General features: G+C 41.9%; 1 protein-coding gene across 1 annotated transcript; it reads left to right on the top strand.

The window, feature by feature from the left end:
* The first annotated feature begins 84,198 nt into the window (after positions 1-84,198).
* On the top strand, positions 84,199-133,409 carry zranb2 (zinc finger, RAN-binding domain containing 2). Its single transcript, XM_041207960.1, has 10 exons — positions 84,199-84,544; positions 96,150-96,202; positions 99,578-99,686; positions 100,058-100,140; positions 106,523-106,599; positions 112,929-113,060; positions 119,031-119,191; positions 122,000-122,086; positions 130,315-130,482; positions 130,745-133,409. The coding sequence occupies exons 1-10, from the start codon at positions 84,474-84,476 to the stop codon at positions 130,806-130,808; spliced, it is 1,005 nt and encodes a 334-aa protein (XP_041063894.1). The 5' UTR covers positions 84,199-84,473; the 3' UTR covers positions 130,809-133,409.
* Positions 133,410-144,179: the final 10,770 nt, after the last annotated feature.

The following is a 144,179-nucleotide window of genomic DNA, read 5'->3' as shown; positions in this document are numbered from 1 at the left end:
TCATCTACACACCTGGTCACCTCAAAAAATTCAATCAAATTTGTTAGGCATGACCTCCCCCTGACAAAGCCATGCTGACTATCCCTGATCAAACCTTGCCTCTCCAAGTGGAGATAGGTTCTCTCCTTAAGAATTTTCTCCAATAGTTTCCCTACCATTGACATGAGACTTACTGGCCTGTAGTTCCCTGGCTTATTTCTACAACCATTATTAAATAGCAGAACCACATTAGCTGTTCTCCAGTCCTCTGGCACCTCCCCCGTGGCCAAAGAGGAATTAAAAATTTGGGTCAGAGCCCCTGCGATCTCCTCCCTTGCCTCCCTCAGCAGTCCGGGACACAAATCATCTGGACCTGGAGATTTGTCCACTTTTAAGCCTGCCAACACCTCCAATACCTTGTCACTCCCTATATCAATTTGCTCAAGAACCTTGCAGTCTCTCTCCCCTAGTTCAATACCTTCAATCTCATTCTCTTGTGTGAAGACGGATGTGAAGTATTCATTCAACACTCTAGCGATGTCATCTGGCTCCACCCATAGCTTGCCTCCTTGGTCCCTTATGGGCCCTACTCTTTCCCTGGTTATTCTCTTCCCTTTGAATTCAGGGGAGAACACTCCCACATCTCCTGGCTCCAAGGAAACGGGAGGTAGATGCTGCTGACGTAGGTGGGGAACCACGAACGTGCCTCAAGATAGAGATATGCTCTGAGACTTTTGGATGCTTAAAACTAAACTGTGGCCACAGCTGCCTGGCCATCATTGTGGAGGGGGGATTCTCTCCATAGGATGGCCTGTGGCCACAGCTGTGACCCTCTGACACCTGCAATTGCAGGCAGGGTGGAGCAGGGTGCAGAATTAAAGAAGGCATTGCTGGCACCTAATTTGCCATCAGGAGGCCACCTTCAGGCACCTGCTGAGCTTTGGCCTCAGTGGAGGCCCCCCTGATACCAGCAAGACCCCAGTGACATCATCAATTAGTCCCTAAGTCGGTACTTAATTTCTGATATTTAGCTACTCATCCCTGTCAGATGCTTAAATGATGTTGATCTCACCCTGTTTCCAACAACAGAATGTGGAGGTGAGAACATGTTGAATTGAAGATCCAATGCCCACTTTTCAAAACTTTCGCCAAAGCGACCTCTACACAGCTGATAAGATTCTGCCCCCTGAATTCACAGTGACCTGGCTACTTCAGTGCTACATATCATGCTGAGCATTTTAGATATACAAAGAGAAATGAGGTCTCAGAATGAAAGAACTCAGTATCAGGCATGGTGCATTTCTTAGTGGATTATATAAAGGATTATGGTAATCCCTTTTGCTACTCATCTGTTTCATTAAGAGAGAGTGGTATGTGATAGTCACTGATATGCATGGACATTTTAAATATCTAGTTCAGAAACTGCAGTGTGGGAAGGTGCCTGTACTTGCTGAATTGTAAATGTTTTCATTGCATCACTGGCCATCTTAAAGTAACATATTTCAACTAATTAATTTCAAACAATTATTTGGTTACTGCCAAGTAATTAAAAATTTCAGGCTTTGATTGCTTCCACAAATCATTACCATAATTCACCTTGTCCACAATGCGTTAGAAGAGATTGAAGTCACACTAATCACCAGCAGGATGAGATTTTTTTACTTCAAATTAGAGTGCCCTCATACCTGACTGCTTGTTCTACTGCTGTTAACACAGACTGAGTAATTCCGTTTAGATATTATCGGGATGAAATAACTAGAGCAGCTGAATGGCAAACTGCAATAGTTGGAGTTACCGACAAGTTGGCTGATACACAAAGGTTACAGTTTCTTTAAAAAGGAGAAAGAAATATTCTGGAATTAATCTGTGATTGCACAACAGCATTGAGACTAACTTAAGACTTTATTTTCTGTGTTACCATACCATACAATCATGGATGGAGCAATAGAATAAGCATTAATGCAATGAAAAATAATTTTTAGAAGTTGTGTAAGCTATTCTGTGTTCTTGCAATTGTTTTCATGTTGTAAATTCAATTGTTGAAACAAGAGAAAAAGAAGAGTCTGACAGCAGTACCCTGATGGCTCTGATTGATACCAAGTTTTTACAGACTTGGAAGCTCCAGGACTTGTTCTCCACTATGCTGAGTTAGTTTTATGGATTCTGTGTCTGATCAGGATTTCAATTGCCACCACAGCAAGTTGTAAAATTGAATTCAATAAATCTTGAGCTTGCACCAGAAAAGTAATCAGTGAAGCCGCTGGAATGCTGGAAATCCAACTGATTCACTCATGTTCTTCAGAGAAGGAAAACTACCACCCTACACAATTTGAATTACTATAACTCTAGTCTCTCAACATGTGGGTGACTCAATGTCCTCAATTAGGGATAGGCAGTAAATTCTACTTTACCAACGTCACCCACATCATAAAAATGTTGTAAAATCCTCGTCCAGAAGGAGAAACATGCAAGCATCCCTGTCCTGTTAGCTGCACTTAGGAACATGCAGATATCAGGTTCAGGCAGGATTGTGCTCAAAAATAATATCAACGCTTTCTGTACAAGATCACACATAAATAATAAATTCTTGTGTAAGCTACCAAACGCCAGTTAATACCCTTGGAACTTTTGGAAAAGGAGGAGGGGGAAATAAGTGGGGAGATAATTTGGACAAAAAAAAGTACATGACACCTTTAACAACATAGGCAGCCAAGGATAAAATAGTACCAAAACATACAATTATATTTTCTACTTCAATCATTTGTCAAAAACACATCAACTTTAAAGCTATCATTACAGACCGACAGAGATTGAGCTTGTATTAAGTGAAGAATTCTGTACTAAACCAAACGAGTCAATACTAACATTAACTATTCTCTCAGCCACAAGTGGCTGTAGTACAAAGAGCCCAAGAGACAGGAAAGAGATAAAAACACCTTGAAAAGAAACTCCTGCTCATTCGATATAAAAAGAACATAAGCACAGCGTGCAACATAGAGCCCTTTTGTAAGAAGTTCAGTTTGCCTCAAGGAAGAAAAGTGATTCAGGTATTAAAGTTGTTCATAAAAAAAAAAATTTAGCAGTAACATTTGATTATGAAGCGTGATTGTGCTTTGGCCTGCATAGTAATTTGAAGTATTAAATGTCACAGTTAGTAAAAGAATACCTCATGAACTTTAAGTCACTGACTGCCTTCCATCTGGGAATTATATTGCAGGCATTAATGCATTACTGTTGAATCAGGGAAACATATTATTTTTCTGACCGAAACGATAGTCTTAAAATCATAAGCAGGATTTTTTTTTTATTAGAGGTGTAACTGTTATGTTGGTAGAGACCTGGTGTATTTGAGGAATTCACCTGATCAGGTAAGTTGTTTGTTTTTGCTTGTCACTGGCTACTGGCTTAGTGTGCCTCGAAATTAATTTGTCTACAAATCATTGTCACAGGCTACCTGATGTACTTTTGCTATATACTGCTGTTCAACAAGCATTATTGGGAAGCAGGCCTATTTGATTCCCTGCACAGTCTGAATGAAACCAATTTTGTATCTCTAATGAGAATGGACCAATTTAACATAAGGGAACTAGATAATCCTGCCTCCTAATAACACTTGCTGTGAGAGCTGGACCAAGATAAACCAGCAATATATTGCTGACATAAAATTTTGGAGTTATGCTTGTTGAACAAGAAAAATCTTAATCATTTTAAACCGGTTCTCCAATACAACCACTCTCCTTGATAATACCTGAGAGATTGTTAATTGTGATAGTTATGACTGACATCATATGTAGATATTCACAATTTGCAGATAAATGCCTCAATTCCTGTTGTTGCACTAAATTGATATACAAATAGGGATCCTATATTCCACAAAATAAATAGCAACTTCTCAGAGGGGCTTGCTTACGTAATTATTTTTGAAGGCTGTCAGCTTTGACCCCATAAGCCTTCCTTTTATCTCTGATTTAAACCTAACTGGTATTTCAGCAAAATTCCCTTATGGCGTCAGCAAATAATATTTTTTCTCTCTCCTCCTTAAAATTTTATTATTTTAAATTTTGCTGTTTACTTTTTTGTTCTTTGCTGCTCTTCCTCGGGAGAAAGGTAATGGTTGAAGCATGAAGCATGTTCTGAAGAGTTTTTGTGATCACTTCCTATTAATAACAACATTAACACACAGCTTATAAAATGCTAAACAAACTCAATGTCATTTGATCATGTTTAAACCTTCTAATAGTGCCTTTTGGAATCAGTCATTGAGCTAGCTGGTTCTATATCATACAACCAGCCTGAAGTGGTCAAGAAGAGTATCTATTCCCTGTAGATAATAGTACATTTAAAATTTATAGTTGTTTGTTGTTTGCCTGTTGGGGCCCTATGTCTTTGAGCAATCTCATTCCAGTTCTAAGTGGACTTAAGCCTAGGGTGTAAAATTAGAGCTCAGAAAAGTCAATCTCAGGCACGTTGTTGAGATATAATAGACGGAGCCTTCCTTTTTGTCTAACTGATTGGGGAGTACATAATGCTCATACCAGATGCCTGAAATGAAAAGTATTTCATTTCCAGCCTTGAAACCATGCACCTTAAAATATGCTGTCGATGGGGTTAAAAACAAGGTAATAATTTCTGTAGCTGGGAGGGTCTCCGGCACCTTTCTTGCTGACCTGGGCTGTTTATTGAAGAAAAATCATGGAGTATAATAGGCAACCCAGGTGTTGCCTCTAATGTCCAACATTAGCCTACCACTTTCCTCCTTTCTTGTCTTTTTATAGTTTGTTGATGCTTTTGAACATTACTAACTCTGAACTTTCCTCCTTTGTTCTTCCTTTCCTCCAAATATACAGTGCTACATAGTCTTAGTCCTGCTATAGGCACATCTTTTGTTTCTTTGCTTCTTTTCTTGCTCCATTTCCATTCCCTTTGGCTCTGGAGAACTACCTTTTCTGTCATTCAATCTCTTCTGTCTCCCACCTTATCACAAACCTTCCTTTTGTCCTCATTCTACCCACCCCTAAGCTCAAAATCTTATATCTCTAAGTTTTCCCAGGTTTGATGAAAGATTACAGACCTGAAATGTTAACTCTGTTTCTCTCTCCACGAATATTGCCTAACCTACTGAGTGTTTTCCATTTTTCATTTCAGATTTCCAGCATCCTCAGTATTCTGCTTTTGATTATCCCTGTTGTTGAAATCAAAAATTCCAATTGGTCAGATTAGTTATTAAGTATAATTTTTTCATTACTGCTGTGATACAATTAGGTCAACAACTTCTATTTTAAAGACAAGCGTGCAGTTAATCAATAATGTCCTTTGTGGAATTGGTATCTCAGAGTAATTTTACAGATTGGTGCAGAGTGACAAGTGAAGGTCAGAAAATGAAGACTATAATGTGATGGCCCTACCTTTTGGTCCATGCGTGCATCTAGCAAGGCTCCATGCCAGCCACAGAGATTTATAAATTACTCCTTATGTTCTCACAGAACAGTCTTTGTCTGGTTTGAAAAGTGGAGTTATGAATCCTGTCACAGTAACATCCACTTAGACTTTGTTATAGTGAAAACTGAAGCTCCAAACAAAGCAACATAATGAGCAGTGAGTCAGTCATAAATAAGCAGTCACAGATGCCACAAGATCTCTCTCTCTTGCTAGTCCTTCTGGTAGATCCCACAGCTGCCTGATTTATTGTTATTTAACGATTCAGATCTTGTCCCACGCAGTCCCAACATCACGGCTTTAACCTTCTGTGTAGCCATTTTTCGATTAAGACCCATTCTGTCACCTTCAGAAAAATCTAATCTTCACCCAAATCAGGTCCATATGGCTACCTACTGCAATCCTTTCACCATAATATACTCTTACTGTACTGGGGATACTCCACAATACTTCAGTGACTGCATGAAGAGTAGCTGATCCATAATAATGAGCCTCTTTTTGTGTGAAAAAGCTATAATTTGATCTAATCATATCACACCACATGAGTTTCAAACCATGGATAAGATGCATTTGCAATCTGGAAAAAGAATTCAAGATTTCTGTAGGTGTCCATTTGGGGAAAAATCTAGTTCACATCAGGATTATTAATTCCACACAAGCTTTTTGTGTTTCAAGATCTATGTTTCATAGATTTGTTTCATTAGGCTTACATTAGGCTTTCTGTTCTGATGACTGTGCACCGAGAATCTGCAAAAAACAATGCTGCCTGTTCAACAGTGCGCCATACTGATTACTTCCAACAGATACCACAGTGTCAATCCTGTGGAATTCCTGCACTAAACCATATTCTGACTTTGTGGCTTTTCGCCAAAGAACACATTACAGTATTCAATTTTAATTTAGTCGTCTGTAATGTTGCATAAGTAATTTGTATGTCTGTTTGCCCTTTCTACATGGTTGTGACACTGCAGAGTATCTTTCCTACATTTAACATGCAGTTACTTTGGGTATATTCAAGTTGAGTATACAAGTTGAGGGGGAGGGGATCGATTTTATTCAGTCACCTGGCGGGAATCTGGCATATGGGCAGCTAAATTCGTCCTGGTTACTTGCCCACCAGAAAGCTGCCAGCATCCCACCATTCAGGATTTTAGCTTGCTGTACTGAGCAGGTGGCAAGGTCATTCACCTGAATGAAGCTGGTGAGCTCTTTCTTTATACATGCATGTCGGGTTCTGACGATGACAAATTTTCACTCAGGATCAAAGCCGTTCCATTTTTTTTTACTTTAATTGTTTGGCCATGAGCGGCTTCATTGGTCCTCAGGTCACACAAGATAAGTTTAGGACTCCCCTGTGACAGACTTCCACCTTTCTGAAGCCGATCCCACCACCTACCTTGTTTTGGCAAGTGGCATCTGAGTAGTCCAATTTCCTTTTGACACAACTCCCGCCTATTCCAAGTGGAAAGTCAGCTGGCAGAATATAAATGAAGGAAGTAGTCCAGCTCTGGAGCAGTGGGTGAGTTTCCAATTCATCTGGCTACCCATCTAGAGTTAAAATTGGAGCAAATATTTCCAAATAACTGCAAGTAACATTATTACTCATGAGGGGTTTTTCAGTATTCACTTTGGAGGTTTTTCAGTATTCCATGATTATTCATAGTGAATTCTGGTGATGATATGCAAAGGATGAACTGATACCATTGTACATCCATCTATGTTTTTTACTGAAACCTTCTTATTAGATAATTATTTATGTACAGGCCGCGGGAGTGTGGTCAGAGGCTTATGTTGCTATGAGGTGAAGCAAGATACTGAGTAAACCAGTCATACGCACACGCCACCTGTGCATTACTATAATTATTTGGTTCAGGAAACCACATACATCAGACGAAAACACTATCATCCATACAGAAATTGTTGAAATATTTTTTCTAAAGGCAACAAGCAAAGCAATATTTATTTATACTTGCACATTCATTATCCAAATTTGTAATGTTGCTTTCTGCACATGACACTTTTAGCACCCCAGCAACATAGGAACCACTGGCGGAATTCTCTTCCACTGGGCAAGCATTCTGCCCGGGCAGGATTTCTACCTGAATTTTCGAAGCCACACTAATCATGGTCCAGGCTCATCAGAAATATAGAGCATAATTTAATGCACTCCCCAAATTGAGTTTGGTGGCAAGAAGACATTTAATCGGGCAGGAGGCTGACGGGCGGGGATCCTGCTACCTTCTCTCCTCCATCCTGATAAAGTCCAGGCCAGGAAGGCTCATGCATGGCCTTCCCACCCCCTCACCAATTAAGGCCCCTAAGTAATACCTCCTTGAGGGCCTTATCCACCCGCTGCCACTGCTTTTCACCAGCAAACCCATGCTTGCATGCTTTCAGGTGGGTTCCTGTTGTCAGGCACTCGATACCTGATTGACCCAGAATAAGAAGGGGGCTGCTGAGCCCCTGCCCTTGTTGCTGACCCCCCTTCATCCCCCTACCCATGACCACCCCCATCCAGCCATTGCCCACCTGTGGCCTAGACCTTTCAGTGATCCTAGGCCTCAGGTCACCGCTGCCTCAATAGCGCTGCCGAGTGCACAACTGTGGTCTCTGATTGGCCAGTGGGTCTCAGGATGGTGGGACTTCCGAGCCCAGGCTCCTTGCTCCTGGAGAAGGCCCGTCACTGCCGTGTTAAGTACCTGATTGGCACTTAATTCAGCTAGCCTTCCCAAAAGTAGGCAAAGCCGAGTTCTTGTTGAAACTCCAGCTGATGGGCGAGATCACCATCGCCTACATTATAGTCTGTCCATATGGTGGGATCCTTGCAGGGTTACTGAAACTGAAAGGGAGCATACCAGTGAAAAGGTGGACTAGCAAAGTGCAATGTGGAGCCAGCGGGACACCTTAAGGCATAGAAATGTCACCCAAAGATTGAAGGTAATATCTTGCTGATGTCCTCATTTGACAGCTATGATTTGGATGTCAGACTGGAGGGACTGCAGGTTGGCAGAAGGCCCTCTCCATTGACATATAATACCATTTCCTCAGGCTGGCCAAAGCCTGCCAGTGGCTTCCCGAGGAAGGAAGGGTAACAGAGGTGAACAAAAGGAAAATCCACTAGGGAACTGCACCCAGTATCCCACCCACCCTTTCAACCATTGTCCCTTCAGTGTAATAAAGTATCCCAAGCTGCTTAACAGGCATGTTCTCAAACAAGTTTGACACTGAACCACATAAAGAGATGTTAGGACAGATTATTAAAGAGGTAGGTTTTTTAAAAAAACATTTAAGAAAGAAGAAGAGGGAATTCCAGAATGCAGGGCCTAGACAGTTGAAGACATGGCTGCAAAAAGTGGAATGATTAAATTCAGGGATGTGGAAGAGGCCGGATTTGGAGGCAGGCGGAGAGCTCAAAGGGTTGAAGGAGGTTACAGTGATAGAGAGAGGTGAGGTCTTGGATTTGAAAACATGAATGAAAATTTTAAAATTGAGACAATGCTGGACAATATATTGCAGGAAACAAATATACGCATGTGCATTGTTGATTTTATACTTGTGGCGATAATCTTTGCGCCCAAGTGCACCTCAGCTCAGTACAATGGCCCTGTCCCAGGCTAAAGAGTAATACACACAAATTTCTTGCAATTATGCTGGTTTAATATAGGTTTAAAATTAAGCCTAGGATTTCAAGTGCAGCGGGGAACCATTGTTTTCCTCTTGTTTTGTGATATTTTTAAAGTGAATTCAGGGGCCTCCAATCTCTTTTCTATTTCTTTGAATGCATTTTTATAAGTCACATTAAAATTTAAACATTATCCATGACTGCAGGTTCTTGACCACTTCATGTCTAATAGGTATCAGTGTGAGCTGGATGGCTTCAAACTTTAATTTTCAAACTGAAAGGTTGCATATATGGTGTGACTTTGATGTTTTCCTCAAGACCCCAATTGTTTACACTAGATGTTGTTCTGGCATATGTTAATGAGATGAAAATTTAAGTGTAAATTGATATCAGCAAAATGGAGGCATGAATAGATATAATTTCCAAGTTAGCATCCCAATTATACCCCCACAGGAAATACCACCAACAATACAAGTGCATCTGCACTGGAAAAGATCATGGAAAATCACTTATAGCACATTATGCCACTTTTATGCCATATGGATGCTCGGACGTATGCTAAAAATTCCATATACAGACCGTAAGTCAAATTAAGAGGTACTTGAAATTGCAAGACCAAAAATAATCCTAAGAAGTGACATCCAGAAAAGAAAATGTCAGTGTTTTGGCCATTTGAGCAGGGATGAAAAACCATGGGGATATCTTCAAGAGGGCAAAGTGAAGGGCAGCAAAAAGGGGTCAGCCTAGGCAAATTAGATGATGGATATCACAGAGTAGTTGCAGACGAGACACAGTGGATATGTGAGGTTGTCACAAGACAGATGAGTCATGGCAGCAGATCACCTGGTAGGAGTAGCTACCAGGCTGCAGCAGCATGCCATTTTTGCAGTAAACACAAATTTCCTTGAGGTTTTTAATAGTTCCTGTCAAACACATCAGGATCCACTTTTTATGACTTCACTGTTGAGGCATATAGACTATATGGCACAAACACAGACCATTCAGCCCAACCTGCCTGTGCAGGTATAGCAAGTTTCCTGGGTTCACAGCGCCTTTGCAATCAGTATAACTACTCAACAAAGAACAATGGTCTAATTGTTCCCTCTAGTACTTCAGACAAGTATAAGTAAGGTCCAACTTTATCGAGATCTGAGGAACTTTTTCCCAAACCATTTTCTTCACATATTTTAATCACTAACACCTGCACCTCAGCCCTTAACCTTATTACAGCCTTGGTCCAATCATGGACAAAAGAGCTGAATTCCAGGGTTGAGGTGAGAATGATTGTCCTTGACATGTAGGCATCCAGGTTTGACCATGTGGCATCAAGGACCCCTGGCAAAATTGAAGTCAATGGGAATCAGGGAGATAACTCTCCACTGGTTGGAATCATAACTAACACAAATAAAGAGTCCCAGATTATCACTGCAGGAGTTCCTCAGGGTAGTATCCTAGGCCGTTAATTTTCAGCTACTTCATCAATGACCTTCCCTCCATCATAAGGTCAGAAGTGGGGATGTTCGCTCACGATTGCACAACGTTCAGCACTATTCATAACTCTTCATACAGAAGCAGTTCCTGTCCATATGCAGCAAGATCTGGACAACATTCAGGCTTTGACTGATAAGTGACAAGTGGCATTCACACCACACAAGTTTCAGGTAATGACCAGCTCCGACAAGAGAGAATCTAACTGTCTCCCCTTCACATTCAATGGCATTACCATTACTGAATCCCCCACTATCAACATCCTAGGGGTTACCATTGACCAGAAACTGAACTGGACTAGCCATATAAATATTGTGGTTACAAGAACAGGTCAGAAGCTGGGAATTCTATGGAGATTAACTCACCCCCTGACTCCCCAAAGGCTGTCTACCATCTACAAGGCAAAAGACAGGAGTGTGGTGGAATACCTTTCACTTGACTGGGTGAATGCAACTCCAACAACACTCAAGAAGCTTGACACCATCTAGAACAAAGCTGTCTGCTTTATCGGTACCCCATCCGCCAACCTAAACATTCACTCCCTCAGCCACGGCAGCAGTATGTGCTGAACGCAAGATGCACTGCAGCAACTCACCAAGGCTCCTTCTACAGCGCCTTCCAAATCCATGACCTCCACCACCTAAAAGGACAAAGGCAGTAGACACATGGGAAGACTTGCATGTGCAAATTCCCCTCCAAGCCTCACACCTTCCTGACTTGAAACTATATTGCCATTCCTTCATTGTCACTGGGTCAAAATCCTGGAACTTCCTTCATAGCAGCACTTTGTATATACCCGCATCACATGCATTGCAGCGGTTCAAGTAGGTGGCTTTCTACCATCTTCTCAAGGGTAATTAGGGAAAAGCAACAAATGCTGGCCTTGCCAGCAATGCTCACATCCCATGAAAGAATTTTAAAAAGCCTCATTATATTGTTCCGCTTACTTCTCTTCCATGAAAAGGATTTTGCACCCTCGTCTCTGATTCCTGCCAAAACCACAGTCAGATCCTGTTCAGACAATGACAACTCTGTGCCACCACAGTGGAAGAGAAATTTCAGGGGCAGAGTGTCTAGGCCAGGAGAATAAGGTGGCATGACGAAGGACAGAAGCCCACTGGGTACAGCCCTCCCCAACACATGTACAGGCCACACTGGTCCTGCATGGACCTCTCGAGGAGTGGGCATCCAACCTGATAGCTGTGCTCATCCAAGGTGCCATTGGGCATCTCTTCCATCTTCATCAAAATGATTTGCAAGCCCACTCCACTCCTTTGTGACAATTAAATTGGCAGTAGCCCTCAATTTATGACCATATGCTTACGGGATACCACAAGCCAGGTGTTTAGCCACAGCTAGGGAGCTGTCAAGGTGTGTCTTTGCATGTGACAGATGCCCCCTTCCATAGAGCAGTTGAATTACTCCATGTGAGTATTTCCCCAGGTAGCAGAGGCACAGAGCCAGGGACAGGGTAGGTGGATTCCCCAGGTTACCATGATAGCATGCTTGTATTATTGAAGGCACCTGCCAAAGGAAAATTGTACAGATGTCCAGATCGTTTATGATGCAAAGCAGACTGTGTTCACACTCGCCACTGCGAGGGGCATCAGAGGGCAGATTCTGCCAGATGTCATAAAGATCTGATCAACTGCAGTAGCAGTACTTCAGCCTTACCTTTTATGAGCCCTACCAAATGACACCAAAGCTATTCTCTTTGGCCCAGAAGGGACTCATAAATCTTCATCTGTGTGATGAAGTCCATAAGTACAAAATGGTCCATCTTCTGACTTTCTGAAACATTCATAAATACGAAGACATGCCCAATGTTTTTCAAAAGCAAATATTTGTTTTATTGCAAGCTAAGGGGTGGATCATGAGAATAAAATTATCTGTAAAGCTGTATGTAGAAATTATAATGGGTGAGGTACAATGGTAGATGGGTTCTGGAGATGTTAGAGTGGAAGAAAGTGTTTTTACGGACATGCAAAGTTGTTGGTGTGTATTGGAGGTGTTGTTGGCACCCTTACCCAAAGTGTACTGTGAAAGGTTAGTAATATGAGTTACTTTAAGAGTGTGATGGGCATCAGGGCAGGTGGGAAGGAAGAGTTATCTTTGCCTGCCCTTCGTGAAGTGATTTTGCTTCTTCCTACCCTGCTGTTCAGTGCTGGATGTGAGAAAATCCATGCAAGTGCCAATGCTGCCAGCTCCCTGCAAGCTTGGTGATATCGGTGTCCAGCTTGATGAATGGGAAACCCAAGAATGTGAAGCTCCAGTCTTGTATCTCTCAGAGAAGAGTTTGGAAGTCTTCATCAGAGAAGGTAGAATTGTGCTTCTTTTGCCCGCTGCCCAGAGCACTGCTGGCATCTAATTAAGCATAATGGTGCTTGTCTACATTGATGCTGTGAGTGAGAGATTTGGTCCACTGATTTGGGAGAACTTGCCAGTAAAAGCTATTCATTTGCTGCTCACTGTCCTGTCAGTATTCTCCTGATGCTGATGATGTTTGAGGAGTGCAATTACTTTAATAACACTAAACAACTTCCATAGTTAACATTTAAATTAACTTACATCAGGAAACCTGTATGTAACTCCCCTTTTGGATTTAAGATATATCTTACCAACACAACTACAACTAATTGACACCAAGAAAATTCAGGACCAATGAAAACTTTGCTTTCAACAGCCAAAACCCATGCCACCACCACCTCTCCCCTCCTCCATTCCCACCAACTTCTTGGGCTTCATGTTGTGTCCGGCGCCAGCAGTATTTCCTAGCTGGCCGCAAACTGGCTGTAATGATAAATGATCATAGACCACTATGATTATTTGTCCTATTACATAACTATGAAAACCCATTACGATATGAGGCTTATTTGAAATACTTGATTTTATCCTGATTCTGAAATACAATTTGTGGACTGACCACAGGATACAGCATGTGTTCTGTGAGTCAAAAATGAAGGTGTCTGGGATCTACACATGCAGCTGGAACATATATGCTAGATATAATCTTGGCAGGTTCTTGCTAAAGCTTCTATATTGAGGGAAAAGTACAATCCAATTTTCGCAATTTGATGTGAGAAATGTAGTGTGTTAGAGAGCACCAGTGAAACCACAATACATTGGTAATGAGACTATGTATATGCAATGCATTTCACCAATGACAAAGTTAATGGCCGAGGACAGCATTATAAAGAAGTGTAAGAATAGGGAGTAAACATTAGCTTCTTTGAAAAAGATTGTCTCTGTAATTTATTCTACTTAATAGCAACATTTGTAAAATATGTACATGCTTGTCCATTAAAATGTAAAAATTTATTGCGACTGGCATATCCTGAATCTGGTTTCTAGTGTATCTAATTTCTAGCTGTTTCTTTATTTTAATTTACTGATGTTTTGTTTCTTGATTCAAGTACTCAGCATAAACCTGCTTCCCAGTGGTGATCACAATAACTGTGTGCTGTGGTACTATGCCTATAGACCAAAACGTTCCAACTGCAACATTGTGCTGAGTTAGTTGGTCTCACCTGGGACAGCAGTAGAATTGACCTTAATGTTTGTGGATAGATAAGAGCAAAAAAACACCCAGCGTTCCCACTCCTAATTTCTGTCTAGTGATCCTGTTGTAAAATCCATGCATGTGAATGTCAAGCTGGGGGGCAGGACTGGTCTGCTGTGATACTAACAATGGTCTGCTTACATGTGAAGAATACTGGACCAGATGCTGGTGTCCCTGAAATTAGAATCCAGTATGAGTCAGCAGTCTGAGGACATATGGGAGTAACGTGGGGGAAAAACACGTGTCAAGTATGATATTGGAAAAGCATAAAATACAGAACATAAATTACTATTTAACATTTCCACTCAATGTGTACCATATATCAGCTACCTGATTATACCCTCCACAGCCGCCTTATGTAATTATGAATGGAAATCACACTATGCCTCTATTACAAAGTGTAAGACTTGGGCTTTATGATTCAAAATGAGATTAGAACTGCAAGGCACTTGGGAAATCAGGTAATGGAATTATAGCAAAAAGGTGTTGATCTCGAGAGGAATATGATCACACAGTGCAAAGGTTTAACTCAATGGTGCATGCAAGTGTGTTTCAGCACTGCAGTATTAAGTGAAGTAAAAATAAAGAATTAAATTAAAGCAGCAGTTTATAATGTATTGCAGGGCATGTATTTGCAGTGTAACCACAGGCTACTAGATTACTTCTTGAGCTCTTTGGTGTTACTATAAGTGAGTTGTATATTAAATGATTGACTTTCAGAATTGGTTTATTATTTTATTTCAATTTTGCTACAAGTAAAACTAAAAAGAAACAGCAGAAGCATATACTAGCATGCAGAACAGATGCATAGTGACATGTAGAAAAGTCAGCTAACATTGGATGGAATTAATGCTGTTACTAGGGTTTCAGTAAAGCACAATAGTGGAGTTGTGAAATTTTAATATTAATTTTGCTAGAGCTATGGAAAATACCCAGTGGTAGAATTATAGGTTTTTATTCTTCCAAATTTGCAATGAGTATTTTTGAACTGTGTTGCACTAGATTGAAGTATACGGCTGGTTACATACCTATCACCAGTTGTGTTGGTGTGGCAGCAATTTGAAGTGATGTCAGGATATCTTACAAGAAGTATATCAAAGAATATTGTTGACTTACGTATAATTTTTGGTACACCATATTTATAGCACTATGCCAAGCAATACAGCTGCTGACAATACTCTGACCAAAATGTGTTTTTTGGCAGTTTAAATGAGATGTCACTGCATTTTCAATGATTATTTAGTACCCAAAATAATTATTGCCTGCTGAAATTTCGATAAGAAAGTAAATGCCATTCTTGTAAAGCTGAATGGTCAAAGAATAGTCAAAAGATAAAGGAACACATCCATTTTGTTGTTAAGTAACATTTCACAAGACTTGGATCTTAATAACATGTGAAAATGCTTTGGAAAAGTTTGTTTTCAGTGTATTGTGCAGTTTATTACTTATGATATTCAGCATTTGCATTCTATAGAGTTCTAGTTCATTTTAAGTGTCAAGTGTAAGTCTGAGTTGGCAAAGGAATTAAACCAAGATAACTCCAATGCAGTGTTACTAAATTTAGTTTAAGAGCCTCAGATCAAATGGTACCTGGCTCAAGGACCATTTACCATGAGGTGAAGGGATGCACATCTGTATATATAATTCTTCACACAGTGAGTTCTAATTTAAATCATACCACTGTGTGTATTTGGCAAGAGAAGGCCAGATACTTTCCCACAGGAAGAATAATAAATTTTTATTAAATAGATTTATTTTAATAGGGTGCTTGCTGTATGAAATCTGAGCTAACATTGCCTCCTATAATAGCACACCCTTACCTTATTTTGCTGGCGAGAAAGAAAACAAGAGAGAACAGTGTTAAATTCAAGCTTGGTTAACATCCCATATCAGGGTAGACCACAAACAAAAGTCCAGTGGCAAATAGAGCAGCAAACTGCTAAAGACAACAGATGAAGTGGAAGGGAGCTGCAAATAGCTCCAGCTGTCTTATGAATACTATTATTCCAACATATAAAGGGTAAACTCTGCTCTGTCTTACATCCCTGTAATACACACCTTTGGAGTTCATTATTGCTTTAATGTAAGGTGATGGTGATGTTGATTAATGTAAAATGCCCTATTAATGTACAGTTTGAATCAATTTGACAAGTGTAGGGTTGCACTGTTTTGCAATGTTACTGCAGCAATTCTTGTTGTATAGTGCAGTTTAGAATTACAGTTAAATGTTTTTGAGAGTGCAGTTTATAGAGTACGAACAGAGTAATATTGCTTGGTCATTCAATGAAGTGTGACACTAGTGCAATTCTTGCAATGAACTTGAATGAGCTGAGACTGCTGTAGAAACATACAACAGCATAATACATTTTAGGGTGCATGACATTAGAAGCATGTCATAGCGTAGAATTCTAGCAGCCTCATGCGTATGAGGTTACAGCACTGTTACGCTGTGTGATATTTGTTTTTTTTTTCATGCTCCTATTTAATATTTTTGTATGGTTAAAACTATAAGATGACTGTTGCTGTGCATTTTTGGTGAAATGTACTCTTTGAAAGTTGTACTCTGTACATTATATTGGTGAAAAGGTTTTGTATAATTCAGCAGGTTTTGTTGTCAGCAAAAATTGCCAATTATGTTCCTGTCTACAAAAATTTCTAATGTAATTCAAATCTGTGAAATCTTTGGTTCTGCTGTATTTGTACCAATCATGTACATTAAAATTCTTTTGTCATTATTATCAAACAAATATCGACTTATGTGTAAACTCAAAAAATCTGTGGTTACTTGAAATCCTGTATTTACTGGGGAAAAATTGGCAGGAAGTTCTCCCAATTTCCAAGTGGGCAAATAGAGTTCATTGTGCAGCATTTATCTGGAAGGCCCTGGGGTTCAATTTCTGATATGTGTTGAGATAGGAGTTATAGTTCTAAAGCTGATGTTCATGCCATGGAATAGGGAATAGAAAAACCTGGAGGGCCCAATTTGCCAGTATGTGGATATTGGGTGGGGACAGAATTCAGTTCAAAGGTCATATAGAATAACTAGGAGAATAACTCACTGTTGGGGCATATATATGAAGAATAACCACATGGGTGAGGTATCAGAGATGTTGGCACCTGTGGGACTCCAACATGAGTTGGCACCTTCAGAAAAGAAAGGAACAACAGCAATTAATATTATAATCAAAAAAAATCGGCAACTTTAATACAATGTATGACTTATAGCAACTATTTTGACTTATAGAATGTCTTTTACAGAGTAAGTAGATCCCACAGTGTTCACAGAATCCTTCCACTACACCTGATGCCGGCAGTAAGAGCAGGAGAATTTCCTGGTCAGCCATACTCCAAAAGGCAACAGCAAATGACTGCAGTACTTTGCCAAGCATAATCATGGACCAATCCAATGGAAGTCCATGGTCACCTTCTTAGGGCTTGGCACCTGAAGGAGGAGGTGGAGCCTTCACAGAAATGCAAGAAAAAATGCTCATTAAGCCATGGGAGGAGTTAATAGATGGGATGATCAAATGTCTATAAGTGAGTTGTGTTTTAAGGAAAGAGTGATTCAAGGGTTTTAGGAGGGATTCCAAAGATTGAGGCCAAGGTAACTGAAAGCACAGATACAAGTAGCAGGATAAAATAGGGGGTACATCATAGACCAGAGTCAGAGGAAAGGATAGTTCAGAGGATGGTAGTTGTATTGCTGAATGGTGCTGAGGAAAACACCACTGGCTGAAAACTGAATAAGATTGGGCTTTACTTATTTAGTTAGTCCCCTCCCCCTGTTGAGTTCAGTAATCCTAAAAAAGCATTTTCAGTGTTCAGCCTCACTTAACATTTAATGAAAACATTTCAAAAAGACTGTGGAAGAACGAATCACAATAGTGTTAATATTGATGGCAATTCTTTAGCTCTAGTTCTCCTTTTGACAGTGGGTAAAGGATTTGCCCAGTGTATGGCAAAACTATACAACTTGTAGGCTCAATGGCTCAATAGCTGTTCTGTGATGAATGTCAGTTGTCAGCAACTTGCCTCTGAGTCAAAAGGGTTTGGGTTCAAGTCTCACTTCAGGGCTTGAGCACAAAAATCAAAAAGCTGACACTCCAGCGCAGCTCTGAGGGAGTGCTGCTACCTGTTGGAGATGCCACCTTTAGGATGAGATGTTAAACTGAGGCCCATCTGCCTGCTTGGCTAGATGTAAAAGACCCCATGGCATTATTTCAAAAGAGAACAGAGGAGTTATCCTCAATCTCCTGACCAATATTTTCTCTCAATCAACATCACAAAAAAGATTATCTGGCATTGTCACTTTGCTGTTTGTGGGAGTTTGCATATTGGCCACTGTGTTTCCTACATTACGACAGTGACTACACTTCAAAAGGCACTTCATTGGCTATAAAGCTCTTTCAGGTATCCAGTGGTCATAAAAAGTGCTACGTAAATGCAAGACTTCTTTTAAATTATCTGATCACAGACATCATCAGAGAAGCTACAGTTGGCTACTGCACTTCTGGGTCAAGGGAAGGGTAAAAAAGCAATCACTCTTCTGATTACTATCCAATGACCTCCTCTGAAAAGCGAATGTGCATGGATGTCACATGAGCTTTAGATGAAATGTCTTATAATCAAATAGACTGCTGGCCCTCACTGTCTGGACTCATATGAAGAATAGTAACCTGGCTAAGGCATTAAAGGCCTATCAGCATCCAGAAAGAGTCTGTGCTGTCAGGAGAAGATAGGGAAAGATTCTTTGGAATGGCTTGAATTTTAATAGTATTCTGATGTGCGGTGAATATTTATTTCCCTAGTCTCAATTATATTTTCCACGGTATTTCTTGACTGAGACCCCCATCTCCGGAGCCATTCACATTTTGTGTACAATTAAACAGGCATTGGTAACCTTCAGTTAGCTCATCAAGCCACTGTTTTTCATTTGTAAGTCTTGACAATAGAGGTCGAGCCTTCCACACCGATTTTACCAAATTTCAGATATAAGGGGCAGAATTTTTCGTCCCATGGGCGGGCACACGCCCAACCCGAACAAGAGTGAAATAGTGTGCAATGATGTTGGGTGAGCGTCCCAACATCGTCGCCCACTCTCGCGATCCTTTGGTCGGCGAGCACGCGCGAGAGGTGGGAGTCAGCCCGCTGACAATTAAGTAATTAATTAAGTGGCATTTTTTGCTGCCTGCTCAACCGTTTGGGTGGATAGGCCAGGCGGCCTTTGCATTTTTAACAAAACCTCATCCACAGGCGGGATGAGGTTTCTAGCGCTTACTAAAAAAACAAAGAATATTTTTAATATTTTTTCACATGTGCCTCTTCATGTGACTGAGTCACATGTGGAGACAAGTTTATCTCATATGTTAAAAGTTTATTTTTGTATTTAAAATCTGTAAGCTCCCTGAGGCAGCTCTGTGCATTCAGGGAGCTGCCAGTGTGCACTCACCCACACAGGCGCACACCTCAGTGCTCGTGCTCCTCTCGCCCCCACCCCAGCAGCACTGAGGCTCCCAGTGCGTGTTCCACGCTGGCTGGCTGTTAATTAGCCAGCCAGCGGGAAATCATGGTTGGAGACCGATCGTGAGTGGCAGTCAGTTTCATGGCCAATCCTGAGCCTGCCCACCATGCCACACCCAACGAGGAAAATTATGCCCATGGAAATAGGGAATCAGAGAAGCCATTCTTCCCACTTCCCACTGGCTATTTTCCTTTTGGGGGTTTCCAACATAAGTCACATTGGCAGCTGAATATGGCAGTTCAATTTTGCAATTTAGCAGAAATCTCCTCCAACTAAATATTGGGAAGACCGAAGCCATTGTCTTCAGTCCACATCACAAAGTCCATTCCCTTGCCTCTGAATTTATCCCTCTGCCTGGCTGTCTGAGGCTAAACCAATACGTAACCTTGATATTATATTTGTCCCCGTGATGAGCTTCCTATCGCATATCCATATCATCAATAAGACAAAAACAGAATTACCTGGAAAAACTCAGCAGGTCTGGCAGCATCGGCGGAGAAGAAAAGAGTTGACGTTTCGAGTCCTCATGACCCTTCAGCAGAACTGGGTGAATCCAAGGAGAGGGGTGAAATATAAGCTGGTTTAAGGTGGGGGGGTGGGGGGTTGGGTGGGGGGAGAGAAGTGGAGGGGGGTAGTGTGTTTGTAGGGACAAGCAAGCAGTGATAGGAGCAGATAATCAAAAGATGTCACAGACAAAAGAACAAAAGAACACAGAGGTGTTAAAGTTGGTGATATTATCTAAATGAACATGCTAATTAAGAATGGATGGTAGGGCACCCAAGGTACAGCTCTAGTGGGGGTGGGGGGCACAAAAGATTTAAAAATAATGGAAATAGGTGGGAAAAGAAAAGTCTATATAAATTATTGGAAAAAAAAAGGAGGAAGAAACAGAAAGGGGGTGGGGATGGAGGAGGGAGTTCAAGATCTAAATTTGTTGAATTCAATATTCAGTCCGGAAGGGTGTAAAGTGCCTAGTTGGAAGATGAGGTGCTGTTCCTCCAGTCTGTGTTGGGCTTCACTGGAACAATGCAGCAAGCCAAGGACAGACATGTGGGCAAGAGAGCAGGGTGGTGTGTTAAAATGGCAAGCGACAGGGGGGTTCGGGTCATTCTTGCGGACCACAGGTGTTCTGCAAAGCGGTCGCCCGGTTTCAGTTTGATCTCTCCAATGTAGAGGAGACCGCATTGGGAGTAACGAATGCAGTAGACTAAGTTGGGGGAAATGCAAGTGAAATGATGCTTCACTTGAAAGGAGTGTTTGGGCCCTTGAACGGTGAGGAGAGAGGAAGTGAAGGGGCAGGTGTTGCATCTTTTACGTGGGCATGGGTAGGTGCCATAGGTGGGGGTTGAGGAGCCGGGGATGATGGAGGAGTGGATCCCTACGGAATGCCGCCGGGGGGGTGAAGGGAAGATGTGTTTGGTGGCAGCATTCCATAGGGATCGTTCCCCCACCCCACCCCCCACCACCTTAAACCAGCTTATATTTCACCCCTCTCCTTGAATTCACCCAGTTCTGCTGAAGGGTCATGAGGACTCGAAACATCAACTCTTTTCTTCTCCGCCAATGCTGCCAGACCTGCTGAGTTTTTCCAGGTAATTCTGTTCTTGTTTTGGATTTCCAGCATCCGCAGTTTTTTGTTTTTATCATCAATAGGACAGCCTAATTCCACCTTGTAACATCGCCTGACTCCACCTTGTGATCTTCTCCAGTCTTACAACCTGCTGAGATCTCTGAGCTTTACAAATTCTGGCTTCTTGCATTCTCCATTTTAAGTGCTTCACCATTGGTAACCATGCCTTTAGCTGCCTAAGCTCGGGAATTCCCTCCCTAAATCTCTCCACCTTTCTTTCATCCTTTAAAATGCTCCTTAAAACCCATCTCTTTGTCCAACTTTTAGAGAAGAATTTTCTCCTTGTGTTGGGTGGCAGGGCGGGAGTGGGCGTGGGCGGGTGTGCAGGTGATCGCCGCCCGCACGCCCAAATTTTACGTGGGTGGGCCAATTAAGGTCCGCCCAGTGTGATGCACACCCAGAAGCGCTGAGTGCCCCCTGTGCGGGTGGGGGGAGGAGGGAGAGTCAGGGCCTGCATTCTTTCGCGCATACTTGCGAAAGATTGCAGATATCTTCCTGAGGCAAATTTCAGACATGTCCCCTCATGTGACAGTGTCACATGAGCTGGAACATGTCAATGAATTTTAATGAAAATATTTATTTGATTTATAAATCCTCCATGAAACTTAATCCCGCCCATGGATGACATTTCATGATAAATGCGAAGGCCACCTGGGCTCTTTGCCTGCCCGCCAACCTTAAGGTTGGGTGGGCAGCTCAGTTAATCATTTTAATTAGTTTTCAAATGGCCTTAATAGGCCTTTGACAGTTCAGTGGGCACACAGCCGATTCTGGTGCACGCCCGCCGAACTATGGATCAGAATGAAGTGCGGTGATGTCGGGACGCACGCCCAATGTCACCACATGTCATTTTACATATTGGAGAGTGGGGCCCGACCCCGCATGCTGACCAGAAGATTCTGGCCTTGGTATTTTGGCATAATATCTCCTTATGTAGCTTGGTATCAAATTTTGTTTGATAATGCTTCTGTGAAACACCTTAGAATGTTTAATTTTATTAAAGGCACTACATAAATGCAAATTATTGTTGCTGATTGCATTCCCCTCACTTGTGAATGTGATATTTTTTCAAGGCTCATCCTATTTACGCAGCAGTCCCACAGGAACTGTTGGCTGTTGGCTTCCCATTCTTCTCTGCGGATATGAGAGGACTACCACAGATCTCCTCCCCACCCCACCTCCCTCAATTCCCATCTCCATCACTTGGAAACTTCTTCACCACAGGAAGGAATCTCAACCAAAATTATACTAACTAGGCTGAATCAAGAATATCTGCCAACACAAACAGTGTGTGAACATAATGTCCAGGTTCTGACCAGAGCAGTATGTCAGCATTGTGATCAAGTATATTATCGTCCTCATTCAATAACCACAAAGAACTTCCCTGCCAAAACCCAAGAACTTCCTGGCAATGGTGATTGGATGGCAGTCAGGAACAGAAACATGAACTGATTTTTTTTCTTCCTGCCCCAGACCAGGGTGCTAAGGTCAATTGTACTGCCCAACTGCTGCTCTGCCAACTTAACTCAGACTAACTATAGAACCTGATACTCTCCCAGTCTCTTTTTATTCACTATTCGCTGTATCATTTATTTACCACTTAGTCATTAGTGAAGCTTTGGACTTAAAAATAAATCCATATAAATGTACATCCCCAGTAATCACAGCATTAATTAATGCTTCATTACGCGAACTTCCTCTGGAGCCATCTTGACACGCAGCATTGAACAATAATTAAACTAAAAATATATTATAAGTCAGTGCTACATTAAGGATACATAATTACCACAGCATTTACCCAATCATTAAGGTGCATGTGATTTTGTAGGTTGCAATCTTGCTTCTGACCACACCAAATTAAAAACACATCTTTTTGCTTCCAAAAAAATGAAAAGTGTTTTCGAAAAAAATCATATAATGTTAGCATACTCCATTTCACCATGGTCATGACTGATGTTTACTTTGGGATGTTCACGTCCTAGACTGATGCTGTCAGATCACCAATGTTTTCTGTATGGTACTTTTGTAACACTTCCACAACCAAAGTTAGCAGAATTTAATGGTGATATTTAAGTAAAGTAACATGACATTTCCCCCACTGAATCAGAGATCTTTCTTTTCAAAGTTGGAAACACCTGAATAAAGGAAAGACATTGGTTATGTTAGCAGAGCGGCTGTATTATAAAATTCAATGGGGAGGATTTTTAAGTCGGCATACGGGCGCGATTGGTGAACCCAGGAGAGGCCAGGGAATGGATGCTGACCGCAATCGGCCACCAACCACGATTTCACACTGACTGGCCAATTAACAACCAACCAGCATGAAGCTCCCTGAAGGCAGAGAGCTGAAGACTTTAGAATCAATAAATAAAGTTTTTAAAATCTGGGAAAAAATGTCCAAACATCACAATCAGTCACCTGAACACATACATGATGAAAATTCTGTCCTTCCGTTTTTATTTTTTTTATTTAATGAAGGAAACCTCATCCCACCCTTGGATGAGGTTTCATGAAAAATGCGAAGTCCGCCTGACCGATTCTCCTGTCCACCAACCGTAAGGTTGTACAGGCACTAAAAATTAGAGACAGTTACAACTGTAATTGCACTAATTAGCTTCCTAATTGTCAGCAGACGCCCTTCCTACTTTTGTGCGCCCGCCAGCCGAAATATCGCACGATTTCATGTCCGATTGGGTCGGGCGCGCACTCACATGGCGAGCTAAAAATTCTGCCCAATAATTTTCAGCATTGTCTGTCCACCATAGAATTGAATGTGATCCCTGCCACAACACCAGGTAGCAACCTATCCCTGGTTTTAAGAAAATCCAGGATATGCTTACTGGGAACTGGATTCTCATCCTAAGGGTTGGTGTTTATGTTTTTCTTTTCATCCAAAAATGATAGAAGATATTGTTCCATGTAATTCAAGCCACTTGCCTAGTGAACCTTGTAAAAGTTGTACCCTCAGGGGATGGATATGAGTTTTCAGAGAACTTATTTATCCTTTGAGTTTGAGCTAACTTGTTTTTAACTTATAGCCGCTGATGCACTCTAATTCTCACCAAGTGGCCATTTTTTAAATGTGAACCTAGAGAGCAAGTGTCAGTATTCAACTGTGGAGGCATCAGAATCAAATCTAATCCTGTGTCTACCTGTTACCTGCATACACACAATAATTCTTGTTTAAGTCTAGGGCACTATGGCATTTGTAATGCTTCCATTGCCTAAAATCAGCTAACTCATCACAGAGCAGGAATTAAACCTGGCCAAACAGACAAGGGGCAGACATGCTGTGGGAGGCCGGTAGATGGTCAAGAAACTGTTTACCATTGACATGAGCTTTGCCATGGCTCTTTAACTCAGCCACAGGGCTAGCATCCTGTTTCTGGGTTTCCTAGCCAAACAGAGAGGGCAGGTGGGATGACAAACCAAATCTGGCAAAGATTTCTAGTTAAAGGGGCCCTGACAGGGTGGATGAACTGTATATTGAGCAACGACAGGAATGTAAAGGAGACCTGCAAAGGCTGCTCCCTGGGTCTTGGACTCTTACCTGGAGGTACAGCTGTGGAACCTGAATGGTTGAAGTGAGGTATTGTTTCTCAAGGGAGATGCCAGCCTCTTAAATCAAACAGATGTGGATGGAAGTAGCTGAGGAAGTGAGCAGCAGAAATGTGGTCCCTCCAACATGGTTGCCCAAGAAGTTCAGCAACCCCAGGAAAGTGGGAAAGGTGAGCGGTATAACACTTTCAGATGCCAAGCCCCACACTCAGACTTGTCCAGCATTCTCCTTTACAGCACTCCTCAGGACCACACAACTCACAGCTCTACTCATTCCGCTCTCTGCAGTCACCTCACTACTCCATCTGAACAGCCAACATTCACATTCACCCTCATCTTTCTGCCATCTCGCACACATGCCTCACAGTCATCCTCTGTAAATGTTATCATACCCTTCTCTCCACACAACCCATTTTTCACACTCACAACTCTCTGCTTTCTTTTCTTGCAGGAGAAGAGGGAGAAGAAGACCAGAACTCCAGAAAGAGACAGAATCCAGGGTGGGGGGTGGGGTGGGGGTGGGGGTGGGTTGGGGGGCGGTGTGGTTGGTGGTGGCAGGTTGGAGTGCCGGGGGGTGGTGGTGCCAGTGATTTCCACCTTGATAGCCACTGGCAAGGTGTGGTTACCTGCTCCACTGAGAAGCAGATCTTGTTTCAGGAGGCTTCATATCAGTGACAACTTTCTGAGAGAGTATGAGCCCCTGAGACACTGGTGCTTGCACAAGTTGAGGGAGCTGGCCCTCTGCTAGGTGTCTCAACTGCTGAAATGAATCACTATCTCTATCCTCTCTGTTCTGTGGAGTGGCATTTGGCTGAGGAGAAAGTAGCTGATGCTCCTGCTGGTGTTGCTCCTTCTGTTCCCACACCACACTGAAGGCTGACAGCAGGGAAGTGGAGATCAAGATGAACTGACTTCCAATAAGTTGGAAATCACCTGTCAGCCAGGTGAAGGCACATTATCAGAAAAGTTGTGTGAGCACCAGCCTCTCACCTAGGCAGGGCTGCAGCTGCTGAGTTTGTTTTTTATTGTCATGGGATGTGAGTGTCACTGGTAAGGTCAGCATTTATTGCCCACCCCAAATTGCCCTTGGGAAAGTTTCACTCTTTGAAGGTTTTCCAAGCTGCCAGTTTCAATGAATGACCACTCCCCACTGTGCTCTGCCTGACTGACCCTGGCAAGTTCTTCACAGCTTGGGAAGCTTGTGCGCTGGCTGTTAAAGACAGAACGTTGCGTTAAATCCTGAGCTAATTGGGATATCAAAATTGAAATACTTACCTAACAGTTCCATAGGGGTTTCCCCACATGCCTGCAAACCTGCCTAGGTTAAACCCCAATGCAGGCAGGATCATGTCTGCTTCTGACCTGATACCATTTTTCAAGGCTGCATCCTCAGCTGAACCCCTGCTTGGCAGTTAAAACTCTATCCAAGATGTCAGAGGGTGAGGACTGGAGCAATATCCTAGTGGAAGTGATTGTTTTCAGGAGGAGAGAGAAAATTGTGGGAAGTGCATCTCTCAATTAATGACATTTCACTTTGACAGAACACATTTTTTAATGAAGACAGACCCTACATTGGAACAGAAGTAGGCCATTCAGACCTCACCTTGTTCCACCATTCAAATATTAATGGAAGATCTGCACCTAAATTCTGTACTTGTCTTGGCACCATATCATTTTATGCCCTTACCTAACAAAAATATATTGATTTCATTCTAACACCCTGAGATAAAGAAGACTTTAAGGCTTCCCCTTCATGGATTCACACTGACTCTTTGATCAGCTCATACTTGTCCAAGTGCAGTCACTCTGTCCCTGATGATAGATTTCAAAAGCTTTTCCAAAATAGATGCTAAACTGACAAGTCACCTGATTTTGCCCTCCCTCTTTTCCTCTGCAATTTTCTAGCTTTGAAAGCTTTGCAAAATTATAACCAAGTCATCTGCAATTTCTTCACCTATTTTATTTAAAACCACATCACTATCTGTAGATTTGTCTCCTAGGCCTTAATATTTCCTCCATGACCTTTTAAAAAAAATATATTAAATCCACTAAGTTCTGCCTTTTGACTTTTTTGGTCACCTTGCACCAATGGTATTTTGTTCTCCTTCACCATTATGAATTCAATACAAAGTATTTACTTAAACAATCTTTAAATCTTTCATTGTAGAATCACTCTCATCCATCTTTTCTGGGCCCACATTCCCCCTTTCCACGCTGCTTCTTTTAATATATTTATAAAAATTTTACTGTTGCTTTGATATCCTTTGCAAACCTGCATTTATGTAGCCTCTTTCACATCCCTAAGAAGTTCCAAAGTGCTTTACAGTTAACTATTTACAAATGTAGTCAATGTTGTTCTGTAGGCAAGAGCAGCCATCAATTTGTATATAGTAATGTCCCAGAAACAGCATTAAGATAGAAGACCAGATAACCTGTTTGAGTGACCTTGGTTGAGGTGGAAATAGTGGACAGGATTTTACATCCCGTGTGTGGGTGTGTGCCCAATCCAATCGGGCATAAAATAGCATGCGATGACGTTGGGCAAGCGTCGTGATGTCATCACGCATTCACACGATATTTTGGTCGTGCGAGAGTTGACAGTGCACCCGCCAAAAATTAAGAGGCCTATTAAGGCCATTAGTCAATTAATTAAAAGCTATTTTTCACTGCCCGTCCAACCTTGCAGTTGGAAGGCAGGCGAATCAGATAGGCAGCCTTTGAGTTATTTAGGATTTCTCATCCACAGGTGGGATGAGGTTTCCAACATTACTTTAAAAAATATAGAAATGTTTTGACAGCATTTTTACAATGTCCTTGATCATATGAGTGAGTCCCATGTGGGGACATGCTTTTTTCACATTTTCAAAATTTTTATTCTTGATTTTACAATTCTTCAGCTCTTGAGGCAGCTCCCTGCCTTTAGGGAGCTTTCAGTGCACGCTCCCCCACACATGCCCAGACTTTTGCGCTTGCACTCCTCCTGCCCCCACCCTGGCAGCACTGAGCTCCTCGGCGCACCTTTCACGCTGGCTGTCTGTTAATTGGGCAGCTTGAAATCGCGGTCAGGGGCCGATCGCAGGCAGTGGACCATTTCCCAGTCAATCCCGGGCCCTCCTGCTGTGCCCACCCAACAACCTGAAAACCCTGGCAGTGTTTATTATCACACTTAGCGAGCGATCTCTCTGCACTTCTTCAACTACTGTTGTGGGATCATTTTGCTCTTCTGGAATGGGTAGACGGGACTGCAGTTTAATTTTCAACCAAATGACAGCACCTCAGCAAATGCAACACCCCATCAATGCTGTACTGAAGTGTTAGCCTATGTTATGTACTCAAACCCTGAAGTGGGTCTTGAATCCATAACTATTTTCTCCTGGGTGAGAATGTCACTGCTGAGCCAGACTGACATTTTAGCGATATGTAACAACAACTGCTTGTAATTTTACAGCTCCTTATCGTTAAAAAAAATTTGACACCAAGCCTCAGAAGGAAATATTAGGGCAGATGAACAAAAATTTGGTTGAAGAGGTAGGTTTTAAGGAGCACATACAAGAACACAAGAGCACAAGAAACAAAAGCAGGACTAGACCATGTGACCTTTCGAGCCTCCTCCATTCAATACGAAACAATTATGGCTGATCTCAGACTTCAACTCCACTCTCCTGCCCACTCCCCATATCCCTTGATTGCCTGTGAGACCAAAACCTGTCTATCCCAGCCTTAGATATATTCAATGATGGACCATCCACAATCTTCAGGGATAGAGAATTGCAAAGATTCACAACCGTTTGAATGAAGAAATTTCTTATCTCAGTCCCCTTATCCAGAGTCTGTACCCTTGTGTTTTAGATACCAGCCAGTGGAAACAACCTCTCAGTGTCTATCCTAGCAAGCCCCTTCAGAATCTCGTATGCTTCAATGAAATCGCCTCTCATTCTTCCAAACCCCAGAGGATATAGGCCCAATTTATTCAGCCTCTCAACATAGGACAACCCTCTCAACCCAGGGACCAATCTAGAGAATCTCTGCTGTCCTGCCTCCAATGCAAGTATATCCTTCCTTAAATATATAAAATTGTGCACAGTATTTCAGGTGTGGTCTCATCAAAGCCCTGTACAATTGAAGCAAGATTTCTTTATTCCTGTACTCTGATTCCCTTTGAAATAAAGATCAACCTGCCATTTGCCTTCCTAAATGTTTGCTGCACCTGCATACTTACTTTCATGAGTTCTTTATACAAGCATACCCAAGTTGGTCTGAACATCAGCATATACAAGTTTCACACATTTTGAAAAATATTCTACTTATCCATTCTTGCAGCCAGATTGAGTAACCTTACACTTCCTCACATTATACTCCATCTACCTTGTTGCCCACTAGCTGAACCCCTGTCTATAGATCTTTGGAGTCCCTCTGTATGCTCATCGCAGCTTGCATTTCCACCCAGCTTCCTATCATCAGCAAACTTAGAAACATTACTTTTTGTCTCTTCGCATCTGAAAGCAGGAAAAGGAGAAAGAGAGGCAGGGAGATTTAGGGAGGGAATTCCAGAGCTTAGAGCCTTGTCAGCTGTAGGTTTGGTTGCCAATGGTGGAAATGATTAAAATTGGGGTGCTCAAGATCCCAGAATTGGCAGAACACAGGGATCTTGGAGGACTGTAATGTTGGAAGAGATTACAGAGGTGGGAAGGGGTGAGACCAAGGAGGGATATGCTCATAGACAACTGAAACAGGGATGGGAATTTTAAAACAAGGTTTAGCCCAGATCTAATGTACATCAGCAAGAACAGGGGCAATGGGTGAACAAGGTTTGGTGCGAGTTAGGACTTGTGCAGCAGAGTTTTAGATGACCTCAAGTTTATGGCAGTCAACCAAGAAAGTGTTGTAATAATCAATTTTAGAGGGCTTGGATGAGCTTTTCAGAAGTAGATAAACTGAGACAGGGGCGAAGTTAGGTAATTTTACAGAGGTAGAAATAGGCAGTCTTAACGATGACACAAATATATGGTTGGAAGCTCCTCTTGAGGTCAAAAAAGACACCAGGGCCTGGATAATTGCAAGGAGAGCCTCTCCATCGGAATAGAGAGCCTCTCCATCGCTGCAAAAATGGTGGATGAGTCCAAAAATCGGAAGTCCAATCCCCCCCGAACATGTCACCTCTCATTTTCACAGGGGCAGGAAGAGGATTAGGTTGCATTTTGCACATGTGCAGCTTGTGGAGGCAGCTGCCCATAGAAATCAACAGCTGCCCCCACTCATGTGATTTTCGTGTGAGGGGTATCTGAAACCCAACATGCACAGGAGCAGGAACTTTGTGGATTTTTTTGGATAGCCAGGGTACCCTTTTGGGGAGCTAAGGTATCCCTTTGGATATAGTCCCAGGACATCTTTGGGGGAGATCAGGTGCCATTTGGGGAGGTCGTTTGCCCTTTGGGAGACCTCAGGTTACCTTTAGGATTTCTAAAATTAGGCATGAATGTGTGTAAAGGGTGCATAAACTTACTGGAACTGTGAAGCTCACTGGAACTGTCAAAAACAATTGTCGAAAGTGTCAAGCTGAACTGTCAAGAAGAACTGTCAAAAATAACTGTCAAAACCATAGCCAGTGACTTCAGTCCTTGATATGAACTCTGTTCTCTGTAGCTACTGATGCCATGGTTCTCATAGGCAACTCACTCAGGCTGAAACAGATTGTTCAGAATTATGGGGCTGATTTTCTTTCCTGCGACAGGAGCGCAGAGTTGCGCCATTCCGCAAAAACAACTGTTAAAAGTTTCAAGATGAACTGTCAAAGGAAGCTGTCAAGGAATTTAAAACTTCAGCCCTTTAACTCTTTGTAAAAAAAAAAGCTATCTGGAACATTAAAAAAGATTGCTTGCTATTTCACTCTGTCTGTGGGCATAAGCCTTAGGTTTACCATTATTGGATTAGTGCTACATGACTGATTTCAGAACCATGGATGACAGCCATTTCACAGTTTGATTGACAGCTCCAAGTGACCTGGATCCTTTGAAGTGGGACTATGTATTCCATTGCTTGTTTTATCAGGGATTATGCAACTGAATGAAATGTTTTATAACTGAAGGAATCTTAATGTAGTCAATAAGTTTTTATGAATGGGAGATTTTTTCCCAAAAAATAAAGTCTGCAATGGACACTTGGAACTTCATTTTATTGAATCACAGTATGGATCTGGAGGTCTGAGTTGTCATGCTGGTGTAAGGGCAAAGGGTGATGTGTGGGGGGGCCATGGGTTAGTATGAGTTGGCAATAAATTGGTATAGGGGTTATAAAGGACCAAGGGGGTAAGTGGGGGCACAGGCTGGCATGGAAAGTATGGACAGCCATGGAGGATATAATGGGCCATAAGTGGTGGAAGAGGACATATGTTGGCACGTAGGGTATGCAGGGTCATGGGGTGTGAGCAGAGGGACATAGGCTGCCATGGAGGGAATGAGGCATCATGGGGGTGGGTGGGGGGCCATGAGGTGTCATGGGTTGGCATGAATGGGACCTGGGGTGTGTGTGGGTGGGGGTGAAGAGGTGTGAGGGGTTATGGCTGTTTAATGATTTTCTGGGGTTTTTTAACCTTGATACAGTGGCAGTGCACCAAGGCAAGCCTTACACCCAGCTCGACTCCACAGCTGGTATCCTTCGCACTCAGCCTGGGGGTACCTGGCCCCATCACCCTGGAACAAAAATTCCACCTTCCAGGTCACTTTCTCCAGGGTCATGTTTGTGGAGCCAGGGGCTGAAGTCATTGGTTTTGGTCTCCCTAAAATTTAGCTGGAGGAAATTTCTGCCCATCCAGTTTGACATTTTAGAGTCAGGGGAGGGGTCAAAAGCAGTGATGGTGAAGTAAAGCTGGGGGATGTCAGCGCACATGTGGAAACTGATGTTGTGTTTTTGAATGGTGTTGCTGAGGGGCAGCATGTAGATGAGAAAAAGAGTTTAGCTAAGAAACTCTCTCCTTCATAAAAACCCATAAAAAGGCCCTTAGGGGACACCAGAGATAGCAGTGCAGTAATGGGAAGGGAAGTCTTGCAAGGAATTCTCTTCTTTATGACTCAATAGATAAGAATGGAACCAGATGAGAGCAATTCCACCCAGCTGGACGATGGTGAAGAGGTTTTGGAAGAGAATTTGATCAATTGTGTCAAAGATAGGCAGGTCAAGAATGTCGAGGAGGGATATATTATGTTATTTGATGTATAGGATATAAATATTTAGAAGATGTATATAGGAATATAGTGCCATGGGTTTAGTGCAAAGGCACAGTACTGTGGAAGCCTGCCAAAGTGTGCCATTGCGCAATCAAAAAACACAGCCTCCAAGAGCTATGGTAATAGGAATTCATTCCAGAATGTAGGCTAATATTAAAACATTCTCATATCAATTCATTTCGGTATGTTTTTAAACTGGAGCCTATTCTGATAAATGGTCACATAAAATTAATTTTTATCAAGAACACCTGCACACTAACAGGTGTCACCCACCAGTTATTATTTTCTGCTTTACAATTGCTACCTACAGAAATTTTGTGTAGAACTCCCCCTCATGTAACATTATTGTCCCTACAGTAAAAAAGAAAGGAAGAAATTACTTTCACAACCTCAGACATCCCAAAGCACCTTGCAATTAAGCACTTTGAAATTATAGTCACTATTGTAATGTAGAAAATGCAGCAGCCAAATTGCACAAAGCAAGGTCCCACAAACAGCAATAAGACAATAACCAGATAACGTGTTTTAGGATGAATATTGGTCAGGACGCCAGAAAAACTCTCCATTCTTCTTAGAGAAGTGTTGTGGGATCCTTTCCATTTACCACCTCACAAGGTAGATGGGGCTTCGGTTTTAACATGGCCACTGAAAGATGGCATCACCAACAATGACGTACTAAAGCAACCTAGATGATGTGCTCAAGTCTCTGGAGTGGGACCAGAACCCACAACCTTCCAACTCAGAGGCAGGAATGCTACCACAATAGAGACATGAATAAATTGTTTATAGTTTTCAATTGCGTTTTCAAGAGAAATCTGCACAAGATAGCGTATTAAAGCACAAATATGACAGAGCATTGTGAGTTAAGAGGTTTCCATTTATTGTAATATTTATAACACTGGGACAATTAATTTGTAATTTATTCCTGCTGCCTGGATGGCTCAGGTTGTAAGTATCCCATAAAATGAAGACATGAAAGATCCTAGATTTGATTCCCTGTCCTGATCTCAGACATGACACTGATCTGAGTTCTACAATGTGTTTCTGCAGCCCTGATCAAGGCAGGGAAAATGAGTTTGGCTTCCTGCTTGCTGTTCACATTGGGAAGACCCTAATGGAAATTGGTTAAGGATAGGATCAAGTTTGACTGTGATTCCTCCTAATACTTGAATAATCTTCCAAAATCCACTATCACTATGAAGACTGGTGTCTTGGGCAAGGTATTACAGCATAGGTCAGCACCTGTAAATGGGAAGGGAGCAGTGGTTCTTGGGGGTCGGGGGGTGGGGGGCTGGGAGGAGTGAAATGGTTTGATCTTTATGCCTCTTTTCAAAGGAAATGTGAATCTGATTTGAAATATGAGATGAATAGGTTCTTAAAAGCTCAAGATTCATACACTCACTGTCTATCATGCATCATACTAAATCTTGAAGGAATAAAGCTGTACGTTTTCTAACAATTAATCCCACATTCGCAAAATATGTTAGGAAAGCTGTTTTTTTTTACCCAGGGAGCCACAATCTGCTTTACAGATAAAAACCATTTGTCAAGGTCCGCTGCGACTCATATAAAGTAATTCTCTGGTGTGATAGGACAAACGTTTGCTGTAAGCCATAAAGCTTGACGAATACAAATAGGCTAGAATCTAGAGGGGGAGTTAAGTGCAGTTTAGCCACTTGCACTTTTCAAATCCAAAGAAAGCTGTAAAGATAGATTTTGAACTAAATGACACATGATTAACAATACATTCCAGTGAAATATGTGCTTTAACCCTTAGTCATCTCAGAAGATTACTTAACGGGAAGAAAACTTTTCAGTTGGAGCTCCCACAATGTCAAAAGTGGAACTCGGCCAAAAGTACCTGGAAGGTCCAAGGTTCAATCTTAAGTCTGTGCTGAAACGGTTATTTCTCATGTGTAAGCCTCAGTATCAGCAGATTAATAGGAGTCGAACCTGATAACATTTTGTTAACTATTTTTCCATTATAAATTCCTATTTCCACATTTATAATGGAGACTACCTCTGTAAGTGTGCCACACTGTCATTCTCCAGGGGAAGCTGTGTTGTGCTTCAGTATTGCATCTCAAAGATCCTCAGCCTGTACAAAAAACTCATATGATGCAAGTCAACTTCTCTGCTTCCAATATTCTGTAAATGTTTCTATTCAATATGAAATCAAAGTATAATATAAAAATAGGACATGGTGTTTGAGCTTGGAATGGGGACTGAATTATGCTAGCATCCTGACTCTTGTCCCTTAATCCTACTTCACCTGAAAATTGCAATAGCAAATGGGCAATGAGAAGGGAGGTCTACTGGTACATAGAAAAAAACTCTGTTTGCATTTAAATCTTAAGTATCACCTGTTCCAAAATACAAGTATCAGGGATACCAATATTGTATCTGAAGGGGCCGAACAAAACTTCAGCTGAACAAGTGTTGCGTGGCATGTCCATGAGAGTTGCTTATGATCTCCTAGTTAATGGTACTTACTGCTTCAGCTAAATAAATGTGTGTGTAAGTCCTACTGGAATTGGTCAAGGTCTAATGTTCTGTATTGGGCTGATGGCTTTGAAGAAGGAATTAAAGGGAAAACTAGAAAAAAACCTAATAGGAAAGCGAGAAAGGGTAAAAGATTAAAAAAGGACAAGAAGAATGTAAAAAAGTAGGAAGGATATGAAAAAGGAGAGACCATAAGACATAGGGATAAAGATTAAATGACTTAAATTAAAAATGCCCTTTTAAATAATATGTTTTTTTTAAATGCAAATCATTTTATCAGAACAGAAAGATCTGTGTGGAAGTTGCTGTGTAAATGGATGAAGGATGAGACCTACAGGGCTAATGAGTTTTCTGACATTTCAAGTTTAAGCCATAGTGAACATGCTACCTATGCTTTAGCACTCAGAGACCAACAGAAAAAGAAATATGGAGAGACGAATGAGTAACAAATACAAAGTGTAAGTGAGGGAGAAAATGTTCTATGATGATATAAATCTAGAATTGCTCTAGAATCCCACTTGATCTTGATAATATCAATCAAGGAGTTTGCAGACCTTGTCTGAATATAATTTATGTCCTTGTCCTGAAGCCTTGAACTTGTGTAATGGGATACTACTATACGAATGATTAATGTGAAAGTCCTCTGCGCTATTTTAGTATTGATGCTAACCCACTTAAATTAACTAATGACTCTGCTAAATTAGGAGAGGGGGGCTGCATTAAGTGTCCATATGCTAATGTCTCACACCATCATTTTTGGACTTAGGTGTTTTATGAAACTCATTCCCATTGAATTGTAGTTTTCATTTCTGCTCTATGTTGTCTATAATTCACGAGAGATGTTGTCACTTCTGAATGATTCAGTCACCTTTTTCCTTATTATAGGGAGAGGCATTCAATGTCCTCAACATCTACATGAATTGCCTTCCATCACTTATATGTAAGAACACACTGGGCATAATTGCCTTTCCTTCCTGTCAGAACTGAACATTAAAAGCAATAGCATGCGTCACTTATACTACAGGATGTAACAGAATTCAAACTATGCTGCACTTTAATTTCAAAGTATCATTACAGAAGGAGGTCAGATATGGGAGATTATTTAAATATGGTGCACCCACAGAATTGAGATTGTAAGAGACATTGCAACTTGAACTTTAACTTGATGTTACCTAACACATACTGCAGGTGGCCCAAAATGCACATTTGTAAGATGTTTAATAATTCCAGCACCCAATAGCTCAACTAATCTATGCATTAGCTAATATTTCAATTTATTAATATGTTCCCTCTTGGTGGTACTGAACCATATAGAACAGAAAGTTACTAAGTTGATATAAAGTTTGTGCTTTAGCATCGCCCAGTGAGGCAGCTAAAGAGTTGTATCATTGGACTCAGCGCCCTTAGCTAATAAGAAGCAAAAATCAGGCAGGATGGTCACTCACTGCGAGCTCAGATACAAAAATAGCCAGTTGGGGAGCTACCAGAGGGTGGCTGGGGTCCATGTACTAAAGATTAACAAACATAAGGAAAAGGGGGGGTGGAATTAGAAGAAAAATAATATTCATTCTTTGCCATATAATAAATGTTTTTTGATTGTTTTCAGCCTGCATGTCATTTCAAAATTTCCTTCACTTTTGCTATGAATGCAAGTTCGGAATGTAGGAATAGAATCATTTCCCATTAAATAAGCATCCCTCTGTATGGTGTGTGTGTGTGTGTGTGTGTGTGTGTGTCCATGTATTCTAATTGAAATTGCATATTCTTTGCTCAGTGCCTACTGCAACCTCTTAATATGATCTCTGTGACATTCTGCATGATCACTTTCCCAGATCACAGTCCTGTGCTGTAAACAGACTTGTTAAAATATCTCCATGGCAACTGAGTATTAAACTGCAAAGTTGTTTTCAAAAAGCAGAATATGGCATTTCAGCTGTAACATGCATATTACTGCAGCAGACTATATAATGCGCCACACCACAGCTCAAGTGCTGACCTCCTACAAGAATGAAGGGTTGTTAACAAATCACAGTTTAAACCTCTTGAATTAGTCAGTAGATTATAATATAAATGGATAATCCTGGACAGAACCTTACTGGGATCAAATTAAGCCAAGCAAAACAATCATGACAGAAGATTAAATTGGTTGTAACAAAACGTCTCCACTAGTTACCATTATGTACACTGTGCCTTGAGTATCAGAAGCTTTAACTAGAAATAATGTATAAGGAAAATAACAGATTTATGGCTCAAGAACAGAATTAAAATTCTTGACATGGACCAAACAAAATCTGAAAAAATATCTGAAGCTTTGTTTATGCAAATATCACTAAAAGATTGCAAATTAGGGTTTGAGAATAACACTGCATGAAGAATAAATTAAAGGTTATGGGAAATTAACTGTAGTTCTCTTTAACATTACATTATTTTCCCTTATAGAAAGCAATATTAGAATGGCGTTACTTTTAATATCTTGCTTATTCTGGGCAGATGTTGGCACATGAGTGCCACCTACAGGATTTCCCAATCTTCAAACTTGCTATGAGGAAAAGGATATATAAAAAGTAATTTCGTGCAAGCATGGGTACGAATAATAGTATGATATATGATGTGAAATTTATAGTTATGATGTATTTCATTTCCTTTTCTTGCTGGTGGAGATAATTAAAAGGATGTGGAAAGCAAAGAGCAGAAAAGACATAAAAAGAAAGCGAAAATTGAAAAGTTTGCTTACAGTTCTACTGTGGTCAATATGAAGTTTAAGTAATGTGAAATGATTTCTTTGAGATGGTCTCACACAGCCTACTTAATTTTCTGTGCTCAATTCAGTTATGTGTCAATGATGCAGGCAATGGCATTTTCCAACAAAAGAGCCCCGGCCACCTCCTCCAGACCTTCAATGAAGCCACTAACATGCTTTGGATGTTTCTAAGGGCTGTGGGATGTTTAGCTCTTGATATCCCCCTATTCTTAGTACTGAGAATATGACTAGGTTTTAGCTGTAGTTTACATATATTGGTACAAAAGATGTCCATGAGGTCTGCAGGAAGACAAAGAGCTCCAAACTTCGCTGATAAAAATGTACAAATTCTTCTGGATGAAGTGGCCATATCCAGTTGACAATAGTGAGATACGGGTGATAATGTTTTCATAACATTGCTGCTTTTGTCCTATTTGCCCTAGTAGGGATCCTAGAGGTTGGTTGGTACTAATAACTTTTAACCTGACACTGTGCCCAATGTAGAATTGTGTGCAAAATTGATTATTTTCCTATTTATCTCATTGCTGTTTGTTCGATCTTGCTGTGTTATGAGCTCAAAGAGTACATTTCTTCTAATACAATATTTTTATTGGAACTGAATGTAACATGGCTGCCCTCAGTCTGTGCCTCATGGCAGAGATCACATGACTACAGCAAACCAAGTAGGATCATTAGTACATGATTGCATTTCAATGCCAAACATCTCCCTTTTCATAAAGAACAAAAGGCAAATTTGCATATAGTTGTTTACTAGTGCAGAACTTGATATTGCTAAAAAAAGGACATGCCAAAGCTTTTTGTCTTGCACTCATCAGGACACTATGCAAGAATACCAATATAAGGAGAAAACAACAATTGATACTGTATGAGAAAATGAAAATCCAATTGGTAGAGGCATTGTCATGAAGAATGCACTGGTGATGGTGAATGACAGTTAACTGCCAAGCATTCTTTGAAATTTAAACCAGACAGCTTGATCTTGATTGGTCAAGACACTGCCTTGAGTGCAAGATGAAAGGCTTCAAAATGTCTCTTTTTTCAGCAATACACAAATTTGCATGTTGTATCGTGTGTAACTGAGTTACCCAAGTTATCCACTAAAAAAAACAACTGTTCGTTCCCGTGACACTTGTTGTTGCTATAGTAACTTGTTGTTGTTCCATTTCTGTTGTTGTGAACCGGTGGACCTTTGGAACTAATGGTCATTCTGTTCTCTGTGCAGCTGGTGAGATCCCACCTTCCTGATTGGCTGTCTGCAGTGAAGGAACAGCTTCTCTAGTTGTTCGTATACACCTGTGGTTGCGGCAGTATATTTGGCTGTTCACGTCCACTGTGTACGATCGATGCAACAACTGCTCTATGCATGTCCCAAGTTTCCACATAGGCTGATTCCTGTTGATAATATTGAAAGTTTGTACCCTGACTGGTTCTCCAATGCTCAGCTCTGGTAATGGTTTGGCAGCTTTGTCAAAATGAAATCTGGCTTTCTGCCATTTCACCTTGATTTTTTCACTCACGTCTATCATTACTCCAGGCTTCTGTAGCTTCTTTGCTATTGGAAGAGTAGTTCTGGTGCAGTGTGACATTAGTCTTTGGACTGGACTACTTTCCATGCCTTCAGTCGGTGTGTTTCTCCACTCAAGGATTACCTAGTATACGTCTATGCTACATTTACTCAATTTCTTGATGATCCCTTTTGCGCCTCAGTCTTTCTATTCGACTGGAGGTAGTGTGGACATGGTGTGTAGTGCTAAATTTTCAAATCCTTTGTGAAGCGGCTCAATTCTTCACTGGTGAACTGAGGGCCTCATCACAATGTCTGGAATACTATAACAACTGAAGTGTGCTTTCATGCATTCTACAATCTCACTGGTCATCATTGAAGTCAGCTGGTCTAACTTCCAGTAGTCAGAATAGTAGTCTACAATGACAAGATAATCAGTTCCTGCTAGAGTGAAGAGGTCTACTCCCAAGTTCATCCATGGTCTGTCTGGGATGTCATCAGCAGCTCTCTAGTTTGCTTAAGCTTGGTACTCATTACAAACACCACATTGGCTGATGTGGTCTTTAATTTTATTACCCATGTTTGCCAAGTAGAGCACTTCTCTTGCCTTTCTCAGACTCGACTCAATTCCTTGATGGATTGCATGGATAAACTTCATCATCTCACCTCTCACCTCTTATGGATAATGACTCCATTTCCTTTGTATAGGATGTCATATTGGGCTGTCAATTTATCTTGGTATGCCCAACATGCTCTTGGGACCACAAGGGCATCCTTGATGCTTTCAGGTCATCCTTTCATCACCACTTCTTGCAGCACTTGGAGAGTTGCATCTGTTGAGTAGTTTGCTTGATTTGAGCAAAGCGCTTGTCTATCAGATTCAATTCTCTACTGGGTTAATGACTTCCAGAGCATGTTGAGCTGCTGCTTCATGCTGAATCGGGAAGTTTTCACATTCTGCTGTAGCATCCTCAACTTCCTTCATAGGGAGCGCTCTCAACAGCATATCAGTGATGCACATCTGTTTCCCTTGCTTGTATGTCACATCCAGATAATATCTCTGCAAACAAAGTAACATCCTTTGCAGACACTTTGAAGCAGATAGTAACATTTTGAGGATAATGCTTTGAAATGGCTTCTGGTCAGACTCCACTGTCACTTCGTCTTTCCTAAGCAGGTATTGATGAGAATGCTCACAAGCAAAAACAATAGCCAGGCACTCTTTCCCAATCTGAGCATGGGATTGTTCAGTTTGTGTTGATGCAAATGCGACTGGTTGTCCTTGCTGCATTAGGGTTGCTCCGAAACCTGTCTCGCTGGCATCTCACTGCAAGGTGACTTTATCATTGACGTCATTGTACTTCAGCACCATCGTTGTTGTCACTGGTTGTTTGATTTTGGTGAATGCGGTTTCTTGTTTTGTGCCCCAATACCACATCCTTGACAGTGAGCTGGCATATGGTTCACACTCCGACGACAAATTAGGCAAACGTTATGTTAAATAGTTCACAAATCCAACAAATCACTGCACTGCTTTCACATCTGTTGGATGCCTCATCACTGCTACAGCTCCCACCTTTTCAGGATCCGGACCAAGACTTTTTGCTGTCAATACACGACCCAGGTATTTGACTTCAGGCATCTTCAATTGCATTTTTTTCTTGTGCAGCTTCAGGTTCATCTGATGAGCTCTCTCTAGCAGTCATATTAAATTCTGATCATGGTCTCTTCCATTGTGTCTCCACACCCATAGACCAGTAGTTCATCCACTATGGCTTCCACTCTGGGAAAATCACTGACTATCCCACGTTGTCTGCATTGATACTCTTCTGGGGCTGTGAAAATGCCAAATGGCATACACAACCATCTATATCTCCAAAAAGGCATCCAGAATGTAGTTAGACAGCTGCTGTTTTCATCCAACTTCACCTGCCATTAACCATCCTTCACATCTAGGGTAGTAAAGATCTTTGCCTTGGCAAGTTGTGGCAAAATTCCTTCGATAGTTGGCACGGGGTAGCATGATCTCTTCAACGCTTTATTTGATCCTTTGGGTCTATGCGTACTTGCAGCTTTCCAGGTTGTTTCATTACTACTATGCTGCTAATCCAATCTGTAGGAGTTATCACTTTTTTGATTACTCCCTTCTTTTCCAGCTCTTCTATCTTGTCTTTTAGGCTTACCTTGAGGGCAACTGGAACTCTTCTCGGCAGATGCTGAATTGGTCTTACACTCTCATCTGCTTCGAGATGATATTCATCTGGACGACAGCCAAACCCTGTAAACACATCTTTGTATTTCTCTAGAATCTGTTCAGCCGTCAATAGTTTAATGTGCTGTGACAAGTTGTAAATCTATTTTGGCACATTTAGGGTTACCAATCCAAGCTTTAGACTTGGTCCGGCTGATGTGCGTGGCTTTTGCATACCATCTATGATCTGGAATTCTTGTCATTGCATTGGGCTCCCAGATTAATTTATCCTCTCTGTACCATATAGCCTCAATCTTACTTTCGAGGGCTTCATTTTTGGATCACCATGTTGAGCCATTTCACACAGGTCTGTGAAGATCATGATGTTGAATGATGCACCAGTGTCTATCTGACACTTCATTTTCACTTGCTGCTCTCCTTTTGTGGTCATCATTCTAACAATCACAAACCATTTATTGCCCATGGACTTGACAGAGCCAACCTCTTGTATGGTGTATCGTGATTTGTTGGACTCTTCAGCTGATATCTCCTCAGTGGCCATCTGTAGAGGTTTGCTTTGCTTCTTTCTAGCCAAACACGTGTGCAAAATGATTTGGCTTCTTGCAGTTAAAATACTGCTTTCCCCATGCTGGACAATCCTTCTTTTCCTATGTGTGATGTCCTCTGCAGTATTTGCATCCTGCCCTTTGTCTGTGATCGTTCTGCTCTTTCAGCCCGGAATGTTTATCAGCATAATGCAAAGCCTGATATATTCTGCTATACATATGCTCTAGCTGATGTTTTACAACCTCTGCGCTTTTGCACAGGTCGATTGCTTTCTTGAGAGTAAGTTTCTCGTCTCTCAGCACACTTGCCCTCGCTGTAGAATCTCTTATGCCTAAGACAATCCTGTCTTTAATGAGATCATATTTTAGTTGCCTTAAATCACAGGATCATGCAAGAATTGTTACTGCAGTCACATACTGATCAATAGACTCGTTTAAACCTTGAGCCCTAATGTTGAACACATACTGTTCATAAGTTGCGTTTGCTTGGGGTTCAAAGAATGACTTCAAGGCTTTCAAGATTTCTGCCTTCTGTTTTTTTCTGCTCTACGGATAGATTTAGGGTGGAATACAATTTGTAGCATTCTCTCCCCAACATTGTTAAAAAGTATTGCTACTCATATTGACTCTGGCTTGTTAATTAAATCTATTGCAATCTTGTAGTTTTTCCATTGCTAGTTCGTAAACTGCCAGTTCTTCCACATTCATCTTTCATTTCAACAAGAGCTGGGAGAGGAAAATTAACAGCCATTTTGACTCGCCCAGTGATTTACTTGCAGTTTGTTTGCTTTCTTCAGCAGCTTTCCACAGCTCTGAACTTTCTGTTTTCCTCTTTCAGTGTCTCTGACTTCTCTCCAGCTCTTCAGAAGCTTCACTTCTGACACCATGTTATGAGCATACAAGAGTACATTGTTTCTAGCACAATGTCTTTATTAGAACTGAATGTAACATGGCTGATCCCAGCATGTGCCTCATGGCAGATGCTACATGAATACAAAAAGCCAGGTAGGATCTTTAGAACATGATTGCATTTCAATCCCAAACACTGTGTGAAAAATGGCTTCCACAATTGCTTAAGAAAAGCAACAGTGACTATATTACCACTGAACCAAGCTGACACTATTAATAAATGAATTCTGTAGAGTAATGCCGCCAGCCAAATCTCAGAAATTTAAATTAGCTAACCCCAGGAATTATTTTGATACATTTGTGATAGGAAAAGCATTTAATGTTCTGTCAGACACTGGATGTTATGCAGTTCTTTTGATTTAAGGACACTCTAAATACCTTGTTGTTTGATGCAAATGTATGGTAATTTACACAATAAAGGTTTTGGGGGAAAAATATAATTTAAAAGATTTGACATTTCTGTGCAGAGCTGTTGAATTGTTCCCAGTAGTATTTTGCCATATATTATCACTTAATTTGTTAATTGCAACCATTCTGCATGTATTATTTATTATCAAATATGTCCTCTAATGCTAGGAACTCTTTCAATAAATGCTTTCCTTGTGCTTGATAAAGCATAATTATGCTTATTCTACGAAAGAGTTGTATGAGTACTGTGGAAGGATTCCATGGCGATGCCTGATTATTACGTTTAATTCAATATGGGAATGTCCATGCAGTCCCTCAGCAAAACCATTTGAGATTTTACAAACAATTACTAAGAAGAGTTGTATTATAGCCACAATAAACATTTTAAGTAACTAATTAGGAGGAGCTGAGAAATAAAGCACAAAATAGGTAGAACCAAAAATAGGCATATTATTATGGATGTAAACCTATTAAACATAATGGGTCTAAATTGGATAGCCAGTGAACTTTGGCATGACTACCCTGTGCTGGTTTAAGGCAATGCAGGCAGCATACAATCTTCATGCTGCCTGCATTATTATATTAGCATGGGGCCTCAGTTCATGCAAAGGTAGCACTATTTAAAGTTAGCCTGCACTACTTAAAGGTGAGTGCATTCTGGCTGCAGCAGGGGCTAAAATTGCTTGAACAAGATTTGAAGACCTAAGGAAGGAACAGAATTGACGCAACAGGCTGGAGAATATACCCCCAAGGTTGTCATTGGTATAGGTTGTCAACAGGAGAAGAGAGGTTCTCTTCTTTCAGGTGACCAGGGAATCATCCAGACAAGAATTCAGAAGGTAATGGGTAATGGGAGAAGGTGGCTGTGGCAGTCAATGCCACCACTCTGGTGTGGAAGACCTGGATACAGTATCATGAGAATGCTAATGACCTCACATGAGTGGCTAAGATCAATTAATACATCCTTAATTGCCAACTCCTGTCAATTCCAACACTGCTCTCACACATCACTCAAATCATCACATTCACTTCAATCAGCTACCAACAATCTATATCAACCAGACTTAATTCTCACATTCATACGCTTCACTTCATCCTCACACACTTAGCACTGCTGGAAACTGCACTCATTACCCACATCTGGCAAACTCTTCCAGCTAATAAACTGTGGCAGGCACATCACCTGAATATATTGCACTGCACTGTTTCCCTGTTTTGCAGGTCAAGGTGGAATAGACAGCAGCAGCAACTACCCAGCGGGAGGCATGAATAGCTGCATGTGCTGACCCACATAGAGGAGGCCTTGCTGAGAGTAACTGGAGTGGCCATTACTGAGGCTGGCCAGTGGCATGGTTGGAACTATCAAAAATGCTGGTACATTGCTGCCTAATGCACCTTCTTAGTTCCCACTTCACCGCATTCTGTAGTCTGTTATGACATGTAAGCTGCAGATGGTAAAACCATACACCTCTTGCTTTCCCCCAACTTCCTTCACCCCAAACCCCCTCATCTGAATTTATGCTTTCAGATACCGAGTGGTCAGTCAGTGGTGCCTGAGGATACAGGTCTAGATGGAGAGCAGACTGCAGAGGAAGAAGCTCCATCATTTGATCCCAGCATAACTCAAAGTGAGCAAAAGGTTAGACTGTTGCAATGAGAGCTGCTGATTTGAGCGAGTAACGGAATGTTCATGTAATTACTGAAAGGATTTGAAAAATGTTTGAAGCAACTATTTCTCCTGAGTGAATTCTCTGAAATTTGAGCCAACGGGAATATTTTACAAATGCATGCTATATACAGCTGATCTCCCATTGCATTGATTAAAGAAAAGCTCCATTAGGTGTAGAATTCTGTACATGAATCTCCAGGTATTCATACAATTTGTAAGAGATAAACTTGCAACTTAAATGCTAATTGCAATCAGCTACAAATGCACTATGAACAACCTATCGGAATGGATTAAGTGATAAGGTATTACTACAAGCTATCCATTCCTTGAGCAAAATATAATATATAAAGTTTGACACCAGATCACATAAGGAGATAAAATAGAGGATCAAAAGCTTTGTCAAAGAGCTAGGTTTGAAAAACAGGTAAAGAGGCCAAGAAATTTAGGAAAGGAATTCCAGACATAGGGCCCAGGCAGCTGAAGGCATGGTCATCAACGGTGGTGCAATTAAAATCGGGGCAGCAAATGAGGCTAAAATTGGAGGAGTACAGATTACTCGGAGGGTTATAAACCTGGAGTAGATTATAGGGATGAGGAAGAGTGAGGCAACAGATGGCATTACTTAACTGAGAGCCACAGGGGTGATGAGTGAACAGGATTTGGTGTGAGTTAGGACAGGTTTATGGAAGGTGGGAGATGGAAGGCTGACCAGGGGTGGAACAGACAAGTCTGGAGGTAACAAAAGCATGGGCCAGGATTTCAGCAGCAGATGAGCTGGGATGGAGGTGGAGTCAAGTAATGTTATGGAGGTGGGAATAGGTGAAGCTGGTGATGGTGCAGATATATGGTCAGAAGTTCCTCTTGGGGTCAAAAACAACACCAGGATTGCAAATTGTCTGGTGCAGTTGCCAGTTGTCAGTTAGACAGTGGCCAGGGAGAGGGATGAAGTCAGTGGCTAGGAAATTGAGTTTTGTGGAGGAAATTTTTGCTCATCCAGTACTAGATGTTGGAAAAGCAGTCTGACAATTTATAGATAGTGAAGGTGTTGAGCGAATGAGCGAGGAGCTGCCAAGGTAGCGTTAGGTGTCGTCAGTGGATATGTGGAAACTGCCCTTTTTTTTATGTCACCAAAATGGATGAGAAATAGAAGGGAGTCAATGATGAATCCTTGGGGGACACCAGAATTAACAGTGAGGGACCTGTTGTATAAGGGTCGGGCACTGTAATGAACTTGATGTACCGGACAGGCTTCTTACTTGAAACAGATAACTTTAATACAGAGCTCGTTTAGAAGCTACATGCTTGAACCAGGTCCATGACTAGAAAGCTCTGCCCCTACGATGACCTGCGCTTAGAGCTCCTTCATCAGTACAATCACCTGACCCCTAAAAGCAGTAGGAAAGGTTATACCTACAATCAGTACATTTCCTCCCCCTTTAGTTTTTTTTACATTTCTTATTTACAAAGAATATTTTAATCCACAACACATACATATACGCAGGTCAGGTGATTAAAGATTCTGTCTCTGGGGTAGTTTTCTAATTCAGTTAGAGCAGCGTAGTTCTACCACTTGAGATTCTGCCACTGGATCGACATGACCATGAACTGCAGCATCAGGGATATCCTTAGACAATGACAGTTCAGGATTAGTTAATTCAACAGAGACATCAGGTATGTCTATTCTCAGTCAATTTGTCACCTCAAGGATTGGAGGTTCGACATCAATTACAGGCGGAATAGCTGGCTGTTGAAATATCTGTCTACTCCTTAAATGATCCACATGATCTCAAACAATCTGGTCTTCCATTTCCACTTGGAATGACAAGAGTCCAGTTTAAGAGACAGTTATACCAGGAACCCAACTAGGTCCATTTCAAAAATTCCACACAAAAACTCTAAATCCCACAGTAAATCTACGAGCTTTGCTATGAATTTCATGATTCAATTTCTGACTAATCTGATTCTTCTCTACCTTCCCCTCTAAGTTTGAAAACACCAGAATTAACCTTGTACGCAAGTGGCATTTCATCAATATTCCAGACAGTGTTGAACCTGTAGTTGCATGAGGAGTCGTATGATAATTGAGAAGAAAACATGAAAGTTGAGTTTCTAAAGTACCTTTGGATAACTTCTTCATTCCTGATTTGAAAGTTTGCGCTGCTCTTTCAGCTAACCTGTTTGATGAGGGATGATATGGTGCTGTTTTGATATGCTTAATTCCATTTAAACTCATGAATCTCTGAAATTCCATATGAGTGAAGACAGTACCATTATCCAAAACAATGACTTCCAGTAGGCCATGTATACTAAAACATTGGCATAGCTTTTCAATAGTTGCCCACAATGTTGGTGATCTAACTTCATACACATCTATCCATTTAGAATGTGTATCAATGATCAATAAAAACATGGTACCCAAAAATGGACCTATATAGTCTATGTGTAGTCGACCAGGCCACTCCCATGGATGCAGTGGAGCTAAAACGGAAAACTTCTGTTGTTGCTGAGACTGGGGACAGTGCTTGGACCATGCTTTTGATGTCACTGTCTATGCCTGGCCACCAGACATAGCTTCGCACAAGCATCTTCATCTTTAAAATGTCTGGATGTGCACGTGAAGCTCTGTCAAAAGTGGTTCTCTTCCTTGCGAATGGATGACGACTCTCAACCCCCACAACAAGATTCCACCAGGACAACTTAACTCTATTTTACAGGCTCTTATTTCTTCAGACACTGGTGAATTCAACCATCCTTGCAATACCAGCTCTCGGACTTTTGACAAAATTGGATCCCTGTTTGTCCAATTCCTTATTTGCTTCGCACAGACTGGTGAAGAGTCCAAGACATGCAACACAAGTGCAACTTCTTGTGGCACTGGAGCATATACAATACTATCTGGTAACGGAAGATGACTGAGTGCGTCTGCATTTGCCATATGCACACCAGGACAGTGCTTGAAGGTGTATCCATGCACTGATAAAATCAAAGCCCTATGTTGAATTCTTGCTGAGACTATTGGCAGAATGGCTTTATCCTCACCAAATAAACCCATTAGTGGTTTATAGTCTGATAGTATAATGAAATGTCATCCGTGCAGATACTGATGGAATTTCTTCACTCCAAATATTACTGATAAATCTTTCTTTTCAGGTTGTGAATAACCCTTCTCGGCTGTAGAAAGAGTTCTGGAGACATAGTCTATTGGCCTTTCAGACCTATCTCCCATCCTGTGTAACAACACTGCTCCCACATTGTAAGGGGATGCACCATAGATTAATATTAATTCTTTTTATGGGTCATAATGTTCTAGTAGACATGATGAGTGTAAAAGCTTCTTGACCTTCACAAAGACTTCTTCTTGCTGCACATTCCATGACCAACAACGGTACTTTTTCAATAATAAGTGTAAAGGTGCCATTGACAAGTTTGGCAAGAAGCAACTATAATAGCCCAAAAAAGACTTGAGTTCAGTGACCCTGGTAGTGGCACTCTTTGATTGCCCTGACTTTCTCCTGTACTTGATGTAACCCCTTGGAATCCACTCAGTGACCCAAGTTGATGACTTCTGTCACTTGGAAAGTACATTTCGCTTTCTTTAATCATACACCAGCTTCCAAAAATCTTCTTAAAACCTCTTTTAAGTTGGCCAAATGTTCGGATTCTGTTGATCCTGTGATCAGGGCATCATCCAGGTAAACTACAACTTGGGGAAGTCCTTGCAATAGGCTTTCGATGGTCCTTTGAAAGATTGCACATGCAAATGATACACCAAAGGATAGGCGTGTATATTGTACAGGCCCTTGTGCATGTTAATGGTTACATACCCTCTAGACATGCTGTCCAGCTGTAGCTGTTGGTATGCATGGCTCATGTCCAGTTTGGTGTAGGATTTTCCTCCAGCTAATTTAGCAGACAAATCTTCTATCCTCAAGATAGGATATTTATCTAATTTAGCTGCCTTGTTCACAGTTAATTTGTAGTCTCCGCAAATGCAAATAGTTTGATCTGGTTTCATCACAGGGACTACAGGTGCTGCCCATTCCAAAAATTGGTCTAGCTGGATTAAGCCTAGATTCTCTAAGCAGCACAATTCTGCATCCGCCTTCTCCTTTAGGACATAAGGCACAGGTCTGGCCTTAAAGAACCAGGGTGTGGCCTCTGACTCTACATATAGTTTTGCTTGTAAGCCTCTTATCTTTCCCAATTCAACATGAAATACACTGTCATATTTCCTTAACAGTTCAGGAATTCCTCCTGTTCTCACTTGAAATATTCCTGACCAGTTGAGCTTAATTTTTTGTAATCAATCGCGGCCCAGAAGACCAGGCCCTTCACCTGTGACTATGATTACTAGAAACTGGGCTGTCTGTTGCCTTTAGGACACAGGTACTGTGGCGATGCCCTTTACCTGTATTGACTCTCCAGTGTATGTCTTCAGTTGAGCCATGGCTTGCTCCAGATTTTGTGGCAGCGTACCTTCATTTAGGTATTTAAATATGTGTTCTCCCGCAACTGTGGCCTATGCTCCCTTGTCTACTTCCATGACTAGAGGTTTCCCATTCACTTTGAAGGGTGACGGTTATTGGTTCAGTTTTTACTGCTTTGACATTGTGTAGGGTAGATGTCTGTATCAGCAACTTCTGGTTCTGTTGTACTGTGCACTTCAATCATCTTGGTCTGCTAAAATAAAATACTACAGATGCTGGTGTTAGGGGGAATATAGTAAGAATTTATTGAGAGGGAATTACTTAGCATCTCCAGGCAGACAGTGCCATCAAGTACATTAATAGTTAAGGGTTAGCAGATGAGCCTTGCACACCCTTAGGGCCTGCAATCATCAGAAAGGCCCTGGGAACTAATTTGGAGACGGAGGATGAAAACAAATAGATGAAGTGTGCTCTTCAATAGATAAGGAAAGGACAGGTGGTCCCAGCTCAGAAAAGGGGGAGAAGGCGCTGCCTGGGTGAAGGGTGATATAAGTACCTAGAACCAGAGATATCTGTTTAATGTAAACCTATATGCTGACAAGATTGGAATTTGAACAATGTTCTTGTACATGATCAGTGATGTATAAATAAGCGGTATACTTGTAGTTTGGTAGAGTGCTACCTCAAGCTGCTTTGAGGTGGTTCTCTTCTTGCAATTGCACGAATAAATGATTGTAACCTGTACCTGAGCCTCCTGTGGTTCATTTGCCAAAGAGACCCACAACACTGGAAACCTAAAACAAAAACAAAAAATGCTGGAAAAATTCAGCAGGTCTGACAGCATCTGTGGAAAGAAAGACAGAGTTAACGTTTTGAGTCCATATGACTCTTCTTCAGAACTCTTGATTTCACCCTGCATTGCTTTTTAACGTGCCCTTTTTTGTGGCAGTTATGCCATTCTGTGTCCTTAAATCTGCAGGTTTCTGGTACATGGTTACCCCCACATCGGTAACAAATTAATTCCTGAATCGCTGCTGTAATGCATCAACTATGCCTTTTCATTTTTTGACCAGCAGAGACTGTCTCCCACTTCGCTGCTGTCCCTCTGGCTTTTGTGCCACGCCCAGCGGTAGGTTCCCGCCCCAACTGAAAAACAGCGCCATGTTGCACACTTTGTAAAGCCTGCGAGAACCTCTCAGCCCTCTCCATTACTAGCACTATTTCCATGGCGCGCTTCAAATCATTGTTAACTTCTGCAAGCAAACAGTGCTGAACGGCATCGTTGTGAAAACCACAAACCAACCAGTCCTGCAACATGTCATTGAGTGTATCTCCGAAGTCACAGTGCTCAGTCAACTGCTTCAACTTCACTATATAAGTTCCAATGGACTCTCCTGGGGCTCTTTCTCTGGAGTTAAACTTAAATCTCTACACAGACGCTTAAAAGAATTGCTTTCTGTCTCTCCTCCACTGTTATTTTATTCGCCACAAAGTAAGAACCAAGACGCTCTATGTACCTGCTCCAGTCTTCCATGGATGAGTCATAATGGTCGATTCTGCCAAAGAGTGGCAAGGCTGGTGATTATACTTTTCTTTCTTTCCTTAAGAACTGGTGTACTCACGTTCACAGGATGAGCTGCAGCGTCGGAGCTATTTATCCTCATCGCCAAATGTACTGAACTTAGTGTACCAGACAGAAACAGATAACTTTATTACAGAGCTTGTTTAGAAACTACATGCTTGAGCCAGGTCCATGACTAGAAAGCTCCACCCCTAAGATTACCCGCGCTTTGGGCTCATTTGTCAGTACAATCATGTGACCCCTAAAGGCAATAGGAAAGGTTATACCTACAATCATTACAGGCTCATACAGGTTTAATGTGGGATTGAGTACACAGTGAGGTAAGAAGGCACATGACCCAGACCCAGGGGTCAGTGTGGTGTTGAGCAGACGCAGGAAAAGACCTAAGCATGGAGACAGCTCCTAGCCTGTACCCTTTATTGTACATGTGTAAATAGCTCTACTTGTTAATAAAGACTTATAGTTAACCTGCTGAAGACTACAAAGACTTTTTTAACCAACACCCTCGCAACAGGACCCATTATTCATTATTAATAATTTTACTTTGGCCGCCCTCCTTTAAAAGAAGGTGACTCAGAGACCATTCAGAGATGCCACCGTTCATTTCTGTATTTAGTGGCTTGAGGCTGCCATTGTTGCCTGCTGGCAGCCTGAGTCAGAAATGTATTAACTATGCAGGAATATCCTGTTTAATTTTATTAGTATTTACAAAGTTATCCTTTATTCAGTAAGTTGAATGGTGATAAATTGTCTGCAACTTAAGTTCCACCAAATTATTATGAGCAGTTTGAAGATGATCCAGTCTATAATCAGGATGGTAGTGAAATAGGGCATGTGTGCCTTCAGCAAGTATGGAAACTGATCCAGCAACCCCTATGCCAGAAGTTTCTCTTCAACCTAATTGAAAAAGCCAAAGAAACCTACCAATTGTAAAGAACATACTGCCTTGCCACAGTTGTCATTTTGGTTGTCCTCTGTCAAACCGTTTTGAATCTTATTTTTCATGTTTCTGCTTTTGGAGAGAGCTGTTCATCATTCTGGCATTTACAGTCAGTCTGGAGAAAAACTTTGCCTCTTTTCTACAACTGTTAACCTCCCTTTGCCTTTTGTTCCATGAGATCTTTGTCATCTAATCCCTCCTGCCCTCCACCCTATCCAATACCACTTCTTTTCTGCATTATGTGTGCATTGGATCTTCCGTTTTGTTCTTCCTCCCCCTCCCTGGTTTCAATGGCATAAAACCCATTGCATTTCAACCCTCCGTCAGTTCTGCAGAAAAGTCATATTTGTAACTAAACTGTAACTCTGTCTGTCTCTCTCCACAGGTGCTGCCAGATCTGCTGAGTGTTTAAAGCACTTTCTCTTTTTGGGCCAAAACTTCCAGTTAATGTCGGAAAGTGCTGGCCCACAGAAATTGGAAGCAATAAATACCAACTTACCTTGTCTTGAAAATTACGCTGCCAATTTCATTCACCGGTGCTGCTTGGGGCCTGCATTGAAAGATGCCTCGCAGGCCCCAGCCAAGTCTTACTCCTGAGGATTCAAGGAGGCTGCAGCTCCTTTTTTATGGCACTTGCTGCCATAAAGCAGCTAAATTTAAAAGCCAGGGAAACTAACAGGCCAGGGAGAAGGTAAGTGTCTAAGATAAAAGTGCATAGGATTTGGGGGCTGGAGTGTCCGGGGGAAGTCCAGGGGATTGGGGGACTCAGTCGGAGGCCAGGTTGTGGGTGGGGGGTATGTAGGAAGTCTGTGGGAGGTAGGGGGTGTGGGGGATGTCAGGGATCGGGGGTATGGGGGTGGGGGGTGTCAGGGGTCGGGGGGGTGGGGGTGGTTGGGGGTTTCCGAGGCTGGGGGCTGGAGGGGTTGGGGGATGAGGTTGTGGGGGGTGGTTTTGGGGGGATTGGGGTTGTCTGAGGTCAGGCGATTTGGGGGAGTCCCATGGCGGGGGGGGTTAAGTCAGGATGTGGGGGAGTCCCATGGGGTCGCTCTGGGTCTTTACAACAGTTGCTCAGAAGTTAGAAGTGGTTTTAATTCTTCTAACCTTTTCTGGGTAACTATTGATATAACCCTGCTGGAACCATCCAAAGTTTGCGATTTAAACTGCATCTTCGGATGATTCCCAGCACAGGGCAATTGTCCAGAGGAAGTGTGCACTTCTGCGCAATTGCCCTGCAAACCCTTACCTGGGAATTTCCCAGAGGGATCCCCAGCATATATTTGGGGTACCCCCCAAATCTGACGCTGGGGATTGCGGAAGGTACAGGCCGTTGTTTCAGATTTCCAGCATCCACAGTATTTTGCTTTTAATATATCCCCTGGGGTTGTGAATCATGAGAGGTGACCTCATTAAAACAAATAAAATTCTTATTGGTTTAACAAGATAGTTGCTGAGTAATGTTCCTCCTGGCTGGGGAATTTAGAAATGGGGTAACAGTCTCAGAATAAAGGGTTGAACACTTAGGACGGAGATCACGAGAAATTTCCTCACTCAAAGGGTTGTGAATCTTTAAAATTCTCAACCTCAGAGAGCTGCAGATGCTCAGTCATTGAGTATATTCAAGTCAGTAGCCAATAGAAATTTAAGTTATGGGCTACTGGGGGAAGGTGTATTTGATGTAGAAGACCAGCCATGATCTTGTTGAATGAGCAAGCATGCTTGAAAGGCTAAATGGACTCTCCAACTCCTACTTTTTATGCTCTTTCGGCCTCTCCCTTTTCACTGCTTTGCTTCACGCTTTACAATGCACTATTCCTCTTTCTGCCTCATCTTCTTGCAGTGTTCTGCTCCTCTCCCTGGCTTTCTCTTAACAATGTTCCTTTCCTCTCTCTGCCTTGCCCTTAATGATGTTATTCTCCTCTCTCTGCCATGCTGTTTTTCCTTACCTTTCTCCAACTCACCTTTATTCAGTACTCTGCTCCTCTCTTGGTCTCACCCTCAATCTTGTTTATCGACTACCCGCAATCTCGTTCAATCGACAATCCTTTGTTCTCTTCACCATCACTTTGAATTTCAGATTTAAGCATCTTATGGACCCCTTTCTCACTGGGATGCAGACCATCCTTTCGACTACCTCTAGTTCTTCTCTACTTCCTTTTATACACCAAACAAAACTTCTCCCAGGCTCCTTCCTGCCCTAGCCCTAACCAATTTCTTTCTCTTGTACCTCTTTCAGCTCCCCTCATGTCCCCAGCATTAATCCATGAGTCTTGACCCTATTATCACATGCTGACCACCAAACCCCTCTTCATGACGTTGTAAATGGTTGCCTCTTCTTGGAGATTGTCCCCCTCCTTTTCCCAAAACTCACCTTAGATTGCTCTGTCATTGCAAATTACTGCCTATCTTCAACCTCTCTTTCCTTTCCAAATTCCTTGAACAACACAAACATAAGTCACACATGATATCTTGTGTGACTGCCCACTTGGTGCATCTTCTCTGACCTCTCTTCAGGTTTTGGCAGTCAAACACACCATGCTTCTCCAATGTTTCTCCTCCATTATCCAGCTCCATGGAAATGGCCTTACTTGGTTCCATTCTTGCCTGTCTAAACATGACTGGAGAATCTCCAGCAATGGCTTTTCTTCCCACATTGCATTATTATTTTTGGAATCCCCAGAATATCTATCCTTGGCCTCTTTTCTTGCGTATTTATATGTTGTCCCTTGATGACATCATTTGCAGACATGGAATCAGCATCGATGTCAGGCACATTGATGACACTCTGCTCCACATCTCTACTCGCTCCCTCAACCCCTCCATTGTCTTTATGTGATCAGAAACTTGTTTCATACCCAGTCATGGATGTTTCCTCCAATTAAAAATTGGTCAGAGCAAAGTTATTATTTTTAACAACTGCTGCAATCTCTGAATTTTCAATGCCGATTCCCTCCACTTCCCCTGCCATCATCACAAGTAGAATCAGTGTTTGAAACTTCAGCATTCTATTCAACCCCAAGCTGAGTTTCCAAATCCATATACACCCCACCACAAAGACTGCCAAGTTCCACTTCAGTAGCATTGCCCACTTCAGCTCATATGCTTCTGAAACCCTTTTTACGTCATTACTCTTTGTGTATACAATCGGTTTGTGGACAACAGCCCCCTTATTCGGTAGATGCAGGCGGTACTGACTAAATGGTTTCTCGATACTGTGGAGTGGGCTCGGAGAGATGGCTGACAGCACCATTGCATAAAATGTTGTGATGGTTTTGGTTACAGAATGTATCTGTGAAGGAAGTCTTCATAGTCTTCTGTATATTAACAGCTAGTCTTTATTAACTACTTGTAATTATATACAAATATACAGTAAAGGATACAGGTATGGAGCTATCTCCGTCTACAGGTCTTAACGCTTCTGACATTACTGTGTGGATGGTTCTATACTGAGTCCCACATGAACCCTGCACGTACAGACCCGTCTATTACACATCCCCGCAAGTCTTCATCCCGTAGATGTAGTTACTTTAGTTACTTCAAGTCTTACATTGTTATAAGCCTTATGCATTTACCTTATTGTTACAACCTTAATGCTGTGCCAACAGTATTGCAATTACAGTATTAGCATTAACAACATTCCCAATACCCCATCTTTCCCCTTCAAGTCCTTGAAGTTAGAGGCCCTGGTGGTCTGGAGGCTTTATAACTCTTCCACATCTCATTTGCCATTCTGTCAGGAGGGTGGTATGCTCTGTTGTTTCTGGATTTTGTTATTGGCTTGGAGATTGGACTGGCATTTGAGTATGCTTTCAACCAGTTCTTCCATTGCTTTATGACCAGTTCAGCTGTTGTGATGATGCATGTTTCCTGTTACTCTTACTCATTTCTTGTGAGGTATAAAAAGATGGTATTCATCTCCTTAGCAGTGCTTTTTCTTTTTCTTTGTCCATGTTGGCCTTCTGGAAGCCCTCTAGAGGCTGAGGAAGAGCATCCCTGTGGTGAGAAGTAGGTTGAGTGGTATACTAACCTCTGATTTTTGTTGTCAATGGTGGGAGACCGTTACTCCGTTAAGTATCTCATGTGGTTGTGACATGCTGGCTGGAAGTTACAGCGTGTGGACAGTGGTTGATGTGTCGACCAGCTGTGCCATCATCGTAGTTGGAGATGGAGGCTCCTTGGACTGCTGATCATTCTCTGGAGGTGCAATGGGAATCTCATGGCAGTAGATTTATCTGACCACTGGGGATTTTCCTGGACCTGGAATGATGATGGACAAATGTGCTCCACAAAGGGAGAAGAGAGATCAAAGGTGAAATCCAAGTCTGAATAATCTTTGGTGTTTGAGTACTCAGGACTGTGCTATTCTGGCTGACTAACAACAGTGGTAGTCTTTAGATCCTTGACCGTCTGGAGGACATCCAGGCTACTTAGGCATCCCTGCTCAGAAGAGAGAAAGGTTGATTAGAGATGATGTACATCTGTTCAAAGGTTTGTTTGCTGCCATACTTTAGTGGTTCCAGGATCATGCCGATGACTGGGAATCGGATTCCCCCTTCTCCGTAAAGTAAAGTGTTCATTATTTGAAGCCAGAGGCCTTTAAGCCATGGTTCCTCGCCTGACAGGGCGGTCACATTGGCGCCTGAATCTAATTTAAAATTTGTTAGTTGACCATTTACCAGGGTGTCAGCATTCCAAAATGAAGAACCAGAATCTTTAATCTCACCCAAGAAGCATGGATCTGTGTCCTCTGAATCTTTGGTCTCAACCTTGTAGATGTACTTTGGGATGTTTGTACAGTGCTGGGGTTTTGACTTGCACAGTTTACCAAAGTGTCCCTGTCTGTGGCAGTGGAAGCATTGGGCTGTGCTCGCAGAACACTGATCTCTCCTGTGAGGGTGCTTCGCACCGCAGTGCTGGCAAGGTCATTCTGCTAGGCGGTTCAGGAATTCCTTTCCCTGACTTGGATTATCCCTGCTTCTTTGTGACCTGATAAGCTGGACTGAGGGTTGGCTTCTGCCCCATGTTGTAATCTCTCCCCTTAGGATTGTCCTGTGTTGTGCACACAGTGCAGACAGTCTAACTAGCTGGTTTGCCTTATTTAAGGTAAGATCATTTTTAGCTTGTAGGAGGCCAAAGAGTGAACCATCTGCAACACCCACCATGATTCTGTCTCGGATGAAGTCAGGCTTTAAATCTCCATATTCACACCCCTCTGCCATCCTGTAGAGATCATTTATGAAGGAATAAATAGGTTCCCTAGGCAGTCAGACTCTCTTATTAAATTTAGCTCTTTCCAGTATTTTGTTGGATCTCAAGTTGAAATAAATGTCAAGGGATTTTAAAACTTCCTCTAATTTAGCGGGTGACTCATCAATATCCTGTTCTTCAATGATGTCATCTGCAATTGGCCCTATTGATAAAGAAGTGTGTTTACTTGTTCTGCTTCTGATTTTTATTTAAATCTGAAGCAATGCTGTGCCTTAAAAAAACTTTTCCCCCAAAGACTCCAGTATTATGCCTGGCATGGGCCTTGGGTGAGTCTGAGTGGAGCTGGAAGTGTGGAATTGTGATCCATGTTGAAAATATTAAGTGTGGGTACAGCTTTAAAAACTTATTAGCTTCCAAGATGGCATCGCCATTCACTGCAGGACAATGGATTTCCTACACTTGACGATTTTGGCGGGCTTCACAAAATGGCAGCAGCATTGCGCTTCGGGAAGAAGAATTTTCAACAATGGCTTCATGGGTTGGCAGTCTGCCAACTTGATTTAACCAGCAATGTATTGTTGTAAGTAGTGAGATATTTAAATGAACCGCAGGTTTGCTATTTAAAGATTCAGGCAACCGAGAGGTCCCTGAGCATAAATTAATTATTAATTTGGAGATTTTTTGTGTTCAGAGGACCACGTGTTGCAGCTCGGAGTCAGGGAATTGGGATTAGTGATGGATTTTGTTCAAATGGTGCTTCCAACTGAATTAGTAAAAGGGATTCTCAGGACTGGCTACAGCCTGGAAGTGAATAGGATTTAGCTCACCCTTGCAGAATATGACCTCTGTGTGCTGAAGCTGGACTTGTAAGGGAGATTGTGTGGAGTCTTCTGCTGCAGTAAAACTTCTGCCCTTAGCTTCCAGGCTATTCTCTCTGCAGTGTTTTCTGCCGAATTTTCTCAGCATTTGTAGCTTCATTTGGGAGCTTCTTTCAGTTCAGAATCCATTAAAGATGTCCTTTTTCTTTGTTTTTCAAAATTTCTGTGAGGATGTGGATTTTTGATCTGGGGCTGTCACCATGTTGGGATGGTGTTGGTTACAGAATGTGTCCATTAAAGAAGTCTTTGTAGTATTATGTATGTTAACGGCAAGTCTTTATTAACTACTTGAAACTATATACAAATATACACTAAAGGGTACAGGCATGGAAGTACCTCCATCTTAGATCTTAACACATCTCTGGTCAACATCACACTGATCCTAGGTCTAGGTCATGTGCCTTCTTACATCACTGTGTGGGCAGTACTATACTCAGTTCCACATTAACCCTGTATGTACCAGACCCTTCTTCTACAACATGAACAGCCCCTTCATAGGTCTGAGAGTGTCATTGAATAAAAGGCCCCTTAAACAGTAAATATGAGGGTAACAGTGAATAAATGACCCCAGCGTACAGTTGGACTGAATAATTCGGCTTTTCATACAACAGGTCTGAGGGTAGCATTGAATAAATGACCCCATTAGACAACAGGTCTGAAGACAGCACTGAATAATTTGACCCTTTATACAGCAAATCATGGGACAGCATTAGCGCATCAGGCCTAATTGAAAACCAACGATTCCATTCATCTTTATTCCCTTGTGCAAGGAAGTTCCTGCATTGTGACAGAGAAAAAAGTGATCTGCTATCTGTTCAATTCCAACAGAATGAAAGCAGAACATTGTTGTGTCAATGTTTTCAATAAATGGCCCTTTTATACACTGGCTCTGAGGTTTGAGGGTAAACTGATTAATTATACAGTAGTGTTTAGTGTAACACTGAATCAAAGTCCCTTTATGCAGTAGTACTTAGTGTAGCACTGAATAAATGGCCCTTCCATACAGTAATAGAGTGCAGTGCTGAATAAACAGTCCCTTTATACATTAGAATCAATTACTGTACTAAATAAATGACACGTTTATACACTAATATTGAGTTCAGCACTGAGTAATTGCCCCCTTTATATAGTAGTATTAAGTGTATTGCTGAGCAAACAGTTCCTTTACGCAGTAGTATTGAAATGCAGTACTGAATAATTGGCCCCTTTATACAGCTGAATTAATGGCCCCTTTTTACACTAGGTGGCATCTGAGAACAGCACAAATAAATAGTAATCCAAAAGCAAACTGCAGATACTGGAAATCTTGAAATAAAAACAGAAAATGCTGGAAATGATCAGCAGGCCTGGCAGCATCTGTGGAGAGAGAAAGAGTTAGTATTTCAGGTTGTGACATTTCACCAGATGAAAGGGCACAACCTGAAACGGTAACGCTGAATAAATAGCCCCTTTATGCAGCGGATGTGAGGGAAACATTGAATATAACCCATGTCTTATATTTATTTGTTTCTCAGACCTGGCATCACCGGGAAGTTCATTAACTATTGTTCATCCCTAGTTGCTTTGAGAATGTTGTGAAGGGTCACTGTCTTTTGATACAACTTGCTAGGCCACTCCAGAGGACAGTTAAGGGTCAAACACAATGGGTGGAACTTTCTGTGCCCGCTGCCATCTGGTGTGTTCAGCAGAGTGAGCGGACAATATGGTGAGAAGGCCAGAAATCGGTTTCATGACATCGTGAAAGCAGGTTTGCGATCGTCCACTCAGCCTGTCAATGGCAGGCCTTGTTTCCCGCCGTTGGATGTCGGGAACCCCATTGTGATATACCTGCATATCATCATAAAGCCAGCCTATCAGAGTCAACCCCCCTTTCCTGATCATCCACCCGTGTTGCCATGATTGTACGCGGACATGTTTCACAACAGCATATGTAAGGCGTGCACTTGGCGAGCTGCACTTTGAGGGGAACTCGGAGGTGAGTGCACAATAACGCAGCACTTGTCCCGGTCGCCTGTTAGACTTAAAAGGTTGAGGCGCGTTGGAAGGTGGGCGGGGTGGGCGGTGGGGGAACAAGGGCTGCCCTGCAGTTGAGGCGACTTGGGGGTGGGGGTGGGGGCAAGGACTGCCTTGCAATTGAAGGTAGTGCACAAGAATGCGCAGGGCCAGAGAAGAGAAGCGGCTATGTATTAGGGAAGCCTTGCATAAAGTAGCCATGTCTCGGCAGCTGAGACAGTTCGGGTGCAGCCACAGTGATATGAGTGGAGTCAGGCCTCTAGCTTATCTGTCCACTCAAGCAACCAGAGGTATGAAAGTGGCACCAAATGCTCCAGAGCTTTTCACTCCTTGGGCACAGACTGTAAACTAATGAGTGTGTTAGAGGACTGCAGAACAGTTGGATGACCGGATATGTTGTATAATCTCCTCGCTAAGGCTAGCCATGCAGCAGTTGAGGCGCACACAGCCATTTGCAATGTCATCATCTCAGTTTGGACCAGTCACCTCCAACATCTAACAGTGCAGCCTTGCAGTGTGTGTTAGGAGAATGCCTGTGCCTGAGCTGAGAGCACAGCATGCAGTCGAGTTGGTAAAGCTGGCGCCAATCAGCCAGATGGAGCGGGGCAGATGTGGATGGGATTTCGAATGCCATAAAGATGATTGACAACCAGTGTCACCAAAGATTGCACATGTCTAGGGTACTGGTCAGTCACATCTGCCAGCTACTGTAGGATTTGGCGCCAAGGGGACATGGAGGGCATCCACTGGCTGTGAAAGTGACCATGGCATTCATTTTCTATGCCAATGGCTCTTTTCAGGGCTCCACAGGCAACGTCAGTGGTATATCACAAACCTCCACCCACAAATGCATCCATGAGGTCATGGATGCCATCTTTGCGAGGGCACACAACTTTGTGCATTTCGGCTGGGATCAGGACAGCCAGGATGCCATAGCAATTGGACTTGCCCAGATTTCGGGGTTTCCCACAAGTGCAGGGGGTGATCAATTGTGCTAATGTGGCACTCAGATCTCCATCACAACAAGGGATCAGCCATGTCAACCATAAGGGCTTCCATTCGCTGAGTATGCAGCTGGCATGTGACCACTACAAATGCAGCTTGCAGGTCTGTGCACGGTTTCCAGGGAGTGTTCGTGATTCCTACATTCTCAGTCGGTCTCAGATCCCTGATGTCTTCCAGGGTCCGGAGAGGCTGCATGGTTGGCTCTTCAGGGAAAAGGGCTACCCACAGAGTATGTTGCTGATGACACTCATACAGCAGCCTCAGACTGCAGCAGAGCAAAGTTATAATGAGGCTCATGCTGCAACTCTCATCTTGGTGGAGCAGACCATCAGGATGCTGAAAATGAGGTTCCAGTCTAGTGGAGCCCTGCAATATAGTCCACAGAGGGTGTCGCGCATCTTTGTCATCTGCTGCGCTCTTTACAACCTGGTGCTGCAACGGGGAGAGGAGCTGGCTGAGGAGGAGATGCAGGAGCTGGAGGCCTCCTTCATTGAGGATGACGTTGAGGGTGAGGAGGTCCTCAAAGGCAATGATGATGGCAATGCGGCCCTCACACTGGCCAGATGAGGTAGGCATGTTTGGGAGGCCCTCATAGCTACTAGATTTGAGGAGGATGATGACAACATGCAGTGAGGAGACACCATAGATCCTCACATTGCATCGATGAACATTTGACTCCAGTCTGGTTTATGGCAGCGCACAGACCCTTTGTGAGAATGCTCCTCTCATGGAGACGCAGTGGAGGCCCTAATAATCGCTCGATTACAGGAGAATGATGACGACATACAGTGAGGACATTCCATAAATCTTCACAAAGCCTCTGAGAATGTCTGACTCCTGTCTGGCTGAGGGCAGCTCACTTGCACTCTGTGATCAGGGTCATATCATAGAGATGCAGCCATGAAACTTTAAAAGCATCTGATTCTTTGTCAGCCTTCAGCACCTGACCCCTTCAGGAGGACAGCGTCACGGGTCACACATGCTGAAGAGATGGGGGTCAATCCCACCTTGGAGGTTCTGGAGCACGCAGATAGAATGACGGAACCCTCTGGCGCCTGCCCATGACATTCTGGCAGCAATGACAAGCACCGTCGAGGTGCAGACATCAGAAATGTGTCCAGGGAATGTGAGGTCATCCATCACTTTGGTCTGAAGGCTGCACAAAGCACAGGAAAGAGGCCCTGGACTGAGACACCTGCCTTTATCTTGCACAGAAAGGTTTCACATCTGAGTGACATGAATACTGATCATCAGAACAAGGGGCCATAGGCAGGGAGACATTCTTGGGAGTTTATTGACAGCAGTGAAAATTTTGTACAAGTGATTAACACCCATAAGGGTCATGAGGACTCGAAACGTCAACTCTTTGCTTCTCCGCCGATGCTGCCAAACCTGCTGAGTTTTTCCAGGTAATTCTGTTTTTGTTTTTCATTAACACCCATGCCCAGTCTGTACAACTACATCTTCTTAATGCTTGGCCTAAGTAGCCAAGTGGTTATGGTACTGGGTTTGTAACCCCAAGATGAAGAGTTCAAATCTCACAATGGCACACTATGAAACAATGTAACTTCACCTGAAACAGATGGAAATGGGTTTGTACTTGAAAAAGTTATATCTTCTTAATGCTTGGCCTAAATAGCCAAGTGGTTATGGTACTGGGTTTGTAACCCCACGATCAAGAGTTCAAATCTCACAATGGCAAACTATGAAACAATGTAACTTCATCTGAGACAGATGGAAATGGGTTTGTACTCGAAAGAGTTACCTTAACCCTCATTCACATGACGTGCAGCTCCTGTTTTGGCAAGGCAAAGAGGGGCTTTTTGTACAGACTGCTGCTGCACACCTTCCATTTTCTCGCCCTTGTCCGTCGACCGGACACGCCCTGGCGTGCCTTGTTGCCGTCCGGCGGCGGAGGCCCCCGATGGGAGGCCCTCTATGGAGGTGTCCTCCCCCTTTCTATCGGGGACCTGGGTTGGAGGGTGTTGCATGCAGCAGTCCCTTATAATAAGAGGATGCATAGGTTCACGGACTCTCAGGACACGTGCCCTTTTTGCGGTCTTGTGGAGTCCGTGGACCATGTATACATAGGGTGTTGTAGACTGCACTCCCTTTTTAGTTATTTGAAAAACCTTTTATTGATGCTTTGTTTGCACTTCAGCCCCACGCTCCTGATCTATGGGCACCCGGTGCGGAAGGGGGTCGGGAAGGAGGAGGACCTCCTCGTGAACCTGCTCCTGGGCCTGGCCAAGTTGGCCATTAACAGGTCCAGGCAGTGGGCGGTCGACGGGGGAGTCCCGCCCGATTGTTTGTCCCTCTTCCGCAGCTACGTTCGCTGCCGGATGTCCCTGGAGAGGGAGCACACGGTGTCTGCTGGCACTCTCGAGGCCTTCCATGCTCGGTGGTCACCGCGGGGACTGGGGTGTTTTGTTGACCCCTTTAATCACATTTTGATTTAAAGTTTGTAAGGTTCCTTTAAATTTTTGTCCTTGGTTTTACACTGACCTGAATTAGGGGCTGTGCCTGATTTATCCCAATTTTGTTGATTTAGTTTAATTGTTTTCATTTTAAAAGATTATCAAGAGTTCAAATCTCACAATGGCAAACTATGAAACAATGTAATTTCATCTGAAACAGATGGAAATGTGTTTGTACTCGAAAGAGTTACATCTTCTTAACCTTCCTAACCCTGCTGCTATGTTTTGATGTGCCCTGGATATCCAAAGTGGAGGTGGAGGCAGCCTGCTGACTGTTATGCCCTGTCTTTGATGACCTTGGTGGGCGTCCTCTGGAGGGTTGAGACCTGGCAGGCCCTGACCTGCTTTTGGTGCTCTGCTGTGTGGCAGTGGCACCGTTCTTGGCCTGTGGAGCTGGAGCTGCTGAGCTCACAGGAAGAGGAGATTCGGATGGGCCGGGCACTCCTGGTCACCTGGTTGGGTAGCCCCGGGGGGGTACATTTGTCTACCCATCTCCTTATGGGTGCCTGTGGGCCCCTGGCTGGCTCCTTGAGAAGAAGGCTTAGCTGGATTGAGGAGGAGCTGGCCCGCATTCCTTTCACGTACACACTGTTGGAGGCCAAATATGGCATCGGCGATGGAGTTCAGCCCATGCAACAATACAGGAGCAACGTCTTGAACCAAGGTCTCCATAGCAGCTGCCATCCTACCAGTGTTGACCTTAATGCATTCGCAAGGCTGGCACTAAAACATAAGCCTGAAGGCAGACGGATTTCTCCATCGTGTCTTGCAATCTGAGGAGTGCAGCAGACACTCTTTCCTGATGTTCCCGAGCTTGCCTTTGCAGCTCCAGCAACTGTGACATGACCAAGTCCAGAGGCTCGTCATCTGACTCAGCTCAGAAAATTTCTGGCCTTCAGCAGTCCTCCGAGTGCCGGACACCTGGGAAGTCCCTGCTGCCACTGCTGGGGGTCAGAAAGTGCGATGTGCTCACCAGATTGTGATCCCGAGGCTATTTAAAAGCCAAGTCCCACCAAGGTGAGTGTCTCTGTGCTGGCGGAGGTTGTGGGTGAGCACTGTGATGGGACTTCAGGGAGGGTTTCCGTAGATTCCTCTTCTGATCTTCCCTGGGGGCTTGATTGGAGGCCCTGGGTCATGGACTCCCTTGGCTGTTTCCCAGATGTGCCTGCAAAAGCAAGGAGAGATAATTAGTGCGTGGCAGTGGCTTGTGAAACAGGAAACATCACTCACAACATGATTATCTGACGGATGTTGCACTGCTGGATCCTCACTTGGTAGATCAGCACCAAGCTCACCATTAGCATAGGAACGGACCAGATCCTCACTGGCCAGCAGCTGAATGGCTCTATTTTCGAAGCCCATGAGGATTTTGACGTCAGGCATTCCTCCACCAGTCTGCGACCTCTCCATCTTCTTGTGTGCCAGCTTGACCTGCATGAATAGAGATGGAGAAAGTATAAGCGGGATGCATGCTTGGCCTGATGATAAGTAAGCCTGGCATGTGGTGAGTGGTCCCATGGACAGGATGAGGACAATGATGGTGTGTGTGAGAGAATGAATGGTGATGTCCCTTGAACTGGCAGTGAGTGAGGGCCCTGTGGATGTGTGATAGGTTTGTGAGTGTGTGAGTTGAGAGTGATGAGAAGAGTGACTTACCCTTGTGAGATGGAATAGATCATGCATCCTCTTTCTACACTGGATGACTGTCGTCTTTTGCAGGGCATTAGCGCTGACCACCACTGTCGCCCCCTCCCAAGCCAGTTCGGTGATGTCACTGCCCCCCCTGTGGCTGGGGGGAGTGGGTGTCGGGGTGGTGTAGAGGACAGCACTGTGACCCTCCACTGCATCCAGAAGGCGCTCAAGGGATACGTCACTAAACCGGGGCGCCACAGTCTTTTTGCCTTTCAGGGCCATCCTGTCTTCCGTGCGACAGTCCTGGGCTGGAAGCACTGAGAGGTGTGTACGTGGCTGCACTTTAAATGTAGTGCCTGGCATGATGAAGCGGCGAGGTGATGGCATGGCGGGTGAATGAGAGCCCACCCGCCATGGAAATGGCACTTTCCCAGGAATGCATAATTAATGTGGCAGGTTTGAAGCCGCCATGGTGTCTGGCGGGTAAAACGTTGTTTTTCCCACCCTTTACTGCACTTAGTGCAAACCTGGGATGAAGATGTGGTCTGGAGTCCCAAATGCTATGCTGAGAGCTTTTGCTTCATTGACATAGTTTGAACCTTTTTTTATTCATCCATGAGATGAGGGCATTGCTGGCTTGGCCAGCATTTATTGCCCATCCCTAGTTGTCCTTGAGAAGGTGGTGGTGAGCTGCCTCCTTGAACCACAGCAGTCCATGTGGTGTAGGTACACCCACAATGCTGTTAGGGAAGGAGTTCCAATGTTTTGACCCAGTGACAGTGAAGGAATGGTGATATATTTCCAAGTCAGGTTAGTGAGTGACTTGGAGGGGAACCTAGCAGCAGAGCCCTGGTATGCCATTTGAGTTGAGGTGAACCAATCTGCAAGAGGGGAAATCTGAGCAGTTCTGTTGAAGGGTCATGAGGACTCGAAACTTCAACTCTTTTCTTCTCCGCTGATGCTGCCAGACCTGCTGAGTTTTCCCAGGTAATTCTGTTTTTGTTTTGGAAATCTGAGCCTATTGGTGCAGTCCAAGAATGGTTTAATGTGTTGTTCTGATGAAAGGTCATTGATCTGAAATGTTGGGCTGGATTTTGCCGATCTCAGCAGCACCCTGACATCAGAACTGTTTCTGCATTTCATAGAATCATAGAACCATCCATCAGTTACAGCACAGAGGAGCGCATTTGAACAGTCAGTCCATGCAAGGGCAACCCAACTGGTCCCACTCCTTGACATTTCTCTGTAGCCTAGCATCTCTTCTCTTCAGGTAATTATCCAATTCCTTTTTGAAAGCCACGATTGTATCTGTGCCCAACACAATATCATGCAGTGCATTCCAGATCCTAACCACTCACTGCTTAAAAAGTTTTTCTTTATTTTGCCTCTTGTTCTTTTGACAACCACTTTAAATTAGTATCCCTTGGTTTTCAACTCTTCCAACAATAGAAATAGTTTCTTCCTATCTACACTGCCCAGACCTTTCATAGCTTTGAAAATGTTTATCAAACCTCCTCTCAACCTTCTCTTCTCTTAGGAGAGGAACACTAGCTTAGCCAATCTATCCATGTAACTGAAGCCTCTCATCTCCAGAACCATTTTCATAAATCTTTTCTGCACCCTCTCCAATGTCTCCACATCCTTACTGAAGGGTAGTGCCCAGAATTGGACCCAAAACTCCAGCTGACGCTGAACATTTTTGTAAATTTCATCATAACTTGCTTGCTTTTATGTTCCATGCCTGTATCTATAAAACTCAAGTTCCTTTAAGCCTTTATAACCACTTTCTCAACCTGCTGTGCCACCTTAAGTGATTTATGCATATTTACCTTTCAGACTGTCTGCTCCGACAATTACTTTAGAATTGTACGGTGATGAAATCACTGTTTGCGAAACCAAGGGGTTGCATATGTGAGCTGTTGGTGGCACTAACTTTGGTTTCAAAGTCTACATCTTTTGAGACAGTCCCTTTTTTGAACAAGGGTGCAAATTTAGCAATTTGCTGTCCTCCAGCACAACTTTGTATCAAAAAGGAATTGGAAGACTATGACCTGTGCCTCGACAATTTTGACCCTTATTTTCCTGTGTCCTTGAGCATCCCATCTGGTCTTGGTGACCTATCAACTTTAAATACAACCAGCCTAACACCTCCTCTTTATTGATTTGTGGCCCATCTTGTACTCAATTACCTTCTCTTGCATTACCACTTATGCAGCATCTTCTTCCTTGGTAAAGATAGATGCAAAGTACTTATCTAATACCCCAGTCATGCACCCTGCCTCTATAAGTAAATCATCATTTTGTTCCCTAGTTTTCTCTACACCTCTTTTTGACATCCTTTTACTATTTAATAAGACTATAGAAGACTTTTGGATTCCTTTGCATGTTAGCTGCCAGTCTCTTCTCATACTCTACCTTTGCTGTTCTTCTCTTTTTTTTGCACTTACCCTCTGCACTTTTGATATTCAGCCTGGTTCTCAATTATATTATCAACATAAAACCTGTCCTTTTCTGCTTCATGTTACTCCCTACCTCTTTCCTCACCCAGGAAGCTTTGAATTTGTTTGTCCTATCTTTCCCACTCGTGGGAAAGTATCTTGACGCTACCCAAACTATCAATAAGGCAGCACAGTGTTCCATTACAGTTTTGTCTGCCAACCTTTGGTCCCAGCTTATCTTGGTCATATCTGTTCCCAATCCATTGAAACTGGTCCTCCTCCAATTAATTATTTTTACTCTGATTTGCTCCTTATTATTTTCCACAGTTAACCTAAACATTAAGATACCATGATCACTGTCCCTTAAGTGTTCCCCAAGTGACACTTTGACCTACTTGTTCACCCTTATTCTCTAGAACCAGATCCAGCAATGCATCTTTCTTCATTGAGTGGAAAAACACTGATATCAAAATTTCTGCTGAATACACTTCAGAAACTCTTCCTCTCTCTGTCCTTTCTGCTATTACTATCCCAGTCTATATTAAAATAATTAAAGTCCCCCATTATAATCACTCTATAGTTCCTTGCCAATTTCTTCCTCCATACCTTCCCCATTATTGGTGGCCTATAGAATATAGCCAGTAGTATAATGGTACCTCTATTGTTTCTTAGCTCTAACAAAATATATTCTGTCCTTGACCCCTTGATCCTCTCTCTCCAGCTCTGTAATAGCCTTAATCAATACAGCCACCCCTCTTCCTTTCTTTCCTTCCCTATTTTTCCTGAAAACCCTATATCCAGAAATATTTAATACCTGTTCTGTCCTTTTTTTGAGCCAGGTATCAGTTATTGCTAGAACATCATACTTCTATGTGACAACCTGTGCCTGCAGCTCACCAACTTTATTTATCACAGTCTGTGTATTCAGATACATGCACAGTAAACCCAATTTAGACCTTAGTGCATTTCCTCTTACTTTTACCTTACTTAATACCTTACTATTTCTTACTCTATTGCTACCTATATCTCACAATTCTTTGTGGGCAGCAACCCATTAACACCTCTGCAATACCCCTCATATAAAGGATGGCAGGTGCAAACGCGTAGGAGGCAGGACCTGGAAGTGCCAGGACTCTTTTAAAGGGCATCCATCCCCACCCATCTTCAAAGTGGATGCTGGCAGAGAGAAATAGCGCTAAGGAGACAGTACACCAGGGGAGGGACATGGCAGTCTGTTGTAACAGAGATGCCCCAGAGCTCTTCGATGCCTTCCTGGAACTGATGATAGAGGTGGTGTGAGTCAGACGCAACATTTTGTTTGGGAAAGAGGGGGGAGAAGGCCTGCCAGGCAAACAAAGAAGGCATGGCTGGAGGTTGCCAGAGAGGTCAACAGCCACAGCATGGTGAGCAGGACCTGACTGCAGTGCCAGAAGGGCTTCAATGACTTCCTGCATTCTGGCAAGGTGAGCATGATGCAAAGCCAAACTGTCAGCCCTGAGAATTTTACAGAGGCAGCACACTTCTGAGCAGGAGAGGCTCAAGGTACATGGATTAGGTACACGGAGGAAACTATTTCCATTGCTTATCCTCACTTGACAAAAGTGATCAAAATGATGCAGCATGAAGCTAATGTAAGCACTGGGCAAATTCAGTAGCAGGAGCATCACATCAAATAGTGGATCAGGATGTACAAATGGGAAGCTTGAGGGTAGCTGAAGTCTCTATACTCATATTGCAGGAGAAACAAGCAACTAACGCAAAGAGAAGAGTTGTTCAGGGAGTCGCATATCCACTCTGACAATTCTGACTGTGATGGAGGAGGAGGCACTTGACATACTAAGGGTGACAGCAGTGAAGACAGTCAGAGATGGTAAGATTGGTGTGTGGCAGGGAGAGGATGATAATTTAGTGAATTTTCCGTGTAAGTGATATGCAGCAGTATCCAACTTTGTGAAGTATTTCCAGTCAAAATCACTTGGGGCAGGATTTTAAGTTCATCGGGCAGCAGCACCTGACCCGATCGGGCATAAAATTGTGCGCAATGATGTCAGGTGAGCATCCTGATGTCATCGCACACTCTCACGATCTTTCGGTTGGTGGGCACTCACGAGAGTCGGCAGTGCACTCACCGACAATTAAGAGGCCTATTAAGGCCCTTAAGCGATTAATTAAGTTGTATTTTTTACTGCCCACTCAGCCGTTCGGTTGGCAGGCAGGCAAATTGGCCAGGCAGTCTTTGCATTTTTAACGAAACCTCACCCACATAAACATGTGGGGACATGTTTATATCATTTATTAAATTTTCATTTTCCTTTGTCCAAATCTTCAGCTCCTTGAGTCAGCTCTGTGCCCTCAGGGAGCTGTCAGTGCGCTCTGCCCCGCGCATGCGCAGGCTTCTGCGCCTGCCCTCGTCCTGCCCCCAACCCAGCAGCACTGAGCCTTTGAGCGCGCCTTTCATGCTGGTTGGTCTTTAATTGACCAGACAGCGTGAAATCGCGGCCAGGGCCCAGAAGCGGGTGGCGGTCTGTTTTGCAGCTACTCCTGGACCTGCCTGCTGTGCCCACCCAACAAAGGGAAAATCCTGCCCTTGATGTCTGCTGAAGTGCCAGCTGAGCCAAAGGAGGTTGAGTAACTGGTGTTTACTTCCTTACACAGGATCAATGCCAAAGGAATGGCAGCATCTGACTGTGAAGGCCACATCAACCTCAGAGGGCAACTTGCACTCTGAGGAACCATCATCATAGGAGCCAGGCATACCTTCCACCAGTGCAGATACATGCATTTTGGCAGAGTTTTGTGCAAATTTATAACAAGGTGGTTAAAGGGCAGCAGCATGGCACTTGTGATCTAGGTGGCGAGCATTATGGACAGCCCCCATCGGAGGAAAGAGGGCAGCTCTAGCCATGTTCAACTGGCCGGTGATGCAGAACCTAAGGGGTTGTGTGCAAAGCAGGTGCTGGTGAAGCAGCAACCGGAAATGTGTGGACATCTGTCAGAGTTTCCTGAGGCAGTGCTGTCTCTTGCGCTAATCATGGAGGAGACCATTCATGACATGAGCACTTCAATGACTCAGGCATATGTGTGCATGAGGTCCTCCATTGAAAGATCGGTCATCCTCATGGAAAATCGTACATGGCAGACCACCGAGTGAATGCAGGAGCAGTGGGCCGGCATCAGTATGAAGTATTCTGTAGTCTTGACTGGTCAATAGTATTGATGATGCAAGGTTGATGCATGCCCATCAGATGTTCTCATTCACCTGATAAGAGCAGAAATGCAGATGGGCCATGAAAAGGCTAAGGGAGGAATGGGTGATGTGATTGGAGTACAAGTATAGACATACCTGCTGGGGATTATCATGATGCAGAGAGTCTTCTGCGAGGCTACATGGCCAGTTGTCCCTCTCAGACCTCACACTTAGCACTTCTGACTGAGACACAGAATAAGACTCATGCCCTGATGATTGGTGCTGGCCCTGCACAAATGTAGCTGATGCAGCCTGTCACGGTGCCATTAAATGCACAGCAACCCTGAGAAAGGCCATGGGCATCTTAGCCATTGGAAGACCCTCTCCAGCAGCCTGCCTTATCACCTGTTCAAGCCACAGGGGGAGCAGCAGTTAGGAACTCTGGCATTACAGCAGAGAGGCAGCGTTAACATACAAAGGGGTTCACCTGTGCGCATGGTACGATTTTTGTGAAATAAATGCACTTTATTCTGAGTGAAAAGGCTGTGGTGGAAAAGTGAGATTTGTCATGTTGCTTGCTGTGGGAAATTTCAATATTGTCAGCAGGTCCTGCCTGAGTGTGAGGTCTGAGAGGGACATGTGGTCATGCAGCCTCTCAGAAGACTGTGCATCATGATTGATGATCATCAGAAAAAGTGGATCTGTTCTTATACTCTGACGAGGGGCATCTAAGTAGTAAATGGACGCCTGATTTAGATGCTTTTATTGGAGGCTCTACCATGTTCAGGAGAAGTGTTCCTGGACCCAGTCAGTCCACGATTCCCTGCCATCATGATCAGTGTGTCTCTGCATGAGTCCCACCTCTTTGTTACATTAAGCATCTCTAGTTAATCCTCATCCTCAGCTAGGTTGTTGTATTCTTCACCATGGACCTCCTGCAGTTCCATTCCTCTCTGAATGGCTATGTTGTGCAGAGCACAGCTGACTGCGACAATGCAGAAAACCTTTGTGAGGGCATACAGCTGGGTAATCCCCTGCCCAATCTGTCAAAGTACCAGAACCGCATCTTGAGGGGATCAATGGTCCTTGTGTTGTGATGGCAACAGTTATACCTGTGTCTGTGTGGTTTCACAGTGGGGTCAACAGGCATCTCTTCACCGGTTACCTATTGTCCATGAGGAGCCATCAGTGGAGGTTGTGTGGTGGACTGAAGATCTGCAACATCTGCAACTGCCTCAGAATAAAGTAATCATGACAGCTGCCAGGAAGCCTCATGCAAAGCTGAAGGGAACATTTTTGATGGTCACAGATGAGCTGCAAGTTTATTGAGTGGAAAGCATTCCAGTTTACAAAGGCTCCAAACTGAAATGACGGGCATTTGATGGCAACATTTGTGCAATCAGGGGTGCCTTGACCTTGAGGGAATCGAGCCACTGAGGCAAAACCAATAGCCCTCTGTGCCTGAATTGCTGCCTTGGTGCTAAAGCCAACAAAGTCAGATGCTTTCACAAAAAGTGACCTGAGATATGCCACTGTAGGCTGTGAGATCCCACATAGATCAGCTGTTGATCTTTGAAATAAGTCACAGGCTAGAAAGTTCAAGGTCACTTTCAGCTTGACAGCTTCTGACATAGGCTGTCCCCCGATACATGAGGCAGGACGGCACAGAACTCAGATATCATCTGCCTGGATAGACAAAGCCATCAGCAGCACTGCTGTTCCAACAAGTTCAGAAAACTGATCCTAGGGTCTTACACCTGATTCTGTAGGTATCGCCATCTGCCCTTCCTACCCCATGACCAGCATCTCTGCATCCATGGGCAGTAAATGACTGATTTTGTTCCTGGAGCTGCTGCTCCTCCCCACTCCTCCAATCCACCTCTGAATAGGTGGCCCCCAATATCAGAGAGAGTGGCCAGGATTTTCGAAGGGCTGTGGGGTTGGAACCCAGTGCAACAGCTGCCATTGATGTTGCACAGCACTTGCTGGCTTGCCTGCCTTCTAACCCGCCTCTGTCACCTTGTCAAAAACTGGCCTTTAACTCTGTTTATCTCTCCGCAGATGCTGCCTGAACTGTTGATTATTTTCTGATATTTTATTTCTGTTTTCCAGCCTCCACACTACCTTGCTTTTGTATCAAATGGCATACTTGACCTGAAAAACAATGATAAGCACTTTGTTATAGGAATTCCTCAAATCTACTCCCTAGTACGGGTTTCATTGATTGCTTGCTGTGCTGGAGCTAATCGACCTGTGGTCGCTTGGGTCATTAGATTTGGGTTTGTCTATAATTTTCTTTTGTTTTTTTAATTTGTGTTTTTGGGTGCTCCAATTGTTCTGAGTCAGTGAGCATAGTGTGAGATAAATAGAAAAGATTTGTCAGATTGAGTACACCTAGGGATATAGGAGAAAAATCTATTTAAGTTTTGACTTGGAAGCAGTGCTTTCAGGATGAGGGCACTAAAAAACACCGAAGCTGATTTGTGTTTGTGGCAGAAATTAGGCGGGTAGTGAGCTGTGCCCTCATTCTATTCGATTTATGACATGGACAGGAGGCCCACTGAATTTTTGTGGTTGGGCCTCATTTATTTTGGATTAATCATCTGGATTATGGACAGCTCACCATTTGAGAGGGTGAAAAATACAGCTGGCAGTCGCTTCTGAAAGCCAGCTTACAGCTCTTAAAGGGAAATTGAAGTTTTCACTAAGATGAATGGGCATCAGTTTACTGAGGCAGAAAGCAAAATTACAATGGCCAAGACATCCCAATTCTCAGATGCCTCTGTGGAGGTCCTTGTGGAGCAAATGAGTATCTGGAAGAAAATCTTCTTTCCTTTGAATGGAGGATAGGTGACCCAGGAACTTAGCCAGTAACAGTGGAGAGGGTTGATTAGGCAGGCCATTACCAACATTATGGCTCCTAGTATGGTTGCAATGCAAAAGGCCAGCCTGACCAAACTGCCTTGGCAGCCACTGAGTTGATGCAGTCTGCAACCTGGAGCTCACTCATTTCTGAACTCCTAGAGGTCACCATGTACAAACATCTCAAGAGACCCTACCTGAACTACGGCAGCCTTCTTTGCTGAAGCCACTGGGAAGCCACTATGTGGGAAAACTAGAGCAGATAAGAAATTTTTTAAATGATAAGAAGCTAGGAACTGTGACTCAGTAGAGTGATTTTGGGGTCCAATTACAGAAGTCGCTAAAGGTTAGTCAAAGGATACCAAAAATGTTCAGTGGGTCTCACAAAGAAGTTCTGAGTCTTGTATAGTGGACATTAAGTGTTTATTGATGAAACATAATTATATACATTATACATATATATCCACATGTACATATATACAGGGTATAACCTAAGCTAAGAGCTAACTCCATGCTTGCTTCTACACATGGTCTCTGTCTGGTCCCCAGCTGTTCCCAGTCCCACTTTAACCCTTGATATGCCAGACTCCCTTATACTACTGTTAAAAGCATGCTGGCCTTTATTTCAAGAGGCCTGGAATACAAAGGGGTGGATGTTATGTTACAGTTGTGCAGCGCTCTGGTTAGGACTCCATCCAGAATACTGCATCCATTTCAGAGCTTTGCATCTCAGGAGAATATAGTAACCTTAGAGAGAGTATAGTGCAGATGCTGGAGCTAAAAGGGTTAAATTATGAAGCCTGTATTCCCTTGAAGATAGAGAATTATGGAGTGACCTAATTGGGGTGTATAAGATGATCAAAGGAGTTGATAGGGTAGATAGAAAGAAACTATTTCTTCAGGTGGAGCAGTCCTGAACAAGGTCCTGAACAAGAGTTTTAGCCTCAAAATTAGTGCAGGATGTTCAGGGCAATATCAGGAAGCATTTCTTCAAACAGGTAAGTGGAAATCTGGAACAGTATCCACCAAAATGCCTTTTAATTCATGAAAGCAGTGGGGTTATTTAGGGTAATGTAAGTGCACTCAATGACACTCTGGACTTGGGAAAACCTTCAACATATGCAATCCCCAGGGCCTATCCTGATGTTTCCAGTTGTCCATAGGAAACATAACTTAGCAGTTGCCTCCTTAATATAAAGAAAAATGAGAGAGATGAACATTTTGAAAAGCATGTTGTCCATGCCCCTTAATATTTCAGAATGTTGCCCAGTTACTACAAAAGTTTTAAATTTTAGTAATTTGTCAAAAATAGGCATTGTAAACTGAAAATAAATTATCTCCCAAATCATTGCTGCATTTTTAAAAGTAGTACTTAATAATCCCTTTCCAGAGAGGGAAAATAGCTGCCTCCTGGTCTGTTACACCCATGCTACGTGGGTAGGTTGAGAAAATAACAGTGCACGAGGCAAAATCACTCCATTTGAGTAAAGAAATTGCCACGTTTTACAATTTAAATCTTAGAGAAGAGAATAAACGTTAAACCTTCAAAATGACAGCTACAATCTCAGAAGAGACTGTGGAGATGTTTTCACTAAGCCATCAAGCAACCAGAATTTACATAGGCAAAACTCACTGAGCGTGGACAAACAAAAGTTGATTCAAAAAGTGTAACAAAAATTTCATAACAAACACGCTTGGATGAGTGCAGCTCCAACAGCACTCAAGCTGAACACCATCCAGGTCAAAGCAGCCCACTTGATTGGCACCCCATCCACCGCCTTAAACATTTACTCCCTCCACCAGTGGTGCACAGTGGCAGCAATGTATACCATCTACAAGATAAATTGCAGAACTCACCAAGGCTTTTTCAACAGCACCTTCCAGACTGGCGACCTCTACCACCTAGAAGGGCTAAGGCAGCAGACAGATGGGAACACCACCATCTGGAAGTTCCCCTCCAAGTCACTTGCCATCCTAACTTGGAAATGTATCACTGTTCCTTCACTGTCACTGGGTCAAAATCCTGGAACTCCCTTCCTAACAGCACTGTGAGTGTATCTACACCACATGGACTGCAGCAGTACAAGGTGGCAGCTCACCACCACCTTCTCAAGCCCAATTAGGGATGGGTAATAAGTACTAACCTTGCCAGTGATGACCACATCCCATGAAAGAATAAATAAAAGAAAAGGTCAGGAATGAAATAGTGTCTTAGATAAGCATGCACTTCTTGTCCAACTCCCTGTTGTCATTATTTTTGCTAATGCAATTATTTATCATGGGTATTTCCAATGTAAACATTTACTTATCATGGTATAATTATTGCTGCCGTTGACCCTGTGGTTCCTCCTTATTCCCATTTTCCAGCTTCTTCGGTCTCCTCAGTCTCTGGTAAATCCATTCTCCCCCTCTTCCCTGATCCTGAAAGGACTTCTAAAGGATGCTTTCTTGCTTTAAGCAGGGACCAGCTTTTGGAGGATGGTAATGAGATTCTCTGAAGGGCTTTACAATGACTTTGGGGGAGGTTCTGTAATTTAAAGCCCACAGAGAATCTGATCACTGCATCATCATCATCCTGGTCTTTAGCATTTTCCCAGTCTTGCTTTTCACATGTTCCAGAATCCTGTGCAAAAAACAAAAGGCTTCTGTGCTCTCATGGCTAGCTTTTCTGAAGCTTTCTCCCATGTGGAGAAAGGCATTGAGTGCCATTTCCCTCATCCCAAGAACTGTAGAGCATACCAGAAAAGGATCAGTGACCTGAGAAGGGAGACAAAGTAACATACTGGTCATATTCACTTTCCTTTCTTTGGTACTGTTGGTAACAGTACACTGTTCAAGCTCTAAATGAATAGCAGCACAAATCATCCTTTATAATGCACTGTTAGGATGATTTTTAACCCCCCAAAACATGGGTAAGAAGTTAAAATATAAATATCGGAATCCTGACCCCAACAACCCATTGTAGTTTTAATAAAGTTAGGACAGGGGGCAGTCAGATAACCCGCGCGGAGGAGACGAACTGGCAATTTAAAAGTGAGGCTTTGTGCTTCATATTTAGCCACCATTTTAAATGTAACTCTGGCTGATCGAGTTTTGCAGTCCTCTGAAAACCCAGCGACCAGAGGGAGATATAAGTGTCTTTCCAGAATACTTATTGCACCCACCTCCCACCAGCTTCCAATGATCAGATCCCTCTCCAAACCTTCCAATATCCTGAACCAGGCCCCGATCACCTACCCTGACCGTTCAATCTCCAGCCTATTTCCATTCTGCTTCTGGTCTCTGCTCTTCCTTGACCCTGGCCTCCGATTTGTCTCTATGCTTTGATTTCCCATGATCCTGGCCTGCCTGATGTTGCCTGGTTCCTTACCCTGATCATGTCCTGCTCTGGTCTTCCTGGTATTCCCCTGCTCCTCCCTGGTCCCTACTTGCAGCCTGGTGCCAAATGCCTACCCGCCCGAGAACCAGCCAACCTCCCAACTGGTTGGTTGTGGCTGGGAACCAGAGACAACAAATGGTAATCTGGTTCTGCCATTAAATTCGGCAGGACCTGCAGGAAATGTATTCTTCCAGGTTTCACGCCCTCAAAAAAAACCACATTCCCATAGCTTTGAAAGTCCTTAATCCTGGAGTCTACAGATTTATGATTCATATTTGACATTTATGAGAAATTACACAAATTCTGTCAGAAGATTCAAGATCACAGCTACCACAGAATCTAAAGTTAGTTATAAAAAACAATGCAATACAGTATTACACTGATAATGTAACAAAATATAACCATACATACAACTACCCACGGATGATTAGTCCAGCTTTGATTGTATGTCCTTATGGACGTGATGACTAGCCAAGTCACGTCCTTCCAACTGTAGAATAGGTTATCATTTTACTTTTTTACTTTTTCAGGTGTGGACCTGAGTTGTTATATTGACATGAAATTATTATCCTATAAAAGCTATAATATGTCCAATGATGTATCAAGTTCTTTTTTTAAACCATGGGGTGAAAGCCCACCTTGATATTATCCATCTTCCATGAGTTTCTGAAGCCTTACTCAATAGGTTTAAAACCATCTTCCCGTATCTCATTCTGTATCATCTCCCATGGCATTTTTATTACTCCCTGAAAGTATCCCACTTCTTGTCCTCAAAACAGCTTCCAGGGGTTTTATTGTTCATATTGGCATGTGTTACGGAGAGGGTTGTGAGAGAACTCAAACCCTTGTACCCTTTTTCTTCCTGTCCATAATCAGTCAAAGACCAACAGAGGACAACTAAAAAAGAAATAAGGATGGAGAAGATTAAATATGAGGGTAAACTAACCAGTAATATAAAAGAAGATTGCAATATTTTTTTTTAGATATATAAAGGGTAAGAGAGAGGCAAAAGTGGACATTGGGCTGCTGGAAAATGACGCTGGAGAAGTAGTAGTGGGGAACAAAGAAATGGCAGAGGAACTGAATAGGTACTTTGCGTCAGTCTTCGCAGTGGAAGACACGAGTGACATCTCCAAAGTTCAAGAGAGTCAGGGGGCAGAAGTGAGTATGGTGGCCATTACCAAGGAGAAGGTGCTAGGAAAACTGAAAGGTCTGAAGGTGGATAAATCACCTGGACCAGATGGATTACACCCCAGAGTTCTGAAGGAGATAGCTGAAGAGATAGTGGAGGCGTTAGTGGTGATCTTTCAGGAATCACTGGAGTCAGGGAGGGTCCCGGTAGACTGGAAAATCGCTAATGTAACCCCCCACACCACTGTTTAAGAAGGGAGTGAGGCAAAAGTTGGGAAATTACAGGCTGATTAGCCTGATCTTGGACGTTGGTAAGATTTTAGAGTCCATTATTAAGAATGAGATTTCAGAATACTTGGAAGTGCATGGTAAAATAGGGCAAAGTCAGCATGGTTTCATCAAGGGGAGTCATACCTGACAAAGCTGTTAGAATTCTTTGAGGAGGTAATGAGTAGGTTAGACAAAGGAGAGCCAATGGATGTTATCTACTTGGACTTCCAGAAGGCCTTTGACAAGGTGCCGCACAGGAGGCTGCTCAGTAAGATAAAAGCCCATGGTGTTGGAGGCAAGGTACTAGCATGGATAGAAGATTGGCTGTCTGGCAGGAGGCAGAAAGTGGGGAGAAGAGGGTCCTTCTCAGGATGGCGGCTGGTGACTAGTGGAGTTCCGCAGGGGTCAGTGTTGGGACCACAACTTTTCACATTATACATTAATGATCTAGATGAAGGAACTGAGGGCATCCTGGCTAAGTTTGCAGATGATATAAAGATAGGTGGAGGGACAGGTAGTATTGAGGAGGTGGGGAGGCTGCAGAAGGATTTGGACAGGTTAGGAGAATGGGCAAAGAAGTGGCAGATGGAATACAACGTGGGGAAGTGTGAGGTCATGCACTTTGGTAGGAAGAATAGAGGCATTTTCTAAATGGGGAAAGAATTCAGAAATCTGGAGTGCAATGGGGCTTGGGAGTCCTAGTTCAGGATTCTCTTAAGGTTAACTTGCAGGCTGAGTCGGTAGTTAGGAAGGCAAATGCAATGTTGGCATTTATTTTGAGAGGACTTGAATGTAAAAGCAGGGATGTGCTGCTAAGGCTTTATAAGGCTCTGGTCAGACCACATTTAGAATATTGTGAGCAATTTTGGGCCCTGTATCTCAGGAAGGATGTGCTGGCCCTGGAGAGGATCCAGAGGAGGTTCACGAGAACGATCGCAGGAATGAAAGGCTTAACATATAAGGAACGTTTGAGGACTCTGGGTCTATACTCGATGGAATACTGAAAGGCCTGGATAAAGTGGAAATGGAGAAGATGTTTCCATTAGTTTGAGAGACTAGGACCCGAGGGCACAGCCTCAGAGTAAAGGGAAGACCTTTTAGAACAGAGATGAGGAGAAACTTCTTTAGCCAGAGAGTGGTGAATCTATGGAATTCATTGCCACAGAAGGCTGTGGAGGCCAGGTCATTGAGTGTATTTAAGACCGAGATAGATAGGTTCTTGATTGGTAAGGGGATCAAAGGTTATGGGGAGAAGGTGGGAGAATGGGGTTGAGAAACATATCAGCCATGATTGAATGGCGGGGCAGACTTGATGGGCCGAATGGCCTAATTTCTGCTCCTATGTCTTATGTCTAATGTCTTATGTTAGTGTGATTTTGGAGAGGAAGATGTGTGTGTTTCTTACCCACCAGAGTGTGTGGTCAATTTAAATAACAGTAACAAGCCTTTGTGGGTTTAAATAAAGGGGATTATTTATTCATGCATTCTCCTCGAAAGTCTATACACTATGTCACTCACATGGACACAGACACACATACACATACATGAGGAAGATGCAGTTCAAGAAAATAATGTACTTCTACAAGTTGTAAGCAAAGGAATAGTTCTTAGTTCATGTGTTCAGCACATCATAAGAAAAGTAGTCGTCGTGGATCCAGTGAAGGCAGCACTTTCACTCTGAAAGGATAGTTTCAGTGCTTTCAATAACTGTAGTCTAATATCAGGGATTATTGCAGGATTCCCTCAAAAAGTTGAATGTTCAGCAGGTCGCAAAGTTAGTCACTTGCAGTTTCTTCTTACCAGGTGATCAAGTTTCCTTGCAGGTGGGCTTGGAATAGGAATCAATCTGGGAGACCTTTTAGATGTAACAGTCTTCCAGGTTTAAAAAGGGGTGGATCTACTGCCTTTTTGGCTGCTGATGTCTTGCAGCTAGTAGTCTGTGTAGACTGACTGACTAGTTTCTCTCTGGCTCTTGGTATCAGTAGCTAGTCTCAGTCACATGATGGCAAGTTCCAGTACCTTCCATTGTCCATGTACTGGACTGGTGGATCATAGCAAGCAGCATGCACCTTCGGCTGTTTGCAACAGGCAAAGTACTGACCATACACAACCAGCCTATGCTTGCAAAATTCAGAACATAATGTCCAACATTAGACGTGATTCCATTATTTGGCAATACTTGCTAAACAGTTCTGATTGTGTTAAGAATTATTCTGACAACCAATTTAAGATTGTCAGTTAGACTCGCATTGTGGTTCACTTACAAGTGCTAGAGGCTACATATATTCACACACAGGGCCCTGTCCTTTGCAAACAGAAAGAACATGCCCATGCATTGCGCCTTTTTCAACTAAGCAAAAGCTAGGGGGACAGCTATTCCTTTGTTTCATTCCCTATGGCAATGCCTTAACTAATCAGAGTTGGACTGAATTTAAACAAAGCTTGGCAGTTAACTGTTCCTTGGTACATCCTCTATGGCAATGCCTCTACCAATCAGAATCCACTTGCCAACCAATCAGCACCCTCGTCCCAGTATAAATTGTTGTTCCTCTTGAGATTTGGTATTCTTATGAATCTGTCCTGATGAGTACAAGACAAAAGGTTTTGACTGCATGTCTTTTTCTTCAGCGCTAACCATTTCTTAGTTAGAGACGGTTAACTGAGAAACTTAACACAGCTTTGAAGTGTGGTTATCTGTTGTTTCAGATATACAATGGCCTTGAGAATTCTGTTCCATGTCACAGTCCAATGGTTCTTACTTATCCATGAAAAAGCAGCCCATAACGTTTTAAGTTTATTTTGAAAAGGTCTTTTGGTCTTGCAAGACATGCTGGTATAAAATTCAGTCAAACTTTTAAATTTGATTAAGCTATATCAAACCTGTATTCTTACACTGCCTCCCCCACATATTATCACTGCCACCCACGTACCACCACCACCACCTCCACCACCACAGCCTGCTCTCCTCACCTCTGAGTTAATATTAAGTTCATTGTTTCATGATGCTCTATCAGACTTGATGAATCACCTGGTCTTTTATATTTGTCATTTTCATATGTTCATGTCAGTTTTGGGTGGTTGAGGGATCCTCCACCTGTAACTTAGAAGATGTGTAGCCTACTCACCTAACAACAATAAGGGATCCTCCACCTGTAACTTAGAAGATGTGTAGCCTACTCACCTAACACCAATAAGTTCCTTCACTCAAACAGGTGCTACTGACCTATCTATTAGGGTAGATTTTCAACTTATTTTCAACTTTCAATTATAGAAACTGACCAATTTCCATCTTCATTCATTTGGAAATTAGTGTGGGGAATGTCTATAACTGGTGACAGTTCCACAACCTCAAATTCAACAGGTTAAAAATCTAATATAAGAGCAAAATGCTGCAGATGCTGGAAATCTGAAATAAATCAGAAAATGCTAGAAATACTCTGTGGGTTTGGCAACATCTGTGGAGGGGAAAATAGAGTTAACATTCAGGTCAATAACTTTTCCTCAGAAATGTTGAAAATCTACCCAATTAGCTGGGTGGAAGGGCTCTCACCTGATTCCATTCTTAACTATCTAATCATAGCCAGAGTATCATTTGCAATGGCTTCTCTTCCTGCTCCCACACTGTTACCCCCAAGATCTATCCTTGGCCCCCTCCTATTTCTCATCTACCTGTTGCCCCTTGGTGACATCATCTGAAGGCACAGTGTTAGTTTTCACATGTGTACTGATGACACCCAACTCTATCTCACCATCACCTCTTTTGACTCCTCCACTGTTGATAAATTTCACTCTGTTTATCTGACATCTAGTATCTGATGAGCAGAATATTCTCCCAATTAAATAGCAGCTAGACTGCTGAAACCATTGTTTTTGGACCCACCCCAAACTCTGTTCCCTAGCTACCAACTCCATCCTTCTCCCTGGCAACTGTCTGAAATTAAGCCTGTCTGTTTGCGACTTTGATGTCGCATTTGATCCCTATATGAGTTTCCAATCTTGTATTCATGCCATTAAGGCCTTATATCCACCTCCATTACAATGTCTAACTTCATCCCTGTCTCAGCTCATCTGTTGATGAAATCCTTTTTCATGCTTTTGTTACCCCTAGACTTGATTATTCCAATGCATCCTGGCTGGTTTCCCACATTATACCCTCCTTTAAATCTGAGTCATCGAAATCTCTGATGGCCTGTATTGCAACATGTCCCACTCACCTATTATCCCTGTACTTGATAATCCACATTGGCTTTTTGTAAAGCAGTGTCTTGACTTTAAAATTCTCATTCTTGTTTTCAAATCTTTCGGGCTTTGCCTCTCTGTATATCTGTAATCTCCTCCAGCCCAAGAACCCTCCAAGGTATCTGGGCTCCTTTGACCCTGGCCTCCTGTGCATCCCCAATTTTAACCATGCCATCACTGGTTGACTATATTACCTTCAGTTGCCTGGGCCTCAAGATCTGGAATTCCCTCCCTCCACTTCTCCACCTCTCTACCTCATTTTCCTCTTTTAAAACACTAATTAAAACCTACGACTGTGACCAAGTTTCTGTTCACCTGCCCTAATATCTTATTACATAGCTTGGTGTACTTTATTTTGTAATGCTCCTGTGAAGTGCCTTGGGATGATTCAGTACATTAAAGGTGCTTTATAAATGTAAGTTGTTGTTGTGTCAGGTGGCTGATACCACTATCACATTAATCTAATTAACTCAACCTTGTTACAAGTGAAACTTACACAGACGGCCCAGGCAGAAGGCAGTGAGATATCGATATCAGACTTTTCCTGGGTCTAAGATGCCATTCTCGTGAGCCATTTGGACCTGTTGAACAGCTCACCACCTATTGCAAAAGCAGCCATCAGGCTACAGACATGAGCAGCACTAGAATAGGAATGCTCTTATCTGTTTAATAGTCTCCCTTTATCATTATTGTTGTCATCCCATTTCACCAATTTTCAGACAAATAATACCTGCTTCAATGCAAAAGACATTAGAGAAACTCAGCACCTAAGATCTGTCTGCTCCTACCTGGTCTACAATCATAATCTCCATGAATAAATGAACATAAAATGTCCTTTTTTTTTATAATTACAGCTCCATGAATACTTGAGCATAAGTACAGCTTCTCTTTTATCACAGTTATTTCTAGAAGGAGCATTAGACTTCCTACTCCTTCCCACCATGCTTTGCCTGGGTTATCTATCCGTAGTTATAAAAGAAAGAAGACACATTTTATGTTCATATTTTTGTGGAGATTATGATTGTAGCAGACAGATCTGAGGTGCTGAGTTACTCTAATGTCTTTTGCACTGAAGCAGTTGTTATTTGTCTGAAAATTGGTGAAATGAAATGACAACAGTAACGACAAAGGAAGACTGTTAAACAGATAAGAACATGCCATTAATAAGTTTATTTCAGATAGCCCTGAAAACTGTCATTGAGGAATCCTCCAAAACAGTGCAAGCAGCACTTTCATTTTTGTGGTGTGGGGTCCAGAACTCCACACAATACTACCATGCTGTCACTTCTAAATAAATGTAACATAATCTCACTAATTTTGCATTCTATTCCTCTAGAAATGAACCCCTGTACTTTGTTCACACTCTATTTGGCCTTATAAACTTATGGTGGCTAGAAGCAGCAGTGAGAGGTTTAATTCTGCCATGTGAAATTTAGGATATGTGACTTTTAAACAGAATGAGAGTTGTTGCATTAATCCTGCAGTTAAATTTGTAAACATTCTCTAACAAAATTTGAAAAAATAAGAAAAAAAAATAAATGTTGAAAAGAATTATATTTTGTGACAATAAGCCCAAGTTTTATTGGAATAATCAACAGATAGTTTTTAGGGATATTTATTGTAAAATATGTGTTTCAGCAACAAACCAATTTTGCAGATGAGCTTTAGTATTGTTCTAGAATTTAGCTTGAACACAAGTAAGCAAACTTCTCCAGGGTTGACTGATTAAAGATACTTTAATACTCCCTTTAAAAAATATTTGAATAGCTTTCAAACACAGGCAAGACCAAGAAGAAGTTCAAAGTCTTATGAACTTTGCATTCAACTTTCAAATAAAAACTTTTTATTCGTATATGGAAAACATGTTGCCCATCTGGATAAATGCAAAGTTGAGCAGCTTCCGGTAAGAGTCAAAAACAGAATTAGTTTTCATCTTCCTGTAAGAATCCCTGTCTCTTTGAGCACTGGAGTGGCCTGTGGCTGGCCCAGCCAATCAAACCCTGGTAGCTGAAGTCTTCCAGTATCCCGGGAGGCTGTGCGGGCTGTAGACACCAGGCCCAGCTCAGAGCAGACGTGTGTGGAAGCTGAAAATCGGCGACTATTTGTAAAAAAAAACACCACGGCGATAAAATCGGGAAGGACGGCGAAAGCAGTGTGGTGCTCGGACTTGGAGCTCCTGGAGGAAGTTTTTTTTGTCTTTGTCTGAGTGAGCAAGGAGCCGTCCGCAGCTTCTCCCCACCGCCCCCTCTCCTCTCTCTCTCTCTCCATCCCCAGCCTCTTCAATGGAAGCGGAAAAGATGTCGGCGAAAAGCTTTCGCGTCAGCGACGGGGACTGGATTTGTCCCGATAAAAAGTAAGAGAACTAAAGTAATGATAATGCTGATAAATGCCGAGGGCGCGGTGAGTGGGAGCCGAGCGCTTGTCTGGACTGAGCCACAGGCCGAGTGAAGAACGTGGACATCAGGCCCAGTCCAGTCAGTCAACACAATCATTCCCCGTCCAGCTGATGTGTTCGCATTTAAGATAATCGATGATACAATTCACAATTTTACAAGAACCTATATAATTTTGTATTTTCAGCACGATTTATTTTACATCTTATGCCCGAAAGTATCCACCAATTCACGTCATTAGCACCATTTGCCCTGCTATCCAGAGTGCTCCGATGTAATTTGAGTTATTTGGTTTTTATTCTGCTCCTAGCCTTGGCATGTCTGCAAATCTGAGCTGTGCTTTTTGCCCCAACCACGGCGTTGTTTCCATTCGCCGCGTTTGATATAATTTGAACTGTGGCGTTAATGCTGCGCCTGACTCTTGCACCTTATTTACAATTAGCTTACAATTTTACTGGGTCTTTAAAAGTTAGTGACGAGAGGTATAATTTTTACTCCTTTCTTGCTATGAATTGACATCAAAATTGAAAGTAATAATAACAAAGGAAACATTGGCACCAATGGCGTTTTGGACGTCTTGATGTAGCTTATTTTTTTTAGTGAAATCGTGTACATGAACGCATGGTATCCATGCAATACTTAATAGTTTTAGCCATTTTTCTTTTGGAAAAGTTGAATTCTTAAAGTACTGCTGGTTTTGGCACCATGTAGTCCCTCATCTATTTGTTTTGGCTTTGATAGTGAGTGTTTTAATAGGGGGGAATCACTACAAGTGAAATCAGTGTGATTTTCACTCAATATCCACACACCTGCACCTTCTAGATTTCTAGCAGGACCCCCAACTTTCTAACCTAGTGATTTAAAGCTAATTGTAATGTCCCTGTCATTAGCCATGACTCAAATGGTAGCATTTGCTCCACTGAGTCAGAAGGTTATGGGTTCAGGCCCCACTTTGGGACTTGAGCTCAAAAAATCCAGGCCAATACTCCAGTGCATACTGAACGACTGCACTGTTGGAGGTGCCAACTTTCAGGTGAGAGGTTAAATCGAGGCCCCATCTACCCCTTCAGGTCCTCTATTTCAGAGGCGAGCCAGGGAGCTTTCTGTAATTACCTGTCAATCTTTATCCCTCAACCAACACAAAAACAGATTATTTAGTGATTTTCACGTTGCTGTTTTTGGGAGCTTGCTCTGTGCAAATTGAGTGCTGCATTCCAAAATAGTGTAATTGAACATGGACAAAAAATCAAAACTTGAGAGGTGAGGTGAGAGAGGCTGGCCTTGACATCAAGGCAGCATTTGACCAAGTGTGGTAGTAAGGAACTCTAGCAAAAATGAAGTCAATGGGAATCAGGGGGCAAAGTCTCCACTGGTTGGAGTGGTACCTAGCACAAAGGAAGTTGATTATGGTAGTTGGAGGTCAGTCATCTCAATCCCAAGTCATCACTACACGGTAGTGTCCCAGACCCCAACCATCTTCAGCTGCTTCATTAATGATATTTCTTCGAGCATAATATCAAAGTCAGAAGTGAGAATGGTAGCAGATGACCAAAAGCTTGGTCAAAGAGAGGTTTTCGGGGTGTCTTTTCAAAAGAAGAGCAGCGAGGTTTACAGAGGGAAGTCTAGAGATTTTGGCTTTGGCAGCCTGAAGGCCTGGTCTCCAGTGATTGCACAGCGTTCAGTACCATTCCTGACTCCTCAGAAACTGAAGCAGTCCGTCCCTGTATGCAGCAAGACCTGGACAACATTCAGACTTGGACGTTAGTGGCAAGTAACATTCACACCACACAAGTGCCAGGTAATGACCATCTTCAACTAGAGAGAATCTAACTATCTCTCCTTGACATTCAACAGCATTACTGTCACTAAATCCCCAACCATCAACATCCTGGGGGTTACTATTGGCCAGAAACTTAACTGGACCAGCCATATAAATAATGTGGCTACAGCAGCAGTTCAGAGGCTGGGAATTCTGCGGTGGGCAACTCGCCTGACTCCACAAAGCCTGTCTGCCACATACAAGGCTCAAGTCAGGAGTCTGATGGAATACTCTGAATTGCCTGGGTGAGTGCACTTCCAACAACACTCGAAGCTCAATCATCCAGGTGCTTGATTGGCACCTAGTCCGCCAATTTAAACATTCAGTTTCTCCATGACTGAAGCACAGTGGCAGCAGTGTGTGCTATCTAGAAGATGCACTGCAGCAACTCGTCAAGGGTCCTTTGACAGCATCGTCCAAACCTGTGACCCTTACCAGCTAGATCAACATTGGGCAGCAGATGCATGGAACGGAATCACCTTCAAGGTCCCCTCTAAGCTACGCATCATCCTGACTTGGGAATATACTGTTGTTTCTTCATTGTTGCTGGGTCAAATTCTTGGCTTAATACCACCTCGAGGGCAAATGGGAATGAACAATAAATGCTGGCCTTACCTCAAATTAAGATCGAATAAAAAAAGTGCTGAGTTTCAAAGTATGTATGAAGTTAACTATTCAAAATTTACTATCTGAACTTGTAATTTGGAGTTTGTGTGTATATTTTATTTGTATGTGTGTGTGTATGAAGGTATATGTGTGGTGTGATAGGTGAGAAGCTCTGTTTTGTTACAGACTGATACTATAGCAACAAGTTCTTATATAGTGCCTTTAATGTAAAACAAAAATCCCAAGATGCTTTGCAGTAGCAATATAAGAATCGAATTGAGATATTGGGGTAGATGACCAAAGGCTTGGTCAAAGAGAAGTTTTCAGGATGCCTTTCCAAAAGGGAGGCAGAGAGGGCTATGGAGGGAATTCCAGAACTGAAGGCGGGGGAGCCATTGTAATCAAGGATATTCAAAAGGCTAGAATTGGTGGAGCGCATCTTTCTTGGAGGGTTGTGGAGATGGAGGAGATTTAAGCTAGGGAGTGGCAAAGCAACGGAGGGGTCTGAATCCAAGGATGAGAACTTATTTAAAGTGAGGCATTGGCTCCTAGTTAACCAGTGTAGATCAATGCAGTACAGTGGTGGCGGGTGAACAGTTCTTGGTGTGGGTTAGAACACGTGCAACAGAGTGTAGAATGTAGGCCGGCTAGGAGTATGTTGCAGTAGGAAAATATAACGGTAACAAATGCATAATTGAGGGTTTCAGCCGCAGATGAGCTGAGGCAGGACTGGGAGTAATTATATAGGTTTGGGAAGTGAGAGTTGTTGGTGTGACTATGGGAAAGAAAATATTTTTGGGAGATATTTGGGATAGTTGTAAAGGGAGGAAATTTAGTAATGGGGTAAGTAATAGGGTAATGAGCAGTTGGGTGAATTGAAATGAGAATGGAATACTAAGCATTTGTGTTGATGGGTGAAGGAAAAGGAATGTAATATACATAGATTTGCCCTAAGGTAGGACACTGAAGTAATATTTGTGTTTTTTTTTAAATAAGTCAACTTGTGTGTCAAAAATGAGAATAGAATAGCTTTTGCTTATGTCCTAACAATTGTAGAAAGCATATTAAGCTGAACACGGCATGATCTGGAAGATTGTATGTCTGCAGTTAATGTTAAACTTTTTTTTGAGAGAAATTACATTTTTGAAGGTAATCATCTCCATGTTTTGTTGACAGATTAATGTTAATTGTGTACACCTGTGAGAGACAGAGAAAAGACAGATTGACAGACGCAGCTTATTTGGCTTAATTTGATTATTTAAGAATTCTTAAAGCAAGTAATGCCTCTGAGGCAAGGAGAGAAACTGCTTGAGGTTGCGAGGATCCTTCACCTTTTGGAATATTAAAGAGTAAATGGAAGTGAATACAGGGTTTTGGTGAGGTGTGTGGAAGCTTAATGATGGGGAAAAGCAGACAGAGTTTGAATAGAGGAAGAGGGAGGAAGAGTGGGGGAAATGCAATGAAGTAGGGAAACTTAATGGTATGTTGTAAGATGTGATGGGAGCCAGAGGGTAGTGGTTGCATTGCAGAGGGATGGGAGGCGGAGAATGGGAAGGAAAGACTGTTTCTTTCACTTAGTCAGCACCTAGCTCCAAATACCCTTCCCTCTAAATGCTGCCTGCATTTGTTGGTGGCTTCATTCTTTCTTATGTGTCTCATTTTAGAACATGGGATTTTACCTAAAGTTACACGGCAGCTTGTTTTGCACAGCCGCTCCATCCCTCCAAAGTCATTTTGGAATTTTCAGGAACTTATTAAATGCATAAATATTGTGTTTGAAGCCAGCAGTAGACTTGTTTTTTTAATGGCCTGCCCTATGTGTACCTTATTACACTGTGTAAGTTGATCTTTTGAGTTTGACTTCTAAAATTAGCAAGTACCTTTTCAACATTTATTTCTGTTCATTTTGCCAAAAACAAACTACTCACCCAGTTGACTTTCAACAATGGAATCGGCAAAGAACCATGGAAAACAGTCAGGTATGCTAGCATGTTTAAATCCCCTGTAAAGAGAAGAATTAGTAAATGCTTCATCTTACTGATTCATGAGCACAACTGTTCATCTGTATCCCAATAACTGTCACCTTTTAGCCGCCCCACCTTTACAAGAAGAAGCTAAGGCCCCGTCCACCCACCATGCGATGAGACGTGGCTCTCTTCACAACAGAGTAAAAAATTACCTCCCCGGTTATTTTTCATTGCAGTTTTTTATTTTTTTTATGAAAACACACTTTTGTTCAAGCTGTAATGGTGAGAAGTGACCATAAGCTGTCTTACAGGCTTGAGAACCTGAGACTAACCAAGGGGTTGATAAGAGTGAGGAAATTAAGTAATTAAAATTAAAGAAATTTAAGTAATTAATATTAGCATAGAGAAAAAAATTGAGAAACTTAAGGGACTAAAAGCTATCAAATCCCTAGTACCTGATGGCCTGCATCCTATGATTATAAAGAGGTAGCTGCAGAGACAGTGGATGTACTCGTTGTGATTTCCCAAAATTGCCCTGACCCTGGAACTGTCCCAGAGGATTGGTGTTAGCAAATGTAATACTTCTATTCAGGAAAGGAGGGAGATGCAAAACTAAGAACTACAAGCCAGTTAGTCTGACATCAGTTGCTGGCAAAATGCTAGAGTCTATTATTAAGGAAGACTGAACAATGCACTTAGAAAATCATAGTATGATTAGGCAGAGTCAGCATGGTTATACAAAAGAGCAGTTATGTTAGATAAATCAAAATTATTTGAGGATATAACTAGTAAGGCGGATAAAAGAAAGCTAGTAAATGTGGTATACTTGAATTTCCAAAAGGCATTTGATAATGTACCACATTAAATGCACAAGAGAAAGGCTCATAGGGTTGGGGGTAATATATTAGCATGGATTAAGGATTGATTAACAGCCGGGAAGTGCTGAGTAGGGATAAATGGGGCATTTTCAAATTACAGTCTATAACTAGTGGAGTGCCACAAAGATCAGAACCGGGACCTTAGCTATTTATAATCCTAATAGGGGTTTTTTGTCTGGCCACGCTGTTCTGATTGACAGACTGATTGATATGTGGAGGACTGGATTGCAGCACGCACATAACAGCTGTCAAGGGTTGGTGGAGACAATGGTGTTGGGGCGGGACAGCAGTTACTGCAAAGAAAGACAGAAGTCAAAGGGAGCATAACAACGAAGTTACTCTAGCTGGAGGAATTAGGGATGGGGCAGCATGGGAGGGGATGGCAGACAGCAGCAAGCAGAGTATGTGGACCCGCAAGGATGGCGGTGGAAGAATTTTAGTTATGAGGAAAGATTGGGTTGGCTAGGGTTGTTTACTTCGGAACAGAGGAGGCTGAGGGAAGACTGAAGTCAGGGGTCTAGATAGAGTGAATAGGAAGGCCTTATTTCCCTCGATTAAGGGGTCCATAATCGGGGGGACATAGATAAGAGGTAGGAGGTTTAGAGGGGATTCGAAGGATTTTATACTCAGGGTGGTGGAGATTTGGAACTCTCAGAATAGGTGGTAGAAGCAGAAACCTTCATAATTTTTTTTCAAAGTACTTGGTAGATCTCACAAGGCAGAGCTGGAAAGTGGGATGGCTACTTCTCAGCTAGTGTGTACACGATAGACCAAAAAGCCTCTTCCGTGCTGTAAATTTCCATGGTTGTTCTTATCTCTTCGTTTCTTATGATTCAGCATTTATTAAGGCCATCCCTGCTTAACTGTATTACGATCTCAGAAGGGATTGATAACTGGAAGTTCAAATCTCTTAAAAAGTTACTAGCTGAAAGAATGACCTGACAACATTTCATGTTTTAAAACTTTTACAATAACAAATGACTGAACACATGTGACTAAACACTTCTTTTTGTAGATGAGTCATACTTTAACTGCAGAAAGTGACAGTTCCGTTGTATACTTTTCACCCATTGCACTCTCCTTTTAGTAAACAGGCCACAGCTACTCCCAGCTTCCCGTGGGTTCCCGTATCTCCATTTTGCCGAGTGGTAACTTTGAATGACCGTCTCCAGGCTCTGTCCTCAATTTTTGGAGAGTTTCTTAAAACCACCAGTAGCAGGGAAGTTTGTTTCGATGATTCTTGCCCTGACCATGCCAGAACAAGTCTTCCAGAATCCATAAAATGCTGCAGGATGCACCTCTTCAACTAGAGACGTCTCCCTCCCATATACAGCTGTGATAGCTTGCAAAGTCAAGCAGCCTTTTCTCTCTGCTGACTACGTGGAGCCTCTGTTGTCTGTCTGATGGGTATTGATTTATAGGGAAGCCTGTAACCTGATCTCAAAAATGGCTTCCTCTGTCCTCTTCCCTATGGCATTACATTAAGCTTGCATCCAGGTAGAAATGCTAATTAGCTATCCTTGATCCCAATTCCCTTTCATCCTAGAAGTAAATGGGCAGTTTACAGCATAACTCTTTGCAACCTGATAACCATAACCCCTTTCTGGGATTTTGGGAGAGTCAGAATCTACTCATTGTAAATGCTGAGACTGCTGCCATTGTTTCCATGCATAAGTACTTTGTGCCTTCTCAGTATAACAATCTAAACCTTCCTTTGATCTCTAACAATGAAACCACTCAGGCTTACTGTCAGGCAGATTTCAGAGCAAGTCACATAACCACCTTCATTGAGCCTAAATTTAAAGCTACAGTCCCAAACTATAATAATCTTGTCGACCTCGATTGTAACAGCTGGAACTTTGGGCAAAAGGAAACGTGTAGCTTGAGAGAGAAAACTAAGGGGAGAAAAGCAGGGGAGAAGATCACATTCTGACAATCATGTTCATTCATTAGAATGAGCCTAAAGTCACCCCTTCCAGTAAAGTGCAGAATCCAGTTGATTCTTAAGTTATTCTGGGGGATTTTACGTTAAGTGCTCTACTGATCACTGACGAATAACTGATATCTGTCCAAAATTTACCTTTTTACTTGTTTCGAATATGTGGCCCCTTGGTTCTACTCTTTCAGGTGGTGCTTCCATTTGCATTTTCTATATTGTTTACTGTCTTGCATGCTTCTGTGCGATCACCACTTAGACACCTCTTTCAAAGCTGCTAAGTTCTTCTGCCGTTCCTAGTTCAAAGCTCTAACAATAGAAATTAGTCTTGTGACTTTTTTCTGCACTGCTTCCATTAGTGCAGTGCCTTGGCACCCAGAACTGAATGTAGTAACAAAGATTGTGATGTCTTTTGAATTGTATTCTACTGTTTCGACTGTGCAGTTTAACATTTCCTTTTTTTTATATCCTCTACATGGTTGCACACATTGAGCATCCTAGATTTCTTTCAGCTTCATGTTTATGTGTGTGTGTGTGTATATATTACCTGTTTTGTCTGTCATTGTTCTGCCCACTTGTGTTTTATCCAACTCTGCTGTAATTTTTTTGACCTGCCTTCTCTGATTTCACTGTCGTCCTAGTTTAACATATCTGCAAACCTGAGCAATTTGCTTTTGATTTCTGTGCCTTAAGTTATTATGCAAATTAGAAACATTAATGGTCTCAAAACCTGGGGCACCTTACTCGATAAGGTCTAGATGAAGGAACTGAGGGCATCCTGGCTAAGTTTGCAGATGATACAAAAGTAGGTGGAGGGAAAGGTAGTATTGAGGAGGCAGGGAGGCTGCAGAAGGATTTGGACAGGTTAGGAGAATGGGCAAAGAAGTGGCGGATGGAATACAATGTGGGGAAGTGCGAGGTCATGCACTTTGGTAGGAAGAATAGAGGCATAGACTATTTTCTAAATGGGGAGAGAATTCAGAAATCTGGAGTGCAAAGGGACTTGGGAGTCCTAGTCCAGGATTCTCTTAAGGTTAACTTGCAGGCTGAGTCAGTAGTTAGGGAGGCAAATGCAATGTTGGCTTTTATTTTGAGAGGACTAGAATATAAAAGCAGGAATGTGCTGCTGAGGCTTTATAAGGCTCTGGTCAGACCACATTTAGAATATTGTGAGCAATTTTGGGTCCCGTATCTCAGGAAGGATGTTCTGGCCATGGAGAGGGTCCAAAGGAGGTTCATGAGAGCGATCCCAGGAATGAAAGGCTTAACACATGAGGAACGTTTGAGGACTCTGGGTCTATGCTCAATGGAGTTTAGAAGGATGATTGAAACTTACAGAATACTGAAAGGCCTGAATAGAGTGGACATGGGGAAGATGTTTCCATTAGTAGGAGAGACTAGGATCCGAGGGCACAACCTCAGTAAAGGGAAGACCTTTTAGAACAGAGATGAGGAGAAACTTCTTTAGCCAGAGAGTGGTGAATCTATGGAATTCATTGCCACAGAAGGCTGTGGAGGCCAGGTCATTGAGTGTACTTAAAACCGAGATAGATAGGTTCTTGATTGGTAAGGGGATCAAAGATTACGGGAGAAGTTGGGAGAATGGGGTTGAGAAACTTATCAGCCATGATTGAATGGTGGAGCAGACTCGATGGCCAAATGGCCTAATTTCTGTTGCTATGTCTTATGGTCTTATGATACCAAGCCCTCCCCCCACACAAAGAGGTGCAATCCCTGCAATGATTATCCATCATTTTCTGTCCATACCCAACATTTGTCCTGAATTGTCACAGCCTTGAGGTTAACTAGAATGACAAACTCCATTTGTATGATGCCTTTAATGTTTAGAAAAAAATGCTGAAATGCTTCACAGGTATATAAGAAAGTTAAAAGTGGATACAGGAGAGGAGTGGTGTAAAGCGTGGTCAGAGGTGGATTTTAAGGAGGCAGAGAGGCGTTTAAAGAGGGAATTCCAGAGCTTGCAGCTGAGACAGCTGAAAGCACAGCTGCCAATGGTGAAACGAAGAGAGTAGTGAATGTACAAAAAGTCAAAGTCGGGAGCTGAGAGTTTTAAGATATTGTAGCACTAGGGATGTTAGAGATGGGGTAGGATGAGGCTATAGAGAGAATTAAGCTTGATTTAAACTAGCGTCCTGTTATTGTGGAAGTACTGAAAGAGCTTGGTTTCTGTTGCTGTGTATTTTTAACTCCTCTGATTGCCGTTTTAATATGTTTTTGTAAGTTCTGTTCATTCAAGTCAACCCCCTTTCTCCTTGCAAAATCTGTGCAAGTAATTTTTGATTGGCTTGCTAATCAATTTAGGATCCTCCCATGATTAATTTGTTTGCTGCTATTATGTATGTATTTATCTTTGTGTTTTTAAATGCGTTCCCCTTTCCTCTAGTGTCGTATAATGTTACCCCCTCCTCCCGCCAATCAATTTGTTTGCTATTTCCTCATTTTTCACATTTGCCCTTTTTTAAGTTCTATACTCAGTTCCTGTTCTTTAATTTTTCTTAAAATACCCACATTCCAAAAATAATTGTTTTAAAATTGACTAATTTAATTCAGAATGATGATGTTTCTTACTAATATTGCATTGCTGCAGAGTGACTGAGCCAGGGAGATTTATTCAACTGCTTCAGCACCAGTACAAAATAAAATTTTAAACTGTTCAATATATAGTAACAGTGCTCCTGGATTGGAGATCAATTGCCGTTTTATATGCTGCTGAGTGCTATAGGAGACTTTTATTTATTACAGTTGAATAATGTACAGATTTTAATAATTGGAAATATTAAAGGTAGTAAGTTGGATTGATTTACTTTTAGTGAGCATTGATTTACTTTTTTTTAAAGAAATAGATCTTCATATTTCTGTCAGCAGGGTTGTCCTGAAATATATTTATTAATTATTTAATTATGTTACCTTTTACCTAAAAAAATATATTTGCTCTTTATACATGGAGCTACAGTTCCACAAACTTTTTAATCACACTGTTTATCAATATTAAAATACTATCAATTCCAGCACTAGTTCATTTCAGTTTATCTGCACAGTAAAATGAATGAAAATGCATGTGTTATTTGTTTAGAGTCACTGTTGTGGAGAAACAAATAATGTCTTTTTCAAAGACGGTGTCATTGGGAATTAATGACTTTAATTTCAAAATGTAAAACTCTTGTTTACTGGAGGAAGTAGTTAATTGTTGCCACTTATCATTTCCTTGCATGTCAAGAGAAAATACTGTAACCATAGCCCATAAGTTCCAAGCTCCTCAGCATCAATGAGGATGCTCGGGGGAATCCCCCAAAGATGTTTGGGGGAATCCCCCTGGGAAGTTCCCAGGTGAGGGTTTGCACAGCGATTACCCAGAAGTGCAAAATTTCCCCTGGACAATTATGCTGCGCTGGGAACCAATAGTTACTCAGAAAAAGTTAGAAGAATTAAAACTTTTTCTAACTTCTGAGTAACAATTGCAACGACCCAGACTGATCCCACAGGACTCTTTTTCTCTCTCTTCCACACACACGCACGCACGCACGCACGCACGCACGCACGCACGCACGCACGCACGCACGCACGCACGCACACACACACACACACACACACACACACACACACACACACTCCCACCCAACACCCCTGGATGTCCATCTCTCACCTCATCCCGCAACCTCTGCCCCGACCTCAGAACCACACACACCCCACCCAAACAATACCCTAGGATCCCACCCGGACTGCCCCTGGATACCCCCAATCCCCAAATCATATGCACTTACCTTAGACAGTTACCTTCTCCCAGCCTGTCAATTTCCCTGGCCCTTTAAACTTAGCTGCATTGCAACAACAAGTGCCATTAAAAAAAGAGGGCATGGCCTCCTTGAGTCCTCTGGAGCAAAATTTGGCTGGGACCTGCGAGGAGTCTCGATGCAGGCCCCAAGCAGCTCCAGCGAATGGAATTGGCATGTACTTTTCAAGATGAGGTAAGTAGGTATTTATTGTTTCTAATTTCTGCAGGCCAGCGCTTTCCAATGCTAGTCAGAAGCTATGGCCTATTATAATGACAAAACTGCTTACCGTATCTCCAGATCATTGCATGTTACTGGAAAATATGTACTTTTAAACATTTTTTTTCAGTGCAGCTGAAACCATCAAAAATAGATAAGGAGCAGTATTCTGCTTACTGCTCATGATCAGTCTGTGGAAGAAATGTAATAAGGTACTTCCAAAAAAAATAGTGACTTCTAAATAGAAACCACCTAAAGTCCGATTGAAATGAATAGTATTGATTTCTGAATTAACATGTATCTTTGGGAGCAAGCTGTTCATCCATAGTTTTTATATTTCTTCCTTTAGATGCGGAAATGTTAACTTTGCAAGAAGGACAAATTGTAACAGATGTGGAAAAGGTAAATGTTGTTAGATTTTATTCAGGCGACTGCCTTAAATCCAGTCTTTTATCATAACTTGTACATTTTTTTGGACAGATTTTCGTGTGATAGTTTAGGTAAAATATTCTTTGCAAATTTCTTCCCTCCCCTTCTTAAAGTATTGATTGCTTTTCAGGACACAGTACCTTGGGCACCTTGCAGTGCTTTGATTAGGTGGTCAGTATTGATGTAGGGCCTTAATGGCAAGTTTCAGCTGGCTATTCTCCAATGGGACGTGATGGCCAAACTTGATTCCATACTTGCAAGGAAAGAGCATTTGCAGACCTCATGAGCATAAGTGTGCTATCATAGCAGTCCATGTCCAAATGCAGCAAGACCTGGACAAGATCCAGGCTTGGGTTGACAAGTGGCAAGTAACATACGCGCGATACAAGTGTCAGGCAATAACCGTCTCCAACAAGAGAAAATCCAACCATTGCCCATTGGCGTTCAATGGCATTACCATCACTGAATCCCCCACTATCAACATCCATGGGGGTTACCATTGACCAGAAACTGAACTGGACTAGCCATATAAATACAATGGCTACAAAAGCAGGTCAGAGGCTAAGAACCCTGTGACAAGTAACTCACCCCCTGACTCCCCAAAGCTTGTCCACCATCTACAAAGCACAAGTCAGGAGTGTGCTGGAATACACCCCACTTGTCTGAATGAGTACAGCTCCCACAACACTCAAGAAGCTTGACACCATCCAAGACAAAGCAGCCCTTTATCCAGGTCTTGCTGCATTTGGACATGGACTGCTATGATAGCACACTTATGCTCATGAGGTCTGAAAATGCTCTTTCCTTGCAAGTATGGAATCAAGTTTGGCCATCACGTCCCATTGGAGAATAGCCAGCTGAAACTTGCCATTAAGGCCCTACATCAATACTGACCACCTAAGCAAAGCACTGCAAGGTGCCCAAGGTACTGTGTCCTGACAAAGTCAATGGTAACCCCCATGGATGTTGATAGTGGGGGATTCAGTGATGGTAATGCCATTGAACGCCAATGGGCAATGGTTGGATTTTCTCTTGTTGGAGACGGTTATTGCCTGACACTTATATCGCACGTATGTTACTTGCCACTTGTCAACCCATGCCTGGATTGATTGACACCGCATCCACCAACATTCATTCCCTCCACCACCGGCACGCAGCAGCAGTGTGTACCATTGACGAGATGCACAGCGGGAATTCACCAGTACTCCTGAGACAGCACCTTCCAAATCCACGACTACTGCCATCTAGAAGGGCAAGGGCAACAAGTAGATGGAAACACTACCACCTGGAATTTCCAAGTCATTCACCATCCTGACTTGGAAATATATCGCTGTTCCTTCACTGTTGCTGGGTCAAAATCCTGGAACTCTCTTCCTAACAGCACTGTGGGTGTACTGACACCACATGGACTGCAGCAGTTCAAGAAGGCAGCTCAACGTCACCTTCTCAAGGGCAACTAGGGATGTGGAATAAATGCTGGTCCAGTCAGCGATGCACATATCCTGTGAATGAATAATTTAAAAAAAAATCTTCCCATCCTAATTTTGATCCCCTGATTTAGGTATTGCTAACACCCATGGAAATACATAAGTTAAGGTGAGCGAAATTAAACGATGCTATTTTGTTACAAACCTCAATCCTGCTTCTCAACTTTTTAAAGGTGCAAGTTGGATTTAAGTCATTTATCTTTGAGACCCTGTTCCCCATGTCCATTATCTAGTGACATTTTCTAACTATGCTTTAGTGTGGATATTTTGTAAATGTTCTCTAGTTCCTTGCTCATTCTTCTAGATAGTTTGTTCATCTAAACCTTTTCATTATTTTGATGACTTAGGCCTCTTCAGTTTTTATGTATAATGAAAATAGGTTTAGTTATTTCAGTTTTTTTTAACTCTATCTACAAGTATACAGTTCTGGCAAAGATAACAATTCTTTTCTATCTAACATGGGAATGATGAGTTTAGAAAGAAGGAAGGTATTGCAAACCTTTATAAAACACTGACTAAGCCTCAGCTGGTATATTCTTTTCATTTCTGGGCACCACATTTTAAGAAGGATGTCAAAGAGAGAGAGAGAGAGTGCAAACAAGATTTACGAGAATAATGCCAGGGTTGAGGGATTTATGTTAGATAGAGAAGCTGGGGTTCTCCTTAAGAGCAGAGATGGTTAAGAGAAGATTTGATACGAGCTTTTCAAGATTTTGAACAACTATGATAGAGTAAATAAAGAACAACTGTTTCCTGTGACTGAAGGTTTGGTAGCCACAGGACACCGATTTAAGATGATGGGAGACACAGATTTAAGTTAAGTATTTGAAAGGAACAAATCTACAGGGACATGGGGAAGGAGCAGTGGAAGGGAATTAATTGGATAGCTCTACCGAAGAGCCAATATAAGCGTGAAAGGCTGAATTGCCTCCATCTGTGCTATAAAGTGCTTTGGAATATGAATCCATTGCGACAAGAGCCCTGAATCAGGTGTTAACTTTTGCAGCTAGGTGAGCCAATTTTCAAAAGGGAACTGAGTTCAAATGTTAGCCTTTTTCTTCTCTCCAGAGACTAAGTCTAGAACATTCTGTGCCTGGAGCAGCCAGGCACAATGCCCCTTTCTCCATTGAGAGAGGCTACAAGGAAGTTGCAGCGTGAATGCATGTAGCCTGTGAGAAAGAAAAAGAATGCTGATGATTAGTTTAGGAACTACTAACTTGTAAAGTGAGTTCCTGCCATAATGACAAAAGTGTGTATTTTATTCTGCAAGTAGTAAAGAATGGGTTATTGTATTGTAAAACTGTTCTCTTCAGTTAGATTATATGTGAAATAAGTTAGTTTGGTTTACAAATAGCCTCGCCTTGCTAGAGTGCATATCAGCTCTTCTGAAAAGGTGATTGCATACCAATACATGTGTGATCATAGTATTCTGTGCACACATTGAGAAAGCTCATTGTTACAATCACCAGTTCATACTGTTGTTCAACTAGAAAGTGATAGCTGGACCCTCAGCTCGAGAGATGATTTACTACAGGTACGTAAATTTGTAACTCAGTACCTTTACATGGCTCATCATCTCTGGGTACTTGCTGTTGGGAGAATCCATATTTCTCTCTTCACCCTTATCCAGCAGATGTAAATGGTACAAATTGTAAATTTGTAAATAAATTATACAAATGGCCCTGATTAAACGTCAAATCATACTTACATTTTGTCTAATTTAATTTTCCAAGTGTATCTCTTGTCACAGCATGTGACAGAATGCTAGACTGGAAATCATCATTAAAACTTGATTTTAAAACATGAGAATGTCACAATTTTATGAGAATTTTGATTGTAGTATTTTTATACGTTTTTTTAGAAAGAACATGTGAAGCAAAACTCATGAAGGCTGGAGGAACAGAAATTGGAAAGACTCTTGCAGAAAAGAGCCGTGGCCTTTTCAGTGCCAATGACTGGCAATGTAAAACGTAAGGTTATCATCTGTAATACTGTATTAAATCTTGTATTGACAGTGTGTATCTTAAATAGTAAGTTAGTCAAAGTAAACTGAGAAGACTGCAGTATTTCTAATTATGTGTAAATATGTTGGATGGCCAGGGTGAGTTAGAGCAGAAGACCGTAAAGAACTTTGCAGGCCTTGCTTAAGCATTCGGTTTAACTGTAAAAGAAAAGTTCTGGATTGAAACTTAAATTCAGGTTTAGGAAAATGCTTGTATTCTTAGTTGTGTGCTAGGTTTTTTTTCTATTCAAATTCACTTTGTGAAAATAGTCATAGAATCCAGGGTTGTTTATATATGCTGATATAACTGATACTAATGATTTAAGTTTTAATTTTTAGCTGTGGTAATGTGAATTGGGCGCGAAGATCAGAATGCAACATGTGCAACACTCCAAAGTATGCCAAATTAGAAGAAAGGACTGGTAAGATTCGAAAATACAGTATTAGAGTGCACTGTTATTAAAAGCCACTTTAAGGATCTTTCAGTTGGTATAACTATTTTCAAAAATATAAATGAGTTCAATTGATATCTCCCATGTTCAGTCTGACTTCTTTTTAAAAATTGTAAATCGGTCTAACTTGCAATGACGAAAGTCATTTTAAAGAAAATAGTCCAATATCTAGATTTAACCATGAAAGAAACCTTGGAGTCTTTGTTCTGAATTCTGTTCGCCACGCAGATTTTCCATACCCTTCCACAAAGCCAAGCAGGGCTGATTCATTGATGCTAAAATCTGTGTTTCAACAAAGGGTTCATTTCTAGAGGAGTAGAATTCAAAAGCAGAGAATTTGTGTTCAGGGTTTTCTAATCCACTCACCGCTAGGATCTTCCGCTCCCACTGTAAGCCAATGGACTTTTGGCTAGCCCACCATATTCCCTGCAATGGGTCGTGCCACGGCAGGGCTGGAAAATCCTGGCCTATGTTAAAGTGGCATAGATTTTTGGTTAAATTGCACTCAGAAAATTGTGCACAGTTCTGTCTCCATATCACAAGAGGGATATAGGAGCACTGGAGAAAGTACAAAAATGATTTGCGATAATGATGCCAGAACATGTACTGGGAAATATTGAGTAAGCTGTTGCCTTCTCCAGAAGAAAAAACTGAGAAGAGGCCTGATCAAAATCTTTAAAGCTCTAAAGAGGTTTGATACATTAGGGATGGAGAAGATATTAAAAACAAAAAACTGCGGATGCTGGAAATCCAAAACAAAAACAGAATTACCTGGAAAAACTCAGCAGATCTGGCAGCATTGGCGGAGAAAGAAAGAGTTGACGTTTCGAGTCTTCATGACCCTTCCACAGAAATGAACAAATATAAGGAGGGGGGTGAAATATAAGCTGGTTTAAGGTTGGGGGGAGGTGGGGGGAAGAGAAGTTGGCAGGGGGGTGGTGTGGTTGTAGGGACAAGCAAGCAGTGTTGGAGCAGATAATCAAAAGATGTCACAGACAAAAGAACACAGAGGTGTTGAAGGTAGTGATATTATCTAAACGAATGTGCTAATTAAGAATGGATGGTAGGGCACTCAAGATACAGCTCTAGTGGTAGTGGGGTGGAAAGACTAGCGGGGCATAAAAGATTTAAAAATAATGGAAATAGGTGGGAAAAGAGAAATCTATATAAATTATTGGAAAAAACAAAAGGAAGGGGGAAGAAACAGAAAGGGGGTGGGGGTTGGGGGTGGAGGTGGAGGAGGGAGTTCAAGATCTAAAGTTGTTGAATTCACTATTCAGTCCGGAAGATGAGGTACTGTTCCTCCAGTTTGGGTTGGGCTTCACTGGAACAATGCAGCAAGCCAAGGACAGACATGTGGGCAAGAGAGCAGGGTGGAGTGTTAAAATGGCAAGCGACAGGGAGGTTTGGGTCATTCTTGCGGACAGACCGCAGGTGTTCTGCAAAGCGGTCGCCCAGTTTCCGTTTGGTGTCTCCAATGTAGAGGAGACCGCATTGGGAGCAACGAATGCAGTAGACTAAGTTGGGGGAAATGCAAATGAAATGCTGCTTCACTTGAAAGGAGTGTTTGGGCCCTTGGACAGTGAGGAGAGAGGAAGTGAAGGGGCAGGTGTTGCATCTTTTGCTTGGGCATGGGGAGGTGCCATAGGTGGGGGTTAAGGAGTAGGGGGTGATGGAGGAGTGGACCAGGGTGTCCCGGAGGGAACGATCCCTACGGAATGCCACCGGGGGGGGTGAAGGGAAGATGTGTTTGGTGGTGGTATCATGCTGGAGTTGGTGGAAATGGCGGAGGATGATCCTTTGAATGCGGAGGCTGGTGTGATAATTGAGGACAAGGGGGACCCTATCATGTTTCTGGGACGGAGGAGAAGGCGTGTGGGCGGATGCGCGGGAGATGGGCCGGGCACGGTTGAGGAGATGAGGTCAGTGACAGTGCTGGAAACAATGGCTTGATGTTCAGTGGTGGGGTCATGGTCCAGGGAGAGGTAGGAGGAAGTGTCTGCGAGTTAGAGGTCAGTGCGCCAGACAACAACAGCACCACCCATCAAGCCATTGTTTCCAGGACTGTCACAGACCTCATCTCCTCTGGAGATCTTCCTCCCACAGCTTCCAACCTGATAGTCGCCCAACCTCGGACGGCCCGCTTCTACCTCCTACCCAAAATCCACAAACAGAACTGTCCCAGTAGACCGATTGTGTCAGCCTGCTTCTGCCCCACGGAACTCGTTTCTCATTATCTTGACTCCCTTCTCTCTCCCCTTGTCCAGTCCCTTCCCACCTACATCCGTGATTCCTCTCACACCTTACGTCACATCAACAATTTCCAGTTCCCTGGCCCCAACTGCTTCCTCTTCACCATGGATGTCCAATCCATCTACACCTCCATCCCTCACCAGGATGGTCTGAGGGCCCTTAGCTTCTTCCTCGAACAGAGGCCCGAACAATCCCCATCCACCACTACTCTCCTCCATCTAGCTGAACTTGTTCTCACACTGAACAATTTCCCCTTTAACTCCTCTCACTTCCTCCAAATAAAAGGTGTGGCTATGGGTACCCGCATGGACCCCAGCTATGCCTGTCTCTTTATGGGGTATGTGGAACATTCCTTGTTCCAGTCCTACTCCGGCCCTTTTCCACAACTCCTTTCTCCGGTACATCGATGATTACTTCGGTGCTGCTTCATGCTCTCGTCGGGACTTGGAAAAATTTATTGATTTTGCTTCCAATCTCCACCCCTCCATCATTTTCACATGGTCCATCTCTGACACTTCCCTTCCCTTCCTTGACCCCTCTGTCTCAATCTCTGGTGATAGACTGTCCACCAATGTCCATTACAAGCCTACCGACTCCCACAGCTATCTCGACTACAGCTCCTCACACCCCGCTTCTTGTAAGGACTCCATCCCATTCTCTCAGTTCCTTCGCCTCAGTCGCATCTGTTCCGATGATGCTACCTTCAAAAACAGTTCCTCTGACCTGTCCTCCTCCTTCCTTAACCGAGGTTTTCCACCCACTGTGGTTGACAGGGCCCTCAACCGTGTCCGGCCCATCTCCTGCGCATCTGCCCTCATGCCTTCTCCTCCCTCTCAGAAACATGATGGGGTCCCCCTTGTCCTCACTTATCACCCCACCAGCCTCCGCATTCAAAGGATCATCCTCCGCCAACTCCAGCATGTTGCCACCACCAATCACATCTTCCCTTCACACCCACCCCCGGCGGCATTCAGTAGGGATCGTTCCCTCCGGGACACCCTGGTCCACTCCTCCATCACCCCCTACTCCTCAACCCCCACCTATGGCACCTCCCCATGCCCACGCAAAAGATGCAACACCTGCCCCTTCACTTCCTCTCTCCCCACCGTCCAAGGGCCCAAACACTCCTTTCAAGTGAAGCAGCATTTCACTTGCATTTCCCCTAACTTAATCTACTGCATTCGTTGCTCCCAATGTGGTCTTCTCCACATTGGAGAGACCAAACGTAAACTGGGCGACCGCTTTGCAGAACACCTGCGGTCTGTCCACAAGAATGACCCAAACCTCCCTGTCGCTTGCCATTTTAACACTCCACCCTGCTCTCTTGCCCACATGTCTGTCCTTGGCTTGCTGCATTGTTCCAGTGAAGCCCAACGCAAACTGGAGGAACGGCACCTCATCTTCCGACTAGGCACTTTACAGCCTTCCGGACTGAATATTGAATTCAACAACTTTAGATCTTGAACTCCCTCCTCCATCCCCACCCCCTTTGTTTCTTCCCCCTTCCTTTTGTTTTTTTCTAATAATTTATATAGATTTCTCTTTTCCCACCTATTTCCATTATTTTTAAATCTTCTATGCCCTGCTAGTCTTTCCACCCCACTACCACTAGAGCTGTACCTTGAGTGCCCTACCATCCATTCTTAATTAGCACATTCGTTTAGATAATATCACTACCTTCCACACCTCTGTGTTCTTTTGTCTGTGACATCTTTTGATTATCTGCTCCAACACTGCTTGCTTGTCCCTACAACCACACCACCCCCCCTGCCAACTTCTCTTCCCCCCATTCCCCCCACCTCCCCCCAACCTTAAACCAGCTTATATTTCACCCCATCTCCTTATATTTGCTCATTTCTGTGGAAGGGTCATGAAGACTCGAAACGTCAACTCTTCTTCTCTGCCGATGCTGCCAGACCTGCTGAGTTTTTCCAGGTAATTCTGTTTTTATTATGGAGAAGATATTTCCACTTGTAGGCCAGTCAAACTAGAGGTCGTAAATAGAAAATGGTCACTAATAGACCCAAAAGGAATTCAGGAGAAGCTTCTTTACTGAGAGATTGATGAGAATGTGCAACTCATTATCTGAGTTGATGAGACAAATAACATAGATGCATTCAAGAGAAAGCTTGATAAATGCCCGAGGGAGAAAGAAATAGAAGGATATGTTGATAAGATGAGATGAAGTAAGGTGGGAGATGGCTTGCATGGAGCATAAATCAGTTGGGCCACATGGCTTGTTTCTGTGTTAATTCTATGTAACTTCTGTACTATGTAGAATATTTCACATGCAGTGTAGCAATGTGAAGCCCTGTTGATATTCTTTGTGGATGTGTAGAATGTGGATCTTGTGTTTCCAGTGCGAATGTGAAAGTTTGGCTTAAGTGCTATTGACTTGATTTGCTTCTGATGTTGTGATGCTGCAGGAAGTGTCGAAATAGCCTACAGTGCAGATGTGATCATCTAGTCCGTGATGACCTAGTGGCATATTTTCTCATGTTTTATAAGCTGTTAACTTGTCCTTATGAATTTAGTGGGCCTTATGATTTGGAAAGGGTTTGAGTGCTGCTTTCTCATTAAAAATAAGTGAACGGCACTGACAAGATTTTTTTTCCAGTTTACTGGTTGAAAAACAGAAGAACGAGATAATAACGAAGTAAGAAATACAAATCAGCGCAAATTGGGAAGAACAGGAGCTAAGTCCATGGCAAGAATAGTTTATGGGGAATGAATCAGGACAGAAAGAATAGTGCATTGAAGAACATATCAGAGGGGGACTTTTGTTGGAATGAATGTAGTAAGAGCAGGTGGGGACAGTCCAAGCAGAAAAGAGAACAGATTTGGGGCTAGTCAGAGAAAATACATGCACATTATGTGCTTGGTTTTGGTGTGGAGGGAGGGAAGAAGAGACGGACTGTCCTGGTATGTTTTAGTCATGTACAACCAGCGTGTTAACTTGTATTTGGAAAATTTTTGCAGTGATCAGTATTTTGGTACTTGGGTCTGGAATACCCTCTCCTGTAGGTACTGTTTCAATACTGGATATTCCATTAAGATGCATAGCACTGCCAGGGTGCAGAGTTAAGCTCCCCGTCCTGCTCTAACATCAGAAAAGCTCTCCTTACTAGATTGGTGCAAACCTTTTTCTTTTTCTCATCAAATTCATTTTAACTTTCCTTAACCCTGACTGTGAATTCAGTGTTTTGCTTTGGGTATGTACTTATTGAGAACTGGGTTGAACTCTTCAAAATTAGTTTCAAGTAGGATGCTTACAGATACAGAAAAAGGAAACTTCCATTCCCATCAGTCTTTTATTGCATTGGAACCAACTGTGCTCTGTAGTGCTCCTTCCTAATCGAAGACACTATACAAAGGCACTTAAGTGCACAAATCCTTAAATGTTTTGTTGGGTGTGAGCCGCCTTATGGCCACTCATGTTAAGGAGGCCTGGATGGGAGGGGTGAAAGGGACTTTTTAAAAATAAAATTCAAATATTTTCAACCCTGGACAATTAGATCCACCTCTGTCCACTAGGGATAATTTATGCAATATTGATGTCAAATGTGGTGTAATCCTTCTAATTCTGGGCCAGTTAGCATGTTTGCTTTGTAGCAGCTTTGCCTTTGTTTACTTCGCAATGGCTGTAATTAGTTACTAAGTATTGTAAGTATTATTGAAAATGCAATGTAAAAGTAATCAAAATTAGATTTACACTGAAAAATTTTATCTTGTAACTTGATCTGTATTTGTTACATGATTTTATATAGAAACATATGACCTAGGAGCAGGAGTAGGCCATTCAGCCCTTTGAGCCTGCTCCACCATTCAATAAGATCATAACTGATCTGGCTGTGGCCTCGACTTCACTTTGCAGTCTGAAAATTTAAACAATTTAGAGTTTGATTCTTGTGTTAATGCATAGTTGATTCATAAATTTCATGGAATTTCATGGTTACATTTTCTAAAAATAGGCAGGATATGCATGATCTAATAAACCACACAATATTTGGAATGCAGTTCTTGTGACATTTTCTTAATCCATGAACTACATTGATCAGAATTTTTTTAAATGATTGCATTATCATTTCACTTCTGACAGGATATGGAGGTGGATTTAATGAAAGAGAAAATGTAGAATACATTGAGCGTGAAGAATCTGATGATGAATATGATGAGGTAAGATTTTAGAAGTTTAAATAAGGGAGACATTTAGGAAACAATATTATGTAAAACATAAATTGATGTAATGCCCTTGTTCTTGTACAGTAATGTTGCTTGCAGACCAAGAGTGGGCCTCTTTCTAAAGAAAAGTCTTGTTTAGAATTAGCAATAGGGTGCCTTTATTTTAATATGAGGCAGGGATAGTCGATTTGGAGGAATTTTGCATGTTTATATATCAGAAGTTTTGAGCTCTAATAAGAATCGCTGTTCTGCTTTAACAGAGCAATCCGCAAACTAGTGGGGCTGAGGTTGTCTGTGTGTGGGTACAGTTGTGTGGGAGGATACTGGCCCATGATGAGAGCCACTGGTGCAGCCTTGAATAGCTTTGAGGAGGTGAATTATGAAAGTAACTTCAGCACAGATTTTCCTACTCCCAGAAATGGGTGGGGGACTTATTGGAGCTGTTTCTGATGCATAGTATATGATTAGTGTTTAATGAGAAAGAATCCTTAAGTCCAAATCGCTGCTTAGGCCTCAGTTGAAGTATTGTGGAGAATTCTGGACAGCTCGCTTAAGGAATGATGTAAAGGCCTTGGGTGCAGTGCAGATTTACCAGGATTTTATCAGAGATGAGTTGTGAGGAGAGAGTGAAAAAATTAGGACTGTTCTTCTTTGAGCAGAGAAGATTAAAAAGTGACTGAATACAGATTTTCAAGATAATGAGAGGTTTTGATAGGGTAATTAGAGGAAAATTATCCCTCCTGCCAAGTGGGTCAATAAGCAGAGGTCATAGATCTAATAAACTATTAGCAAAAACCTAGAAGATAACTGAGTGGAAAAAAAATATCAGGATGGGAAGCAGTGTACCTGAAAAGGTGGTGGTAGTTGATTCCATAAATTTTAAATGGGATTTGAACAGGTACTTGAGGATGAGGAACTTAAAGGGTTAATGCAAAAAAAATGAGGATGTGAAACTAAGGACTACCTTTCAAAGAGCCAGTGCAGTCACAGCAGGCTGAATCGTCGCCTGCTGTGCAGTGAGTTCCCACACATTCTAATGTAGCGCCATCTAGTTATGCAAGGCTGATCAGTTAGTTAAAAGCATTTGTATTGCCATCTGATTTCATTAACAAAAGTCAAGATCTTTGAGGCATGCAATTCATACATGACTGAAGGCATGTTGACCATTTTGAACTTTTGTCAATTTTTTTTCCCCAGTTTGTGAAACCAATGGAATTTAACTCTTCTAATCTACTGGGGTTTACAGAAGACTGCTCCATTTAAAAAAAAGGGGGATATGAATGGAATTAAATCTCCAAGGGGGGACTTGGCAAAAAAAACATTTGGTAACCTCTGCACTAATGCAAGAGTTCGCAGCTATAGTGGTGTTTAACCACGAGCTGTTTCTGAAGACACTGCAGACAAATTGAAGCATTGTTAATATACTCTTAATTTTGCTTAACTGTAAATATATTGGTTTATAACATTTGAAAGAAGTTTTACAAGAAAAGTGCACTCTGTAGTACCCAATAATGCTGCCTGTGAATAAATTTATATTGATGTATGTTGCTGTTCCTTAAGAATGGTTTTGATCCAAAACAGTACCATCTTATTTGTGACTGGACAATATTGTACAAATACGTTTTCTATTTGCTTGTTTTTAAAAAAGAAGAAAAATGATGAATTCATAATATAAATAGCCAGCTCCTTCATCCCTGTTCCCCCTTAATTTCCCTATCTCCTAGCCTTATTGTCTCTGATGTCTCAAGCACAGATGTAGCTACTTCAATCTTTTACACATCTCACTTGCGACCCATATCATTCTGCCTTTCTCCAACCTCATTGTTAAGTTTGAAAGCATTATACTCCAGCCCCAAACAAGAATCTTAAAAGCCAGTTACATAGGTATGAGAGAGAGCTGGCTAAGGTTGATTAGGTAAATAGACTAAAATGTATGGCAATAATTAAACTGTGAGAAACATTTAAAGAAACAATTCAAATTGTTCAACAGAAATATATTCCATTAAAAAACAAAAACTCAGCAAGTGTGATCCATTCCTGGCTTACTACGGAATTAAGGATAGCATTGTATGTAAGAAGAGACATGTAATGATCCAAAGAATAGTAGTAAGCCTGAAAATTGGGAGTGCTGTAGAAATTAGCAAAGGGCCACCAAAATGTCGATTAAAAAGGGAAAGACGGAATAGGAGAGTAAGATAACCAGGGATATGAAAACAAATTGTAAAAGTTTTTACAAGCATAGAAAATAGACAGTAGCAAAAATAGCTTTGTCTCTTAGCTTTAGAAGTAAAGACAGGAGAAATTATCATGGGGGAAATGGGAAAATGGTGGAGACATTGAAAAATTGTGTCCGCCTTCACAGTAGAAGATACAAATTACATACCACTAATAAGAGTGAGAAAACTGAGTTAATTAATATCAGCGGAGAAAAATTATTGGAGAAAACCAAGGGACTAAAATTCAAAGAAATCCCCAGGACATGGTGGCCTACCTCCCAGATAGTAGATGCATTGGTTATGATTTTCCAAAGTTCCTCCTTCTAGAATAAACCAGCATATTGGAATTTAGTAAATGTAACAGTTATTGAAGAAAGGATGGGGAGGACTTGCAGGCCAATTAGCCTGCCAGAGGTCTTTGGGGAAAATGCTGAAATCTATTAGGGACGTCTTAATGCACTTTGCAGATCATACTTTGATCAAACAAAGTCAATACGAAAGAGGAATCATTTTTGGCAAATTTATTAGATTTTTTTTCGGATGTAACTAGTGGGACAGATAACAGGATCCGAAAGGCATTCAGAAGATGCCACACAAAAGCTTAATATGCAAGAAAAAGGCTTATGGAGTCTGGGTAATATATTAGCACGAATAGGGAATTGATTCATCGACGGGAAGTAAATTGTAAGGATAAATGGAACATTTTGAAGTCAGCAAGCTGTAACTGGTGGAGTGTTGCAAGGATCTGTGCTGAGGCCTTAGCTATTTATAATCTATGTTAATAACTGAGACAAAGAGACAGGTAACTGTGAAAGCTGGTTAACTATCATGACAACCAACTGGTTCATACCTGCATCTCTAAGAAAGAGAACCTGCCACTATCACTCAGTCTGGGCTATGTGCAAGTAGCCTAGACTGTGTGGTTGACTCTGCAGACTCTCTAAAGTAATCCATTAGCTATAAACAATATGTTCAGGGCAAACAAGGCTTGTCAATCAAAGTTGCCTTGCCAGTGTACTCATCCAAAAATAATTTAAAAGAATATTGCTTGCCTGACAATGTAATCAATTTGTGAGAGGCCATTGGCCAGGTGTGCTTTGAGTTTGGATATTACATGCCCTAAAGACCTATTGCAAGGGAGTCATTAACAGTGTCAAAAAATATTGAAGCCAGGAAAATAATTGAATCGTTGGGAGGATCAAGGAGGCAGGATGAAAAAAAACCAAAATGCTGGAAAAGCTCAGGTCTAACAGCATCTGTGGAGAGAAAAACATTTTGAGTCCGGATGACGACACTTCAGAGCTAAAGAGAAGTAAAAATGTGATGAAATTTATACTGTTTGGCGGGGGGGCGGTGGAGGGTGGAGCAGGTGAAGCTGGATAGAAGGATAGGTGGGGGCAAAGCAGAGATTACCAGAGATGTCATGGACAAAAGGGTTGTGGTACAGGCTGAAGAAGGTGCTGATAATGACATTGTCAGAAATCAGAATGTGATTAATAGCAGGACAAGGGTAATCACTCCGGAAAGAACAACATGAACAAGTGACAGATGGCCCTTGTGGGGGGAAAAGATTGAAAATAGGATGAAAGGTGGGGATAAAACAATGAATAAAAATGAAAATAAATAAAAATAAGTGGATAAAAATTTAAAAATGGAAATGAATATTGAAAAAGGTGGTTAAAAAGGGTGTGAAGATGGTCTGAAGTTGTTGAATTCAATGTTAAGACCGGAATGCTGTAAAGTGCCTAATTGTAAGATGAGGTGTTCTTCCAGTTTTTGTTGGGCTTCATTGGAACATTGTAGCAGGCCAAGGACGGACGTGTGGGCATGTGAGCAGGATGGTGTGTTGAAATGGCAAGCAACAGGCAGGTCCTGATCAAGCTTGCGGACAGACCGAAGGTGTTCCAAAAAGCAGTCACCCAGTTTGCATTTGGTCTCGTGTAGAGGAAGCCGCATTGGGAGCAGCGAATGCAGTAGACTAAATTGAGGGAAGTGCAAGTGAAGTGCTGCTTCACTTAAAAGGAGTGTTTGGACCCTTGGACGGTGAGGAGGGAGGAGGTAAAGGGGCAGGTGTTGCACCTCCTGCGATTGCATGAGAAGGTGCCGTGGGAGGAGGATGAGGTGTTGGGAGTGACGGAGGAGTGGACCAAGGTGTCCTGGAGGGAACGGTCCCTGCAGAGTGCCCACGGGAGGTGAAGGGAAGACGTGTTTGGTGGTGGCATCATGGTGGAGTTGGTGGAAACAGTGGAGGACGATCCTTTGAATGCGGAAGCTTGGTGGGGTGAAAATTGAGAACAAGAATGATGGAGGCATGATGTTGGTCTCAGAAGAGCTGTCAGGAGGTGGGGAGGGGGTGTAGTAGGGAAGAAAGATTAAAGAGAAGTTGCAGTGACATGAAGGACAGGTGGAGGCAGTGCTTAAAGAAGCACCAGAGATCTTTTGAGATGAATAAACCCCTGAGTTTCTTACATTTGCTATTTGAAACAAGATGGGAAGAAAGTGATGGAAAAGGGAGTTTAAGGGGGTGTGTATCATAGAAGAAAAAATTGATTTTCTTGCATTCTAAAATGACATTGAAATTAGAGAAGGATTTGGCTATGGAGAGTGAAGTGGCAACTTTAAGCCTCTTCCTTTGATCCAATACAATCTTTAACTTCTCTTGTTATTCATGGTTGGATCATCTTTCCTGCTGGCGTTTTATGCCTCAAAAGACTGTAAATTAGCTGTAAACTATGAATTCTTTAAATGCTAGCCATTGCCTATACACTGTCATACCCTTTAATGTACTTTCCCAATCTACCCAGCCAATTTGCCTTTCATACCGTCATAGTTTCTGTTCAGACTTAAGACCCTAGTTTTGGTTTGAACTACATCACTTTCAAACTTAATGTAAAATTCCATCATATTATGGTCACTCTTCTCAAGAGGCTCCTTTACAACAAGATTAGTAATTGGTCCATTCTCATTGCACAATACCGATCTAAAATAGCCTGTCCCCTAGATTGTTACTCAACCTATTGTTCTAGAAAAACATTTTGTAAGCATTCCAAGAATTTGTTCTCCACAGCATTAGTGCTAATTAGGTTTACCCAGTCTATATGTGGATTGAAGTTTGCCATGATTACTGTATTACTCTTGTAATACAGTACCTCTAATTTCCTGATTTATACTGCGCCCTACATTACCGCTACTGTTTAGTGCCATATAAACAACAACTACCAATGTTTGTTATTTCTTAGCTCCACCCAAACTGATTCTACATTCTGATCTTCTGGCCTAAGATCCTCTCTCAGTAATGCACTGATCGCATCCTTTATTAACAGTGCAACCCCACTTCCTGTTCCTTTCTGTCTATCCTTCCTAAATGTCGAATACCCTTGAACATTCAGTTCCTAACCTTGCTCACTCTGCAGCCACATCTCCATAATGGCAATTAAATCATACCTGTTTACTTGTGCTGTCAATTCATCCATCTTGTTGGGAATGTTGTTTGCATTCAGATAGTGCCTTCTTTATTTAATTTCACAACCTCTAGCCCTATCCGCTGGCGTAGTCTTAAGTTTGTATGCTTGATCCCTTCCTGCTGCACACAAGTTACCAATTCCCTTATTGCTATCTTGCTCTCTTGCCTTGTCCTCTCTCTCTTTAATTTATCGCATCTTTTCTTGCCTGATCCATCACTTCCACTATTTCGTTTAAAGCCCTCTATACTGCCCCAGTTTTACGACTCACCTGAACACTTGGTCCCAGCACGGTTTAGGTGATGACCATCCCAATGGTACAGCTCCCACTTTCCCCAATACTGGCCACAGACCCCATGAATCAAAACCCATTTTTCACTCACCAATCTTTGAGATATACATTTAACTCTCATCTTATTTACCCTATTCCAATTTTCTCATGGCTCAGCTAATAATCCAGAGGTGATTACCTTTGAGGTTACTTTTTAATTTAACCCCTAGCTACTCATATTCTCTAAGCAAAATTTTGCACATTCTGCAGTTTCAAAATAGCTTTTAATTGATCCAGTTGTAATGTACTGGAAAATTCTAATTAAACGCCACGTTTTGGAAAAGTTAAAAATATTATCCTTTTTTTCAAAACTAGTTTGGAAGGAAAAAGAAAAAATTCCGTGGAAAGCCAGTTGGACCCAAAACTATCCTACAAGAAGAGATTGAAAGTGAAAAAGATGAAGAGGATGATGATGAGGATGGAGATCTGTCCAAATACAAACTGGACGTGAGCCCTATTCTGTTTTTAAGCTAATAACTGTACATATTTCTCATTGCATAACAGTTGCATTAAGAAAATGGTTTTTGCTTTGACAATGTCCTTAACCTTGAGTATTAGTGCAAAAAAGATACTGCTACATTTAAGCTTTAAGGTAGGATTGAATCTTACCTATGTTGGGCGAGCTGGGTGGGGTTGGGCACAGAGCCGATCGCCGTCCACAATCAGCTGGGCGCCGCCGTTTTATGCAGGCGGGCCAATTAAGGCCAGCCCAGCATAACGTGTGGCTGGTGCTACCTGAGCAGGTGGGGGTGGAGGAGGGAGAGCCGGGGTTTGCGCTCTTTTACGCATGCGGGCGAAAGAGTGCAGCAACCTCCCTGAGGCACGGAGCTGCCTCGGAGATTAAGGTGGTGATAAAACATTTTAATGAAGTGAAAAATTATTTAATTATGCCCCATCATGTGACAGTATCACAGGAACTGAGACATGTTTGTGAATTTTGCAAAATTTAATTAATTATTTTATAAAACCTTCAGGAAACCTCATCCCGCCCGTGGATGAGGTTTCCTGAAAAATGCAAAGGCCTCTTGGGCTCTTCGCTTGCCCGATAACCTTAGGGTTAGATGGGCAGCGTTGTTAACAACTCTAATTGCTTTTTCAATGACCTTAATAAGCCGTTGACAGTTCGGTGGGTGCGCAGCCCGCCTCCAGTGTGTGCCCGCCGATCAAAATGACACGCAGTGACGTAGGGGCGCACGCCTGACATCATCGCGCATAATTTTACAAATCAGTGTCTTGAGCCTGCCCCCGCATGCTGACGGCAATATTTTGCCTGTAGTTATAATCTTATAAACATTGCTGGCCTTTTTGTTTGAAACAGTTTGGGATGAAGGGGGAAGGGAGAAGATCTGAGATTTGATGAATGTTCATCCTTGGAAATATAATAAAAGTCAGTATTTCAGTCAAGGTAATAAAGTTGCGATAAGTTAACAGGGAACTTTTGGGATCAGGAAAAAGTCATGGTGGATATTAACTACTGCATTTTTTGTTTTATTCCTGTTGGTCTTCTAAAACTCATTTGGCAGCTGCATAAGGAACCATATGTTCAATGCGCTGGAGTTATATAAGGCTAAGGATATTTTCATGCCATGTTCATTCCATGGATAACCCTTGATCCATAATGTTTGATCTGCAACAGATTAATTCCAGGCTGTTCAGCCCGTTCTAAGTATTCTGTTTTTGCAAATGTTAGTCAGTCTGCGGAGTTGTTTTCTTTTTCCTATGTCATACTTTCAGGCCTGTTTCTCTCAAATGGATGTACTTGATACTGCTTATAAATATCACTTTAGAGTTTGAGGGGAAAAAATAAATGAATTGTATAGGATTTTATATTTGAACAGAGGCACTGTTCCTTGTACTTGCATTTAAATTCCTCTTAGAGAATCGCTTACAGTGACTTCTCTTCCTGCTCTTGAACTCTTGCCCTCTGCTGTCCCTCTCCTATTTCTCATCTACATGCATTCCTTTGGCAGCATCATCGGAAAGCTCAGTGTTAGGTAACCCAACTCTACCTCATCACCACCTCTCTCAATTTCTCCATGTTGCTAAATTATCAGACTACTTATCCAACATCTAGTGCTGGATGAATAGGAATTTCCTTCAGTTAAATATTGTAAAGCCTGAAGCCATTGTTTTCAGTCCCTTCTGCAAACTGTTCCCTAACTACTGGCTTCATCCCTCTCCCTGGCAGTACTTTGAGATTAAGCCAGTCTGTTTGCAATTTTGGTGTTGCAATTGATCCTGAGATGAACTTCCAACTTCATACTCATACAAAAGACCACCTATTTCCACCTCTGAAATATCATTCAACCTCGCCCATCTTAGCTCATTTGTTGCTCATCTACACCTTTGTTACCTCAAGACTCCACTATTCCAATGCATTTCTGACTGGATTCCCACATTTTAGCCTCTGTAAATTTGAGGTCATCCAAAATTCTATTGCCCATGTCTGCAAGTTCCATTCCGCTATCCCCCGCTATGCTCGCTGGCCTATATTGCCTCCCAGTCAAGCAATGTCTTGACTTTAAAATCCTATCCTTATTTTCAAATCCCTCCATGACCTTGCCCCTCCCTATCTCTCTCATCTCCTCCAGCCCTACAACCCTCCAGATATTTACACTCCTCTAATTCTGGCCTTTTGTGCATTCCCACTTATAATTGCTCCACAATCGTCAGTCATGCCTTCAGTTGCCTAAGCCCCAAGCTCCAGAGTTCCCTCCCTGCACCTCTATACCTCACTGTCCTCCTTTAAGACACTTAAAACCAAGCTTTCAGTCATCTGACCTCATATCTCCTTATGTGACTCGACACAATGCTTTGATTTATAACGCTCCTGTGAAGTGCCTTGGGACATTTCATTACGTTAAAGGTGCCATATAAATATGAGTTGTTGTTAAAGTGGAAGTTTTGTTCAGTTAGTGTCTGTGGAAAGCCAAGATAATGAAAATTTCCCTTGATGCTGTAGTAATAGGGATCTAGAGCTAAAATGGGTCATGCCCCATTTTCAGGTATATGGGTCATGGTTCGTGCTTGCAGTGCCTGCAGTTGAGGTAGGTAGCACGCAAACTTGATGGCACCTTGTCATTCAGATACTCTACCTTACCCTCGTATACAATCAATAATGCAAACTTCGGTCCTACCTAATGCTGCTTCCACACACCTCCAGCTATCCAGCTATGGCTGGCACATTACCCAAATACAATGCAACAGAATCTAACATTCTGAGCTCTCTCTTGTAAAGATTGCACATAATAGAAGGGAGCAGAACAGACCTGGCGAGGTACAAGGATGCCTACACCTGGGCCGTATGGAGGTGATGGTTCTTTGCATCCTGGGATGACAGTATGTTTGTGCCTTATCCTTTCTCAACACTCTCTCTCTCTCTCCCCCACCCCCACCTCCACCTGATCACTCTCCTGTTGCTATCTGGCATGATGTACAAGTTGCTGATGCTGTGACCATCACCCCACCGCACCCTGACATACCCAATTCTGATTCTGTGCTTTTAGACTTCCCAGAACAGCTGCCTGCTGAGCCCTGTCGCTCCCAGGAGGAAGAGTGAGAGAGAGACCAATCCCACAGCACTGAAGAAGCACCATCACTTGATTTAATATGCACAGGCACCATCTCAGATACTGGCACTACACATATCTTAAGAATCTAGTATAGAATTAGGACCTACACAAGTTGAGTAATGGGGCACAAGTGGGTTGCAACAGTCCAAGGGGCAAGGGTGTTCTGTGTGCCAGCTTCCAAGATGATGATGTCATAGACAGCTTCTGCTACAAGGGGTACAAATGATGACTTTTATGGGACAGCATACAGGAGAATATTAATGAGGATACTTGATACATTGGGTGGCCTACCAGACAGCCGTCTGTCACTGTCAGAGACCATTGAGGAGTCTGGCTGCAACTTGGTAGAGTGCATCATGCAGTGTTCCCTCTCTCCATGTCCTTTGCTCATTGTGCATTCTGGGCTGAGACCCCAGAAATCCATTAGTGTACTGAAGCGTCTTAACCCCAGGGAAAATATTGTTTGATCAACAGCTCTGCCTCTCTGATCTTTTCTGTCAATTGCACAATGTTTATTTATGCAAGATGAGGAGGCTTTAAATACTTGCAGTTTCAGCTATTGATACTTTAAAGGGTTTTGATGATACTTTTATTGGCCTGTAGTTTTTTTTAAAAAAAAGGTTTTTTTTTTAAGTAAGTGGCAATTTATCAATGAATGACTGGTGTTATACATCCTATTGTCACTATAGGTTTCATTGGTTCTATTTAGTCTGTAATGGGTGAATAACTTCCTTGCCCATAGCTTGACATGAGGGTGACCATAGGGGGTGGGTGGAGGGCATAATTTGGCATGAGGAGCCACAGAGGGCGAATGGGGGCATACCTTGGCACGGATGAGGCATATGGGGTTAGACGGCCTTAATTTTTTCATTATAACTGGGACCAACTTGGGCCTTTTAAACAACTGGCTTTAGCAACTGGCAGTCCTTGGCTGCCTCCAGGCCCTTTCCCAAGCCAGCTGACCCGAATGCAGCCTGCACCCACGCCCCCACAATGCAAATCCTGTCCTTGTGGACACTTTCCCTCAAGGCAGCCAGCCTGAGTGGGGAATTTTCCTGATTCCCGTTACCCGCCTTAAAGATAAAAACCCAGCCCACCATTTGGGAATATCCCCGTGTATAAAGATTGAAATGAGAGGGGCATTTCATTCATGAAGTAAACCCTGAAATTAAGTTTTTAAAAAACCACAGCTACTGTTAATAATTTGGCATGTGCTACCACCCTTTGTGACCTTTTTAAAAAAATCTTACTTTACCACAGAGGTTCTGCTTTTTACATGTTATCTCCACACAGTCAAAGTTGAGTTTGCATAGTGGTTGTAAACTAAATGATTTTTGTGTTTTTACTCTAGCTGTTGTTTTGGGGTTTTACTTCCTGAGATCACTCATGTTAGTCTTACTCCTTATGACCAAGACCTACCTAGTTTCTTGGTAATTTGCAGGGAGTTCAGGAATCTAACAACTTTGTTACTGTATTTTAGCTGTTGTTTACAACACATATCCTAGACTTCCCCTCACCCTATTTTATGTTTTCTTTGTCGGCAAATTCATTAAAACAAGGCATAATTGCATGGTTGGACATAAATATTATTACATTGCCAGGAAGGTGGACATAATATAGTTAAATTTAGAGATCAAAACGGTTATTGGGCCTGACTTGCCATTTATTATTAGAAGTTGGGGGTCAATTCTGCTGTACTAACAATATCAACTGAGGTCCCTGAATGTTAACATTTATCTACCTTTCTGTCTGGCTTCAGGAAGACTTCTAAATTTGACAACTGGCTGAGAAATGTGTAGCAAAATTGACTAGCACAATTTAGTCTGAATTTAAACGTGCCTCTTAAACTTAGCAGTTAATCAATTCTAATCAAATATTTGAGTGTTTTAAAGCACATCTGGGCATTTTACTACAGTAAAGGCATAATATAGTACAAGTTGTTACACATTATGTAAACCACAATTATTTGAATTAAATGGATGCTCCCTCAGGCACGTGGTCAGATACATCTATATCCTGACAACAAAAGAGTTAGTGTTTCAACAAAAGTAGTTAGTAACATTAGTTATTGGTGCTTTAAGGGCTCCTGAGTGTAAAAGATGTTACAAAATTCAAAAATAAAAGCAAAATACTGCATGCTGGAAATCTGAAACAAAAACAGAAAATGCTGGAAAAAGTCAGGTCTAGCAGCATCTATGGAGAGAGAAACAGAGTTAACGTTTCGAGTCCATATGACCCTCCTTCAGAGCTCTGTTTCGCTCTCCACAGATGCTGCCAGACCTGCTAAGCTTCTCCATCGTTTTCTGTTTTTGTTACAAAATTCAAGCTCTTTTCCATTTTAGATCAAAACAAATAGAACCAATTTTCTGTCATAATTCCTGAATTACTACAGAAGACATCTGGGAGTAAACCATGTTTTAAATCTCACCTGCAGCGGAAAAAGACAATGCCACCATGCATTAAACAAACAATTAATTTGTCTCACTGATACATTGTGATGCTTTCAAAATAACTTACTCAACCCAGTTTGTGAATTTTGTCTCTTGAAACTAACCACAAATGTTGTGAACCAGTTGGTTTCCAGTTTGGATCATGCCAAGAAAAGCTGATTCTCCTTGATTGAGTCTCAAATATTGGCTGACCATGATGCTACACTGATTATCAGAAGCCTGTCCCAGGCTAATGTGCCCAGGGAGCTGCTTTTTTGGGAGGAGAAACTAAGAAAAAACCTGATGTCCTGAACATGTAATAGTCCTATCTGTGTTTCTTCATTGCAACTTCTGTTAAATTGAGAGGTGAAGAACATCCAACTTTGTACTAGGTGTAACTTTACAACACTTTCCAGGATGATGATGATGAAGATGATGAAGAAGATGGGGATCTCTCAAAGTACAATCTGGATGCAAGTGAAGATGAAAAGAAACCTCCCAAAAGCAGGAGTCGCTCCAAGTCACGCTCATCTCGATCTTCATCTTCTTCCACTGCTCATTCCAGTTCAAGGTCCAGGTAAACGGGTACAGGTCAAGGGTGACACCGGGCAAAATGTCAGTATCAGTTTAACTTCTTTCTTTTAAATGTTTATTCATGTGATATGAAGTTTTGAGTCAAGTTTGCACCTGAAGTTACATTCCTTCCTTTAGGAGATGACTCTTAGATGGCTTCTATTGAATCATCTAAAACATTGCAATATCAAATGTATTCTGTAGTTGTCTTAAGGTCAAAAATTGCAATCATAAAATCTTTAATCATTTGGCTTTAACAATTTATTGTTTTTAGGTACCAAAATGTATATTTGTTTCCAAAGTTCTGAGACTTATTTTATACAGTAAGTCCTCACTTAAAATTATGGTTGCATTCCTGAAAATCACGACTTTGAGGGAAACAATAAGTGAATCGTGGGTTCCCATAGGAATCAATGTTAAAGCCAGAGTTAGGTTCCTATGGTTTTTCCAGGTGAGAAATGTCTGATGTACAAGCTGAAATTCTGTACCAATCATGCGCAGACTGTGCATTCCTTGCAAAATAAAATGCATCAATAAATATAAAACAAATATGATAATGGTTTTAAATTTAAAAAATACACTCCCCAAACAGGTACCTGTATAGATAAAAACAAAAAACTGCAGATGCTGGAAATCCAAAACAAAAACAGAAACAGAAATACCTGGAAAAACTCAGCAGGTCTGGCAGCATCGGCGGAGAAGAGCACAGTTGACGTTTCGAGTCCTCATGACCCCCCAACAGAACAGTCATGAGGACTCGAAACGTCAAATGTGCTCTTCTCCGCCGATGCTGCCTGACCTGCTGAGTTTTTCCAGTTATTTCTGTTCCTGTTTTTGTTTAGGTACCTGTATAGTATTTTTAGATTTACCAGTCTCCAACTAATGACAGAAGTTGGTCAGTGCAGTTAACAGCTGAAGCTCCAGAACCACTTGTACTGACCAGCTTCTGCCACTAGATGGAGCACAGGACTTTAATGGGAGTTCAGCACCAGGGGAGGCAACAGCAGAGTAAGCAGCCAGAATAGACATTGGGGCCTAAGGCAGAACAGAAGGTGGGGGGCAAGGCTGGCAGCAGGAAGGAAAGAGACATTGAGGGCAGGAGCAGAAGTGTTGGGAGGAAGGTTTTAGGAGTAGGCAGGCCACAGAAGAGGAAGTCTGTGGCAAATGACATTAAAGTGAAACTGGCAAAGTTAAATGGGACATACTGACAACTTCAGTTACAGCATTAAAGCGAAATGATGTTAAGTGAGGCAACGTTAAGCGAGGACTTACTGTATTTTAGAAATTGTTGGGTGTGGGGACATGGAGGTATGGGAAGGCCCTAAGAAACAGTCCTCTTCTAACATAATCACAGCCTTTGTCATATTCCTCAATCATTGTTTCTCTATAGGCTTATAGAAGGAAGACTTCCTCTACATATTTTATCAAGAACCTGTTAATAATTGTTAAAAATAGGAAAGTGAGCAAATGGTCTCGAATCTATTCATATTCATTTCAGTGGCCCTCTTTTTTGTTAACTTATTCTTTATCTTTACTCAATTTTAAAGTTATGCCCACTTTTTTTGAAATCTTTTGACTGGATCAGCAATGTTAAACTCTCCATTCATTGAAAACTTCAGCAGGATCACTTGAAAGTTTCCCCTTTTTCATAATACATAAGTGCAACTTTTTTTTTCCATTGGCATTTAAATTTTTGACATTTGAATTATCTTCTTTGCTTGCCTGTGTATTCTCAGGTAATAATTCCCCACTTTAATTAGGGATCAGAGCTGTGTACCTGTGCAGTATCCTTGGACGCCTCGCATCCAGTCTTGGTGCCTAATCAACTTTTTAAGTACAGGCAGCTTATCTAGTACCACCTCCTTATAAATTTTAAATCCTTCAAGGGTATTAATTACACTATGACCTGGGCAGCAGCGCCTTCCTTGGTAAAGACAGATGCAAAGTATTCATTGAATACCTCAGCTATGCCCTCTTCCTCCATGTGTGAACCCCCTTTTTGGTCCCTAGTCACATATTAAATTATCCAGAAAAATAAAGATATAATCGTGAAGTTTGGCCATATAAATATTAATGTGAAACTGGCAATTTTAATGTTAATTTTGTTGTTAAAGCTTAAATCCAGAAATAACTTGTACTAGGACCAATGTAAGTTGGTGGGAACAGTGGTGGATGAGAAATTAAAGTCAATGTTGCCTGTTTCTTCATATATTTTTCTAAACTCATGAACAAACTGTTCTTGGTTGAGTATGCATGTTCCCATATGGTTGAAGAAATGACTTCTGTTTTCCTTTTCTTTGAAAAGCAAACAAGTTTTAATTGATGAATTTAACTATGCTTCCGGTTTATAGGAAGTATTGCATTAAGAATAGTTTTCTAAATAACCATTCTAGAATTGTTCATATAGTATAGACCTTTAGATGGATGTTCATCTCATGTTTTATAGTGACCCTTGGTTTAACATTGTTTATTTTTTAAAGTTATATATTCACTAACTACCCATAATAAAAGAATACAAATGGTCAGTGATCTAAAAATGGAAAATGATGAGGCTTTTTTATGATGAATCTGAGGGTTTGTTTTACCTGGACTTTGATTATGTAAAGAGCCACAAGGAATTCTGATTTAATTTGCATTGTTCTGTCAGTTTGGCTGCTAGGCTGATTTGTTTTCTTTTGTGCATGGTAGTTAGTAAACAACGATAAGTAGTTTTATGGATTTTTGTGAAATTGCAGAAGTGCTTCTAGTTCCAGTTTTTATGCAGTTTAAAATGTAAACTTAGTATTGGAAAATATTTGCCATTTTATTGCAGGTCCCGGACCAGAAGTTCTACAACTTCCAGATCCAGGTCACGTTCCAGCTCCAGAGGTCAATCTAGATCACCCCGGTCGAAGTCAAGGTGAATGGGGTAACATTCTCTCCTTCTAGGAGAGCTTAAAAAGTACTTCTAGGGCAAGGACACCTAAGCTCCTTTTTGATATTGACATTTTCATTCCATCACTATTACCATTGCCATTCAAATAGGACCACAGTTGACTTCATTCCTGGATTTGCATCAACCTGAAAGGATATTTTATAACCTGAAAGGGTCAGTGTATTATTCAATCATTTTAGTTTCCTGCCTGCAGTAATGCCTCAAGCTTAATAATAATTTGGAATAAAAAATTCTGCTTCTGTACTCACCAACATATGATTTTTCTGCCCAGTTACTTTAATATAAAACTGGCCTGGTGAGCACAGAAGTGAAATAATCACCTCGTTATCTTTGGTTGTCCACATTTATTGTTAATTGTCTGTGATAGATTTAGCATAGACTTAAAAATTAAACTTAATAGGTATGTGTATTGGACCATGTGAAACTGTGTTTATATTAGCGTAGATAGCCCTTGGTTTAATCCACATACTATATAATCTTCGATAAATAATCTTGACCAGGCTGGCAATAGGGTTGCTAAAATTGATTTTGGTCACTAAGTTAGAGGGAAAAGAAATGCACCAATGTAACTAATTACTGTGTATTCATCCCCTGCTGGAAAATGTGTGGGTTTCTCAGGTGTGTAAGTGCATTGCACTCAGTGAAGTCTCTCTCCTTGGACACCTGAGCTCCATGTTGAATTAGCTAAGAATCACTTCTTGGGCAAGTTTTCAGAGAACAGCTGACACCTTCAGTACCATAGTCTCAGTGAGTAGTCTTTTAGAGGGAAATTGAGACAAAATTACAGAATCTCTCTTTACATGAATGGGCAGAACATTCTCAAATCTAATCTTTGTGATACTAGGAAGCTATAATATAATTGTTGAAGGGTTGGGGTGCAGTTAATTTTCTTCAATATTCAGTGTTTGGCAGTGAAGTAAAACAACAAGAGATGCCTGACAATAATTGATAACCTTCAACACCAGTATGAAAGGTTCTGCTGTTTGAAGCAAAAAGTATTATGCAATGTAATCTTGTTCTGACCCAAATCATTTGCATGTTTAAATTATTATTTTTTTCTAAGTTTTAATAATTGACTGAAGTCTGCAAATTTTACCTCCTGTTGAGAACAAACATCCTCTATCTGTATAACAAAATAATATTAATTGTTGTTTGGAACATTATAATGTATTACGGGACCAAGCCTGCTCTGTGCAATGTTGAGTAGATTTGCATTAATAAGAGTACTAGTACTAAAATGGCAATTACATTGTAACAAATGAACAGGTCAGTCAATAAATTTCAGCAATTCAGAAGATTTGTTTGATTTCAGGTGCCAATTACAATATGCATTTACATATTCAGTAATTAGTAAGTGAGGATAGATTTAAACACTAATATAGCATAATAGAACAATATAGGCATAAGAATAAGCAATTCAATGTACCCCCCCTCCCGTCCTCCTGAGCCTTTTCTGTCATTCACTAAGACCATGATAGATGGATAAACAAACTCCATCCACCTGCTTTGGTTCCATATTCCTCAATAAACTTGGCTAACAAAAATCTGTCAATCTCTGGTTTAAAATTGAGCTCACATCTTCAGCTTTTAGTGGGATAGAGTTCCACACTTCTTCCACCCTTTGTGTGAAGAAGTGCTTCCTAACCTCTCTCTCCTGATTCACCTGGCTCTGATTTTAAGGTTATGTCCCATGTCTCATACTCCCCATCAGCAGAAAAGGTTTCTTTTATCTACGCTATCAATTCCTTTTGACGTTCTAAAAACCTTGGATCAAATCATCCCTTAGCCTTTTATATTCTAAGAAATATATGTCCAGTTGAAGTAACCTCTCCTCATAACTTAACTCTTGGAGCCCTGGTAACATTCTACCGAATCTGTGCTGCACTCCTTTTGAGGCCACTATAGCCTCAATAGGATTCGTTGCCTGGAAGAGTGTAATGACCACAGCACATGTTAATTGTTGCGCAAACCAAATTCCAGAGAGAAACATGGCTTACGGGCCATACCATTTTTTGTATTCTGAAAATGAGAAGGTGATGTCCTGATCTCAGCAGCAAGATGTCAGGTAACACTTTTGGGATTTTAAAAATTAAAAGTTTAATTAGCAAGAATAAAAAACTTAAGCACACAAGATTACATTTACATAGTTAAACTTAGTCTTACAAAACATTCCCCCAAAAAGATTCTCTACTTGGTCAGACCCACAAGTAAACACTTTCCAGGCAGCACTCCCCTATAGATGTTTAACTATAAAAATACAGTAATATTACCCAAGACAAACTGCTGTAGCTTTAATAGAGGCATACCACTTGACCGGTAACTCTCTTCCACTCTGCTGTGAAAAATCCAAACTTCAGAATGAAACTGCTTTTTGCAGTCCAAGATTTTCCTGGCTTAACTGGATGGCTGATTTTAAACTGCATCTTCCCCCAACTGAGCCTTAGCCCAACAGCTACGTCCCACAGCTCCAACTCAACAGCTCACAGCAGCTCCTTTAAGCTCTCCACAGTAACTAAAGTACCTCTTTCCCTTTTCCTCTCAGGTTCCATTGTTTTCACACCTCTTTGAAACTCAAATCCTTTGAAATATAAGCTCTTTTATGTTTCCTTCTTGTCTTTTCTTTTGGGCCAATAAAATATAATATCCCCACTTCTGTTTACCTTTGGAACTCCTGCAAGATGCAGACATGTTTCTTGGCACCTCTGACATCCCTTTGATATTCAGACAAACCCTCAACTTATCTAAAAATGCAAATGTTAGATTCACTTGTATCTCAAACCTAACCTCTATTCTTTACATGTTTTAAACCCCCAAGACAACTTGCCTCCTATTGATCTCTGCCCAGCTTAATTAAATCTCTCTCACCCTCATCCACACAGTCTTCTTCACAGAGTAACATAATATTCCCCAAAAATATTTTTTAAAAAACACCCATTTCTCACAAACAGTACCCTCAAGTACAGTCTGACCGGGGCTTTATACAGCTTTTGAAAAGTTTCCTCCCCTTTATGTTCCAGCCCTCTAAATGTGAAAGTTAACATTCCATTGGTCTCTTAAACAATCTTTTGTATCTGACTGCTGCATTTTAATGATCTGTGAACGTGACCCCTAAATTTCTTTGGATCCCCACTAGCTTTCAACATTAAAAAAAAACTCTGATCCTATGATCCAAAACAGATGACCTCGCATTTAACTATCCTAAAGAAATGATTAACAAACTGTTCCTGTATATAGAATCCAAGATTATGAAAGCCTTCGTGATGGAAGGTTGCCTTCCTTTAACTTTGCTCTCATGCGCTATAATTTACTTTGCTTTAAAGCCAATTTACCCTCGGCCAACTTTCCACCAGTTTGTAGCTTATCAAGTAGTTTCCCCAGCATTTTTTCTCTATTAGCATATCTTTCTCAGAATTATTTAAATACTTTGTAAAATTATTCAAATTCTGTACTTTACCTCTCCCTTTGCTTATAGAGGACTTGTTCTCCATGAAATAAGACCAAATACATGTGGCCATCTTTGAGTATAATTAGTTGTGTCTCAACCTTACATGAGCCAGTTCTGCAGTGGTCTTTCATACTTGATTATTAAACTAGGCAGGGGTTTGCTTGATCTCCAACACTTGATAAAGTAAACTACCAGGTAATTGTTAAATATCTTGTACCTTTTCAGTGAACTTCTGAACATCACTCAATTCCCTTCTAAACATTTATAAGTTGTGGCCAGAACATGATAGCTGGGGTAATAATACAAGGAATGTAATTTCTCTTTTAATGCGAGAAAATTTATACTTTGTCTCAGTTTTTAACATACTAGCTCTGTATCTATATACATTTATTGGCAATCTGCTATGCAGCCTTTAATGAATTAGCTTGTTTGAATATTTTTCATTTTAGTAAAAGTGCAAAATTCAACTTCAAATGTGGAAATAATATTTGTCACTAGTGACATACAAGTTTGTATATTTTAAATCTGGATCAGTTTAGTTTTTGAACATTTGGAACAGCAGTTAGCGTATATTCAGAAACTTTGCCAGTTTCCAAACATTGCAAGTTATATTGTTGTTTTGCAAGTTTTGTTTAATTAAATATGCAATGTGGAGAACTGTTTTGGTTTGTACATATGTTCATACCTCAGGATATTCTCAACTACACAAGGGATCAAGCTGAATTGAATTGTGTATGTAACATTGGACCTAGACAAAACGGTGTTTAAAATCAAGAAAAAAAACATGTTTTGGCTAGTCATGATTATGCACACAATATTCTGCAATACCTGACCTAAGGAGAATGCAGTCATGTTAACAAAGTGAAAATTAAAGCTGTGTAGTGCATTCCAGAGTATGTGCTTTTTTTTTGCTAAAAGTATGGAGTCATTTTTAAAGTTTTGAAATGTGAAAATATCTCACATTTTGTTGCGTTTGATGTATAATGTGACTTATTCCAACCTGATATAAACTGTTCTTCATTTGTTATCCTACACAAATGCTAGCATTTTCCAGTATTGAAGGACATTTTTTTGAATTTACAGCAAGAAAATGTGCTTTTTCTAAATCTCTCAATTGCTTTCTATTGTTGGTATCAGTTTCTGTTCAGTTGAACTGGTGAGCTGCATGTGCCAAACGGTCATACTGATGTAGCTCACCATTCTGACCCACTTCAAAACCTAGCTGATTTACAGTTAGATTTTGAAAGGGGGAGTGGGACTAGCTAGTATTTTGAAAAGCTGAGAGGAGCAGTACTGTTCCTTCTGGCTCCGAGTTTTTTTTTTGTGGCAGTGATTTTTGAATGGGCTCTAGTGGTCTCTTAATGATTGTTGGTTAGGCCGTTCAAGATCAGGTACAATTAGTGTAACTTGTGCAGTGTGAGCTTTACCCATTTGGGCCTCGGTTTTCTATCCGGGTCTTACAACTAGCACACGGCTGAATTTGCATATGCCTGTTTCAGGGAAGAAGTCTACTTGGCGATTTACGGGTCTTTCTGAATATAGGATCAAGGGTCATCAAGCTACCATTTTTGACGTGCAAAATAGATGCCTGAGAGAGTTGAATTTCTTGCTCCAGGAGTAAAAAATCCACTTTGTTTCAGAAGAACAACAGGTTAAAGTGATTGAGATTGGGTGTGGGATTGGTGAAGTTGTGATTTGGAGGTGGAGATTTTCACGGGGTGGAGTGGGACTGAGACAAAGACTGGGTTTGAGAATGGGGAGAGAGGAGTTTCAAGGATTGGAGGATGGGAGATTTAAGCTTGTTTGGGGAGGAAAAGAACTAGAGGGTGTAGTGTGGTTGTGTGGGAATGGTACCCAGTGGAAGCAACAGCAACATGATGAGTGAGTGGTGCCAAAAGAGAAGCAGCCAGTGACTAAATGAGTGAAACCTAGGAACTTTATGTGCATAAATAGTGGAATTTTTTACCACTGGTATGTGAATGGGGAACAGAGATTGAGTTCTCACTGTGCTGAAGGAATTGTGTGCCTTCATTTTTATATATCACGAGCTCCATGTGTCACTGTTCACATAGGGCTAGGAATAGAGGGGTTCAGTGTTTGGCATTGCTGGAAGATAACGACACCTCCACCAGCTCCTCGTAGGCAGCAACCAGAGGCTGACTCCCCATCTCAACTTTTGGTTCCTCACTCAATCTCATCACTGTTCAGCCTACAGTGGAACTGAAAAATTTATTTGGAGCTTGGTCAGCAAGTGCTCTGCCTAGGTTTTCAAGGGTTTTACAAAACAGTCATGAAACAGCCACTAAACCCTCTGCATGTTTAAATTAAACAGATGCTGATTTCAGGCAACTGTCAGGACTGCCTCAAAGCAGTGAGGGCCGATATGGATGGAACCATGCTGCCTCTACAGATTAGGTTGAAGACCTCGTGCCCTTGAAATAGTACACACTAAACTCAGTTTAGATCTAAGAAACATCAAAATGCATACTATCCCAGTGTCTTCAAAGAACTTTTGCTGAGTGCCTCGGCCAGGCCTGCCGCGTAAATTGAGTTTGATCCTGTCTTAACTCCTAGATCATTTCCTTTTTTTCTGATTTTAGTTTCCAAGTTGTATTACATTTTGCATTTTGTGTCTTCCTAATTTTAAAGCACGCTCTGCATGTGAGAAGAACAATAAAGATGCATGTTATTTATGTGCCTGCTGCTGACTTTGAATAGTTTTTATAAGGACCTGGTTGGAGTCAAGTACAGGCTGTGTAAGTAGCTTGTGGCCCTCTGCACCATTCTGGACACAGTATGTCAAGATATAGCAGAAGACTACTGTGCTAACTTTTGCTGGAAATGGTGCTTGAGCAGTTCTGGCACTTCAGCTCTAGTGAAAGAATTTGTACAATGATGATTAGGATGATTATTATTAGATCAATTAGTGCATCTTTCAACCACTAAACCATTGAGAGAAGAGCTAATTAGGTAGCCCTGAAGCCAAACAAACTGAAAAGAAAGATGGTCTAACAGAGGGAAGTGACTATAAATGGGGCAGAGTGTGAAATTAAAACAAGGAAGACGCTGAAAGAGAAGTTGGAGAAAAGTATTTTAAGAAAAAGCCATCACGTATCTTGCATTGCACCTTGAACATAGTAAAATATCTCAAGAAGTGTATTCAGACAAAATCTGTTACATATTCCTTAATGCATACACGCTGTACCCCATACATCTTTCCAGCTTAAGAGAAAGCCAATTAATTTGCTTAACTATTTGGTTGTGCTGCTTGCAGCTAGAATAACTTATGATTGGCTCATTCTCTCTCCATTGTGAGGAGCAGAGTTTTGTTTGCCTGTCCAAATTAAGATTACAAACTTTTGAAAGATGATATTTAGTTTCTTACTGAATGATGAACAATAGGTCAGAGTGGAATTTCGCTTTGGCAATATAAACATAAAAACCAGTTTTAATCTGTTACTGTATTATGAGCAAGTGGAGAGAAAAACATAGTTGGTGTTTCAGGTCATGACCTTTCAAACAGAATGGTGCGGTTGTATACTTCAAAAACAAATGTAATTACTCTGTTCTTAAAATCCACTGTGAAACATGATTTTAAAGCCTGGCTGAACAAGGTACTTTAAAAGACTGAAGGAAGGAAGGATAAAACCCATTCAGAAGCATATGGTACTCCTTTTTATATTGTATGCTCAAAACTTGATGTACTGTTGTTTCCCTGATTACCTAAATCATATGTTCAGTAGGGGTCTCTGCTGGGCTTCATGTGACTAATTCAGTATCTGTTTCAAAGACTTTTGAAATTTCTATACTGTTCCATTTTATTCATTGTGTCAGTAAATGAGTTGTCGCAAAGGTTGATATCATTAGTTTTTAAGATAGTTTTAAGTATTTAAAACCTTGTTCTTATAGTTGCTGGCATAACTGCTACTACCTGAAATCAGTCATTATGTAACCACTGGATGTTTACTGTGTCGATATGCTATATCAAAAGGCCGAAATTTCCAAAATACTGTATAACTCTCATTTATATTCTGGGTAGTAGAGTGGATTAGAACAGGGTTGTCCAACATTTTGCCTTCATAAACAATGTAAGTATGCACCATGAAAACTCAGCGTTAAAGTTCAAGTTCCCATTAATTAGTTTGCATGTATCTCCAATTATTGACACTAACATATCTTGGTTATTCCTGATTTAGTTCTTCCAGAAATGAGGAATCAGTGCTAAAAGCAGGCCTCCCAGACTTGTAAAGTTCACCAAAAGGAGAAAGCAGCAAATCGGGGAGGAAAAAAAACCTATGTGGAAATTGGGTTTTGAGTGCTGAGTTACGAAGGGAAATAGGTTGGGCATCTCTGGGTTAGAAAGCACTTGTGTTTTTTATGATTTGAGCACTCATTTATTGTACCCCCATCCTATAACCTAACTGATCACTCTTGCTATTAAATGAAAGTTGATGCATTAATAGCTTTATTAGTCACAGTGGCATCTCTGTAGATATACTTCTGAGCTTCTAAGACAATTTTTGGGTCTCTAGAATAAGAATCTTTAAATATTTGGCTTTCAGTACTGCAGGTATCTTAATGAAGTTAAAGTATTTGCTTGTTGAGATATCCTCATGCTGCAGTGATCATCTTGCACTTAACCATCAAGTTAAAATTGAATCAACTAAAAACAGTCAAATGTAACCTTGAATCTGTTGGAATTGTAATTAGCATAAATCTAATTTTCTCCCAATCAATCAAAATCCAGCTCCAGATCACACCGGGGGTCTTCATCTCCAAGGAAGAGGTCTCGCTCAAGTTCTCGATCATCATCTTCCTCTGAAAGAGGCAAAAAACGAAGCCGTTCCAGGTCATCATCCTCAAGTGGCCGCAAAAAAACTAGACGTTCTGACTCAAGATCTTGGTCTGCAGAAAGGTTTGGGCTTCTGTAGAATAAGATTAATAATTTAACAGGACTGCAGAAACCATCCCATTTAAAATGAAAACTTGTTTCTTTAGTTAATGAGATTATTGAAATTAAAAAGCCAGAGGATGCTTCTTTACAAAGGTTGTGGGCTTTATAATAGAAGCAATGCAATTTTCCATATCTTAATTTAGAACAGTTACTTATAAGATGTAACTGCAGTTTCCCAAATTTCAGCTTTGCACACCTTGTTGATTTTTTTTGTCTTTTGCAGGCGCAGTGGATCGTCCTCTGGATCCTCTCACTCGGGCTCCTGTTCAAGTTCTAAACAGAAATAGCCTTTTAACAACTGCAGTTTTTAAAAGTTCAGTAATTTCTGGAAAAATGCATGAAACTTATTTTGAAGTTATTAGTGTCTTGAGCAAATCCACCTGAGATGTTGTGAAAACATTTTTAAAAATTGGGCATATGTTGTGATGAAATCTTGCTGATGTAATCTTAAACCTATTGTTGCTTTAAGAGTGTGTTAGAATTGTACTCCAGTCTATTAAATTAGTATATTAAGCCATAATAGTTTTCTCCTCATGGGAAACTGATGCATTTTTGTTACAAGAGCTATAAAGACTAGTTTCAAAATGTACATTATGTATGCATCTGTACGTCTACAGCATTGTAGTGCAGAGGGTCTGTGTAAGTACAGGTGGTCTTTAAAGGAAGAGAAACTTTAAAGAGATAGTAAATTCTAGGTGAGTATTTGTTCAAATTACTTTGCCATATCATGAATCAGGATACAGTATTGGACACAACAGAGTTATGTTTGACATTTCTGTTAAATATCAGTTTTTCTTGCAAGAATTCAGGCCCTCAAGTCAGGATTCCCGCTGTGTTGTGTTTTTTTTTTAAGTGATCGTTGTGCTTTCCATTGGAAACTGAAGAGGAAGCAACTTCAAACCAGTCTGGGAGGTGCACACTAGATTTCCAGCACCCTGGAAAATCATGCTTTTTTAGGAAATTTGCATCTTGGTGTGGTTTTCCAGAGACCTAGAGCTCTAGCCAGTTAGAGTTGCTGTTTCCTAGAGAAAAACTGATATTCCACTCTTAGAATGCTTTGAATGAAAATTAAGATTTGTTTGCCCTCCCCGAATTTCTCCTAGAAATATTTCCACTTCTTTCACCTTTATGATGTGCCTCGTGCTGATTTCAAAGTAGCTTTGCAGCTCCTTATTTATATTGTGGTTGGGGAAATTGCAGAAATCTACATCCTTATGACCCTTCACTTTTAGGTTGTGTTCAGTTATTTTTGTTAATGTGCTTGGAAATAGAAATTTTGATTTAAATTTTCAGAAGTTAAAAGAAAATTGTATGGAATAGCATTGAATGGTTCACTTTTACATAGGCATCCCTGAGTCCAGGGGGTTGTTTCTCAGCCTTCCTGGACTGGATTTAAACATAGGTGCCAAAGTGAAAAGAGCTTGAGCAGTTTTGATGCAGTTTTTTGCTGGTACCACAGCAAAAATTACCTACTCGTGATCAGTCTGCCACAGAAGCCACAACAACTGGTGTTCAGAAATGGATATAATTTAATGGTATTAGAGGAAGAGTTTTCTAAGACAATATTTCAGATTTGCTTTTGGGACTAAATGGAGATAGCTAACAGCTTTACATATTCCAGGGCTGCTGACACTAATGTAAAAATGGGAAATGTTTCACATTTGAGCATTAATCAATTGAGGGGAAAATGTGAAGAAAAATATGGAATATTTACAACACTTTGACCGTTCTCTTTTTTGAATGGCATTTCAATCTGTAACCTTTTTTAAATATTTAAAACATTGGGTGTACCAATTACAAATTGTGGACTTTTTTTTAATCTTCAAAATAAATAATTCATTAATTGCCTTCCATCTTGATGACTTGTTATGGCTTAATATACCCCTCTAATCTTAAACTCGGTTAGAAGGAAAATAGTATTTGCATCATCAAACAGAAGCTCTGATTTTCAGAACTCCAAAGGTGGTTTCAGGTATATTAAATGGTAGAGGAAGGTAAGTATACAGCAAAAATTTTAACTTTGTAAATTGAACTTGGCAGTGCTAATTGCATTCTTGGTACAAATGTGGACATTGTTTTTAATGGGTCTTTTTTTCTTCAGTTTTTGTTTATTTGATTATCATACCGGCACCAAAAGTGTTAGGCAAGTAAGAGTTGGCTTTTTTTTATTTCAGAGCGCACACCTCATTGCTTAAGTGGTCTAGTTTCTTGTGATTTTACAGTTTTAATCTCTTTAACACCTTCTTTCAGAACCAACAAGTCTACACGTCCATTTGTATTTGTAGCTCGTATAAAATCAACTTGAGGAGCATGTGACCAATATCTATTGCAGTGTTTTGGGATTCAGCTCTGGAAATATTGGAAGATCTGATTTGTGCAGGATTCCTCTGAGCGTAGACTTTCAGTGTAACTTTCATGGGTTACAAGGTTTTCACAGTGACATTCATGTGCGTAATAGTTAAATTTGCGGGATTACATGAAGTAAGGAGTGTGAATTAATAATGTGACTTTCATTTGCATTTTCAAGACTAGTTTTATCAAAACCAGTTATATTCAAAATTCTACAGAATTTTGTCTGCCTTTAAACTTTGCCTATAATCTCTTTCTGTATTTAAAGAAAAAAATAGTTAAGGCCACTTAATTAGATTGCTAATAAATGGGTGGGGTTTTGGTAATTTCATCAGTCATAAGTTTTGGATATTTGTAAATGGTAAAAGTGGCAATTAACTTGCTTAAGGTCATCAGCTTGTTCATCTAGCCCTGCGTAATAGTTTTCATCAGAAAAAAAAACAATTTGTAGACCATGTGTGTGTACATAAATCTTCCAATGGTATGTTATCCAATGTCATGTTCAAGCACCAATAAAGAAAAAAAATAAGTGGTTTGAATTACGTTTGTCTAATTGTATTTGTTCTGATTTGAGCTAAGTGATTTGATTTGCCAAAAATGTTTTTGGGAGTGGGTTCTATGTGATTTAATAAAGTATGTTCCCTCACTGCTGTCTTGAAGAAACTTAGTGTGCTTCAGATATGCACTCAGTTTGATCAATATGCTTCTGTATTTGCAAAGTATTTTTAAAAATAGTTAAATTACATCAAACATGGTTGATAGTGGCAGTTGTCAGCTCAAAAAGCCTGAGCCCCAACCAATGTGTGCAGTGGATCCTGCAGGTGACATTTTTAAATGGTTTTAAGAAAACAAGTCCTGGGGACCTTGTTACCAGTAGAAATGAGGGTGGGGAAAATCGATGGCTTGTGTGCTAAACTTGTTGCTCAGCGTTGACTCTCCCTTCTGACAGCAGGAGAGAGGGGAGCAGGCCAAGGGCAGAGCCTGGTGCCACCTGGACTTCGGTGGTAATGTGGAACACACAAACCCATTTGCTGTTTCAGCAACCTCAATTTGGCTTGTGACCTGCAGTTTGAGAACCGCTGGACTATAAGTTCCCAGATATCACAATTCAGTCTGTGTTGCAAATAGATGATTGCCAAAGGGCTGGAGGAAATTTTCCATCTGTGGAAGGGTCTATCCATGGTGCTCTTTAGAGTGGGAGGCCTGTTGTACAGTGGGCCATTGCCTGGTTGTAATCATCGGGCAAGCCAGCATAATTGTGGACAAGGCCCTTCTACAACCTTTCATCCACCTTCACAGCCAGCAGCTGATGGACCATTGAAGAATTTTGTTGTGGTAGGGACTTAGTAAATGGTAGCCCTTGCTCACCATATCAGAGTGCTATAAAGTCAGTTTATGATACTTTTACTGTCACAATACCACCTTCTACATCATGTTGGAGCAAGCTGCAGCTGCCAACCACATCCACAAGTGACGATAGCCAGATCAACCTCCAGATGGAGGCTAGCTGCAAAATAAGCTGGACATGTGACAAATAAGCAGTTTGGGACTGCAGCAGTGAGGTGTTTAGGCAGAGGATGCAAAAGCAAAGTTATGTTGAACTTTAATAAATCACTGGTTAGGTGTCCACTGGGGTATTATGTCCCAATTTTGGACATCATACTTTAGAAAGGATGTCAGGACTGTGGAGAGGGTGCAATGGAGATCTATCATAATATTACTGAGGTTGAGAGCATAAGAGAATTGAGATTGTTCTTCAAGTAGAAAAGGCTATGGGGTGATTTAAGAAAGGTGTTTAAAATAATTAAGGGATTTGATAGCGTAGATAGGGAGAAGCTCCCCTTAATTAGAAGTAGCCATGTCTCTATCAAGCTGATTTGTTTGCATCTACCTGACAGTGAAAAATTGCTCAGGTATATTTTGGCTATAAAAAAGCAGGACAAATTCATTCTGTCCAATTACTGCCCAGTCAACCATCAAAGTATTGGGAAATGTTGTCAATAGTACTGTCAAATGGCACTTGCTCACTGATGCTCAGCTTGGGTTCTTCCTGAACCACTTGGCTCCAGTCCTCACTCCAGGCTTGGCCCAAGCATGGACAACTGAATTCCAGAGTTGAGTGACTACCCTGGACGTCAAAGCATCAACCAAGTGTGGCAGCAAGGAGCCCTTGTAACATTGAAATCAGTGGGGGAAACTCTCCACTGGCTAGAGATATATCTAGCGTAAAGGAAGAGGTTATGATTGTTGCAGGCCAATCATCTCAGCCCTGGGATATGCTGCAGGAGTTTTTCAGGGCAGTGTCCTGGGCCCAACCATCTTCAGTTGCTACAATAATGACCACCTTCCTTCTATTGTAAGGTTAGGCATTGGGATGTTTGCTGATGATTAGTGTTCAGTTCCATTGGCAACTCCTCAGATGATGAAGCAGTCCGTGCTTCCATGCAACAAAACCTGGACAACATTCAGGTTGTAACATTCGTGTCAGGCAATAACCATCTTACCACTTTCAACAAAATTTGAAACTTTTGGGGGGAAAAAAGAATTTGGTCAATACTTGAAATGATATTTTGTTGAATATAACCATTTAAAACCTTTTAGCTGAGACTTTCTCAATCCTATATTAAGTTTGTAGTTGCAACATATGACAATTAAAATTTTAAGCATTGACATCTCTTCTGAATGTCATTCAGGTCATTGAGCAATTGGGTAATGCTATTATTCTTAGTGGTTTTCCTGTAGTTCAATCTCTTAAACTAAGCAATACATCTATTTGCTTCCTGTTGTAATACCATACATGAGAAATATAGAATGAATCATACAATTTAACAGCACTATATATTTAACAATATAGGTAATTGGATATTCTGATAATTGGAATTCATCAAAATAATGCAAATGGTTTTAAATAGAATTATTGTCACTAGGTTAGCTTTATGTGGACAACCAGCTAGTGATTCCCCCTGTGGAGTGGATACCGAGTCAGATATAAATGCCTTCTCTGCAAGGGAGATCCCTCCAAGATAATAAGAGTGATGATGGAATATGTGAACCAAATCATCCACTGGTAGATCTTGCTCCAAAAATCATGCAAGCCATTGGTCCAATGGATAAAGCAGTCCGAAATAGAAACTTACAAGTGCTTTGTACCGAAAATTATGTTCTTAGTTGGTTATGCTGAATTCAGCAGTATCCTGCACGAACTTGAAGGTTACAATTCCTTGATACTGCTACCTTGTGCCTAAGTTCTCTGTATTGAATAACTGGGATGTGTCTCATATTCAGCAAACAGAAACAGAATCACACTGCAGAAGAGGCCCTTCGGCCCATCGGGTCTGCACTGACATGTGAGAAACATCTGACCTACCTACCTACCTAATCCCATTTACCAGCACTTGGCCCATAGCCTTGAATGTTATGACGTGCCAAGTGCTCATCCAGGTACTTTTTAAAGGATGTGAGGCAACCCGCCTCCAGCACCACCAACCACGCCCCCCCCCCCCCCCCCCCCCCCCCCCCAACCCAGGCAGCGCATTCCAGACCGTCACCACCCTCCGGGTAAAAACGTTTTTCCTCACATCCCCCCTAAACCTCCTAACCCTCACCTTGAACTTGTATCCCCTCGTGACTGACCTTTCAACTAAGGGGAACAGCTGCTCCCTATCCACCTTGTCCATGCCCCTCATAATCTTGTACACCTCGATCAGGTCGCCCCAGTCTTCTCTGCTCCAACGAAAACAATCCAAGTCTATCCAACCTCTCTTCATAATTTAAATGTTTCATCCCAGGCAACGTCCTGGTGACTCTCCTCTGCACCCCCTCCAGTACAATCACATCCTTCCTATAATATGTTGACCAGAACTGCACACAATTGTCCAGCTGTGGCCTCACCAAGGTTCTATACAACTCCAACATGACCTCCCTACTTTTGTAATCTACGCCTCGATTAATAAAGGCAAGTGTCACATATGCCTTTTTCACCACCCCACTAACATGCTCCTCTGCCTTCAGAGATCTATGGACACACATGCCAAGGTCCCTTTGTTCCTCAGAACTTCCTAGTGTCATTCGATTCATTAAATACTTCCTTGTCAAATTACTCCTTCCAAAGTTTATCACCTCACACTTTTCAGAGTTAAATTCCATCTGCCACTTAGCTGACAATCCTGTCTATATCTTCCTGTAGCCCAAGGCACTCAACCTCACTGTTAATCACCTGGCCAATCTTTGTGTCATCCGCAAACTTACTAATCCTACCCCCCACATAGTCATCTATGTTGTTTATATAAATGACAAATAATAGGGGACTCAGCACAGATCCCTGTGGTATGCCACTGGGCACTGGCTTCCAGTCACTAAAGCAGCCTTCTGTCATCACCCTCTGTCTCCTACAACTAAGCCAATTTTGAGTCCACCTTATCAAATTACCCTGTATCCCATGTGTATTTCCTTTCTTTATAAGTCTCCCATGTGGGACCTTGTCAAAAGTTTTGCTGAAATCCATATAAACTACATCAACTGCAATACCCTCATCTACACACCTGGTCACCTCCTCAAAAAATTCAATCAAATTTGTTAGGCATAACCTCCCTCTGACAAAGCCATGCTGACTATCCCTGATCAAACCTTGCCTCTCCCAGTGGAGATAGATTCTCTCCTTCAGAATTTTCTCCAACAGTTTCCCTACCACTGACATGAGACTCACTGGTCTGTAGTTCCCTGGTTTATCTCTACAACACTTATTAAATAGCAGAACCACATTAGCTGTCCTCCAGTCCTCTGGCACCTCCCCCGTGGCCAGAGAGGAATTAAAGACTTGGGTCAGAGCCCCTGCGATCTCTTCCCTTGCATCCCGCTCGCTAGCATGTAGCACTGGGAATAATCCAGAGATTACAACACGAGAGGTCCTGCTTTTTAGTCTACTGCCTAAATCCCTGAATTCTTGATGCAAGATCTCATCCCTCTTTCTACCTATGTCATTGGCACCAACATGTACTATGACCTTTGCCTTACCACCCTCCCCTTTCAGGATGCTCTGCAGCCATTCAGTGACATCCCAGACCCCGGCACCAGGGAGGCAACACACCATCCTGGAGTCACGTTGATGGCCACAGTAGTGCTTATCTGTTCCCCTGACTATAGAATCCCCTATTACTATTGTTCTTCCTCCCCTCCTGTACAGACAGGCTGCTTATGGTGCCAGAAGCTTGACTCTGTCTGCACTTCCTGGAGGAACCAGTGCCCTTATCAGCCTCCAAAATGGAATTTGCAAGCAGGATCCCAGGGGACTCCTGAAGTACCTGCCTGTTTCTCTTGGACTGCCTGGTGGTCACCCATTCCTTTCCTTCCTCAAGTCCCTTCAGCTGTGGTGTGACCACCTCTCTAATCGTGCTAACCACGTTGCTCTCAGACTCGAGGATGCTCCACAGAGTCCCCAGCCGCTGTACCAGCTCTGAAACCTGAGCTTCCAGGAGCTGCAGCTGGACATACTTCCTGCACACGTGCTGGTCCCGGGTTCTGGAAATTTTCCCAGATTCCCACATGGAGCATGAGGAGCATACCATGGCTTTGAGCTCTCCTGCCATGACTTATCCCTTTAAATTAAACCTTTTAAATCAATTAATCTAGGGTCCTTCTTTCCTGATCCTCGTTACTAGAGAATATACAAACTATAAACCACAAAAATACCTTAAATTATAAGCAATAAAAGTACTAAACACTTACCCGACCTTACCACTACGTACCAGTCATTCCTCTCCCTTGTAGCCTCTAATGCTGCAGCAGGGCAAGGCCACTCTCTGAATATTTAAGAAGTTGGATAGCAAAGAAAAAATTAAAAGAGCACCTCTACCCTTCTGCACCAAATTCCCACTGTGGACCAAATTGCCAATACCCACACTCACTCTGGCTGTGTCTCACTCATGATGAGGTCTCTCCCCTGCCCATGTGCAAGGCTATAATAGATGCAGATTTCATTGGAGATTCTCAAACTTGCTGAGTGATTTCTATGTATCAAACAACTGACCACCCCAAAAAATTTTCATGGATTTTGATGTGAACAGGTCTCCTTCCCCTGCCTTCTCATCCTATTGCCTGTAATTTGTACGTTTTGTATGGAAAGATGTCTTCTTACCCTTGGTGTATTCAAATTAAATAATTCAGCAACAAGCCTCATGAATTTAAAATAAAGTTATTTATTATCACAATTACCCCAAGTTAACACCCATTCACTCACTCAACACACAGATTAGATACAGGTAAAGATAGCGAACTTTTACAGATTACAAAAACAAAAAAACTGCGAATGCTGGAAATCCAAAACAAAAACAAAATTACCTGGAAAAACTCAGCAGGTCTGGCAGCATCGGCGGAGAAGAAAAGAGTTGACGTTTCGAGTCCTCATGACCCTTCGACAGAACTTAAGTTCGAGTCCAAGAAAGAGTTGAAATATAAGCTGGTTTAAGGTGTGTGTGCAGGGGGCGGAGAGAGAGAGAGACAGAGAGAGGTGTGTGGGGGGGGGTGTGGTTGTAGGGACAAACAAGCAGTGATAGAAGCAGATAATCAAAAGATGTCAACAACAATGGTACAAAAGAACACATAGGTGTTAAAGTTAAAGTTGGTGATATTATCTAAACGAACGTGCTAATTAAGAATGGATGGTAGGGCACTCAAGGTATAGCTCTAGTGGGGGTGTTTTTTTTTTAAATAATGGAAATAGGTGGGAAAAGGAAAATCTTTATAATTTATTGGAAAAAAAGGAAGGGGGAAACAGAAAGGGGGTGGGGATGGGGGAGGGAGCTCACGATCGTCACATTCTGAAATCCACACTCAGTGCCATGCGCCGCCATATGAACACGTTCGACCTCTCCCTCCAGCAGCACCGCCGTACCCTTTTTCAAAGCTGCACGTGCCCCCAGTTTCATTTTATCCTTCGGCTCATCTGACGCCTCAACAAGAAACTTTTTCTCTTTCTCTCCAGTGCTAAGGAACGCAAGCTCCAACAACTCATCGACACCAACAACCATCTAGGATTCTCCACCCTGCCTGTCCCTCCGTCCCCACCCCATCTTCCAATCCCAGACCCAGCCGTGTATTCACTATACCCCTGACCTTCCCCTCTCCGATGCTGAACGTTCAGTGCTCAGCAAAGGACTTAGTTTCATACCCTTACACCCTCACCTCAATGAATTTCGGGCTCGGCATGATGCTGAACTCTTCTTCCGCCATCTTCGTCTCCGGGCTCACTTCTTTGGGCAGGAGTCCTCTCCCAGTTCAAGGGATCCTTTTACCCATCTCCAATATTCTCCCTCCACCTGGACCTCTCCCTCTGGATTCTTACCTTCTCTTGATCTTTTCATTGAGAACTGTCGGCGCGACATTAGTCGTCTCAATTTCTCTGCTCCTCTCACCCATTCTAACCTATCTCTCTCTGAACTTACTGCACTCCATTCTCTCAGGTCCAACCCTGACATTGTCATCAAAACCGCTGACAAGGGTGGTGCTGTTGTTGTCTGGCGCACTGACCTCTACCTCGCGGAGGCTGAGCGTCAACTCGCAGACACTTCCTCCTACGTCTCCCTGGACCATGACCCCACCACTGAACATCAAGCCATTGTTTCCAGGACTGTCACTGACCTCATCTCCTCTGGGGACCTCCCTCCCACAGCTTCCAACCTGATAGTCGCCCAACCTTGGACGGCCCGCTTCTATCTCCTACCCAAAATCCACAAACAGAACTGCCCCGGTAGACCGATCATCTCAGCTTGCTCCTGCCCTACAGAACTCATTTCTCGTTATCTTGACTCCCTTCTCTCTCCCCTTGTCCAGTCCCTTCCCACCTACATCCGTGATTCCTCTGACACCTTATGTCACATCAACAATTTCCAGTTCCCTGGCCCCAATCGCTTCCTCTTCACCATGGACGTCCAATCCCTCTACACCTCCATCCCCCACCAGGATGGTCTGAGGGCCCTTAGCTTCTTCCTCGAACAGAGGCCCGAACAATCCCCATCCACCACTACTCTCCTCCGTCTGGCTGAACTTGTTCTCACGCTGAACAATTTCTCCTTCAACTCCTCTCACTTCCTCCAAATAAAAGGTGTGGCTATGAGTAACCGCATGGGCCCCAGCTATGCCTGTCTCTTTATGGGGTATGTGGAACATTCCTTGTTGCAGTCCTACTCCGGCCCCCTTCCACAACTCTTTCTCCGGTATATCGATGATTACTTCGGTGCCACTTCATGCTCTTGTCGGGACTTGGAAAAATTTATTAATTTTGCTTCCAATCTGCACCCCTTCATCATTTTCACGTGGTCCATCTCTGACATTTCCCTTCCCTTCCTTGACCTCTCTGTCTCAATCTCTGGTGATAGACTGTCCACCAATATCCATTACAAACCCACCGACTCCCACAGCTATCTCGACTACAGCTCCTCACATCCCGCTTCCTGTAAGGACTCCATCCCATTCTCTCAGTTCCTTCGCCTCCGTCGCATCTGTTCCGATGATGCTACCTTCAAAAACAGTTCCTCTGACATGTCCGCCTTCTTCCTTAACCGAGGTTTTCCACCCACGGTCGTTGACAGGGCCCTCAACCGTGTCCGGCTCATCTCCCGCGCATCCGCCCTCACGCCTTCTCCTCCCTCCCAGAAACATGATAGGGTCCCCCTTGTCCTCACTTATCACCCCACCTGCCTCCGCATTCAAAGGATCATCCTCCGCCATTTCCGCCAACTCCAGCATGATGCCACCACCAAACACATCTTCCCTTCACCCCCTCTATCGGCATTCCGTAGGGATCACTCCCTCCAGGACACCCTGGTCCACTCCTCCATCACCCCCTACTCCTCAACCCCCACCTATGGCACCACCCCATGCCCACGCAAAAGATGCAACACCTCCCCCTTCACTTCCTCTCTCCTCACCGTCCAAGGACCCAAACACTCCTTTCAAGTGAAGCAGCATTTCACTTGCATTTCCCCCAACTTAGTCTATTGCATTCGTTGCTCCCAATGTGGTCTCCTCTACATTGGAGACACCAAACGGAAACTGGGCGACCGCTTTGCAGAACACCTGCGGTCTGTCCACAAGAATGACCCAAACCTCCCTGTCACTTGCCATTTTACCACTCCACCCTGCTCTCTTGCCCACATGTCTGTCCTTGGCTTGCTGCATTGTTCCAGTGAAGCCCAACGCAAACTGGAGGAACAACACCTCATCTTCCGACTAGGCACTTTACAGTCTTCCAGACTGAATATTGAATTCAACAACTTTAGGTCGTGAGCTCCCTCCCCCATCCCCACCCCCTTTCTGTTCCCCCTTCCTTTTTTTTCCAATAAATTATAAAGATTTTCCTTTTCCCACCTATTTTCATTATTTTTTTAAAAAAACACCCCCATTAGAGCTATACCTTGAGTGCCCTACCATCCATTCTTAATTAGCACATTCATTTAGATAATATCACCAACTTTAACTTTAACACCTATGTGTTCTTTTGTACCATTGTTGTTGACATCTTTTGATGATCTGCTTCTATCACTGCTTGTTTGTCCCTACAACCACCACCCCCCCACCTCTCTCTCTCTCTCTCTCTCCGCCCCCCACACACACACCTTAAACCAGCTTATATTTCAACTCTTTCTTGGACTCGAACTCAAGTTCTGTCGAAGGGTCATGAGGACTCGAAACATCAACTCTTTTCTTCTCCGCCAATGCTGCCAGACCTGCTGAGTTTTTCCAGGTAATTCTGTTTTTGTTTTTGTTTTACAGATTACAGTTACTTTGTTCCCTGATTTACGATGTCTGGTCTCTCACGAGACAGGCTTGTGGTTTTCTGAATAGATTAGATTATGTAAAATTGAAGTGAGGGCCTTATAAAGTGAAGGGTTCACAGCAAGTTGAGGTTTATTGAAGTTGAATATCTAGCAGGTTGGTTCTCAGGGAACTTTGGAACAGGTTAAGCAGTTTGGCTGTTTAATGACTTGTAGCCTGATGACTGATTGTTCTGATGGATCTGTTGAATCCTGGGGTAATAAGGTGCAGACCCAGCTTTGATCACATGCCTACTGGGTTAACACTTCTGAGGCCCACCCAGTCTACTTTGGATGGGGGAAGGCTATTGTGATACAATGGGAAGTGGCCATTGAGTTTTGATCTTCCCTTTTGTCTATTATGAAACACGGAGACAGGCAGTCTGGAAACTCCATAGTCTTTAGGTGTTGGCCCATCCTTAAACAATGAGATGTGTGAATTCCACAAATGGCTGTGGGTTCAATAACTTGTGTCCATATTTAATTAGGTATTCAGCAGTGACTGGATACTGTAGGTAGTCCAAATGGAAAAAGTTGCATGATTTGCAGCAGCCACATTAATTTTTTGTTTGTCCATTTTTTATTCAAGTATTGACCAAAAGTTTATAATATGAGATGCCTGTCCTGGGCATGACATGATGTTAACAACAGACTTAACGAGCAGTGGTTACTAAATCTAACTTATAATTCATTTGGGTTATTAATTTAATGTAATGCATTTGCAAATGAATTTCCTGTATTTTGTATCTTTCTATGTGATTATAGCAGTCTGTATTGTAAGTGTTGTTAATTTTGTTTCATAAACATCTGAAAACTGGCATAATCTTTATCATCCAGTATCAAAGATTGTTTTCAAATTTGAAGTTGATCTAGATTTTTAAAAAATCTGTGTCTTTTGTTACGAGTATGAGGTTTTATAAGAGGTTTTACATTTTAAAATGTCTCCTTGATTGAAGATAATGAAGAGAGAGCTGGAATTCTAAGAACTCATGCAAATTAAACTTTAAATTCTCACTGTCGCATGCAGTTGATCGTCACAGGTTAAACTTTATGATGTTGCCAAGACAGAATTTCAATGGTGAAATGTGACAACAAGGGAAAGAATATTACTTTATATAGTAAGTTGCTTGTTACTTGTTTACAATGTTTTTTTGATAGTGTTGTGGAAAAATTACTATGTTAACTTTTTGGAGGGGACATGTTACAGGTGTGAAGAATTATAAGATGGTTGTGTTTTAAACTTTTTTGATTCAAGGTAAGATGGAGTAATGAAGAGAGTCATGTGGCCTGGTACTAGTTCTGACCATAAATAAGCCCATGTGACTTGGTTACCTTGGGGACCTGGCGTCCAGGTCAAGTCCTGTTGAAACTCAAGTGCCAGCTTTCAGGCCTAGAAAAAAGGAAAGGAACAGATGGCTTAACTATGGATTGGCTTATGGACTCTCAGCCAGATTCAGAAGACAGAATTTTCCATTTTGCAACTAAGTGGGGTGGCAGGCA

This window comes from Carcharodon carcharias, chromosome 16, assembly GCF_017639515.1.
Source record: "Carcharodon carcharias isolate sCarCar2 chromosome 16, sCarCar2.pri, whole genome shotgun sequence".
NCBI classification, from domain to species: domain Eukaryota; kingdom Metazoa; phylum Chordata; class Chondrichthyes; order Lamniformes; family Lamnidae; genus Carcharodon; species Carcharodon carcharias.
This window is presented reverse-complemented; position numbering and strand designations above follow the sequence as displayed.

Excerpts from the sequence above, each read along its gene's own strand:
- zranb2 (XM_041207960.1), top strand. The coding sequence starts at position 84,474 with ATGGAAGCGGAAAAGATGTCGGCGAAAAGCTTTCGCGTCAGCGACGGG. Across the intron at positions 106,600-112,928 it reads CTGATGATGAATATGATGAG|TTTGGAAGGAAAAAGAAAAA; the intron begins GTAAGATTTTAG and ends TTTCAAAACTAG. Across the intron at positions 113,061-119,030 it reads TGTCCAAATACAAACTGGAC|GATGATGATGATGAAGATGA; the intron begins GTGAGCCCTATT and ends AACACTTTCCAG.